Here is a 115,468-nt window from a genome sequence, read left to right on the forward strand (position 1 = left end):
CCCCCGCCCCCGCGGCGCCTCCGTCCCGCCTTCGCCCCGCCGGCGGGGGCGCGGGCGCCCTCTGGGGCCCCTGCCGGCCGCTGCACGGCCCTGCCGCCGGGGTCTCGCCCTCCTCCGCCTCCCCCCCCGCTCCCTTGCCGGGGAGGGGGGCGAAAGCAGCCCGAGCGCAAGCCGCGCTGCGGAGAGCGCTCCTTCACCTGGCCGCGGCGCTAAGCCGCCCGCGCCGGGCGCCCGCGGCGCGGGGGGAACTCGGCACGCCGCCGGCCGCAGGTCCGGGCTTTCGGCAGCGGGGTCTCCTCCCTCCGCCCTCTCCGACCCACGGTGTTTGCCACCGCCGGCCCGGGGCAGCCCGCTCGGCTCCGCAGCCCTTCCTTGCCCGAGCCCGGGGGCGGGCGTGGGGGAAAGGGCTTTTTTGGTCAGTTTTACCCACTCTTGCCGGTCTTCGGTCGCTTTCTGGTTTCGGGGAAGGAGAAGGGGGAGGGAAGCGCCTGGCTTCAGTTCAGGAAGCGCTCGGGAGGTGGCGAGTGCCGCCGGGCCGCCCCTTCGCCCGCCGCTGCCCGGGGAGGCCCGGGGCGCGGCCGCGCTCGGCGGCGGCGGCGGCGCCGGGAGCGGGGCCGGGAGCGGGGCAGGGGCAGGGGCCCGGGCCGGCCGAGCGGGGCTCTGGCGGGCAGGCTGAGCTGCCCCGGGCGGGTTCTGGCTGGGGGTAACCACGTTTTAGCCACGTCTGTAGAAATAGGTCTGTGCATTGTGTAGAGCCTTCCTCCATCCCTTCTCCTCCCCCTCGTCTTCTCTTCGAGGGAAACGTAAATCCAAACGGTGAGATGTAGGAGAGCGCGAATCCCCGTGAATCCCATCTGAATAAATGTCTATATTAATGAATTATTAACTCAGCCGCTCATGACCTTAAAACTGGAATGAGGAGACGCCTAGGGCAAGAAGGAAAGCTGCTGAATCCTTTATCGGACTCCTGTCAGAGGTAACCGACCATTTGTCTTCCCCACATCGAGAGAATTAATTAATATGAAAGGCAAACTTTTTAATTGTGTGTCAAACGAAATCAGATAGGGTGTCCCCGATTCAATCCCTTCCGAAAAGGGATTTAGCTCCCTTTTCTACCCCCCGCCTAAAATAAAACCTTCGAGTTTCCAAAGAGACGGACATCCTTCCTATGGGTTATTTACAAAACAAAAAAAACCCAAACAAACAAACAAAAACCAAAGGAAAAAAATCGCAGGGAAAATGATGAATTTGGGTAGTTAATTTATCGATCTTGGCTCCTCTTCCCGCTTGTTTTATTTTAGAGGTCATTAATCAATGAAGAAAAACACCACCGTGTTCCCCTTTTGCATTTAATACACTTACCCTCCTTATTTATTTCTTTTGAACAAATTCCTAGCAAATATTCACCAATCGATTCGTAGGCGATGGATTTTTATAAAGGTTTGATCGCTTTCTAAACGGTCAATGTGATTTGTTTCAGTGCTCGTCCTCTAAATAATGAAAAAGCCTGAGAGAAGGGGAAGGAGGAGGCAATAGTTAAAAACTCCTTTCTTTTTTTCTGCATCTTTACACACAGAAGTCACACCCAGGAGGAAAAGAAATAATAATAATAAATAAATAAATAATAATAATAATAATAATAATAATAAAACCACCCAAACCAACCAACCAACCAAGAAATAGTAACAAATAGACCGTAGACAAACTCGGGGGAGACAAAAGGGACGCGCACAAACAGCTCTGCCTCGGGAAGCCAGACCAGAGGTCAGGGTTGGCTAAAGCCATCCCGGGGAGGGGCAGGTTCGGGGGCCGGGAGCCTTGCCCGCAGATCTGCTAGTTCTGCTCCTTCCGAGGGGCAGAAGGGGCCGGTAGCGGTGGTATTTTGGAGAGGCTGGGGCCGGAGCCGTTTTCTGTCCTGGTGAGACACGTCGCTGCCTTCCCCGCCAGCCCGCCGGGGCAGGGAGCAGCGCTCTCCCCGCTCGGCACCGGAGCTGCCCCGCTGCTGGCTGAGCTTCCCCGCTGGCGCTCTCCTCCCTTCCCTGCGTGGGTCGAGCGAATTCGGCGCAGCGGGGGTGCCTGTCGTTAAGGTCAAAACGCCAAACGACGAGGCTCACCGGCTCCGCCGCCGCCCCCCCGCCGCCCCCCGCCTGGGCGACGGGGAGCGCCGGACGGTGCTGCCCAGCCGCCGCGCCCCGGAGCTGCGGGCAGAGCCAGCGGGCGGGGGGCCGGCCTGCCTGCGGGCACCGGCTCCCTCCCGCCCGCCTCCCGCTGACCGCTGGCCGCCCGGCCCTGAGGACGGGCGGAGGCGGCGAGCCTCGTACTTCTTTATTCCTCTTTCCTCCGGTCAGGCTGGGTCCCAAAGTGTCAGGGGTTCTATAAATTTTACTCAGCCACCTCGATCGCTCGAAGCGCTACTTTTATAGCTGTAAAAAAAAAAAAAAAGACCCTCAGTAATAGATTAAAGTCCCCCTAATATGAACCGGCATGGAATATTTCTGTTAACAACTCAAGGCAAGTGCAGATATTGACAATGTACTTAAGCCCATTAGCTAGGGGCTTTTCCCCACTTCATCACGTTTTTCTAGCGTGAAACGAATTTTTAGAGATTGCTGCCACTAAAAGCAATTCAGTATTTTTAAAAGATGTCCGGTAAGGAAAACACCAATAACGCAGACGGGCACATTTAAAAAAAAAAATTGAAAAGAGTCGGGAATGGCGGAATAAAATTGTGACCGGGAAGGAGCTGGCCAAGGACGAGACACTGTTAATGCGGTGAAAACAGAGAAAACCAAGCGCGCCCATCCACAAATGAGCGTACCCAACACCGCGCTCTGCGCACACTAGCGAGCGTGCAAGCAGCCCCCCCACCCCGCACCTCCGTCCCTCAGCTGAACGGCAGCATGTCAGAACTTCAGAAGGTGGATTAATAGAGCGAGGGGGCTGAAAATTCATTACATGTTGCACAATGGGACGGATCAAAGACATAAGGAAGGTTTTTATAGCCAACTTTATAACCCATAAAAAAAGGGGGGGTTTCCTATTCGTGTTTGCCTTTAACTTAGGTGTTATCAATCTATAGAGCAGATGACGGATGACCTTGTCAAAATGACGCCAGTCAAAACATTTTTTGCCCCAGCCCTGTTCAAATTCGTGTTAAAACGTCCCGCCTTAGACACAGACAAAGTCTAAACAGCAGCAGCTTTCCCAGGCTCTGCGAGAATGAAGGGTGGGAAAGAAACTACAAACAGGGCGGGGGGAACGGCAAAAACAGTTTACACGCGGACACGTTATGTTTGTAAGCAAGTGTGCGTTTAGCGGCAGCGTGACACCTGACAATGGGGGCTTTTCTGACACCAGAGAAATGTTTTGGTGGCATAAACACTTTGTGTTAAGTATTTTGTCTTAAACGCATGGGGTACTATGTACACGCGATATACCTAAGAGATTATAGTTCTCGTCTATTTTTTCATACGGTGTAGGAAAGAAACTGGAAAAACAAAAAACCAAAAAAACCAAAACCCCACCCCTGTTAAATACTCACTGATACGTGAGCTCAATAACTGAGCAGCGGGGCGGAAAACCCCAATTTTTAAGCAAAGTGGAGAGAAAAAGTCGCTAGAGATGAGAAGTTTCCCGCCACAGGTTGCATCTCCGCCTGCATACTGCTCGCTCTGTGCTGCAGCCGAGCACAGAGAGCAGGAGAGAGACGTGCTGGTGCTCGAGGGGACAAGGTCCGAGGAGGGAGAAGTTCTAGGGCGGTGAGTTCCCTCACCTGCGCTGGGACCTCCTGGGGTCTCGGGTAGTCGAGGGGAACGGGAGGCAGGTTATCCCGGGAGACACGTTAAGTAGGTGGGACGGTATCAGGACAGCGAAACGGGCCAGGAAGGTCTCTCACATCCACTTAGCCCCAGAGGGGCGAAAGGCAAGTGAGGCAAGGCCATGTCTCCCGGGATCCTGGCAGGGTGCGAGGCGCTGGCTAGCTTGGGCCGCCGCGGGCCGGGAGGTGCCGCCGCCGCCCCGCAGCCCGGCGCTGGGGACCACGCAGCGGCGCGGATCTTGCTGGGGACTGCGCGGGGCCGCTGCTCCCCTTCCGCCAGGGTAAGAGCCCAGCTCTTCCCGGGGTGCCGTGCTGGGGAGGGAGGGAGAGAAGGAGGGAGGGAGGGAGAGAAGGGGGGGGAGGAAGGAGCGGGGGGGAGGGAGGGAAGGAGGAGGAGGGAAGGAAAGAAAGGGACACCTTTAAAAGTTGAGCAAGGAACAAAGTGGGGGAAGTTGCCAAAAAAAGGGCGCTGCGTTCAGGCTCGCTGGTAACTTCCCGCTCCCTCCCCTCCCTCCCGTACACACCACACATACTTGTATTTTGCGCTGTCGTAAAACCCACGTGTCCAGCCCGGAGTCTGCCAGAGCCGAGCAAAGAGCCCGGGCGCGACCGCGATGCGCAGCCACGGCAGAGGGAGCCCGGCGGCTGGGAGCTAGCCGGCCCGCCCGTCCCCGGCACCTGGAAGAGGATCGCCCCGCTTCCCCGTGGACAAAGACCAAAGAGAAGCTTCTCCTCTCAACCCTCCTCCGGCTCGAAGGCTCCCAGGGCTGCCTACACCTCCGCACGCCGACCGCGCGGCAGCCGCTCCGGCGCACCCCGCTCAGGTAAGGCAGCGGCAGGCCGGGGCGGCCGGCGAGGGGCGGCCGCGGCCCCTCCGCCTCGCCCGGCACAGCCAGCCCAGCCGGGGCCGCAGCGGGGTGCTTCCACCCGGGGGTAGGGTGCTGCCGGGCCGTGACCCTGCACTCCTGCAAACGCTGGAGCGGAACGCAGGGGAGCAGCAGGAGCGGCTGGAGAGAAAAGTCTCGCGCCTGTGTGCGTGGGACTGAAGTTTCCTCCTCCTCCTCCCTGGAGATTCGAATCCGCTCCCGCGGAGAGAGGCAAGGGAATGAAAGGGGAAGGCATGGCGTGCTCCGGGAACGGGGCGAGCTGCGCGCCGCTCGCGGCGGCTGGTTCTCCGGCCGCGGGCGTGCGGGACTGCCCGCCGCCCCTTTCGTCCTGCCCGCCGCTCCGGGGCGGGCGGCGGGGGACAGCCTCGTCGCCCTGGGCCAGCACGTTTCCCGCGTCTCCGCCCTGCGGCTCTCCGGGCCGAAGTTTTTCTTCTGCCGCGCCTGGCACGGGCAGGGAAGCGGGGCGGGACGGTCCCGCCGCCGGCCCCGCACCCCCGGCGCGGGTAGCCCACGCGTGGGCCGGCTCGTCCCAGCGCGGAGGCCGCCGCGGGGTCGGGGCGGCCCGGCCGGGGCGGGGCGGGGGTCTCACGCCCGCTGTCCCCTTCCTCTCCGCTCCACAGGCAGCGCGATGCTGAAGCCCGGCGACCCCGGCGGATCCGCGTTCCTGAAGGTGGATCCCGCCTATCTGCAGCACTGGCAGCAGCTTTTCCCGCAAAGCAGCCAGCTCAAGAGCAGCGGGGCCCTCGCCCAGCTCCAGCCGCCCGAGAGAGCCGAGCCTCCGGCTGACAGCCTCCGCCAGCGCCCGGCCTCCCTCTCCTCCGCCTCCTCCTCCTCTTCCTCGTCCACTCCGTCTTCCTCCTCCACCTCCTCCTGCGTCGCCGCGGCGGCCGCTTCCCTGGCCGGCCTGACCTCCCTGCCCGTGACCCAGCTCCCGGTCTTCGGGCCGCTGCAGAGCTCCGAGCCCCCGGCCGGGGGAGCGCCCGCTCCCCTGCAGGGCAAGGACTTGTGCGGGGCCGGCGGCGGCGGCGGCAAATGCGGGGAGCGCGGCGCCGCTCGGTTCCGGTGCACGGCCGAGGAGCTGGACTACTACCTGTACGGGCAGCAGCGCATGGAGATCATCCCCTTGAATCAGCACACCAGTGACCCCAACAACCGTACGTATCGTGCCCCTTCTCGCAGCCCCCGACCCCCCCGTCCTCCGGCCTCTCCCCGCACCGGGCCAGCCGAGGGATGCACCAAGCCGGGGGGCCGCAGTGGGCGCCCGCACCGCTTTCTCCATGAGGAGCATCCTCCGCCCTGCCCTTCCCTGCCTTGAGCCGCTTTCGCGTTGTTCCCAGCGCTTTCGGGAGGCGGGTGGTAACCCCTCGGTAATGGCTTTTCTTGTCTGAGACCCGGGTCCTTTCCTGGAAGGCACGCTTCACAGGGAAGGCTGCTGTGGGGCTAGATTTCTCTCGCGGCGGTGGGGGGGCTGCTTAGGAAAATGGATTCGGAAAAGGTTCAGGGCAACTTGCTGTGAAGCTGGTCCTTTCCCGCCTTGCTTGTCTCAACCCGTTCCTGCCTGGAAAGCCCAGGCTTCGCTGAATACCCAGAAATCAATTACTTCTCCAAGCTGGGCAAGGGAAAAGTTGCAGTTTTCATCAGATGGGCTAGGGCAAAGTTTTCCTCCCTCTTATCTCAGAGTATCGTTTTCCTTTCAGACCTCGTTAACACCTCACTGGTTTTAGTTTTCACCCCTACGGAAGAGCATGATGTGGTCATTTAATAAGAAAAGCTGGTTTTCTAGATGAAAAAGGTCGCCTGCCTGAGTGTCAGAATTCACTTAGGACTTGGTGGTTAGAAAACGTTTAATACTGCTGTTGCCAATTATAGAGGTCTGGGTTTTGGGGGGAGGGGGGCGCCCCTATTATTAAACTGTCTGTATCGACTAGAGGTTTGTGATTTTGGAAATGGGTTCTGCCTGTCTTTTGTTCCTGTATCTGTTGATACTATGCAACCGAGGAAATTCAAGGGGTGAAAATAACTAAATGAACTATATTAATTCATCAGACTTATTACCAACATTTAGAGCACACGGATCTGTCCCTGTTAAAACACTGGAACATGGCTTCAGTGTGTGCACTTTCTTCCATTGCTTCAAATACCCTCTCTTATACTAAGGTTTCTTAAAATTCTTTATTTTTCTTGTCCTCCCCCTCAAAATGTCTATTTAAAGAAGGCTGTTGAACAGATAAACGATACCCCACACCAGCGATCCGTAAGCACATTCCCATGCAAAATGCGGATTCGTTTAATTTCATTTCAGATGTGGAGCTTGCTTTGAAAGTTTCCATGAAACTCTGTTGTATATTCATTAAACTACGTGGATGCTAGCATAGCCTTAATCATTGTGTGTAAATCTTAAGGAGTGAGAGGAAAGTTGACTCAGTTTCGTGGGGATTTTTCCCCCCTTCTTAAGACTGCAAATCTTTCTATATTGGATACCGACTTTGTTTTGAGCGACTTCCTCATGCTTAGTTTTAGCCTTTAGTGAAACGTGCTAGTGTATTTTCTATTCTCGGGTGCAGAAAACGTGATCTCATAAATTACATGCACTTAATGGAATCTGAAATGCACTTTTAATCGCCAACCGAACCGTTCAGACAATACATGTTTTACTTCTTGGAGCAGCTCAGTAAATCTGCAAGATAAAGGTTTTAAAAAGAGAAAGGAAGATAAAAAAGCGATTTGGGGGGAGCATTTTTAAGGAGCGAGTGGAATAATAGCACTCCGCAGAGTCGCAGGCGCAGCCTGCATAGTTTCTTCCCAACCGTGACATTAAAGGTGGATTCGAGAAAACAAACGGGTCGATTGCAGAAGGGACGCTTGTGAATCGCGTCTGGCTGGGACGGGGCAGCGCTCGCGGTCTGAAGGACGGGGCAGGGTGCTGCCAGCACGGTCTCCCCCTTTTTTTTTCTGCAGCGAGGTCTAAAAAGTCCTGTCATTGAACTTGTTTACTAGGCGACTTTCGCTCCAGCCGTTATTAGTTGTCTCTGAGCAAAACTTTTTAACCCGAGTGTTTCAACCTTCTGGGTCCAGGTGCATTTGCTTTGGCAACTCGTTCTTAAACAGAAAGGGAAAAAAAAGCGAACTGTAAGTGAGGAAGGAGTCCGGGAATTGCAGTCCCTGCCCTGCCACACACTCCCCTCGCTCGCACGATCAGAGGCGCAGCAAGGCAAGCTGCAGGGCACCGGCCTGGCTACCCCTGCGCGGCTCCCCGAGTGCCTCGGGGGTCACGCAAGGAGTCCGTGGGCAGGCGGGATTTCCAGCCGCTTGGACTCCGTCCGTCACACCAGAGGTGCCCGTTTGAGGGAAAGGAGGTCGGGGTTGCGGGTGCTGTGAGGGAGCGAGCGATCGACTTTAGTTGGAGTTATACTTGCTTGCTGCACTTCCAGCTCCGGACAGCCCCACCGAAACTCCCAGGCTGACAAACGGGCGCCTTGCGGGCAGGGGGCTCTCCTCAGCCTGGCACGGACACCCACCCGCAGGGACCGATCCCCCCCCCGCCCCTTCCCCGAGCGGGGGGCGCAGGGCCGCCGCCTCGGCCTTGCCCGACTGCAGCCCGCCGATTTGGGATTGGCGGCAGGCCCCTGGCTGATGCCCGCTTTGGGGATTTTAATTTTACACGCACCACCTTCGCGAACCAAGCGAGCGCCCCGTTTCCCCTGCTTTCCCAAATGCGCGCGCACGCGCACACACCCCCACACCCCGAGCATCCCCTTCTCCGGAGCAAGCCGCGTCGCCTCCGGGCCCCCACCCCGCCCGCTGCGGCGGCAGGATCCACCCGCCGGGCTCGGGAGAAGCGCCCGCAAACTTCGCCGCTGCCTTCGGCCGCTCTCCGGCTGGCCGCCCCAGGGCCGCGGGCAGCGGGCGGACGGCTCCCGCGGCCGGGGGCGGGGGGGCGGCAGTGCTGCCCCCCGCGCCGGTAAATCCCGAGGGGCGGCGGCTGCGTCCGACATTCCGCCAGGCCCGGTCCGGCCCGGCGCCGGGCGGCCGCCGTGGGAAGGTGGAGGGGCGGCGGTTTCCCCGCAGATCCCCGCCTTGACCGTCAAGTACCAATGAGTACGGCACGCTCCTGGGCGAGGGAGGGGGGCGAGGGCCGCCAAGGAGCTGCGAGTTCAGTGACTGTATGTGACTGTTTTAAACTGAAAGGGGTTTAGTTAGGGGGTAAAAAAAAAAACAACCCCCCCAAAAACCAACCACCAAGAAACAAAACCCTAATTAGGGCCCTGCAGTCTCTACTCCCGGGGAAGTAAAGGGGATTGTGTTAAAACCCTGATAATGTGGCAGGCGGCTGGGGACCGTTTTCTTCCCGGCTCTGAATCTTGAAGGATGAGGGTATTTCTGGGCGCTGGGGGAGGGGCGCTGGCGCGCCGAGGAGGAGATCTCCGGGGGTGAGTTTGGGGGGTGCGGGGCCGGCTTGCTCCCGTGTAGGCTCTCCCCTCGTTGCTGGGGAGAGGCTTTCGCGACGGGAAGCCTGCGACTCCTCTACCTTCATCAGAAACCGCCAACCTGCCACTGCAACAAATATGCAGTGTAAAACTAAAGTGTCACGCGAGCAAGCCGTTTGCATGCCTCTTCCCGTTCAGTTTACGGGGAGACAGTGTATATATAACACGCTGTGAAGTGGATCGGTGTGGGGAATATTTGGATTTTTTTTCTCTAGACTGCTGGTAACCTGTATGATTTAGCTATTTTACATCATTAGCTACCCAGCACCCTTAAACATAGCAGATAGCCATACATTAGATTGAGGTTAGAGAAGGTGGTGACTGTTTATTTAGGGTGATAAAATGGTCCATCAGCAGTAATCTCCATCGATATGTGCCACCAGGAGATGAAGGATGAGGGGACAAGCCACAATTAATTGCCCTATAGTTTTGTAGGAGAGAGTGGAGCCGGTGCGGACTGAACTTCGATCTCCTCTCCCAGAGCCTATTCATCATCTCTACATTGTATATGGGGGTCTCTCAGGGGCAGGGGGTGGCAAGGTTTATCTACACACAATATTCTCCTACCCTTCTCATACCTGACACGGAAATTTAATTCATTCATACCTTCAATCGAAGGCAGGGAAAATCAAACCCACCTCCCCCAACCCGGCCCTCACGCCCCCGACTTGCAAAAAATAACCCGAAAGCCGCTCCGCCAGCGGGACGGCCCCCCCTCCTCGGGCGCCCAGGCGAGCCCTCGCACACCGTCTTCCCCAGAGGAGCCGGTGTGGGGTCTGCCTGACCCCCCCGACCGGGGGGATCGGACCCCGCGGCAGCCCCTGCCCCCGGTGCGGGAACACCGCCGGGCGGCGCGGCCGGCGGGGCGCAGCGGGGGCGGCGGCTCGGCCCCGGCCGGGGGATAGCGGGGAGGCGAGGCGAGGCGAGGGGAGGGGGTAAAAGTCCGGGGAGGGGGGCGCCGGACTCCGGGAAGGGTCGGGCAGGGCCCGGCGGGGGCGGCCGGGTCCCGGTGCCGGCCGTGGCTGGTCGGGCTCCGGCGGCCGGTCCGCACCCCCGCCCCGCGATCCGGCCCCTGGGGCAGCAGGCTGGGCTTGGCCCCCCCCCTCTCCGCAGCAAGTCTTTACAACAAATAAACAAATAAGCAAAAGGAGCCCGGGGGGGGAAGTGCATCTGTGTTTCATCCCCTCCGAAAGCCTGCCTCAAGTCAGGCAATCTGCGAGAAACTGCGATTAATGTCAATGTCGCAAGCAGAGGTTGATGCCAGCTCGTCGACGAGGAAACTGAGGCGCGAGGAACCCGTGATCCCTAGGAGAGCTCCAGCCCGTTTCCAGCAGGAAATGAAAGGGTACCGTCTTACCCAGCCCACCCTCCCTTTTAGCTGGGTACCCGGGCCCAGCCAGGGACGCAGGGCCGGCCGCAGTGATTTATACTTGCAAGTGAGTAATACCGTGTGAAATGATGGCCACTTACACCGGGTACCTGCATGCTTGCAGTGAATTATGAAGCAGAGGGTCAGAGGCCACCCTTCTTTAATACCAGCAAACTGCAGGTATCCAGTATAACTGCACCTTTGAAGCATATTATTGCTGAGCCAAAAATGTATTTCTTTCATTTATTGTTACAGCTGGTTTGCTGGTTAGAACACTATGTTGGACTCTACCTTTCACGGACAAAAGCTTTCTCCTCTTAGATTTCCTGTAAAATATGCAGTAGTTGTGTTGTTTAGGTTGGAGGGTGTTTAGAATTATATTTTGGGGGCAATGATGTGTCCTTTCCCTTTTGCTTAGGTTTAGTCCTTTTAAGTATACTCACATGAAGTCATAGTGCTGGCATTACACTGTGTTCATTTTTATGGAGGCAAATAAACGATAACATATTGCACTCCTCCCCAAAGAGCCATACCAAACAGCTCCACTAGGAATTAATTTAATATTTTTTTCTTGCTTCTTCCTTGCCTTAATCCTCCCATCTATAGAGCATGACCGTATCAAGGGAGAAAATGATCTTCCAAAGAGTCTGGCTGCATCTGGGCCTGCAATGGAGCGTTCCTGGTGACCTTACCTTCTACATCTCATAATTTTATCAGGAGATACTCTGCTCTGGCTGCAGTCCTCCTTGCTTTTTCCATTTTCAGCAAATCCCTCAATTTTCTCACATTTCGTCCTTCTTGTCTTGATTTGGGGCTTCACTGATGCTATTACAGCCAGTGGAAGTATTAATTTCAGTGGTCCTTGGGGGAGGCCTTTTCTCACACAGCTGTTCTCTGAGGTCAAAATAGGAGGAAGGGCACAGTACATCTCCCCTTGTTGCCCTGTGTGGCAGTCCTCTGGAAATCTCACACTTGTCCCACCATGCCCCTTTTACGTCAACTTCGTACACCTGTGTGGGTCTTAACGGTTGCCATTTGATTTGGAGATTCTACTGTTGTCAGTGGACCAGAGCAGTCTCCCTCTCCCCCCCCCCCCCCCCGCTTCTTTTCCATGCATTAGTAAGCAACCTGGTGCACTGTATCACACCTTTGCAGTATCCACGAAGATGATGCTGTTGATCCTTTCTGTGAGGCAGGGTAGTGTGCAAAGTTCTCCCTTTTTTCCCCTATCTGATATTAAGGACTTCCTTCCCTTGTCCTCTGAGGGAGAGGAATCCACTACTTGCAGTCACTGTCTTTAAATGGGTAGTCCAACATTACTGAAAGTGTGCTTGGGTCAAAGCCTTCCACCTATCATTACACAAAAGTTAGTCATGGAAAAGATGCACAGTAACTTTTTACTCAAGGCATGGTAAAATATGTCTAGTAGGGCTTCCACTCCTTATAACATTTATGAGGATTTTTCTTTTAATTTTATTTGTATGATTGCATAAAAAGCTAAAGATAGATGTATAAAGCATGCAACTAAGACAAATTTCAGTACTGCTTAGTATTAAAGACAGACTCCTTCCCTCTCATCAACAAGCCATAAGCCAAAACAGTTTCAGAAGATGTCCCATTTTCCAAATTTTTAGCTTTGGCAGGACAAAGGGAAAGGAACACAGCAGGAGATCAGATACTGCCTCTGACAAGCATTAAGACATTACCAGTGGTTTTGGATAGTGGAAAATAAATATCACCATGTGTGACTTTCTGTAAGGGTAAATGACAGTGACACAGGGTTCGTTTACACTCCTCATCAATTTCTTAATTTCTTTTCCTTGAAAAGGTAGAAATAAAATGTTTTATCCACATTCATGCACACATATTGTCAGGACGACGTGAAGAAATCCTTGTTCTAGGCAGGTACTAAAAGTTGTGTGCATGAAAAGTTACGGATACTTATCTGGTGGCAGGATGCAGGAAATTGACACTGAAATTGCCTGAGTGGAGTCCCGAAGATGCCTTAGTGTGTTTAATGTAAGGTGCTACAGAGACACGATGTCTCCAAGAAAGCCATTAATAATCAGGTAATTGGGAGGAGAGTTATGCATCTGGAAGATGGTCAACCAATGCAAACAGGTCAGACTCAAGGCCCTGCCCTGCGTGCTGATTGGCATCATGGTTAGACATCCTCTCTGTAAGCCCTCAGTTTTCCTGTCAGATGTTTTCTTTCTAACTTGAATGGTAAGATGCCGGATTTGTTTAAAGTGTGCTCACATGCCAACCTGTTCGGGGTTGCTTTTTTTTTTTCTTTTTTCCTATTTGAGATCCTTTCCTGTATGATCTCCAGTGCCAAACTCCAATGCAGCCCCTGAGATCTGTAGATAAGCCAAAACCACAGGGTTTCTTGATGACTGGTTTAGAAGAGGAAAGAAAAGATGTTGTGGTGATACCTTGCTTACCAAACTAGCTGTGGAAATAGCACCACCCCCCCCACCCCCGGCATGTACTTGCTGCCTTTTATTTATCGTGCCTGGGAATGGCTGTAGGAATATCTGCTGCATAATAGTCTTCTCTCAGGACTAGCCAGAAACCTTTTCCCTGGGGCCCTGCAAATCTCATCTTCCAGCCACCTCTAATTGACGTGGCTGAGCGAGCAAATCCCCTCTGCAGTTGCGGCTTCACCCAACAAAGGAGTCGTTTTGCGACAGGCATTACATCGTTAAGGAAAGGCTTTAACCCTCCAGCCAAAAGGGTTTTTTTGGTTTTTTTTGGTTGGTTTTTGTTTTTTTTTTTTTTTTTTCCAATACGAGCAGGGTCCCCACTAGAGGGCTTTGTCCTGCAGCTGCTTGCGGTGCCGGCAAAGGCTCTTCTTCCCTCCTGCCTTCCTGCCCCTGCGCTGCTGCTGGTCCTGCTGCTGGTCCTTCTGGTCCTGCTGCTGCTGCTGCGTGACACTGTGGGGGTGGCGTGGGGCGAGCTCCACACGCAGGGGCCGCCTTCTGCATGGGCACCCGTCAGAGTAATGCCCGGCTCTGGGCTGGCTTGCTTGCTTTCTGCTGAGATCTGTCACCGATGTTACGGGTAGGGAACTGGCACAGACGAGCGCCGAGTTCCTGCGAGGCTGGACGGGGTAACGATTTCGAGGGAAATTAGCTTCCGCCTGTAATTTTCAAATATTTTCATAGTGCCGAATGCATCATTTTTGCATGGTACAATTTAAATGAGGATGACAGGAAATAGTGCTTAGAAAGTGTGTCTAAAGTTGGACAATGCAAATAAAGGTGATATTTTGAAAATGCAGCTTTTATTATCCTTTAGCAGCTTTTACTGAATAGAGAGGAAGGTTTTCCTTTGAAGGCTCTGTAGGAAGGAGGCCTACATAACACATAGTATATCCACCTTGGAAAGAAGAACCGCTGAGTCAGTCCCCCTGAGAATTAAAACTGTGGTTACAGGCACTCTAGCAATTCTAAATCTGTGACTTAGACCAAGAAGCTCCAGCTTCTATAGTGAATACTGTGCTTTATTTTCGTAAGAATGGGTGTAGGTTGTATAAAATTATTAGGGGAAAGATCTAGGAGTTGCTACATGAGTACTATGGCATAGTTATTGTTTTTCTTTTGTATTTCTGGAATAAATTTATAGGAAAACCTCTATGGTGCTACAAAGGTGAAATGTGCAGAAGACAGTAACCTATTTCGATAGATTTATTGTTACGTTAACTCAGCATACCTTGAGAGAAATGGATTTTCTGAGGATGAAACGTTTTCCTGGAAGTTGTATATTCATGGCACATGCAATAGTGTGCAGTGGAAACATTTAACCAAAATTTTCTTTGCTCAAAAAAGGAAAACACTGTAGGATCTTCCCAAAATAGAGAAACATCATCCCTTAATAACAGCAGTTAGGGAAACTAACATTTTTACAAACTGGTCTTTTTCATGGGAGCTGCTCACAAAACCGGACATGCTGGTTTTGTTCTTAGTCTCAGCTACACGTAACAGGCAAAAAACATGTATTCCCATTCAATAAAAATTTTTAAACATGTGCTAGGAATCAGTAATATTTGCTACATAAATTCAATTTAGATTAGTCTATATAAAAGTAAGTGTCCATTCATGCTCTGATTTGTCATTCATGAGGTTCTGTTCTGTTTATTTTAACACATGTTAATGTAAAATGTAGAGCGAATGTTCATTTAAAACAAGGATGAAATTAAATCCTGTTACAATTAAACCCTTGAGCTGAGCTGTGGTAAGGCCAATGAGGGGAACTTGTAAGGTGTTATGACTGTGTTTTAAAAAGTCTCACCGAAACACACTGGGATGTTTTAAATGAGCTATTTGTATTTGTCAAAAAATGAATCTTAAGAAACTGTGTTAAATAAGTGAGTCTTGGCAGGTCTGTGAACATACCAGGCTTGCAAAATGTCTGCAGGTATTGCTCAGCCTTTGGGATTTCTTATTAAGGGCTTTGGTGAGATTAGGAAAACTATCCTAAGCAACATGCAAAAGGGCACAGTGTGTGTGAGTGCTGAGCTGCTGTGAAATGATAGGAAAATTAGAGGGGTCTGCATGGTCTTGTCCATGACAGTGATCACAGTGGTGACCACCAGCACCATATTGATGGTGTTTTTCCCTCTTTGCCCCACAGGATGTGACATGTGTGCTGATAACCGCAACGGGGAGTGCCCCATGCACGGGCCCCTCCACTCCCTGCGCCGTCTGGTGGGCACCAGCAGTGCTGCTGCAGCAGCCCCTCCACCTGAGATCCCAGAGTGGCTCCGGGACCTGCCCCGGGAAGTGTGCCTGTGCACCAGCACAGTGCCTGGCCTGGCCTACGGCATTTGTGCGGCACAGCGGATCCAACAGGGCACCTGGATTGGGCCCTTCCAGGGAGTCCTGCTCTTGCCAGAGAAGGTTCAAGCAGGAGCCATCAGGAACACTCAGCATCTCTGGGAAGTAAGTTGTCATCTTTCCTTCCTTGTCAGATTTTGTTGTTTTGAAGTAGACATTGAGTGTAATTATATGTAGTACTAGCACTGTTCACTAGCCATGAAAAAAACCCAACACAATTTAAGTAAGCTGACCCAGCAGATTTGAAAATGTAGACAGTGCAAGCAAAAGCCTTGCTGCACTAGAGGTATCCAGAAAACCAGTGGACACCTCAGAGCTCCAACTGATTTGCATGGGAAGAGCAGATTGTTGCAGGTGCTGTACTGCAGAATAGAGAGATGCGGCCAGAGAATGTTGAAGGTTACAACACCCAGTGCTCTTTACCTTTTGACCTGAGTAACAAGAGCTGATGGAGCTCTCAGGTCACAGTACCAGCTGTGTCCTCTTAGTGTGAGTAGCACATGTGGGTTGAGGTGGCGTATTTTACCACCACTGTGGCCTACAGACAGTCCAAGAAGGCTGCTGAAACAAATGCAGGAGCTTATTCTACAGCCCTGCTATTTGCACAGTGAAGGTATTAGTGCTTGTTCACAGTTTAGTTCAACTCTGGTCCTGCACTGACTGTGCATTCCCCTAACGATGCTTTCAGTGCTTTTGTGTGAAAGTCACATTCAGCTCTCTGAAGATGTTATTTTTTTGTATTTGTCACCATCTTAGAGAGGGTAACAGCGATAATTGATATGAAAACGTTCAGGCTGTGATAGTTTGGTTTATTTTGCGACGAACACTGATTGTGGTTTGGCAGAACAGATCATAAACCCGCTATTGTATTCCTTTGCTGTACAGGGACATCCATGGCTGTTACTGTTCATGACCATGTACATTTTCTCCAGTGAAGCACTGGAGTTTGTGCTTAGGTATAGTTTGTACGCAGATGCTAACAACAGCATCTTGTGGTAAGTTAATTCAGAAAGAAAAGACAGTATATGCTCATTTTACACACAGATCTAATAATTAATAGGGAACATGTATAATCCCTGTGTGTGTCAGTACTTCTTATTTACAGAAACAGCCTACTATCTACCTAGTCGTCTACCATTCATTTCTTCTTTGCTTTGTGCTGGAAGGTGTCGTTTCTTAGTTCTGCTTAGTCCTCTGTAGCTGCATCTTCTGCTCACCTCAAGACTAAGTGCTACGGAGAGTCAGTAGAAACATGCCTTTAGATCTGCAGGTGATATTTACTCATCTAGACCAGATCCGAATCTTCAGAATATAAGGGGATGTGCTTGCTGATTAGAAACCCGATAAGGAGTCCATGAAGATGCAAAGAGTGTTTTTGCTGTCTTCAGTGGGTATACAGTAAAAGTGAATGGATTTTTAAAAGATATTTGGTGTTCTGGAGCCAGGAGGTTGTGTATAGCACTTGTTCACAGAAAACCTGTGAATATTTAGGTTGTCAGCTCTTTGGGACTGATGATTACCTCTTTTAATCATTATGGTCTATTTTTGCATACTATCTAATACATGTGACTTCTTTCTGTGAGTAGGAGCTCCTATGCATTTCCTATACACAAACAAATACTAAATAACACATCAGGGTCTTTGTCCCAAAATATTTACCTAGAAGAGTCATTGTGGAAAGAGGGAGATTTTCACATTAAAGAGTGAAATACCAGCCTCAGAACACACCTAAATGTACTCAGTAAAATTGGATTACTTGCAGTCATTGGGAGTTTTGTTGCTGCCTTTAGTGGGGATGGAATTTCTCTTGTACAGCAGAGATTAATAAATTGGACTTAAATCTGTTCCTACCAAAGCCCAATGATTATAATGAGAGCATTTTAGGATATGTTATTAATAATTTTTTTTTTTATGGAACACCCTATAATGATGTTGGAGGCTTTATTTTCATTGTTAAGAGGGGTTTTGTGGTTTATACTATGCTAATTAACAGAATATAAAATAATAAAATAAGCTTGCCAGATCATCAAGCTACATAAACCATTGAAATTTAGCTAAAATTAATGGAGTTAAGAGAATTTTACATTATCCTTAAATATTTACAGTATCAATTTAGGTTTTTATTACAAATCAGTTTTATGCAAGTTAAGTTGCAAATATTGATAATATATTTTTTTAAATAGGCAAGAATTTTTTAGTCTAATTTCAGATGAACTTAAAAATTGTTTTAAAGCAATAAAGGAAGGAAGGTTGCTGGGGGGAAAGCCAAAAGCAAGGAAGAAAAAGATGTTAAGTAAAAATAAGAAGCAGTACTGATGTATGTGCCAGATTCAGGCCATTGATGAGTTTTTGCGGGGGTTTGCTCTTCTGCTCTTAACACACAACACAGATTTCCTGTTGGCTGGCAAAATGAGTGTGTGTATTTTAAGTGAATTTTCTTAAAAATAATAATTAAATGTAGGGTTTTGGGGGGAAGTATTGTGGGCAGCTCATGGTCTCAGGTTATTTCTGTTAATGGCAAAAATTGTTAGCAAAGAATCACATACCCTAAGCCCTAGCTAAAAGTTTTGGCTGTTTCTCATTTGTTTTGTCTTTCAATTTGGTATGTTTTATCTATCAGAGAACTGATGTTTAATAAAGAAAAGGTATAGGAAAAGAAAGTAATCAGAAAGTGTGTGGGATTTTACAAAGCTGATCTGCGAAAATAAATAAAAGCAATTGAAAGTATGTATCTGAATAGTCTGTATTCTTTTAGTCTATATGGTATAGGAGTGTGGATTAAATCACTGTAAGCATTAAAGCAATGTCTCATCATTGTCCTTTTATAAAGTTGTGGATTTAGTCAACTCTCTTCCACCGATCTTTTCAAGATAGCTGCAAATACAGATCAGTTATTCATCATTAGGATTTGATGGACCTTATAGAGAGAACTTATCTTTCTTAGTACTGTAAATAGGATTCTATTTTTTTTTCTCTCAGCACTGCAAAGTAAAGTTGATAGATTTTTGTTTTCCTTTACAGTTCTTTGTTTTCAGTGTATGCCAGATAAATAGAAGGACTATTGCAAAGACTTTTAAGCACAGTTACTGATTTGGCGGCTTTTTTTTATTCTCTTTGTTGTGGGAAACATCAGAAGCACTGCATTTGATGTATAGTTCAACACTATGGAAGTATGCTTCAGTCTGTCTGCACAAGTGTTCCCACCACGCACTCAGTGTTTGCTTTGTATGTAATCCATGCAGCATAATGTAGAGCGATTCAGAGTAAATTACATACCATTCCATTACCTCACAACAGGCCTTGACACCTATGGGTGTTCATGGGAAATTATAGAGTTCTCTTGCAATCAGCCAAGATAATTTTTTATAACTTACAGAAAGGTCAGCCCTTCAGAAAGCCAAAAATATTAGTCATTTTTAGTTGTAGTTCTTTTTTTTCCCCTTTGGCCCACTTCTATCCAATCTAGAGTTTGCTTGTATTTTATAAAAATACAATAAACTCTGATTTGTTTAAAACAAAACCAGGACTGGGTGTATTAAGTAAACACTCTCTTTGGTAATACAGGCATTTATTCCAGCACTGCTTGATAATAGTTCTGATCTTTTTTTCTTTCTTTTTTTTTTTTCATTTTGAAGAAATGAGAACAATCCTTTTGTTATTGCAAAGAAAACAAGAGACTTTCTCAGCAATTAGGTCTTACTGATGAAAATGAGATAATTTTCCCCTAATGTGTTTTCTAATAAAGAAGTGAAAAGGCACACTTGATTCCAACATATATGAAAACATTATCTCAATTATTAATGTGTCCGTACTCCCTGGAGATAAATTAATCTAGTTGCACATGGTTTCCCCTTTCTGTTTAACATCAAAATTTAATAAGAGTAGACTTAAGGAATGTATATGATATACACTTAAATTCTATTAGAATAAAATACAGAAGTTTAAATGGCTTATACATTTTAGTAGTAGAAGTTTTTCAGGCTCCAAACTTCTGGAAACAGCTAAATCATGAATGGTCTTTTTCCCTGCAAATGCAGTTTAGAGGAAAAAACATTTACTGACAGACATAACAAAGGATAGAATCTTACAGTTTCCTTTTCTTCATTTGCCTGAGAGTTTGCTGTCTTTCTTGATTTCTTTTTTTTTGTTAGAGGTCAAATATTTTTTTTTCTTGGAATAGCCCAAGAATGTAAAATATAGTATTTCACTTTATTTTAACTTGACTTAAGTTTTGCTTTTCTTGAAGAAATGCTTTTTCATACGTTAGTTTTTTTACAGGGATGAGCAAAATATACGTACAGCAGGGCGTTCATTAGTAATTACAAAATGCTAAACCTGTGTTATTGATTTACCTCTTAAATGGACAGGATTAACTGGCACTACTAGAAAGTGTGCATGTCATTTTAATAAAATACCATTTCGGTACTTATTGGACTTTTTGTACCTCATCTGAAGTCAAAGAAAACATTGCATTTGACTTCATCTGGACCAAGAACAGGCATTTTGCTGGGATGCATGCTGGCCAGAGTCCATGCAGCGGTACTGCACATTTCTGTACAAATTAATATGCAGAGAGAATTCTTACCTTTCCAAGGCAGCACTCATTCCAGTTATGGTGATAGATTTCTATTCAGATTCTCAAGGCTGTAGTTTTGGACTAAATTCACTGTTACAGCAAAACACTGGGGGATAGAATTACATGCACGCCGTAGTTCTATTACAGTGAAAATTATGTTTCTCAGCAATCCATCATCTAGTATTCTAGACTGCTTGTCAGCCCTGTTTCAAATATGTCAAGTTCATGAAATTAAAATAATTTTGTCTTGAAAAAAACCCTTAGTTATATTACTATTATATCTTAAATTATGCACGGTAACAGCTGGTGCTGTCCTCTTGTTTTGTTTTGCCTTTTCTGAGGATTTTCTGTGGTATACCACCCTTGTGCTTATTTTCTATTAAAAAAACACAATAATTTTTACTTTTACATGGATTTTAAGTTCACATACTGCCTACTGGAAATATCCCTAATGTTGTGTTCAGTAGCTTACTAAGCTGAAAGTTCAGTAAGAGCACATTCAGCGCCACAGCTCCTTTAATTTATGTAGCTTAGAAGAAAATTGTGCTAAGCTGCTATAAAGCAGCTTGCTAACACTAGTATTTCTGGATCACTTAGTATCACATTTTTCCAGATAACTTTTTAAAGTTAAAGATTCCTTACTTAAGGTCAATAGAAACTTAGTTTGATCCCAAATATAAAATCTACTTTGTGTTTGATAATTCTTATTCTTAGAAAAGCTAAACTAAACCTCGATGTTTCTTTTAGAAACCCTGTGATTTTTATAAGACTTTTTCACACCTTATCTTCATGTATCTCTGTGTCTTTGGTATGTTTATTCCATGTACACAAGGTATCTTTTGTATGCCTGAGCAGATAAATAAGCCTAAGCACATGTGCAACAAAATAAATCTAATTTGGTACAGGGACTGATTCTCTTCCTATTTAATGAAGTGAAGTTTGGAATAAACTTTGGTGAGGAGTTGGATACAGCCCCAGAATCTCAACAGTGTTACTGAAAGCAATAATTCCATGGACTGCACGGAACATGCACACGTCCAGACACACACTATTCTCAGAAAAAAAATATTTTCTAAATTGCCAGATCACACAGGGACCGTCTGTTTTTCCATGGCACATAGTCTCACCTTGGAGATTTTATTATGTAATACACAAAAATACTGAAATGGAACACAAATAAATATAAAAGCTCATTTCTGTCCTTATTTGACCACTACCTTTCCATATTGCTCAAAAGTGATCCAATCACCAATATTATGGAAACACTTGACTTTTTTTTTTTATTAGTTAGTAAAAAAGTATTTCCTTTGTTGGATGAAATCTAGTTTGTAAGGCCTGAAATAAGTCATAATTTATGGTACCATTAGCAGTGAATTATTTCTATTGACTTTTGATTCAAAGTGGGGGAATAAAGGCAGTATTTTAATGAGATATATGGATATCCAAAATGTGTTGCATACCTGATGCCAATAATATATTGGCTATAGATTTGATAAGCCAAAACTGCAGCTTACGCTTTTCAGGGTGGCGGTGATGTTCAATATTTTGCAGAACTGTCTCAATCACTGCTTTACGCGTTTTGGTCCCCTGGGTTTTATGTCATCAAACATGCATGGCCTTTAAAATGCAGACTTTTAAGCAACATAAGAGCTGCAAAATTCAGCCCAGGGTATACCTTCCTTCCACGCATTTGGCACCTTTTCCAGATAAGTTACAGAATTCCATTATCCAAATTGTTACACATGTGTGACAGAGGTTGACCTTTAGTCATGTCAATCCTTTTTGTGTAGGCCTCGGGCTCCAGCCTAATGGCTCAAAGCCTGATTTACTCACTGTAATAAGGGCAGGAGGTCGAGCAATTGTCAGCTTGCCTGCTCGTACTCGTCTCAGAGCCTGGTTGAAGGCTGTTAACACAAAGCTTTTCAAAGTGAATTTACAACCACCACCACTGACAGAGGCCAATCAGTACACCATAAATGTCAGGTTAGTGAGATTGAGCAGTAAGTAAAGTACTGGCAGCCCACTATTGGCTGAAATCAATTGCTTAAGGTTTAACTGAGAATAGCAATTCATGTGTAACTATGCCTGCAGAACTGGCTTAAGTATGGAGAGCGAGTTGGAGGGTGGATTAGGTGGAATTACCCACCAGCAACAGCCGTGGCACCAAGCCCTGCATTTGTTCTCCTTCCGTATGGGTGGTGCCTGCACTGATGTGATTCATGGTCAAAACGTTGTTGGACCTGCCTCTTTGTTACAGAAATAAGATTATTCTTTTTCATGTATGGAAAAAAAGAAGAAGGTAAAAGCGTGTGCTATCTTACCTGGACAAAGAAGGCTAGGAAATTTTTTAATGTATTAGTTCAGTAGTACTCAACTATTTTTAGTCCTCAGTTCCAGAGAAGGCTTTTTCATAAGCAAACTGTGGCTTTTTGCTGTTGGCTTGTAACTGGAAACTATCACAGAATTCACTAATGAGTGATTATGTACCTGATGGTCTGAATATCCATGAGATGTAGTTACCCACAAGACTGAATGTTTTTATCATTTTGTGTAGTGACAGTTTGGACAACAATTCATTTGGCTTTGAAAGCATCAGCATTAAAATGTAGGAATCCATTAAAATGCTGTATGCCAGGATTTATAAATTAGGCAATTTCCTTGATTATTGCAATCATTTACAAAATTGATTGCCCCAGTGTGGTATAGGCAGATTTCAGCAATGAACATTGACAACAGGCACATCCTCTAATATCTATACTCATTGTTCCCTAAAAGAAAAGCCACTCTACTACGAGGTTATTCTCCATCTCAAGGTCAATTATGCATTGAAAAAGTCTGCTAATGTAGAAGATCACACATCTTTAAAGAGAACCACATCAGCTATTTATAGACTGTAATGATAGCCTGAACACTTATTTTTTCTTCTGTTTGTAATTTGTTTGCTGATGGCCAAGGCATTCACTTGAGTCTGTAGTGCATATTCTCTTTGTGATCCGTTATTGAAAGGTAAATAATTTTGGCAAATTACAGCTGTAAATATTTATTTGATTGAAGATTTAAAAGTCAATAATGTGTTTTATTTGTTGCATCTTAAAGTTCTAATTTACCAATAGATATAGTGTATAGTAACTTGATTTGAGTCAATTATTTCTGCAAGACATAGTAAAGACATTATGTCACAAAGCAAATACACTCTAGAAGTTTTCCTATATTAAAACAAATACAATAAAGCTGCAAAATACTAGCCACCAACCACAAAACCACAGTGCTTTCTACTTGCATGAAAATATGCAATATGCATGGGAAAAACCCATAAATGCTAAACCTTAAAATGCAGGTGATTACAGGAGATTCTTTTTGCAAACTGCAGATGAGGTCCAGTCATAGCTAGCAACAAGCTAATTTGTGTCAGGCCTCATGCAGATCCTGAGCTTCCAGGACTAATATCCTGCAGTTGTTAATCAGTCCTTGCTCAGACAAGATAGCCATTGATGTCACTAGGAACTTTGATTTAATGAGGTCTTCAGGCATGACTGAATAACACAGTATCATTTTAATCACAATTCTTAAATCATTTTTTTCCAAGATAGGCCAACTGTTCTTTCAGAACCACAGAGCCACCTGCATATTGTCTGCCACAGTAACACACAGTTAACATAAAGGTACCCTTGTATAAATGCATTCATTTGACCTAAAGATAATATTTTACTGTGAAGAACGGGAGGATTACATTGCTAGTGACAATGTAGTAGTGGATTGTATTTAGTTAGATAAATATTGGCATCAAAAAAACCCATTTTTTTGGTATCTTGTAAAAAATCCGTAACTCATAAATTTATTGTTTGTACTACATTGCATATTTGTTGCATGGCTTTAGCAAGATGTATGTAAACAATTCCATATTTTAACAGTAATTCAGCCTGGTACTTTCTGTGTAGAGACCTACTGATGTATAAGCAAGCAAATTTAGTGACCCCAGGGCATTTCTAAAGAGGTTTTGATTTAATCTGCGGAACTACAAAGTAGAGAAAAGTGGTTTTATCATGAGTATGAGAACCTCCTATTGAAATAGAGGCCATGCGAAGGCTCTGTTCTTCATGTTGTTCACTTGTAACAGAGCCCTGAATTTGGAATAGACTAGTGGTCAGTATTTGTTACAGTCCTAAACTGGAAAAAAAAAAAAATCCTACATTAAGTGAAGTGTCATGTAAAAGCAAATGAAGTAAGCAAATCTAGGGGTCACAATTTTTACCTAGGCTAATCTCCCAGTTGTGTAAAGGTCAGTATTTTTTTAAAAATGGCTTATATGTACTTTTTGCTTTAGCTTATATGTACTTTTTCTTGATGCCATGTCAGCATTCACTGTGGAAAGCAGGGTATTAGTTTTTACCCATCTGTCAAAAGAACTTTTATAGCAGTATGGATTCGTGACTGATACTATTTTTGGACCACTATTTTACAAAAAGAGCTTAACATTGAAGTAAAAATAATTTTTAAAAAGTGTTCTGTTTTCTGTTGGCTTGTAACTGGAAACTATCTCAGAATTCACTAATTCTGAATTCTAGATAATATATTCTATTATCTCTATTTCTATTTCTAAGTTGGCTTGAATTCTGTCCCCATTTCCATTGCTCCAGTAAAAGAATGAGATGAAAGAGATGCACAGTTACTTAGAGAAAAATGAGGACTTGGCTGTGTTCTTTTTCTTTGTAAGATCAGTAAGATCAGTTGCTAATAAAGCACATCTTAATTTCCAATTGGAGATGTGAAGTTTTGCTACAGATATTTCCCTGAGTTTGTGTTAATTCATTTTATAGTGACCAGCAAGATTTCAGTGACAGCTGCAGAAGCAAAATGACATTTGTCCACCTCTAAAAAAATGAGTTGTCTTTCAGAGCAAGCATTCTGAGAAAGATTTGACATTTGATGGAAAAAAACCCCACAACTTTTTAAAAATTTTATTCTCATCCATGACATGGGGCCATTCTCCATTTCAGAGCAGGAAAACTGGTGTACAGGTTGGTTAGGTGCCTCTAGATGGCATGCATTTGGAAAGTTCAGGAAGAAACACTAATATTTCATCAAAATAAATACGTTTCTTTTTAACTCATCCAAAAATATAATCAGAATACTTAAGCTAAACTGATGGGTTCCTCAAAAAAAGTTTAATTTTTAACAAGATGGGTTTTTTCATGCAGAAAAGCAGAGGTTGCAGACTAGTTTTTGGCCAGCTGTAACAGAACTGCATAAAAAGTTACATAGACTTACAAATTTCACTTAAAGCTCCTGTGACCCTTTGGGGCAGTTGGCAAAGTGTACCAAGCTAAGATCTCAGCTGCATTTTCAGTAGTGTTCTCTTTTCCATGGTCACAAACCGCAAATTGCTAAGTACTGTACTCTGGCTCTGGCATTTTGCTGGTTAGAGGTGCTTCCTGAGAAATTTGAGGTCTTGTTTCTGTGTTGGGACCAAAAATTTTCACCCAGCTGAACCTTTTCTGTTATTCACGGACCAACACAGTAGAGTTTAATTTGCTGTAAATCTATGAGCAGATTTGAAAGTCAGGTAAGGAGTTTAGGAAGCTCAGTTTCTGGTGCAATTTTATCACAAAGATAACCAAAGTGAAGATGAACTTTGGCATTTCCTTAGACCACACACTAATCATGAACACGTTTAGGAAAAAAATTCAAATCTTTGCATCAGCGTTGTCTCATCTGAATTTCATTGTCTTTTCTTTTCTGATCAAACCAGAATCACATTCAAGTTACTTGGAATAAGAGCTAGTTTTTCAGGAACATTAACTTGCTTGCTTGTTTGTCCCGAATGGTACCTATTGTGTCCCCAGTCTAGTGATTTGGTGAATTTCCAACATGAATTTGCAGTGACCATTCTTCAGCAGAAAACGTGTGGCCTGAGCTCAGGGGTGTCTGTAGACCACCATATCAGGGTGCATACATTAGAGTAGGCTATATATCTGAGCCTGGGTGGGCTCAGACAGTAACTCTGGCTGAGTAGCTATTTGACCTTGGGGTCTGCCATTCCCAACAAAAGATGGCTGAGGGTCATGCTGAGGTCTGCAGCCTCCCTTTCCTCCAAAGACTACATTTGTCTGTCTCTTTTCTTAACCTTTGTGAGTTTTTGTTTATTTAATAAAAATGTTAATTTTTATGCCCCAAAAGTGACATGTCCTAGTGGCAATAGTGTTGCAGAAGTTTTACTTCATTGTTTGAAATAGATTTTTCCTTTACTTTTGAAAGGCTGATTTGCATACAATTTAATTGTTTGCTGCCAAGCCAAATCAGATGGCTTCTTTTTTAAAGATACAGCAACTGTCATGTTGGATCATTTTAAGGACTTTGTAGGGTCTTAATCTGCTTAATCCTTCATTCTGAGTTTATATTTCTTCCACATTATTACTTATCTCTTCTGAAATCTCACAGGTCCACATACTATACTTTACGCTATTTATTCCCACTCTATGGCCTGCATGTCATAGTGGCTGTATTTATGATCAGGACTAGCTAGCAATGCCTCTCAGGACACTATCAATCACAATTTGATATAATGACAACCACTGAAGAAGTTTGCACAAGGCCTTCTCCCCTCTCTGAAGCTGAGCAGCACACTGCTCCCCTACCGCACCCAGCCACTGGTTGGTGGGTAGTTCAGCAAAAATGCCTCTTTCTGTGTCACATTTGACTTTCAGATCATCTGTTTCAAGCAATGAAAGACATCAAGAATTTAAACTTGCCACTGCATCCACAGATAAAACAGCCGGCTACAATGATAGTTAAGCCAAGGCAATTCCATGTCTTGGCAATAATTTATGATTAGAGCCAACCTAGTGAAGGTATGGACCACCATGGTGTTTATTTTACTATTTCTTACCTTTCCTTTCCTTTGTTCTAGTATTTTTTTTTACTTTTTAATTATTTTAACTTTTTATTAAATTGTTATTTTATTATTTATTATAGTAAAAATCTTACATTAAAAATGCTTTTTATGATTTCTGGAAAGATGTGCATTTGTCTCAGTGCTTTCTACAAAGAGGGCAAACATTCCTTCTGTGTGGAAGGTGTTTTAATTTATTTGGAGAATTAGCAGTAAGTTTGCTGTTGAGAGCATCCTAGTTCTAGCTGTCATCCTACATTAACTGTGGAAAAAAAGTTTTCTCTTTTACAGGCAAAGCTGGACTGGATGTACATTAATATTTTGATAGTTAATTCCATTGCTTTATTTAAATAATGCTACAGTCAGTCATTGCAACTTGGTATTAAATTACCTGGTAAATCTCTAAAATAAGTAATGTTGAGAAATTTCTAGGCAAGAAAGACTTTGTAGTGCACCATCCAAGGATCAGATTGCCACAGACTGAAAGTCTGACTAAATTTCTCCCTCCTTCATACTCTTTGAATGTCTCACCATAAAAATCGGAGAGCTAGATATCTTATATTCTACTTTCCCTCAGCAAATTCGTGTATCTATGGAGGCTGAAAAAGTGGACTTTTAGATCATAGGGAAAATTGGGGCAACAGAGAAATGCAGGCTACTAAAAGAGTGTGTTTGAAGAAGATGGAGAATAGGACAGCAAGGCAACATAGTGCCAGTGAGCTTGGAGAAAGAGCCAGGGCTCTCTCAGATAATGACTTTTGTAGAAGATTACTGGCATTCTTTCTCTTTGTTCTCAAAGATTATGGGTAATTTTTACCACTCTCTCACAAACCAGGCTAGACTTGTCTCATGAGCATTACAGTGCTGATCTATCTATTATTCAGTTTTTGAGCTGGTGCTATCTGATGATGAGTTGTGGATATCCCACAGAAAGTCACAGGCAAAACATTAAGCAATGCTAGGATTCAGAATTAATCATTTTATCCCTCATGTTCTCATGGTATTCTGCTCTGGATTTTTCCCGCTCTCTTGTTGATTAATTGAAATATTTTATCTAGTTTAAGGTTTCAAAAACTTGCAAGTACTACAAAAGGTAGCTTTGTGAATATTCTTGAGCGTGCAAAGCTTTTCTTAGAGATCTTTCAGCATGTCCTTAGTGTTGCACTAGGAAATAAGATACTGCGCCAAGGGTGGACCATGGGCAGGCACAACCAGGCACACGCTTGCTATGTCTGTGGTCTAAACTGACCAGACAGAAGCCTGCTGTGGACTGGAAGCCATATGGGAGTGTGTCTGCTAGCACAGTGCCATGCCCAAGGGAACAAGTCCTAGCAAGGTTAATTGTCTTATGGGCTGAAACCAGATTATGCCCAGGTAGTGTTTTTTATTATTAGATTGAGCTGAATCTCTGTGCCTTCTGACATGGCTTTGTACTGTGCCTGCTGGGGACAATTTTTGTGACAATTTGACCAACACCGTACTAGATTTTCTGAAAACTTAAAGATAAGATAGGCTTCCACTTTAGCTGCAGGTGATTTATCCTAGCAGTACTAATGACAGGGCTTCTTAGTGACTCCAAGTCAATCATGAGCAAATGGTGCAATTGCAAATACCAAAGAAGGTCTTATATTGTTTAATAGGGCAGTTTTGCACATAAACAGAAGCCAAGTCAGTACTAATGATTGAGAAAACTGCTCACAAATCATAATGTGGAGAGGAATAGTTTCATATTAATGACTTGAAAACTCCTAGTAAACTTCACTATTTAAACAAACAAATAATAAAAAAATCCATTGCTGTCCCTAACTACAATCAATTGTGTAAGAATATTCTTCTCTTGTGTGCATGACAGCTCTAAATAGTACAAGTGGAGGCCTGGGTGCTGTAAGCTCATACCACAATGTCGCTGCATGATTCTAAGCTTTCATTTACTTCCTTCAAATTTGTTGAGAGCTGATGGTGTTGAGGAGCTTATATAGAAAGCATGGAGTGGCTTCCAAGATCAGGACTCCTGAGCTTTGTCCCAGTGTCAGATTGCTGGATTTTTTAGGTCTTTTCATTCTATATTTCATGGTGATTGTACTCAATAGTGAATAAAAAGACTCCAGTGTTACACCCCATTCCAGCAAAACAAAAATGGTAGGAGTTTCGAAGAGGGCAAATATTTTAAGTTCATACATCAGTCTCTTAATCTTTCCATCGTGGAGGAGTCAGCTGGAAAGGCACCAGGGGACGAGGAGAGAGACCTTGGCTTTGTGCATGAGTATAGGAATTTGTGTTTGAGTTGCCCATGAGCATTATGGCATTTAACTCTCCAGCAGAAGGATTACGGTAGCTATAAATTGTATAAAATGAACAGTATCATGTGACCAAAGTATCTTTGAAGAGTTACCTTGTGTTTAGAGACAGCAACCAGAGAACTGTGGGAAAAGAGAAGAGAGTACATGGTGGCTGTGGAGGTAATCGGCTTCTGGAAAAAAAGTCTATGAATGGAGTTCTTAATGGAGCTTAATATATTGTCTTCATCATGGAAGAGGTTAGAGTTGATTTGACTTCTTTGTATGGCCACTTATATATGGAAAAAACCCCAAACCTGGCAGATGGGCTTTTCTATTCAATGGATGAGATGGGACAGGCAAAATACAATGGTTAGAAGCTGAAGTTAAGACAAAATGCATCTTAAAAGAAGGTGGTAATTATGTTTTGCAATAGTTAAACATAAGAATGTCTTACTAAAAGAGGCAGGCACCTTACTTACTTTGACTCTTTAAAGTGTCATTAGGTGTGTTGAGTTCTGCATCTTCGGGTTGGAGGATCTGAGCCTTTCGTTGGTCCGAACACTTTGCTTTAACTCCTAGGCCACACATGAGGACAGCAAGACTGCCTGCCTCTTCCTCATGCACTTTGCATAAGGGTCTCATCTTCAGTGGGGCTCTTACTGGGAATTTCTTCCCTCAGCTCAGGTAGATTCTGTTTTCTCTTTGCTTTTTTGTGGGGCCAGAGAATTGCCACAGGGATTGGGTCAGGGACAGTGGTTTGAGGTGTTAGTCTTTCATTTCACAGCTAGCATATTTGTGCCCTGGGCTGACTGCCACTGAACTTGCAGGTTTGTCATGATCTCTGCATCTTCAGATGTGGCTGTCTTGGCTTGCTGATTCATCTGGGCATTTCTTGCCTTAGCAATTTGCTGCCATTATGGGGCCATCAAGTACTCATGGCACACTGGCCCTCTCCCTTTTTTCTGTGCCTTTGCCTGGATGGAGGCTAATGGTCTATGAAGTACAGTCTTGAGCAGAAGATTGAACAGTCCCTTCTGGCTTTAAAATCCATGAAGCTATGAAGCCAACCAAGAAAAGTTACTGTGTCTGTGTAAACCTTATCGAAACTGAGCTCTGCTCATTCTGCCAAGTAAGAGTTTCTGTGCTTATAAATTCCTCTCAGCCTCCTGTTCTGACACAGTGCAGCACATCAGAGGAATTGTCTGATAAAGATGGGGAGAGAGGAGAGGGATTATTATAAAAGCCAGCCATGTGGCTTCTGCCCGGAAGTCTGCATATTTCCCTTATACATGAAGTGGCGTATACAGACTGCAGCTTAACCCAGAGCTCCAGAGAAATAATAATATGGAACAAAGAGCAACAGTAGCTCTGAATTTTCTTGCAATGATCCTATTGCAACAACACTGAATGGACATGCAACCATATACCACAACCCCCACAGCTGTCACTTTGGCAAACCTTTTGATGAATTGGATCTTGATATTTACAGAATCTATTAAAATACAGCCCATCATGTGTTTGTTTATATGTTGACAAGATGATGTACACCCTGCAGGTCAAGGGTGATGTGAACTGTTTTGGTGTTCTTGTCAAAGCAGCTAAAAAAAGAGCATTTAAATAATTTTTGTAGAATAATTGTCTAAGAATGTAAGAGAAATGTACCGAATTCTTACTTTGAAAAAAGTCTCCACTGATCTGACACAGAAATCTGAGCTTATTATCAATCAAAAAGACTTTCCTACTTCTTCTCTAATATGTTAGAAAATTGGCAGCTCAGATAGAAAAACAAATAGCAAAATTAAACAGAAAGGAATTGATTTAACTACTTGGGTGGTTTATCCTGTACCATATAAAATTTTTCACTTGGGCTTGTCACTTATAAAATATATTTTTTTAACAAATGAGGCTATACAGCACATACAAAATCTTGCACTATTTTGCTACAAATATTCTAAGTCAGCATTAGCTTTATGAGGGTATCAGACGTATTTCTTTGAACATCATTCATATGTGTTTGATTTTCCTTTGCAGTTATGAAGAAAAAATACTGTCTGAAATTAAATCATGTCAATATAGTTGTCCTCACAGATACTCCTTGTAAATCCAAATGTGGCTGTATCAAGGGTGTTACCTGTGTAAAATTGGACACCAATCTCATAGGCTGAAGGATTCCAGAGCATTCTCCTAACTTCATTGTATTGTTATTAGATTATATTCTCATCAAGTGGGCTAAGAGGTAAGAGAACTTATTGTAGAAGAATCTCTTTCCATCTCACATTTTTATTACTTGTTTTTTTCAGCACCTTGGAGTCATGTGCCTCAGAAATAAATAATTCCTGTCCCAACATAAAACTAGCACATGGTCATTTTGGTACCATAAAAGAAATCACGGAAGAGAGCAGATAAAGAAGATGAGTTTCAAGGGAACAAAAATTATACAGTTTTCTCAGATTTGTTATATGCATGTTGTCAAATTGCTGAGGTATCCAAATGCTTCACTGTTTTAGAAAGGAATGGGTGCATTTGGAACACAAAGTAGAGCTGGGATGAAAAGCCTGAGAGAGAAGAAGAGTGTGTGAAGGTGAAAAAGAAAAGATGGATGGATAAAGGGTGGGAAAGGAAGAACTTGATCTAGGCAGTGTAAGACAGGAGGGATCAGGAGTGTTGCAGATGAGGAACACAAGGTGACTGCTGGACATGAGCTGTTCTGAGATGTTGTGCTGAAGAAGTGGTATTGCTGGCCCTCACGTCCCCCTTGAGAAGAGGGACCTGAGAACATCTCGTATTACATTCAGATTTCCTCTTCCTAAAGGGAACAGGCTGTGATGGTTTGGTTCTGGTGAAAGCTTATTCCTGGGCCCTGGGGGTCCTCAGAAAGTTGCCGCTTGGATTAGGTCCGGGAAAGGAAGCAGAGCAGCCTGTTGTTTTACTCATATTACAGAAAGGAGGTTCAGGACTTTTCTAAGCCGAAATACTGCTAGCTTTTTTTTTTTTTTCCCTTCTTCTTCTTTTGTTATATATTTCTAAGACTGTTCTGGCAAAGAAAAGTGCTTATAACTTTGTTTCAAAATGAAAGCCAAAAGATTCCTTCACATATCTGGGAACTTCTCTCTTCCTCTTTATTCCTTCAACTTGCCTCAACCTTGCTCCAAAAGCATTACTTTAAATACTTTTCTCCTGTTTTTTTTTTATTTTTGACTTTTCAGTTGGGACTGCCAACAATGAACTGGTTAGAACTAGTGAGATTGCAGTCTACAGTCACTTGCCCAGATGGAGCTGAGCTGAAACCACCAAAAGCAAAGGCATTGTCATTGGATGCTAGTGCCCTTTGGTCACAAAAGATATATCTACCCTCTACAATGAGGTGTTGAGCTGACTTATTTCTGAATGAGCTATTGCACCTACATGGTACAATATAGCTGAGTTTTCAATATAGTTAGCCTGGATGCATCATTGCAGTGTGCCCAGGTGTGACTCATTAGGCTGCATCGCACAATGTTAGCAAGGTTTGAGATTCTGCTCCTGAAGCCACCTAAATCAGTGATCATGGTTCTGAGCAGAGCTCACTGATCAGACTGAATGCAAGAGGTTAGCATCCTAGGAAGAAAAAAAACCCCCAACTGTCCCAATTTGCCTGTTGTGCTGAGCTGTTTATTATGATGGTCTCTACTTAGATGCCACAGATCTTTCAGGTGCACAGTATGTGCAAACCTCAAATAAGAAAATCTGAAACTGGATTAATTTGTTTTTTTTACACTTAATTTTGAGTGTTAAAGTCACAGCAGGATCAGAAAAATTCATTATCAAACCAATAATAAAACTTGTGCTTAATTTTCTGGAAGCTTACATTAAATTTTGACGTGTAACATTTAAAGCACTTAAGCAGTACAGTATAAAGCAAAGGAAGGAGGTGAATGTGATTTGAAACTCAAGGTATATGCAAAAAAATCCAATTCTCTTAAACTTTATTTTATTCTATTTTTATTCTATTTTATTTTTATTTATAAACAGCTTATAAATGTTGCAGTGTGGTTTATACCCCTGTAAACAGGTACATGAATTACAGACAAGTGTCACACTTGCATTACATTTTCCAGATTTTCCAAGTTTGTCAGACTGAATGCTCTTCGGACAATGTTTCTGGCAGTTTAATTAATTATAATGAAAATAGAACAAAATGCTCATGCCTTTAACTGTATTCTTTGGCAAGTATTACACTTTGTGAAGAACTTCATAACTCTAAAAAGGAAAGAATCCAATATATTAGTTAAGCTTTTTCATTTTTATTAATGGTCTTTGTTATCGAATACTAGAATCACAGAATGGTTTGGGTTGGAAGCGACCCTAAAGATCATCTAGTTCCAACCCCCCTGCCATGGGCAGGGACACCTTCCACTAGACCAGGTTGCTCAAAGCCCCATCCAACCTGGCCTTGAACACTTCCAGGGATGGGGCATCCACAGCCTCTCTGGGCAACCTGTTCCAGTGCCTCACCACCCTCACAGTCAAGAACTTCTTCCTTACATCCAATCTAAATCTACCCTCTTTCAGTTTAAAGACATTACCCCTTGTCCTATCACTACATGTCCTTGTAAAAAGTCCCTCTTGGGCTTTCTTGTACGCTCCCTTTAGGTACTGGAAGGCTGTTAAAATGTCTCCCTGGAGCCTTCTCTTCTCCAGGCTGAACAACCCCAACTCTCAGCGTGGCTTCATAGGAGAAGCAGCTTTCTTATGTGGGAAACAGACTTTCAGCCAAGAAGAAAGGAAGCAGGAAGGAATCAAAGAAACATCTGTTTGAGTATCGTGCTAATAGGCTCTCATTAACCTTATGAACAGATTAGCTCTCATTCAGTGAGTGAGCTTAGAAATAAGGAGGTACGGTACAGGATTTAGTCACTGGTTATAGATACATCATCCTTGGTGTTAGGGTCAGATGTTAAAAAAAATCAGCCAAGTTGCCTACTCATAACTGTGGTTGCTTCCACCAGAGGCTACTAAGCTGTTGTCCAGGGCTCCCTGGTGGTCTGCAGGACCTTGCAAAATGTTCTGCAGATTACATGGAGGACTAAGTTCAAAGGAGTCTCACTAGGTGGTATAATTGTGAGCTGTATGTCAGCACCATCATGACAGATGCTTTCCCTGACACAAGACAGGACCTGCACCATGCCTGGCATTGGCATTCCACTGGGATTTCCACATATGCAGTTAAGGATGTCCATGTGCTCATCAGACACTTGTTTGCAAATGTCATATTTGTGTATGTGGGCACTCAGTTTGCCCGTGAAATCTTGTCATAGCTGAATGCTAAGTGTCAATATAGAGCTCACTTCAACAGGGTAAAAACTGGCCTTCCTGGTAGCTGGTTACACTGTCTGGATAATAAGGTTATGGCAGGAGTCACTAGATGACACTGTTACATAGTTTCACACAATCTTTTTTCTTAGTGCATGTGTTCAGTCTTTGAAGATATGCTGTACCGTCTCCTGTGCCTCAGTTCCTGTTAGTTTATACTGCTGCAAGCACCAAGACGATTTTCTGTCTGATTAAATCTTTCTGACTAGGCTTTGCTGAAAGGCAGAGTTGGTCCTTCATTTTGGACAAGACCGAATATAATCTGCATCCCAAAGACCCAATTTTGCCAGCGGTGATTTCTCCTCTGTTAAGAAAGAGACCTGCAAAGACCTCTGCCTTTGGAGAAGTCAGAAGATACTTATGTCCACCATGAGACAAGGCTGTGGTGTTGCAGGAACTGCTGGGTGATCTGGGGTGGTGCCTTTGGAGAGAGCAGGTCAGCAAGGGAGCCACAGCTGCTTTACTGGAAGCCCACCTGCCCTCCCAGTTCAACCTGGTTCTTCTGTGGAGTGATAGACTGCTTGGAGCCACTGTCATCTTTGCTGCAGAAACTATGCTTTCCCTTGGCCCTTCTCCCAGTGGAAGGATAAGAGCCTCAGGTCTTAAGTAAAGCCTTTTTTCTCCTCCATCTGATAAGGTTGAAACAGTTAATCTCACCAGGCTCTATTATTTTATGCTGTTGTTTGCAATGTCAAGATTTTGCTGCAATGCAAGCAGTGGTATGCAATTATTGTCAGGCTCCAGACATAGTCATATTCCTGCCACTTGCATACTATCTCAAGGGTTCTAGAGAATGACTTGAGGCATCCCAGCCAGTCAGGTCTTGAAATTAAAATTGAGTGGAGTGGCATGATTTTAGGGTTTTTTTTACTTTTAAGCATGTGTCTGAAAAGCTTTCCCAACACAGTAGTTTTGTGAGCAATATGACAAAAGTGATTTTTTTTTTTTCTTTTGCTTTTGACTTCCCCTGCTGGAATAATTTACTGGGTAGGAAAGGTCATTTTTGGGAAGCAGCTTTCAGCAGCATTACAACCACAGCTCTGCTAAAAGCTGCTGTTGCTGCCGTTCACTGTACCAAAAAAAAAAAGCGAGAAGTATATTTTGGAAAGAAAGCTAAAATTAAAAAAAAAAAAAAGGTGGAAAAAAGAACGATATTCCTTGCATCATTTCTCCTGATTGGTTGACAGCATGCTTTCATAGTCCAGTCATAATGGAGGCTAAGAATTTTTAAGACTGATATGATGCTATACATTTACTTCTAGGTGTATTTATATAAGGACTCTATTCTTGTTTTGGTAGTAAAAAATGCACTACAATAGCCACACTTGAATGTTAGGATGATGAAATTTGTTTATACTTTTTTTTTTCTTAAAGAGCATTAGAAAGCAACGAATATAAAAGCAATACAAAAATGGCTGACTTTTTTGAGCAGTAGTCTCAGTGAACTCCGTCCAGGGTGTGGCAATTTATAGCAGGTTGTCTTTGCACTCTCAGTCACTAACATTCAATATCAGCAAGTTAAGTATCTGGTCTAAGTCAGTTAACCTCGCTTATGATGTGTTGCCCTCTGACGGTGCCTGTTTCTCTCCATTGTCTCTACAAGGCCATTGGGTAATAGGGTTAGGTTATATACTTAACCTTAGTTGGTTAATGTTATGTGAAAAGAATTCTACTTTCAAGTCACTAACAAACTTCATTTTACACTGTGTGTGAACAAAGGAAACAACCAATAGTACCCCAATATTTATTATCAGTTTCCCCCATTGTAAATTCACTAAGGGCATGTTACACTGCAGCCAAAGATGTGTCTGCACCTCTGGGCAGACACAAGCCAACTAGCTTAGAGGTAATTGTTTCAGCCTTACAAATAATGTAACTAACTCCAGCAATACTGAGCTTACCATGGGATGCAAAACTCACAGTAAAGTGTGGTAAATAGTCTTAAGTACATCCCATGCTGCTGTGATTGCCCTGCTGTTGTGACCCGATAGCTAATTTATGCCTAGAGAACAGATTTGTCTGCATCAGTCCCAGTCACTTTGATTGCACTGTAGACATGGTCTAAATCAGTAGGACTTTTGATCTGTGATTATACTGGATATATATGAAAGCAGAACTGGGCTGGTATCTTTTCCTATGCAATGCATCTGATATGGCTACTAAAGCAAAGGCTGCTCAATTTAAGCATTCTCTGTTTTGCAAATGCAGAGCCACCAATATTTTTCTTGGATAACATTTGTTCCCAATTGTAGCCATCAGAAGGTCAGAAGTTGTTCAAAATGACATGATGGAGTTTATCTATTTGTTTGGAAAAATGATCTGGCTATTGCCATAGCAAGCTATATTAAATTGTTTTGGTTGTATGGTATAGGATTTTTATATTAATGCCATATTTTAAATGTGTTTATAAAACAGTTGAGCTTTGACTATTATAGTTCAGATCTGTGCAGTTTTATAATTGAGACATTTGCAAATTTACAGTTAAAATTATTTGGGCAGGGACCAAACATAGATGCATTTTAAAAGAAAAACTTTGGATAATTGCATCATGATGGATCTTTTGAGTCCTGTTCATTTCTGCTTTCAAAGATATTAAATCAATACAAATCTCAGGACTGACTGTATACAATATGTGAATGATGTATGTGATGAGGTTTGGATTTTTTTCTCATTTATGTGTGCAGTATATGTAGATGTGCCATTAAAGTTGACAGAGAGTTTAAGCAGAGTTGCAATGTTAATGGCGTGGTTTACCTCAGGTGTAAAATGTGAATTGCAATACATATCTTTTGTAATATTACAGGTGAAAAGTGCTGCAATCATTTGTTTTAAGTGAGGTAAGGTCTTCCTGCTCTTTCTTTCCCATCACCACAATCATTTAAAAATCTGCCAGCTATCTGCTTGCTGCTGGTTATTATTGTACTGACATTTAGAGGACTTACACAATAATTAAGAGACTGAAGCATAGATGCTCTGCATTGTGGAGCATGATGCCTTTTGACACTATTTGTCGTCCTTGCATGGAATTTTGTGTGTTAAGGGTTGCTCATGTCAGTATGATTTTGGGTCTGATTCAGATCCTATTTACAATGTTAAAAACTGAGGGGTTTTTTTTAGTGTTCATTGATTTTGAACATTTTTAGAGAAATCGCATTTTAGATTGAGAAAATATGTCACAAAAATGACATTTAAATTTAATGAATATGAAATGTATCTACAATTGAATTATGTTATTGCTAATGATTTACCTGTAGTGATTAGAATTTATTTAATTCATGGTCATAACTATAGCACTAGGAAAACAGTAATCCCTCCTTCATTTTCACTAAATTTGATGTAATAGGTATATAAGTTAAATCTCCTGAAATGTGGAAAAAGTAGCAAAAAAGTAAATGACAACAGGAAATGTCACATTTTCTTCTCTCAGGACTGCCAGACATTCTGTGTAATACAGGATATCCTGTATATATAGTGGAGTCAAATATGAAAAGCATACAGGGCACACTCTTTTCTGTATTGTCATGGCAACTGTGCTTTTCCAAACACGCAGCAGCTTATATTTCCAGAGATTCAGGAAAACAGCAACCGCATCTGGACTATTGTCTGTGCAATTGGTCAAACACATGAGGTTTGTTGAGCATGCGCAGACTGTGCATGTGACTTTTCTGTCCAGCACTGTTCCAGATTTCACCTTCTTGCTACTTCACATTTCATGATGTGGCTTCTAAAAGTAGTTATATGCTTTTGGGATGCTGTCGAGAAGGTTATCAAAGATGCAGGTGGGTATTAATGGGAATCAGCGAAGGTCACTGACCCAGTCTATACCTCACTGTCGAGCAAAAATTACTGGTTTTTTGTGTGAATTTTTTGTCACCACCATATGTCTTCTGTACTTACACATCACAAGGCCAGATATCCCAGGACACCATTCCTCCTGCATCCACAGTGAGAGACTCCACTGTACATTTTGCTCTTCCATGTGCTGAACTTCCACTGGTATCAGTGGTAGTGCTAAGTATATAATAACTGAAAAATGTTTAGATATCAGTGTTATACACTGGAATCAGTGTAGAAGTGGAGGTTATTACAGCAGTGAAAGTTTTGGAGACAAAGGACACCACACATCCATACTAAAACCAGGCTTCATTAGTCCTGGTCACTGAGCAACTAGCCTTTAAATTATGGTATGCTCCTGAACGTACCTCATTATTAAGCCTCTGGTAAGTGTCTCTTCCTCTCAGTCAGTTTGTTTATTCATCCTTGATTCCAAGGATTTGCTCAATTTTCTAGTAAGTGTAATATATTTCCTATCCACATGCCACATGGGATTACTAGACAATTTACTTATCTGGACAAAATAAATGTCTTTCCTTTGAAGCCTGGAGTAACTCACATCCTTCTCTGCTCTCTACTGGAGAATGAAAAGTCTTTGAGAAAAAGAAGCAAAATCTTCCACAGTGACATGCTATCATATTCTGTTGGATGATCCTCGGTATTTTTTGACAGACTGAGTCAGCAGAGGCTAGAATCATAGTGCATTAACCTCTCCCGTCTCAGTCTTCCCATACTCCCAGTTTCTTGGAGAGTTTTTAGACAAATTTTGAACAGGCTGAGATGACAGTCCTGGGATTGCAGCAGCTGTTTGGGCTGTCTCAGTACAGTGTCTTATCTAAAGTTGGCCGTGACTCTGTAATAGCAGTGACTCCCTAATGCTAAAGTACTTTTTCATCTTCTCCTCTCACCTTTTACTTTGATTTTTGGCTGAAAACATTGGCCTCTTTAGTTTACTGTTGATAGGTGGAGTGAGTTCAAGATACTAAGAAACCAAGGGGTTTAAGTTTAGGAATGTTTTCAAAATAACTATAAAATATGAAATTTATGTTATCCACAATATGTTGGAGGTCAGTTTGCCCTCAAAACATAACGTCTGACAATTGTGCTTTCTTAGTGTGGGTTAGAAAAAGAATATAGTAGACTTAGGAAAACATCATAATTTAAGAAGTGACACATTTCAACAAAGACATAAAACTGTAGGCAGTACAGAAAAGAAGCAAAACCTTAGGAAACCATTACTTCATTAGGACAAATATTTTATGTCTTTTAAAAGACTCCTTATTAAAAAGGGTAAGCTCTAGGACATTCATGTTTGCATGAAGTCATAAATCTGCCATCTGTGAACAAGCAGCGCTTCTTTCTATGGATAAATTGATTTTTATTACAGCTTCATCAAATTCTTTGAAAATAGTTAATCTGAGTGTATGGCTGAGAGTCGGCACACATTTATTTTTAATATTCTCTCGTCTTACAAGTACAGTGGTCAAGCCAGTTAGGAAAGTCAGCACCATACAATAAGTATGCAGTCTGTGAGGCATAAAAAAGAAGCTGAACAAGGGCTCATTTGCTTGCTATTAGCATGAACATGTTCCTTTTGAGGAGACCCTTAAGTAAAATATACAAATATACTCTTATTTCACACATTGCTTGGCTTCTCCCGCCCTTTCTTTAGTATGCCTTCCCTTTGCCCTTAAATGTATGGGCTAATACATATGGCTTAGTTACCTACGTTCCCAATGGACTGGCAGCCAGGGCATACTAGCAGGCCAAGAAAGGGCTCAGATTTTGGCTTGTCTGCATGTAGATTCAGGGTTTATTTTCTCCACAAATGGGAGTGAGCTGGTAGAGCTCTGTACCCCACTGGGAAACCCAAGGGTTTTCTCTTCTGGCAGAGGGGCGTAGCTCAGGAAAACTGTGAAGTTGCACTCCCTATTAATCTCTTTGTATTTAAGCAGAGATTTTTTGTGATTATGCATGAGAGAGAAAGAGACAGGAAAGGATTGGGGAAAGGTTATGCTTTCGTCATGTTTTCTGGGTCTCCCAATTCATTTAGCTTTATCTGTGTCTTTTACATTGCAAGCTCTTAGGTGCCATGACTGTTTTTATGTATGCCTTTAATAGCCTTTCACTGGTGTGCAACAGATAACTAGTTACAAATTGTTGGGGTTTTCCAAGGAAACCGATTTTTTTTCCAGAGAATGCTGAGAAACTAAAACTGTTTGCATAAAAATGTCAGTTTCAGGGAAACTTCTGACAAATAAAATGGGAAAATGGTTCAAAATTATCTAAACATGTTGTTCTTATATTTTCTAAACAGAAAGTTCATTTCTCAGTTCAGAACTCCTTTCAGTTTTAAAGCTCAATAAGCTTATAATGAAACATTTTATTATGGTTTATAAAATCTTGAAATAATCCAAATTACTTTAAAAAAAAAACCAAACCCTTGCTCCAAAACATTTTGTTATTGCTTTAAAAATATCGTGAGGTTTTGGCCATATCCAGTAAAATAATTTTGCATGCAGCTCTGCTCAGTAGTGATTAATTTCCCCTTTGTGTTAAACTTTGAGGATGGTGGGAAAATAATCAAAATAAGAACTGGTTTATTTTGCTTTGTTTTTAGAATTTAGACTTGGGGAAAAAATAAAACTAGTTTTGGATGAATCATTTTACTGTTAAAATTTTTGACATGGATTATAATCACTGGTTCTATTGACTAATAATTAATTCATCTGTTTTGAGTTCCTTTGTAAAAAAGTCAACATTTAAGGCCAGTACACTTGCTGCTCAAACTACTGTCCCATTTCTGAAATATACCTGCTGCATCTGTGTTAGCCTACATGAGCCGTCTAAATATTTTCACTTAAAACTGTTTGGGATGAAGAAAATGCCCTTTTACCTAAAATTATTTTGGCACAGATAGCAGAGTTAAGAAAGGCTAGAAGGATTAAGGTAAGCTGCATAATGTTAAAGATGAAACAGAAAAATGCAGAATGGAATAGAGAAAAAGACGAACACAAACCTTTGCAGTTCACTCCTTGGTTTTCACTCTAATGAGACACTCTTGGGTGTTTTTCTGCTGCCTTGATAAAATGAGGGACAGAAAAAAGGACCATGATAAGACAGTGGCTGATGGGCAAGTAGAGGCAAGTAAAGAGAATTTTGAATAGCATTGGTTACATATAGAAGGCCAAGTTGGAATTAATAGTAAGAAAAATGTTTCTTATCTATCTAGAAGTAAGGACACAGAAGAACCATAATAGCATAAATGATATTCTTGTAACAAGGTGCTATACAGTCATGGAACAGCATAACACATAGATCCAAATGTAACCATTTATAGAGCATATATTTGTGTTGTATGTAATTTTAGGAGTGGCAGTGTTTGATTCATTCCAGGAACAAGAACCATGCCTCCTGTTGAATTGCCAACCTTGTTACTGTCAGCATCTCTGTGTTGCTTGGACAGTTGCTTGGACAGTCCCAGTACTGTCTTTGTTAGATACCAGATAGCTTCTGAGAACTGACTGAAGCCCTGCAGAACATGGCTTGGCTCCTTGCTAGCCTCTTGGAGAAATGCTAAGTTATATTTATTTGTAAATCTGTATCATTCTACAATTTTAAAAACTGAGTTCATTAGTTACGTGTAGTGCAAATGAAGAGCAGGGTACAGCTTTACTGCTTATTTCTAGATCAAATCTTTCTGGACTATACTTTTTTTTGGCGTGAATCTAGAATGTGGATACCTGAAGGGAAGACGCTTTATTTTTGTTATCATCCATATAATTTTCCAAAATAAGTGCTTCCATTCTCATCCATTGAGGCTCTCAGTCAGGTTTTACTTTTCAGAGTGTGAAGACATGATGAATACATGAGCAGTTACTCAGATTTGCTGGTCATAGTCTGAGATTAATTACAAAACAGGTTTGCAACAATGAGCTTGCCAAAATCTATCAAACATCGATCCTTTTCCATGTCAGCAAATATGGAAATGAAAAGGATGAAGGAAAGCTTGAGCTGAATAGCAGTTGGAACCTGTTGTGTTTCATCCACCTCAATAGATAGGCAGAACATTGTAAAGATGAATCCACCCTTTATTTACAGTATACATAATTGTGACAGTGGTTTTTATAACTCTAAAATTTACACTTAATAAATATGAGAAGATAGAGGTTTTCTTGATTACATAAACCTAAATGTTTATTCAATCTTTCATGAGAAGTTTGTCTTAATTTAAACAGAGCTAGGGCTGCTGAACGGATGCCATTTTTTTGATGTGGACTCAGTACACATGAAACAAGTTTTAATAACATCCACATTCATTTAACCGGTAAATGTATTCTGTAGAGGCTTTGCTTCGGCATGGTTTGCCTACTGCAATCAGAATGAAACTGAAGTTGATTTTTCATAGGTAGATTGTATTTAAGGGGTTTATCCTTCATTTCATGCAATAAAATGATTGCTGGCTTTAATTAAAAAAATCAGGAGAAACGTGTGTAAATATTGCTGCTGTAGTTCAGAGCAATGCAGTATTACTTGTATTTTCCCTTTTGGTGTTGATGTTTTGTAGAAGTTGGAGACACTAACACATTGTGGATATTGCTGCTGAGAAGGAGAAGGGAAAAAGATAGGCTTGAAACACAGCCTGCAAGATGGCACAAAGCCAACGCACTGAAAAATGGCAAACGTCACATTTAACAGCTGGACGCAGAAATATTTCTCTTTAATTTGGAAGGAGAAAATTTTTTTCACAGCAGGGCACTCTCAAAAGAGCACAACATCAAAGAGGGTGGGTCTCCCCAGTCAAACATCATCTGGCTCCAGTGATGGAGCAAAATGAATGAACTGTCAGGACTTTTTTCCAGTGCGTATGTTTTTGCCAAGTGAAAAGTAAAAGGTTCAGTGGCTTGTCCTGATCACAGACCAAATCCTGATAATGGAAAGCTGATTCCCTAAAGTCTTCCTCTGATCAGCTGACAGGCAGTGTCTGAAGAAGACCCCAGATTGATTGATGGTCCACTTTGTATTGATGGCCCCTGCCACCCTTAGAGATAAGTGAGATATGCCAAATGCTTAACAGCTCTGGAGGGCTCCTGTGACTGTGACTCAAGCACTGTTCTAATCTAATGTTATAATCCTCACAGAAACAAACTCACTTCCAAAGAAACTTAACATGATACTTACCAATACCAGACCTGCACTCTGGCAAGGAAAAACCACATTTCACATTCTCCACCATGCGTCCACTAGCAACACCAGCACTACTCCTTAAAGCACCCTTTTCATCTGCTTCTTGACTCTGACTTCAGCCCTGAAACAGTTGCAAACTAACCATCACCATGCTGGTTTTCTGTCAATCCTATAATCTGACAAATTTGAAGGAATAATAGAGCACAGACATTTTTTCAACATAAAAATAATGGTGACACAGTTTGTACAGCCATTACTCATTTGTTTTACGAGGAATCTCAGGCATAGTTTATCATATACTTTATTACTTGACCTTTTAATCATCATCTGGGGAACTTAGCATTCCAGACATTCCAAAATATTCCAAACTAAAAATATCAGTGTGCCTCATTATTTAAAACTCACAAAGGAATTAAGTGTATTTTCTAAAATATGTCATTTTTACTGAAATTCCTCATTTACAGTGAGCCTTAATCAGACATTTAAAAAAGGATTGAAACAATTATCTGTGGAGTCTGTACTGTAGTAGTAAATGGGTGCTCTGCTGAGATAGGTGTTCTACACATACACTGTAAAGGCAGTCCATATTTACTTACAAACTCAGAGTGAAGATAAACAAATGGTGCACAAAAAAAGGTATAAAACCCCCTGATTTCTACAGCCACAAGATCAAGACACGGAGTTTAAGTACTTGCTGTAAGTCATGTGACAAACCTTTTTCAGAGCAGGAGCTGAATCCAGGCATCTGTAGAGCAATTCCAGTGTCTGAACAGAGGTGCTTAATGCCATTTTAAATCCTGGAAAGTATCTAAGACATACAGACAGGGCTGACAGGTAAGGCACAGAACTTAGGGAGATCTGCCTGCCTTCTGGAGCAGTCAGTGGAGGCTTGGTGGGATACTCAGGGCCATCGGAAACACTAGTGGAAACTTAAGTTTAGACACCTGAATATAAGTCTTTGCACCCTAGTCCAGTGCCAAACCCTTATCTGTGGGTCACGATTACAGTAGGCAGCAATGCTTTTGTCAGAACAAAGTAATGTTCTTGACATTGCTTGAAAGTGAGGTTACTTGTGGGCAAGCTTTCATTTCAGAGGGTTTTTTTTTACATGTAACTCATTTCTGAATTAGGGGGTTTTTTTCAGTTCCTTTTTTCTCATAGAATGCCCATGAACCATGAGTCAGGAATTTCAAAGTGAAGGTGGTGGAGGCCATCACTATCTTGTGAGCTGACAAGATGATCTCCAGAGATCCCTTCCAACCTCATTGATTCCACGATTCCCTGAAGTGCCCCTGACTTCAAATGAGACCGTAGCCTCTCATGGCACATGCAAAGGAAATAGAAGAATTCCCTGTCTCAAGGCAAAAGATCTTGCATATAAATTTAGAGCAAATTATATCTGCTTTTGTCTGCCTAAAAAGCAGACAGACATGTAGGGTTCCAAAGTGTCCCAAGTCAGTAGGAGCTTGAGTTCCATTGACTTCAGTGGCTGTTTTAAGTCTAACTCGCTAAAGCATTTTTGCCTGGTTTACTACAGGTTTGATAGTGTCACTAGGAGCTCTGTGCTTGAGAAGATAAGTACCTTTCTAAACCAGTTCTTAAAATGCTTAGGGGGATATGGTATTGGAGCTTTAAAAAATCCTAAAGGTAAAGAAAAGTAGGAGAAGCCCCAAGTGCTTCAAAGTGAAAACAAACAAAATCCCTAATCTAGCAAGCTTCATTTACAGAGTGATAGCTGTGCCATATATTCTATGTGCCATACTTTAGTATGTCTGAAAGTATCACTAAGCATTGAGGCTGGGATTTGTAAGTCTACAATCTGCTACCTTCCTGGCAGCACTAATTCACACATAGACATGCTTTCATGTACAAAGCTATGAAAACACTGTTTGGAATCATGGTTTGAAAATGTACTCAAGAGAAATTACAGGACTGAGGGTTCAAAAACTGTTTTCTCCTTGTGCCATCAGCTTCCTCTTGGTCAGTAGTAAGGTAAGCCCCAAGTCACATGGACCTTCCCTGCCCTCCCTGCAACTTCCTTCCTTCTCACATATTAGAATCAGGGCAATTTAGAATTATTTCCATTTATGAGTGTCTTTTGGTCGTGAGTGATTTCTCTAGATCAGTAAGTCACCTTAGGAGCTATGTACCCACTCACTGGTTTCAGCTGCATTGCCTAGCTTGATGCTGAGTGATGAAATCTGCCAAAACTTGTTTTTGTACATGCTGCTTTGGAGTGCTGTCCTCTGTCACATTATGTTTGTGGTTAGCTATTTTGCCCTTTTAATTTTTTGTCCAGCTGGATGGGTGTATTGACTATATGGAAATGGGCTGAAAGAACGTCAACCGAATGACAGAGGACCCTTCTGGAGTATTTGGTTGCTTGTAAAAGAACAAAAAAAATATGAAACAAACACTTTTTAATTTCACTTTGCAATGTCTAAAGGTTTTGAGAAGCTGCAAGGAAATGGCCAAAGATCTGTCATTACCTTGCAAAGGAACCAATCATGTTTTCAAAAGCACCAGGGGCAACAAAGATCACCATAACCGTCTTGATTCCATGGCTCAGAATATCATCTTCAGAGCCTTATTACTAAGTTCAGTGAGGCTTTCCAGATGAGTGAGGGTTTTCAGCAAGAGGCCCTTACGGTCTTCTTCTAACTCACTCCCCGATATGCTTACTGGGATATCCATCTACCAGCCAACTGGTGTGAGAGTCTTCTGTTTGGGTTATTTCAGCTTTGATCATTTGCCTCCCTTTTTTAAACCATCTTTTTGGTTTTAGTCTGGGTTTTTTTTCTGGTCTGTTTGGATAGTGAGCCTAGATTGGCAACATCTTTTCTCTTCGTGCTCTATGTCCCACATAAATGAGACTGCAGAGAACAGTCTGTTACCTCCCCATGGTCTTCTCCTACCAGGGCTGCACGAGAACACAGCGGAGTGAGTAGGGTGAAAATACCCATGCCAAGCACAAATGTCTCCAACAGAATGACCTGTGGCTGGAGTGCCACCACTTTTTCTGTCCTATCACTGGACCTGTCAGGAGAGTGCAAAAGCACACACTGAGGAGGCCATGTTACATCAGTGGGTACTGCAAGAGCACTGGTCGTTTACAGACCTGTTTGCATGTGTGCAAGTTTCCAACTTCATGTGTGTTTTTTCTGCTCTGTGTCTTCCCCTTTTTGCCCTGTTGTTGAGTAACTCTGGTTTGTGTTAAATGTAATTCTTCCCTATTCCAGGACCTCCATGGGCTAGTGTCAAAAGAAACGGTTGAGACTTGACTTAAAAAAAAAAAATTAATGAAGTCCACATAATCAGCAGGGCATTGCTCTCGTGACACTTTCTGGAATAAGGCCGCAGTCCTCCAACCGCTTACACAGATGCTTGATTTCACACACGAGTAGTCCCATTGAGATCAATGGGACTACAACATGTGCGTAAGTGTTTACTGGACTGGGGTCTAAGTGAGAGATGAAGCCTTTCACCTAGCACAGACAGTTCAAAACAATGTTTATAGTTTCATATGCTATAATCCTTTGAGAAACATTAAAACTAAATAGCTTTTAACATTCGTTGGCAACTATTCTCTTTTATAAAATTTGCTAGATGATGCCTGCTAGATTAAAGAGAAGAAACATTAAGCAGATATTACAAGATGTGCACTCCATATCAGATATGGCTAATTGTAGAAAATTGCTTTGAATAGTGTGAGCAGTTAAAGACCATTGGCTGTCAGGATACATTTCTGTGCTTTTTCACAGAGGTGTTGCATCCCAGGGAGATTATTGCCAACAAATGTTGGAGAACATTTTAGTCTGATTTTAACCAGTGGGGCCTCCTGATGTTTCCTCTTTGCTCACTTATTTCAGATTTCTATTCTGTTAATAGTTCATAGCAATTCAGAATGCTTCAGTGCATTTTAAAACATTTGGAAATCTTCATGCTAGTTCAAAGTATAAAGAAATTGACACTATTTTGCATGTAATACAGAAATTGCAAAGGCAAAAATAATGGTTTAAATGAACTAATGCATTTTCTACATAACAAAATTTTGTCTAGTTATTTAAAAAATAGAAGCACTTTGAAGTAACTAGTTATTGACATAGATTTATTTCACATACTTGTAAAGACTGTAGTAACTAGCTTTCACTATCTACATAATAATAAAAACAAAGCGTTCTTATTTCATCGCAAGCCAACAAGCTTAGATGTTATCTGTAGCGTATATATATTTTTATTTCTGATATCTGTCCATAAAGAATCTGAAGGCATATTTTAAGTGGCAAACCAAATCAGTTTAGTCTTATCAAGCAACTGTGGAATATAGGAGAAGCATTTATAACTAACTTCTTTCTGAAATAATGTCTGTACAGATGAACAGGGAACCTGTCCAAATGTTTCCGCTTACAGTAAAATGAGGTTGCTGACATGTATACTGCTACTTTCCATACCAGTTTTATGTGTGTGGCTGGTTATTACAGATTCAACAGTATTTATTAGGCATCAGTTAGAGTTATCACAATGTGATGAATAGACATTTCTTTATACTAGCTAAGAATAACTTGCCTGTTTACTGCATAGGTAATCTAAAAGATGGTATGTAATTTACAAAGTATTTCAATGTTTGTGATGTGGTCTTTGTAAAGGATGTGATTATATAATGTTATTATTATCTGTCAACATCAGTGTTTCTTTTTAGTTAAGCTATATTTGGAGAGTTTTTCATGCATTGCAGTTTGCTTCTGAATTTCATTATATTTCATATTTTCTTTTATATAGAGAGACTAAGAGTTGTTCTTAAAATGTTTGCTGGACGGCCTGACTTGGTCACCAAGCTAGTGAATGAAAGGAGAAAGCTGTGATGGCTAAATGCATGATTGCTTCTACACAGCTTTCTCATTCAGTGTGTAACAGGGAGAAGATGCATATTCATAAGAGCCCTCCTCTAAATCAGATGCCCAGCTCCTAATATTAAAGACATTTAAAATCTAAAAGCATTCATTCTTCAAACAGTTGTTATCATCAAATGCGAACCCAGCTGTAGTTTGTTTTTCAGCCTAAACTATGCTCCTTAAATGCAATCTATTCAGGGAATTTTGTCAGTTGTCTCCTCTCTTTCAACTCCTGCAGCATCTTCTGAATGTTTCAAACTTCCGAGATAATGAGGTCCTTTGGCAGTGTGTTGATTTCAAAGGGAGCTAGGCACCAATGTACTACACAGAATCCAATCTAAATAAGTAGAGTTATCAAGTCATGCATACAACCCAGTTTGCTTTCAGTTTGACATGATTAGAAACGCTAACAAATAAATAATGTATACATGTCATAATAAATACTGGAGCCCATTGGCACTTTGCTTAACAATCACTGCCTTAGGCAAGTCAAATCACTGAATTTTACCATGCACTTACCTGTGTGAGTCTCAAAGCTTTTCAGAAAAATGACTTTTTGCTATTTCTTCTGCTTTACGGAAGAACTAATCTTCCTTGTCATTTGTTAAGATGGCCATAGAGCTCTGTTCTACCAGTAATGCCACTGAACACGCTCCCCCAATCTATCAAAGCATGGGTGTATTCAACTTTACTTACAGTACTAGTTTATTCCAGGGAATGAATACAGTGCTGCAAAGCAAATTTAAAAAAAAAAAAAAAAGATAAAGAAATGGCAGTTTCCTTCAAAGGAAATAATTGAATAGTGGAACCAGCCCAAAAAGGACCATAGCAGACACACAAATCCTGGGCCTTTTTGCCTGTAGCTTTCTTCTCCAAATGTCCAAATGAACAAATGGACAGAGAGAGACGGCCCAAGTGGCTGAAGAGTTATGGGCCCTAGGAAGGAAACTGGACTCCAAGGCTTAGGATGCATCAGAGAGATTATGTGTCAGGCAGTGAGTCTTGCTGGCTCTGACAAAGGGACACAAGCAGGGCTGCTCTCTCTAGTGTCAAGAATAGGCTTTACAGGTCCAGGCTCAGAATGTAATCTTCCATAATTGCACACTTTTTACAGACTGTCAACTAAGTACCCAGGCTTATACATGTTGCTCTTTTTGGCATTGTTTTCAACTTCTCTTTAGGATACAGTCACCCATAGAGGATGTTGTAGTGTTGTTATGTCAAAAGCAAGGTCTCACAGTACTGAGATTTGCCTAATGTAGAGATTATTCAGTTCTGATATCCAAGCCAGCGAAGGAAGAAACTTTCAGTGTTGCTGTGGCTTGTAGGTTCACACGTTGTCATAGAGGGAATATAACTTGTATGGATATTACCATATCTGACATGTCAGTCTGTTTCATCAGACTGTTACAACCTTTTCCTCTGTATTTTCAGTAGTCTAGAGAACATCCATGGTTTTAAATGCATGGCAGATGATTTATAAAATGTACGTACTCATCAAAAGTACTCCTTGCTATCTTGACTCTTCCCACTGAAGTCAAGGGTAGAACTTCTTGTGGGAGGAGAAAGCTAATGCTGAGTTATTTGAAAATCCTGTGACCTTGTGCATTTGATGTCAATGACAATAGCAGTGAACACCAAAACCCAAGATTCTCTACTAATGGTAAGAATTAATTCTTGCGTGTTTTGTGGTTTTCTTCCTACCTCTTTTGATGTTTTGCAACATAAAAAATTATTCTAATAGCTACTTTTATAATACAAATGTACATGCAAAGAAAAATTCCACTTTCGGGACCACTCTTTTCTCCCTCTGCCTGCAAGGAAAATGAGGTGTCAATTAACTTGTATGCTAATACATTTTTTATTTGACTAAGTGGAAAAATAAAATGCAGGCAGAATTTCTAAAGATGCAATCCTTTACAGGCCATGGAAAGAGAACAAAGGAAAGCAACAGATAGAGGAAAGAACTCCAATGAACTAACCATTTTTGCTCTCCCTGTCTCTTCTGTGAAATTGTTTTTAATTGCTTCATAGCTTGGCTTTCTCTGCAGCTGTGCTATTACATTTGGGCTCCTTTATTCTAAAATTCTGTGGTGTCTATACCAGAAACCAGAACAGTCTTTAGCAGTGGAATTACATTTGCCCCCATCTATCCAAGTGCGTAATACTGACTATGCCAGTACTGAAGTAATTGAGAGTTCTCAGAATGCTCTTCAGTGTTTTGCCTTATCTGTTAATACTACTTAAATCTTACATGGTCCTACCTAGGCTTGGTATGTTGCCAGGGTGACGAATGTTCCAACAACTGCTGTTTATTTTACTTAGCAATGGTCACTCACAGATTTTAAAGCACCACTTATATGAGACACTGTGTGCTTTAGAAATGGTATTATTATTGCCATTATGTGTTGCTTTTATCACTGTCATTCTAAGTTTTAGTATCTACAGCCTCCGAATAATTATCAATAACCAATCCGACAAGTAATAAATCCAGTCCTCCATACTTAATTTATATTTGCGTGCCATTAACAAGAGGAACCTAACCAGTATCAGTACATTGGCATCCTACCTGCTTTTTCCCATATTTCCCAGTTGGAATGCATGTGTAGGTCATGAGGAATATCAGTGGCACCCTTTAAGAAATTTCACTATAAACCCCATGCCTTTCTGTATTTCTGTCTTGATTACTGAGTAAACTGGTGTTTGAGGAAAGGAATATAAAAATTGGTAAAGAGAAGACTTGAATTGTGCTGGTTACAGTTTGGACTTACTTTCTTGGAAAATGAAGCTGTTTGTTTCTATTGTATTCTGAAGTCAGAGGATGAAATTTGTAGAATAATAATATGCTTCACATTCTGAGTCTCTTGGTAAGTAACATACCTGTTAACTACCCATAAATAGTCAGGAACCTATTAAGAAGTTAATTAATTATATGAGAACAGCTAAGGAGGAACACAAGACGTGTCAAATGAGAAAGTGAGTGCAGTCCTCTTTTGTCAGACTCCGATCACTGCCAGTAGTCTGGTGCATTCCTCAAAATTGGAACAGACCATAAAAAAGAAGTCTTAAAGCTTTGAAACATTTAAAGCAAAAGCAAAAACCCCCTTAAAACTCAGCAAAACCAACAGTTAACTAGTACTTTGGGTCAGAAGAGGGAAAAGATCCAGTAAGCAGTTTATGGTAACACTTCTAAGTGTAATCAAAGTAGAAAAATGAAATAACTAGATTTGTTTCCACCACTTAGATCAATGATTGTTGTGAGATACAGAAAAAAATACATGCATTCTCCATAAGGAGTTGGAAAAATGCTATTTTACTTTGCCATGAAGGTCTTGCAATGTGTTAAAAATTATGCCAGGGTAGATGGATGTAGTGATCTAGTGAGGTACTCAAAGATTTTCAGTAATATCAGTTTATCACAGGATTCTGCAGTAGTTTTTTTAAGACATACTATGGGTGTTTAAGCACATATGCACATGTAATACAGATGCAGGCAAATATGTGTATAACGTTTGGGTTCAAGACTTGCACTACAAGTTTGCTTTTCCTGTGTTATGGCAGGTCATGGTTTGCTCCCTCATGATGGTTTCTTCAGGCAATTATATAGTGGTTGCCATATTTAGGCAATTGTAAAATAAATGACTGGTGTACAATGGTATTATGAATAATAACAACCATATCAGTTAAGTTTTTTCAGATTTTAACGTGCATTATGCAATTTGACAAATAAACAGATACAATGCATTGTTCTATTTCCCTTCTAAGGTTAGGGCTTCTGCTTTCTTACAGCTGGGTTTTCATTCCTGCAAGAACAGGGTTAAGAATGCTGTGGGATGGATTCTGACTATGCAGCTTAATTTGCGATGTCAGTAACAGGAAAGGAGAGCATAATGTGACTGGTGCATCAGTACTTGCAAAAATAAAGCATTTGAAAATATTTAGTCCTGCTTGTAGAGCAGTTCTTCCTACTCTAGGCCAAGGCCTGAGAAAGCTCCAGTCCTGTATTTTCATGGCAGGTTTTAATTTCTCATGTTAGCTCATGACTGTCCATATACGCAAAGTTCTAAGTAGGTCCCTGTGTGTCCAGATACGGCTGTCAGTACCGATTATGGCAGTGATCTTTGTCTTTCCAGTTTCATATCATCTGGGGATTATGAAGCTATCAGCTCTTTATTTATGGGTATTGTTTTTGCCTCACATTAAGCCATATATTGTTATGTTAGTAAGTGCCATGTAAATGAATAGGTAATAAACACTGTGCTGAGACTGTTTAGATAGATATTGCCAAAATGGTCCCAGCCAAGCACTGTTAGTCTTTAATTTTTCCTTCTCTTCCTTTTTGTAGGCTGATTTCCTGTAAAACTTTTCCATTTCCATTGCAGATTTTTATTGTTTAGCATATTTTGCTCATATATTCAACATACATTAACATGTTTACATAAGAATAGGTCCTTGCTGATAATCTACAAGCTACCATATATAAAAAATAAACTAAATCCCCAGTATTGGAGTATTTGTTTGTCTTTGAGGACTCCTGATTTCTCTGACTTTATTCCACCACTCAGTGCATGTTAGGGTAGCATCTCACGCCTCCAACCCACGAGCATCTGGCCAGGTTCTACCTTGTCCTTGTCACAGGCACTTGGGAACAAGTGATAAGGATCTCTGTAGACACTTGATTTCCCTGTCTCTCATGCTCTAGCAATGGATATATTGCTCCTGATTACTCCCAGTCCCTCTTGGTCAAAAGGAAAAGCAAGGCTGGCTCTTGAATTTGAGAGTTTCATGTTGTAAAGAACTAGATTCTGATTCCTGTGTATGTTTTTGTGTGTATTGTAGGAAACACCTTTTGAATAAGTCAGAAATATTGAATGTAGTCACATAATTTCTGAGATTATTCTCTTGATATTGAAATAGAAATGCAAAATTTTTAACTTGCTTGCTCTAGAAATGTTCAATTCAATGTAATAAGTGTGCTTCCTCCTTAATTAGCAGAATTAGTACTTGCAAGAAGACATCAATTTAGGCTTATACAATTTCAAAAATTTCATTTTTGGGGTAGGATTATTAAAGCAGATGACGTCTGTGGAGGGGCAAAAGATCTGAAGATCAGGTTTGCTTGAGATAAGCACCTAATTGTTCAGATGCATTTCTGAAGTTTAACAAAATAATTGCATAACAGGTAAAAATCTTGTGAGACCATGTGCTTTTACTAGGATTAACACTTCCTAGATAACATTTTTTAACCAGTCAGAAGGGCAGGTGTGCATGAAAGATGTATCTTTTCTTTTCAGAGCCTCCAGAGTAATTTTATTCTGCAACTTCAGAGGGAGCACCCAGTGCCGAATAGAGACATAATACTGTCTTTTTTTAAAATTAGCATAACTGGCTCTCATGTCCTTAGCAGGCATGTCATGTTTAGGAAAACCATGATTCCCTCAGGACTGATTTCTCATTTACTACTTCAAAAAATTATATGTCTCAAGGGAGCTTCTAAAGGCATCTTCAACTCTCTTTTTCCTTCTAGTCTCATTTGTTTTGGTATTATGAATCCTACAACTCCCTAATATATCATGTGAGGTTGCTGAAGTACATGCTCTTGCTGCAACGGAGATGTGAAGGAAGGGATACTTGTTTAGGGATTACTACTGCCCCTTGCTCAGATGTTCCAACCATTTCAATGCAGGCTTTACGTCCAGATTTTCTTGTTTATCTGGCAGTTCATTATTTAAGGCCAGCCTGTCAAAATAGGTTAAATATTCTTTGGGAAACATGGTCACATCTTTGAGACACCACAAATATGTTTAATACACAAAGATTGGCTTGATAAAAGAAACATGATAAACTTGCATCCCCCAAAATACTTTTCTGCTGTTCCATGTAGATTTCTAAGAGCATCAGTACGCAATGACAAATCTCATGACAATAAATTCGTGGAAAAGGCACAGAGAGACATCAGCAAAGCAGTGAAAATGATTGCTGATGATTTGTTCTAACTACTTGACCTTGTGACATCTCCCCCAGATATATGACCAAGATGGGACACTGCAGCACTTTATTGATGGTGGAGAACCCAGTAAGTCAAGCTGGATGAGGTATATCCGATGTGCGAGGCACTGTGGGGAGCAGAATTTAACAGTGGTTCAGTACAGGTAAAGTACATTTTTATTTACTCAATGCAACAAAATGAAAATGTTTTTAGTGAAAAGTCAGACTGTAACTGTCACCTGTACTATGGCCTTTAATTGCAAAGACACTAGCAGGGCTTTTGTGAACGTGCTCATCCAGAGCAATACAAAAGCTGCAGAGTGTAGTGAGGATGGGTTTGACTTTGGTTGCCCTGAGCTGAGGCCGTTGAAGTAAGCATGCTAGACCTGGAGCTCCTGGGAACAAGTACAGCCCTGAGTCACTTGTGCAACAACCACACTGCACAGAGCCCTCTGCACATTTTTGAGTGGTCTGGTCAGAAGCAAGGCAAGGCAAGCAATCTTCCACCCTTAATAAAGATGCATGTGTGAGAGGAAGGGCAAAAATGGCAGGAGAAGAGTTTTAAACCCAAAGGCTTTCTGAGAGCCACTCATGAGACAAGTACACACCTAAAGTTTGTATGTTGAGTGCACCTGCTAGCCAAGCTTGCTAGTGTTTGTGTCTCTTATGTCTCTGGCTAGAGAAGGTCAAAATGTGAAGAAAAATGTAAAGAAATTATGGTGCATTTTACTCTCTACTAGCAAACAGATCCAGAAAACGCAGACAACGCGTTACATAAATACATGATCTCAGCTATAAACAAACCTTTTGCCTCAGAATCAGAAGCAACTGCTTGGCCTTATTAAATGTGGTAGGAAGCACATCAAAGAATGCCCCAGGCTTGCCAGTCGCAGTGAGCAATCCTGATTTTCGCTGGTTGATTTAGAGAGTGGAGTTCCTTTTCTTTAGGAAGAATCTTAAACTTATTTAAAGTACCTTTAAAATTAAAAATAAAACATACAAAAGCAAGCTAAAATGAAAGATATATAAAGTTTGATTACCTCATAGGGTTCCAATTTAACAATGGTAAAATTGTTCAATTGCATTTTCAGCTTTTTTATTCTCTGGCCAGTTGACTAAATAATACCGTAGTTAAAAAATAACAATCCTATTTATACATTACAAATCTTTATTATACCCTTAAATATCTGATATCTATAGCTAAAATCCCGTCAGATTTTAAATAAACACACTGGATAATGAATAAAGATTGCTGTGATGAAAGGGTATTTTTGTAGGTATCTTGTGAACTATTTCTTAGTGTGGTGGTGTGTGTGCACGCATATATATATAAAAATAAGAAAAAAAATGCATACATATATATAGATGACAAACCTAAATGAAAAGTAAGCATGAGAAAGTCATTACACATCTGTCAATATTAAGTGGATTTTACAACTCTCCTTTCATGATGCAGTTTTTACTTACAGTTCACTCTGTTGATCTGTTTTCGATTACTTCAGATCTTTATAAAATGAACTACAAAAACACAATTTAAAAAACTGGCATCCATCACCAGTGACTGCATCCAAGTGTAAGAAAATAGAAAAGTTGGACACTGAAAAACCAGCCTAATTTTTATTGTACATGGACGTCCTCCTCACAGAAAGTCAGCTGGTTTAAATTCATTCTGTTATGATTTGTAATATCTAAATGGAATTTTCTTCAAAGTGCTCTTGATTGATTGACCCTTAGCTGAACGTTTTGTTTTTATTTTGAGGCTGACAATAATGTTTGTTGGCATGTGTTCTGCTTCAACTGCGTTGGGACGCCATGAAGCTATCTTTATGAGTCATCCAACCACAATACTAAATACATGTCAGCAAAGGAAATATTATCCGAAAAGGGAAAAATCCCTTTGATGTACTTCAGCATGCAGAGATTTCTGCGAGTTTTGGAAGCTCTGCACGCTTGTAAGGGACGGTGTACGCTTACACTTTTTTTTCCCTGCCTACTCCAAGCCTCACAGACCACCCATTGCTCAAAAACAGTTCTGCTCTTTCAGCGGCAAAGTGTGTCATTTGGTTTTAGCACATTCATTTGCCGGGCTGCTGTGTTTATGTTAAGGGAAGCCAAACTGAGAGATGAAATGTTACAAGGGTGAAGTACAAAGTAGACTCAATTTTTCTCAAGTTAGGAGATGCTGGTAATTTATAGCATGGCTCCAATTTTCATTTTTATGTAACAGTGGAAAGAATTAATGACATGCTCAGCTCTGGGAAGAAAGAGAGGGAGAAGAGGAGAGGAGGAGGAGGAGGAGGGAAAGAGAAGAGGAGACACAAAGGGGAGAGTTTTTGTCAGATATTCATAGAAGGGTAGGAAAACCATTCTGCTTAGCTAGCAGTGCCCTCCTGAGACAGGGTGGCAGTAAGCGAGGAAAATAACAAGATAAATGAAATTTTTGCAGCTGCTAGTAAAATATTGAGAATCTGCACTTTTTTATTGATCTTTATGATCCTGTTGCCAAGAGCCACTTTGCGGTGACAAAATATGTTGACAAGTGCATATCTCACTGCCATGAAAAATGTGGTAAAAGATTCTCCTTATGTCTGCAGTGTTATACAAGGAACAAATTGCATCGCTACAGCCAATTCTTTATAGAAAGTCTAAATTTAAGGCCTACCAACCCTAAACACTTTTATCTTGAACTTCAGGCTAACGTTTGTAGCAATTCTTCACTCAGAAAACCGGTTGAGGCCTAACATTTTTTTTTTTGGTCTATAGATGTTTTTCTGCCTTACATAAGCTGTTATAAAAAATGGTCATTTCTTGGTACTTTGACTGTATCATTTTGGTATGTAATCCTTCAGCGAGAGTGGAGTGTTCTTCTTGTATATATTGAATTTCTATGCCTCTCACAGGAGTGTGTTTTACTGTTCCATGTGAAGCCTAAGGGAAAAGCCACTACAAACTGATAACATTTTTATTTTATCTTGTGCCTGATTCTAATCTTACACAGTTTTTGCCCCCATGTAAATCTGTTAACTGTAGAAGTATCACTCTGAAGCTATTTACATCAGTGCAAGATCAGGATAAGGCTCTTGCTTTTGATGCTAGGGACTCTAGGATTCCCCCCCCCAACTCCCAATTCAGTGGTGTAGGAATATCCACAGTCTTTTCCCACAGAGCGATGTGATAAGATATGACATTTACAGTAACACGAATTTATACTTACTGAAAGATCATCGACGTTACCCTCATGTTCTATACAGGGGAAGATTTTATGGTTGTATGTTCAGATTAACCCCATTTTTTTATTCCCCTAAGCCAAAGTCTCTTTTACTCAACAATCCAATATCTCTCTTTTTGGTGGTATATTGCTGTAATGAAAGGCCATGTCATGCTACTTCAAACCTCTTGCTAAAAGAACTTATTTAAATGAAAGAACTGTTGTCTATTTACCCTTAAAATATGTTAACTTTAGCTTAGATGACAAATGCAAACCTGTTGAAATGGCTGAACTTGCTGAATTTACTGAACTGTGCGTACGACAGATGTTTGTACTGTGTGAGCAAAATGTAGCATTTCTAAAATCACTTTAAAAGGGACATTGCAAGAAAATATCTGTCTTTTCATAAAATCTTGGTGCTTGTAAAATCTTAGTGTTTAAAATATGCTAGGTACAAAGTGCCTGTAAGCTCTTTGTTACCCTGTGCTACAGGAACAAAGTCCTTCCCTAATGATAGGTTTGGTTTTAAAATAATTGGTAAGTCAGTCATTCATTTAGTTATCTGCAGAAATCCTTCCAAAACAATGGATTTCTACTGTAATACTGTGTATGATAAGAGGAGAATGCTCTATTAAAAATTAAAATTAAAATTAAATTAGGCATTTTTTTCTTTTTCTCCCGATTAGGTCAAATATATTCTACCGGGCTTGTATAGATATCCCCAGGGGCACCGAGTTGTTGGTGTGGTACAATGATAGCTACACATCTTTCTTTGGAATCCCTCTCCAGTGCATTGCACAAGATGAAAATTGTAAGTTCTTCCTTTCATTTCTACCTGTGTAAGCCAGAATTCGTGTTTCATACTTAATCAGCTATATTCCTACAGTATTTTAAGACATATTAAATTGAAGTGGTTATATATTTAAGGTAAGCTTGATCTGTACAAAATAAAACCCTGAATCTGATACACTTAAGCTGTGCAAAATCATGGTATGGTTACCTAAATAAATGGAGGTGTTTGGAAGTGTGCAGGTATCTGCAATTAAATAGCAGATTTCCCACCATGGCAGTCCCACATAGCTTAGGTATAGGTATAGAATCACTCTTTCTTCTAAAAGTGATTCATTCCTAGTCTATCCTTAACTGATTTGCTTGGCCCTCTCCATTGTTATCAGACCTATCACAAGACACTGTCTTGCCAAAACAGTAATGCATTGCAGGTCCATGAGGCCTCTGCTAGTGATTCTTCATTCTATTACCACTGAGAAAAGTCGAGAAAAGCTTTGTCTGACTTACTGTAGAGGTGAGGTCCTTGTGGTTAAAAGGTAAAAGCCAGCTTCTCTAAATACAAACTGAGTTTAAGTAGCCTGAAATGACAATGAACCTCCATACCATCCTGGCCATCCCCATTTCCATCCATTCTTCTACGCCTTCTCAGTATTTTATGTTTAGTTTCCTAGGAATAGTCACAAAATTAAGCATGTAACTTATAACATAGACCCAGTGCAATCTAGTGCTGGATACCTTTGTCTGTAATGGGAATGGGTGATCCAAGCACACCCTTCAGTTTCACTGTTTGTGTGTGGAACTTGATTTGAGCTTGCATCAAAGACCTCTCTTCCATTTTGACACCTATGTGTATCTACCTGGTGGAGGAAACCAATAATGGATGCCTGGTTGACTTTGGTCTAAAGTAACCTTGTGGCTGCCCACGCGTAATCAATTACATATAAGATGTATTTTTTTGGTCAAGTACTTGGATACTTAAACAGCAATGCTAGGATGAACTCGTGTCTCATAGCAACTTAAATACTGAACCACACAGCAATAAAACAGCAAGATAGCAGGGATTAAACTGTCAAAAATAAACATCCTTTCTCATCTTGAGTTTTCAAATCTGTTGGGCTCGAGAAAAGTTTAAAAGAAATTTAATCATTGGCAGTAATGTTTGCTAATAAAACTCATGCTCTGCAGTGTACAGTATAGAAATATTATTTTTTCTTTCATGAGCTGAAGCTTACAAAACCTTTACTTTAAAAGCAAAGCGTTATGGCTAAAATCTCTAAATATTGTCACTTGCTATTTTGCTGTGAGAGAAACCAGAGTTTCATCCACAGAGAGAGTGACATGAGTAGATGAAATTCATCTCTGAGCATGGAGCCAGCTGCAGGCTGGTATATGACTTAAGTGCCACTTAAGCCTTCTGAATAGACCTTCTGCTTATCTTCTGCAAAGGGGTATTTTCACCCAGTACAAACTCTGCCTATATTCCTTAGGTCTTTATTATCCTGATCTTACTGCTTCTGTGGACTTTTATGAATACAATTTAAAAAAAAAAAAAAAAAAAGATCTGCTTCTTCTGTGAGAATGTTGGGGCAAAATGAAATTATACAAATTGCCCCTTGTACTGAAGAGACATAGAAGATGTATTATATGTCTGGAAACTTGTGAGGGGCAGCCCCATGGATGTAACTCTACTTGGAAACAGGTCCTCATATACTCCAGAAAAGAATAGCCTAGGAAGGACCTCAGCTTAAGTAAATTAAATAGCATGTAATATTATAATATTGGAGTCATTATCATTAATGGAATATATTAGTATATAACTCTGTGAAGTAACTGGCATTATTTAAGGTATTACCAAAACATTAGTCTGTATTACATTTTTATTGTATGTTAAATAATGTTGGATTATTCCAGCTCACAATTGAAATTTAATTCTCATATTTGCTCTTAGAAATCTATCATGATGACTTACTTAAACAGAGTTGCAATTTCTAATCACCTGTTTAGTAGGTGCTATGTACCTATGTGTGGCTATATACATGTAAACACTTTGTGACAATAACTAAATGTGTGAATATATGTGGACGTAGACATATGCATACAACATATTTAATTTAAAAATCTCCATTAAAATATTATCTCATGAGGTTGAGCATGCCAAAATTAGAAAGCATGAGAAGGTACTGGGCCCAGGTGGCCTAAATTTTGCTTCTTTTTGCATTGTGGTGCTGACCCCATTTTTCCATAGGACCCTTGCTTCATTCACCGCATAATCTAGATGGTACTCAGGGAGTGAGGCAGCTGTTCAAATTTCTTCTATATGTTTGACCTCCTGCCTTCCTTATCATGCAACATCCAAATTCAGCGCTAGATCACTTCTTTGTGAGAACAGCATATTGCACTTGTTGCTGAAATATCGGAGTGCCTCATAAGCCATAGTTAATTGATCATCATAAGACCTTCATGGGACTAGAAACAGGTTTTGCTCCTATTTTGTAGGTGAGAAATTGATGCACAAAGATACCTCTGCTTATACTTTGCATTGTCTCTTGGTGATCCAACTGCTATTAGCCTTAATCATACGAGCCATGGTGAAGTCACTGGCTTGGTACTACTGTATTGGCTGTGTGACTGTTTGTGAGATGTAATAGTATAATATCCTTAGTGGCTACCCTTCAAGAAGATAAGGGAACTATTGCTGCAGTAGATATTAAGCCCTGTTGTATCTCAAGGAGTGTCCAAGCAAGGATTTTTTCCCTCGTGCTTTCAAAATTCATGCTTGTCTGTGATATAGCAATTGGACATTATGACTGCAACATGCAGAGTCAGGATATCAGAAGCGCAGCAGCATTTTCTTTCAGAAGACAATCCCATTGTGCAATAAATGTATATCACAGTCAGTCTTCTCTGAGTCCTTTCAGTCTCAGACACCCCTTTGCATGAGTTTTCATTTCAGTGTCACAGAAACAGCATCATCCATTCAGATCACTGTTTCATTCAAGCCCATTCTTTTGTGCATTGTTAAAATAAATTTGTTTAATTCTAGTGTCAAGAAAATGGATGTTGGTATTTTTTTGGTGTCTCCCAACACTGTATTAGTTTTTAAAAGGCATAAAAAGGATCTTATTTACTTTTCTTGTTTTCTCCCAGTGAATGTCCCTTCGACTGTAATGGAGGCCATGTCCAGACAAGACACCCTACAGCCATTTAATAAAAGTAGCAAACTATCCCCTGCCACTCCACAGCGATCCATAGTATTTCCACAGACTCCGTGTAGCAGAAATTTTTCTCTCCTGGATAAGTCTGGGTCCATCGAGTCAGGATTTAACCAGATCAGTGTCAAAAACCAACGAGTTCTTGCAAGCCCAACTTCAACAAGCCAACTAAATTCTGAGTTCAGTGACTGGCATCTTTGGAAATGTGGGCAATGCTTTAAGACTTTCACCCAGCGGATCCTCTTACAGATGCATGTGTGTACGCAGAACCCTGACAGGTAAAGCCCAGGCTCTCTTTATTTCTGTATCTACTGATAGCCAGATCCACTGCTTTCTTCTTTTATCAAGCTGTTATCATTTCCAAAACCAAGCCATTATTAGGAGGAGCCTGTACAACATAATTCATCTGCAGCTGTGTGAAGTAAGCTGATAAAAAACATTGCTTGACTTCACTATTTGTAAAAACATTTGGTGCCTAAATGTACAGATAAAAGGAAATAGCTAAGGATTTAATCTTTTTTTCAGAATGGTTTGGTACATCTGATGGAGGCAACAAAATAGAAGGAAAATTTATGAATATCATAGATGGAAAAATGAGGTCAAGATAATTAAAAGTCTCTCTGTCTTCCAAAGATAATCTAACTTGCTGCTCAGTGGCTGTCACAGTCATTTCAGGGTTCACCTATAGTGTGCAATGTGTATGAACTTAATTAAGTACTAAGAGGTAATGAATTGGAATTTTTTGCTTAGTACTATTTTTCTTCAGAGCATGCAAACCCATAAATCGTGCAAAGCTGTCAAAAGGAAATACCTACTCCACTAGTGATGTGGAGGAAAACAGATGCCACTTATTCAATAAACTAATATCCACACAGAAGAAAAATGTTGACTAGATACCTCAGAGTCAAAGTTGGTTTGAAAGTTTGTCAATACAGAATTTTATGGCCGTGAACTGAGGATGAAATTTAGCTGAACAAGTGAATTAAAATTTCAGGTACTCTGACCGGTGGCACAGTAAATATAATGGAACCATTATTTATGAATCAAAGCTGGTTTATTTGACAATTTTGATAGCTAGCAGGACAAAAGACAAAAATCAAATTAATTTAATAAAAAAGGCTGCCCATGTTTTGTCTTTTCTTCAGCTGTGAAGAAGGTTTGAGCAGAACAGCTGAGTCCCTGGAAGGTTTTTCTAAAAGCAGCATTTAATTGTGAATTACATTTGACAAAAACACTACCAAAAATAGCCATCAGTGAGTCTGTGCATGTGTTTGTATGCATGTCTATGTCTCTTTGTGTATGTGGTTATCTATGTGTACACATGTGCTTGTGTGATTCTGTGGGTGTGGAGATACTGGAGCATAAATCCAGTTTTCTAGGAAGAAATGTCAAGCATGCTAGGCGCAAACTGGATTCCATGCAAATCTTCATAGAATTTAAAGAGTTGATAATGTGAATGCAAACAAGCCTTTTAAACATTTTCCAAATTTTATGCTGGCCTTAGCAGAAACAAATGCCATGTTAAGGAAGCTGTAAGACACAACGGCCAATTTAAGGGCCACAATGTAGAATGTAGGTCCCAAAAGGTCTGCTCTCCTAAGTTTCATGGACTCTTACGTTTCTAGCATTAAAGCATCCTAAGCATACTGTAAAGCATTAAATGCTGCATCAGGGAGTCTAGAAGAGATATGTTGTGAGGCCCCCCTACATACTTTTTCAGTGATGCATCCAACCAGGTGTGACACCTAGATTTCATCCTTTCCTTCACTTGAACCTGTGTCTTCCTTTATGAAGAACCAAGCTGCAGATAACAGTTAATGCAAGAAGAGTCTCCCCTAATGGGGCTATTCTGCACTGTAAGGGATACTTAAATTTTCTTTTTGCCAGAGAGAAGAAATGAGGATAAGTCTATCCTACAATTAGGTCTGTCATCTTGGAGGTGAGAGATTTGGGGGTTTTTATAAATTTTTATTTAGTTTCATTTATTTTTATTTATTTTCTCCTATCTTGTGTTAAGTATTGCCTGAAACACAGGCTGGGTTTTAAGTCTTCCACGTTAGAAGTGAACACCCTCATTAGTAGGTTGCTGATTCATGATGTGTTACTGTTTTTCCTCTCCCATGCTTACCTGAATTGTCAATGCAGAATAGCTCCAACAAGAAAGTGTAGAGCATTTTTAGCTCAGAATACCCTACAGCATAGTAGGAAAATTATCTAGATCAGAAGACAAGTAGGGTCCCCAGGAGCAAAGAGAGAAAAGGGTGATTAGAGAAAGGACTCAGCAGATTTGGGGAGGATTGGAATGGAGAGGAGGTAAGTGAAGACTCTGTAAGTGTTGAATCCCAGAAGCTTTCAGAAAGATTCAAAACATAATAGCTAACGCCTTTTTTCTCAGTATTGATACTGGCTAATTTAGCTGATTTCCTCTTTGGCTTGTTGGGTTTTATGAATCCTTTTGAGAAACTTTTTCTCTTGTGTTATAAAGAGAGCATAAAAGCTAAATGAGCTTGCAATATACACTTAGGATCAATCTGTTGCATAAATACTAGATAATGCAGTGCTCTGTTCTGTGACACCTGTGTTCCCTCTGTACTGAAAAATGGCTTACATTTCTATGTTTTCATTAAATAAATTGTGCAGACTCCTTGTGGAGGCTAGTTTTGTAATGCCGCCTTTGTTCCTGTGAGGTGTGCCATCAACATAACTGCTGTAAAAGCATTTCCCAATAGGTTGTCTTCAGAGCATTATGTGGGACGTCAGTCACATGAATCTGTTTAAGCTCACTGCAATTCATTCAGTGTTTGAAATTACCAGAATAACAGTTACTGCAGATCATAACTGCCCTAGGATCTGGGTTCTCATATCACTGGTTAGAAATCATTACAGGTTGAGCTTATATCACAGGCAGATTTTTGTCTTTTAGCAGGTACCAGTAGATCAGCTATTTAGTGATACAGTGGCTGAAAAAGAGTGGTCTTTGGTTTCTTAAACATATTGCATTCCTCCAGATGAAAAATTCCTAAAGTGTTGTACAAGATTTCCTGGAGACAAGAAAATAGGGTATGATTTGTGAAAGAATACCTGCTTGCCAGCCTGAAGTACTGGGTGCAACTCTCTGGTTTGTATTTTCTCAATGATATCTGCAGCACTGCTCTGGCTGATAAACAGCTCCCCATTTCTTGTCAGCAATTTGTGAGCACACCAGCCACTGTATCTTTGATGTGACTGAAGCAGCAGGGCCTGTCTTCTCTAGGAAATTACTTTAGACTATCTGTTCTGTCTTGGTATTTGTTTTTCAACAATGCTGATTACCTACAGCAAGAGGTGCAGGGAAAGCGCCTTTGAATCTATAAAGGAGTCCAATTCATGGACTGAAATTTGAGAAAAGCAGACTACTTGGGGCTTGAGAAATTAAAAAAAAAAGAAATTGCTTTCAAGCCACTTAGATTCAGAAAACACCTGAATGAGAGCAGACATTAAAAAAGGCCAAAATATACTTAATTCTGTTAGGCAGTAAGAAAGAAATGGTCCTAATTAACAAGCAGATGATTTAATAAATAAAAATAATTTTAAAAAATGATGAATCCAAAATAGGGAGAATTATTAAAATCGTCTACTATGTTTGTTATTTTAGATTAAGATTAGGATTTTAATTCAAAATAAAATTAATTTTAAATTATTTTCTGGTTTACTTATAATTTACTTCTCCCTTTCCAGTGAGATTTTTTTAGCTTGTTATATTTTGTAGGGCTTCTCTTCAAACTTAATGGTAATTGGGGTTGGAGTGGGGTGGGAGGTGAATATTTAGAACCATCAAGATTTGAATTCTGGGACTTTCTCAGCCTTTGGGACTTTTTTTAAGCCTTGTCCAGACAGAAGCAGTTTGAGTAACTATTTTTTGAAGCAGGAGTCAGAAATCTATTTTCTCTTCTGTTTTTTTGTTTTGTTTTTGTTTTTTTCTTTCCCCTGCTGCAGAAATTCCCAACAATCCTATTTGGGCGGCTTCAGAAAGGGATAACCAAAAGCCTTTGATCAGAGCGAATCATTTTTAGAGCAGTATTTTAATTTTATTTTTTTTAACTGCAACCACTTTTCTGCTAATGGCGCAGTTTCTTTTAACGATGTCTTTCTTCTTTCTCACTATGATCACCAGATTCAGGATGTATTGGTATTGAGGGCAGGCAGATGGCTGCAGTTACTAAGAGCTGTCTGTGGCACATTTTCATATACAATATATATATCTGTGTGATATATATTCTCATTGATTGCCATGTATTTAAGCTGATAATTTGAGGGAAGACCCACTCTATAAGTGTATCTGTGGCTGATAGATTGTGTTATCTGGCCCTCACAATTCTTGTTTACTCAAAAGATATTATTGTACTCATGTTTTGCTGTAGCACCTCAATATTAAATTGTGAGGTGTATTTAAAAGCAGGACCTTGAAGTTTGAAGCTGGGAATTTAATAAGTTCTTTTCTCTAAGATCATGGCTCAGCCCATTTTGTGTTTATCTTTTTTTTTATAGGTTCTGTGTTTTTGACCTTGATGTTCTCCCCCAGTCCATTAATTAATTTAAACATCTCCCAAAACAGACGTAAAAAAAGTAAATGTTGTGAGCAAGAGTTGTCTATTTCTGTTTATAGAGAGGCTATGGAATATTACTCCATTAAAGAAAACATAAACATCATGTTGAATTTAATGCTTGTTCCTGCATGATCTTTTCACAAAGGTTTGCAAACTCCCAGTACTCACAGTTAGTAAGAACAAAGTGTGCACAGAGCAGCACTTCTCCCTAAAAGCTTCAGGAGTTTGAAAACACTTCAAGTGTGCTAACTTTCTGCTTTTGCTAGTTCCTCCACAAACACTTGTAAGAGATGATCCCAGAACTCCCAGTGGGTCCAGCTCAGCCATCGCTGCTGCTGCGTGGTGCCCGAAGTGCTCAGGGCAGTAGCCGTGCTGCCTAAGGGGAACTCCAAGGCAGCAGGGGATATAGAGTCCAGAGGCAGTGAATGTAACACACCTGTGGCCACGCTGATGCTAGGGATGCTTCTGTGTGCAAGCTAGCAGCATCCTTAGGTGTCACTTTGTTCTCCACCCTCTCAGTTCAACTTGCTAGAAAGCGGCATCCCTCCAAAATACCTTTCCATTAGGACAACTGTGACCTAACTCCTCTTACTGCTGCTGTGCTCTTAACGCTGTGTGTTGTACAAAGGCCTGGCCCTGAAAGCTGGTGCTGGTCCCCATTTCAACGTGCCCTGCTTTCACTTTTTTGCAGGGGCTGTGGTGTGACCAGCCTTCCCCCTATCACGCTGTAAAACCCTGCCGTGGGTTCAGTGGAGCCCCGTGTCCCACACTTTGAGACCCTGACATCAATCAAGTTGGTTTTTTACTTCTTCTTAGTCCTCAAAAAGGAGAAACACTTTCAGCCACATGTCAGTCTCTCTTCTTTCAGCTGGTGCTTTTCTAACTTCTTCTAAGGAGAAAAAATTACAGCAATGTGCTATTCTGTCTCCCTGATCTGACAGTGTTTCAATGATAGTGTTACAGGTATTCAAGAGCTCACCATTACAAGCAATTCCTCTTCTAAAGATTGCGCTGGGATTCCACATCCCCCTTGAAAACAGCAAATTCACTTCTGAAGAGGCCTCACTAGAAACCTGTTCAACATAAAGGAAAGAATTTGAAAATTCAGTGGAAAATAATTACAAGATTTTTCAGGATTCTAATAATTCAGACCATGTATTATTTGCGATGTAGAAAATAAGTTTATATTGCCTAGATGTACTTAGGAGTCAGGAGTTGGAAAGTATATTGTTCTAGCAGAGGAATAGTACAAGATAAATAATTAAAGGCTATGTCACTTTTGCAAAATGAAAATCTAAAAAGAATCAATCTAAATGCACAGTTGTCTGTCAGCAGCTATTCCAGGTGTAAAGATATGGATTTTTCTATTGTTATCCCTTAACATGCTTTGTGCATGTCAAGGGATCTCCGTCCCCTGCACAAAGCATGAGCTTTGGTGAGGTTCAATAAGCCTCATAGGGGAACATGGGTTTTGTACTAGTCCTCTATATGATGGAGTTTCACCTAGAAAAAATCAGCTACAAAAGTGAGAAAATTGTAACATGGGAAAAGACATCACCAAACACCAAAATCATTCAAGAGATTGTCTAAATTGGGGAGCAAAAAGTATTCTTGTCTGGTTTCATTTTGAATATGTAACTTGAAAAACTTGGAAAAGCTCAAAATCTAAATAACTGCAAAACCCGAAAACTATTACATTACAGTTACTCCTTTCTGAATTTCATTTAAATGGCCTGTGTTCCTATAATGGGCCACCATATAGTCAGGGACTGTAAGATTAGGGTCTGTAGAAAAAGCTGGTGCACTCTATACGTTAGTAAACCTAGATAGCTGATTGATGGTTCATGGAGTTAATGGCAACAGTGTAATTTTTCTAACAGGAGAATTTGCTTCTAGGTAAGTAGATTTCCTTTCTTTAAGCTCAGACAGGAAGACAGAGAACTAGAAAAATATGTAGCTAGGTGTTTAGTGAAAAACATTAGAACTGCTTTTGATGGCTGTCAGCACATCATTCTCATCTGCACATTGCTATACATCAGTTTAGCTGTTCTTAAATGTAATTTAAAAATTCTATATGAGAAGATTTTGATCAGGCTTGATTTACATCTGGAAGGGCCTACAAGATCCTTTGTATAAAATGCAATGATGAAGACATTCCAAACTATGTTGTTTCTGGTACACGATAGCTGGAAGACAAATTTTTCTAGAAAAAAATATTTCTTCAGATAGTCAGCTGAACTGTGCTTTGAGGCCCTGGTACACCTGTTTCATCAAACTGATTACTTTCATGCTTGCAAATCTGCCTGTACATCTGCAAAGGAATATTTTAGTTATGTAGGCTTTCACATATGAAGTGACTGACATCCATGTTGTTTAAACATTAATTTTCTGGAGCATAAACACACGTCTGTGCTGTGACACAGCTATGCTTATATTCACATGGATACCTTGAAGCTCAAGAAGGTACAATATGTTCTTGGTTATTCCAGTGGAGATGAGTTTTTCTGGGCTGGGACTGCATTCAGTCTAGCAGCACATCTTTGAAAATACAGCCTATGAGGACCACCATTTTTGTCAATATGTCCCTGTTCCTTCTGCCTGCAAACCTCTGCTATAAAGAGGTCACCATCTTAATTCATTGTCCCATTGCAGACCAAAGTGATGGCAGAAGGCATAACTGCTACATCAAAGACAGGCCTGCTCTGCCTGTGTCAATGTACTCACTGAACCAAGCATTGCTCATGTCCAGTCCTTCTGCACCACTTTCATTTTTTGTAAAAACAACATATTGATTTTATTTTCTGCCAAGAAAAATTTCTGAGCAGAGTAGAATGGTTACCAGAGAACAAAATGATAACTTTTATACTTACTGAATGACTTTTTTTGCTCTTGGAAAAAATAGTAGTATCCAAGAGTTGTCAAAATTTGGCATATTTGAATCTGCAATTATGTAAATTAAATACAGCATTTTAAAACTGTTATAGTATTTCAATGCATTTATAGGCTTTCTTTTTAAAATGAGCTTTGTTTAATATATGCCATGTATCTAGCTTGAAAAAATTACTTATTCTGCCCATTTCAGTATTAATCAGAATCACCTGTGTATAAACTGGAGAAATGCATCCCCTGCAAAGAGGAGGGTAACTTCTTTCATAGTTGTTCTTCCAAGATATCAATGAATGGAAGAAATACAGTCAAAGTGATCTAACAATATGTGATTTTTTAAAGGGCTTTTTTTCTTGAGCATCAGCCAGTGAAATGCATTCTGAGTAAATATACTAATATCCTTTGTAAACAAGAAATTTGTTTTGAGCCAATGTAGGGGATAAAAATATTTTACTTTGCATCACAATGTTCAGTTATAACTGGTTTGGAATTTTGACTATTTACAGACAAGTTATGGTGTGATTTTTCACTGTATGAAATTAATCACATTGACTGTTAAAAAAATAAAAGATTAATTGGTTTTATGTAGTGTTGTATCATTTGTTGTGGTAGCTGTTAAAAATAGATAACCAGAGGCTAATAGATGTTAATGGTCCCTTTCACTATTAAAAAAATCAATGTTTCTTGGATACAGAATATCTTAATGTGTTCTTTTTGCTTAAAAATATTTGATTTGAAAAGACCCGAACAAATAAGTCTGCATTCACAAATCATCTTTGTTTTACCAGCACTTAAACTTTGATGTCAAGTTTGATAAATATTTTCTGTGCAAATTAACTGTGCACTTCAAGAAAGGAGAAGACTGGGCATGCTACTACTTGTCTTCCAATAAGAGAAACAGATACTCAGTACTTATTTGTTTCTTAAAATATTATTTTACATATATTCATGTATTTTTTTAAGGGCCACATCATCTAGGTTAAGTAACCTTTCCACAGCTTTTATATATTTCTTACAAACTTGTTGGAGAGCAGTTAGTTAGATTTTCAAATGTAAGTAATTAAAATTGTAAGCTATTGAGTTATTGACCAATACTGAGCTATTAATCAAGCTAAAAAATTCTGCAATCAGGGTTCAGTGCTCTGAAGCACTGTAAAATAATAGTATTTGTGTTCAGTGATGCAAGTAGCCACAATTAAGCAGTTCACTTGACAAATGAGATAGTTCACTTTATTTTGCACTTAATTGAATTGTACATGCTTGGTCACCATTGTCTCCCTCCCTTTAGTTTTGGTTTCTAGCCATTTAAACATACACATTTATTAAAGAGAGAGCAATTAAGTTGGTGTTGGCCATTGGCTCTAGAAACATAGACATCAAGAGCTGTGCCTTAAAATGTTGTGCAGGGTAAAAATCATTAATATCCCTCTAGAAAAATTCTTAATTTTCTTAAAAAAAAGTCTGATGAGCATGTAGGACTCTGTCACTAACTTAAATCAAATGTGAGAAGGAAAAAGTGCTGTAGAATGTTGATATTAAATCACTTTTACCAAACAGAAATATATAGGCATTGTTTCTTCACATTTTATTTTAGTTAGCAATGGTATTTGCATTTCAGCAGTCCTGTCTCACCTTGCTGTCTTGTATCCTTTTCTTTCTGTGTTTGCAGTCTGATTGTTATGATTCTGAATTTGTAACATATTGGTCAGTTTTGTTTGCTTGTTATGTTTGTTTTTAACGAACTGTGGCATTGAAAACCTAAGTTCTGGGTTTCATTTCAAGATCACAGAAAAGGCATTTTCAATCTGGATGGGAGAAACGTGGTAATTAAATACAAATATTTTCAATAGCAGTAAGAAAATAGAAAGGTACTTGTAACATGGTGGTTATTTTTTCCAATGCCTCTCATTGAAAACGGTGATCTCAAAAAACCTAGATTCCTCCAAAGCAGTAGGAAGGATTTAATTGTGAACAGTCACAGAATCCACCTAGGTTATAGGTATAACAATAAGACATGCATTTGTAGATAAGACTGTAGCTGGCACCAACAGACAGAGGATTTCACGAGTCTCTTAGCTCTGATGTGTGAGGAGTTTTTTTGTGACTAAGGAGTACCATGTTGAGTTTGGGAGAACTAAGGCAGGCATATGATTTGTAGTGCAGGCTCGCTAGCTTGCTGAATTACGTTTCGTGGGGCATGATGCCCATAGACTCTCAGTCAATTCCTGCACAAGCACTTCACATTTGCTAAAGAGGTCATGAAGTTTTGGGTATGTGTCTCCCAAGAAAGCCCCAGAGAAGTGCACCCGCAGTTCTCTCTGGAAATTACTGCGAAAACCAGATGTTCCTGCCCATATGGCTTCCTGGTCATGCCAATAGAAAGCACTGACGGCACGGTGTTTCTCTTTCCCATTGCAGGCCCTACCAGTGTGGTCACTGCTCTCAGTCTTTCTCCCAACCTTCGGAGCTGCGGAACCATGTAGTTACACACTCCAGCGACAGGCCTTTCAAGTGCGGCTACTGCGGTCGTGCCTTTGCTGGTGCCACAACGCTCAACAATCACATCCGGACACACACCGGGGAAAAGCCCTTCAAGTAAGTACTGGAAGCCAGCAGCCTTTGCCAGCCAAGATTAGAGAGGGAGATGCATCGCTGCTGTTCACTATCATCACCGCTCCGTACCAGCACACAGCGGAGGTTCCCTTGAAAGCAGAGGTCAGACCACCAGATAAAACCATGAGTGGCGTGGCTAAAATCAGAATTAAACCAGGTTTGGTTTTGGGCGCCTTGCAAGCCTTGAGCAATTTTCTGTCCTCTGATGAGAGCTTGATTGTTTTAACTAAATGACAAGCTGCTGCCAGAGAACCATAGTTGAAAATACACTCAAGACTGGGACAGGCTATGCTGTAAGAACATGAATATGATTCTTTGATGTTTATACACTGAGGTAGATGGAGCTCCACAAAAAAGCTAATTTAGATCTGGTTAAATATGGGGGAGAAGTATGTGTCTTTTTTTAGTCTCAGAATCACTGCATAGAAAATGCAACTCTGACTTGTGGCACAAGTTTGGTAAGATCATGATAATAAATTGATAGAGTTCAGCTGTCCAAGATATAAGAAAAAAAAAGAAGTCACCTGGTTGAGATGGTTTTTAATTAAACAGACTCTGCTTATTTCTGCAGTTTCTGTTTACTGAAATTAAAGCCAAGCACACACCTGAGTCTCAGAAATTTTTCTTCTATGCTCACCTCCAGTCATAGCACAGCTGATCCGGGTAGATTTTACCCTCTGTTGTGCAAGACTCTGCCAACCTAACAGGAGGTGTTCTCCAAGACAGAATACAAATCTTCCATATTTGTGTCTGTATCTTTGCTGAACTGACAGGTACAAATTTTACTGATCTTGTACGTGGAACAGTCCCACTTTGGAAGAAAAATAATGTATTAATATCAATGTGGTGTATAATGTATTGCTGTCACTTCTTTTGGAAGCTATCTGATGCTCCTAGGATGAATGGGAATAAGTGTAGAAGAAGGTGTGTGTCTCTCCCAGTTCTCCAACGACTGTCTGTCCTCCCTCTACTTTTCTGTTTGTCTTTCTTTTCTACTTTGGCCATACTGTGCTCTTGGTCTGTTTAATGTAAGAGAGCTCAGTCATGGGGCCTGTCAGAACCCCTCATAACAAGCTCAGTAGAGATACCAGTAGCGATGCTTTGCCTCCATATATGGTTGAAAGGAAGCATGGCCTCCATACATGTCTCTGCTGGGGGCAAGGGGACAGAGCCAGGAACCAAATGCTGCATATCCAGTACAGAAGAGCTTGCATACCAGAAATCATGGCTAGGATAGTGTTGTAGGTGGCCAAACACGGAAACTCAGAGCAGCTAAAAGTCGACTTCTCTAGAGCCAGTCTGTTGAATGCTCAGAGCCCATAGAAAGTGAGCCAAAACCAGTGTGAGCAATCAGATTGATTTTATCTAGTTGCTGTGTAAATAGATTTTAGTAATTAATGGAAGAGGTTTCCGGGTCAAAATGGAAAATAGATTTCTTTTAATGTTAAGGTGTTACTTATGTGTAACCTTGTTGACTCCACTTAAATTTTTTCCTTAACATCCTGTTTTTGTCATGTTTCCAATAGATCTGCTATTTTGCCCCATTTAGAGTCATTATTTTTCGCCTTTGGTTTAGTATTTTTTTTCCCTTTTTCCAAAATGGTCTTGACTACAGCACAATTTCATTTGTGAAAGGGCTTAATGTATGTACTACAATTAACCGGTGGTCTGGGACTTGTTTGTTTGTTTTGCCCTGCTTATGCTGAAGTATTTAAGTATTCCAGGATGTATCTACCCATTCTTAAAGCTGCAGGGCAGAGCAACAAAAAACGTGGATGCTTTGTACTGCTTCTTTATGATGTATGGCATAATTTCATTCCTGTAAGATTTTTATTTAGTTTCTTCCTTAAACTCAAGAAACAGTAGTATGAATTTGTCTTTGGAAGACTTGTTGAAGTATTTGCAGTAAGCTGACTAATAATTTCACATGAAGCTAAAACTGGAGCTGCAGATCTTCCCATCCCTGCCAGTCAGATAAGGGGACATATACGTCCTGATCCTGCAAGCTGTTCAAAAGGGCAGATTCGCCTCCCATGCGGGACTGCTTGAATTTGAGAGAGGAGGGGCTGAAAACTTACCCAGAAATTGATCCATCCTCTCTGCTGGAGGAAAAAGAGGTAGCTGCAGCTCATCCTGATGTCTCATCATCATTTAGATCCTCCTTTGAAAAGGAGGGGTCCAAGACTTGGTATTAAGTAAGCTTAGGAAAAACCCTCAACAAATTGTAGTAAACAAGAACCATAAATGGGACAAACAAGATTTCTGTCTCTTGATCATGCAATTCAGGATTTAAATGTTTATTTACAAAGGGATTTTGAGTGTACGCTTACCAAAAAAAGTGCAAAATGGAAAAGCCTGTTGAGATAGGGTTTCTGTACCTCAAAAGAGTCTGTATTTGTGGTAATGCACATACTTCTGTTGAATAATATTTTTACAATTAGCAAGAATGACCATGCATGGATAGTGCTAAATTACTTAAACTCTAGCTAAGTTATTTTTAAAATAACAGGCATCATTTTAAAGGTATTACTAAGTTCAATTCCATAGGTGAAAATGGGCAGTTGCATCTACTGTGAATGCAATCTCAGTGTTTCTAATGCAGTAAGGCAGTTGTTAGTAAGTGGTATTTGGACAGATTACGGTGTGCACAGATTAAGCAGGCAATGTCAAACACCAAGTGTATGTTTGCATGTATATTATTTTCAGAAGCTGATTTTAAAAATGATGGTTTTAAAATATTTCAAGTTAATTGTTATTTAAGAGGGAGTTTGTGATTGGTTAAAAAGCTTTTCCTGTGAGAAGGCGCTTTCTTTGTAGGTCCTAGGTAACTTTGGATGTATGGTGGAAGACTTTTCTATTTGCTTTTCGTTACAGATAACAATGCTAAGTGAGGTTATCTGTAGTCAAAGCTTTAGCTGCATTGCCTGGACTGCAGGTCCAGTTAGAAGGGATTTCTTTTCATGTCATCACAAGCTATCAAGTCAGCCTCACCAGTGTAAAGTTTTTGTGTATTCTTATCTAACTGAAGTCTCCGCTATGGCTGCTATGTCTGGGAACAAAGCTCTTAAGTAAGTTAAAAGGTAGGAGAAAAAGGAAAATTATTGGCCAACCCCATTTTCTTAAATTCTCCCCCCCCCCAGTATTTTCCATTTCAGCAAAATTAGAGAATAATTAAAGGACTTGCCTTGTTATACAAACATCTAATATTCAGGCATCAACTAAAATGATTTAGAGGAAAGATTCTTTCAAACTGGAATAACCCAGGTGTTTTTCATTGTTTCTTACTGAAATGCAAAACTGGGGAACATTCATTTTAGGTTGAATATAGACGTTATACCTGCAGTGACATCTCATTTGTCCTGTTTTGGGGGAGGGGTAAGGGTTCAATCCTTTCAAATGAGCTTAAAAATCTAGTGTTAAATGTATTTCTTGAATGAAATGTTAAAATGTTTATTTTGAAAATATCAGATGAAGATTTTTTTTCCTAAAGTACACCGTCAGCATTTTCTTCACCCAAGGTCTTTCACAGAGGTTGACATAAACTTGGGAATTAAACCAATCCTGTCTATAATCCTCAATGTCAATGTTTTGAAAGCACTGTGAAGCAAATAAGCAGACCAGTGACAATGAGGGCTATCTAACCAAACTCAGAAAACCCAGTACCTTAGAAATATCCAAACCCATTGATGTTCATGTTGTTTGTGAATTTAAGAACTGTTTTGTTTACCACCCCCACCCAAGCAAATCACATAGGGAAACCTTGTGGTAGAATGAAGTCTTGTGCTTGATGAGGTTGAATGTTGTAGTACAACCTTGATCCTTACAATTAAAATGAAGGCGCACACACATTGTAAATAAAGATAATATGGATCCAGTTTTCACTGATGGCATCTAATTGTGTGAGGACTTCTGAATTGCTTCTTCAGATCTACACTGTGTTGGGGCTGTTTAAATTACTCTCAAATGCCATCAGATGGCTTAGGTGGAAATTAAATGGTCTCTCAGTTAATAGGTGTCGTAATTGCCAATACTTGTATCTACATTTGAAGCTTAACCAAAAATTTGGTGTATGTCTAATAGCCAAGCTTGGGCTCAGCCCCATGGTTACTTTGTGAGTGGTTGCATGAGAGGGGGACTTTTTTTCCTTTCTGACTGTTTTGGCTCCTATTCAACCTTCCGACACAACATTAAACATGTGTGGCTTGTAGTATAGAAACATACACACAAAAACATGCACACACATGCTCACCAGTCTCACAGACGCAGGTCAGTGCAGTGGTTATTCTGCTATAACAGGCTGGGAAAGGATGGTTGACAGAGGGAAAGAGTACATCATAATTCAAAAGAAAAATATTCCTGCTTTTCCTCCCATTCCTGCCTACCCTGAGATAATTATGCTGGCTGCTGTGACACTATTATCTTCACCTTTCCTATCAGTTTGTATCTGGCAACAACTTCTCTGGACCAGATTGAAAAGATGAGTCAGGGGCCTAAAACAGGTCTCTGCCTGTAAGCCAGGTACTTATATATCCAAAACTATAGTTCTGAAAACACCATCCACACCCTCTGCAAGTGCCTAGAAAATACCAGGCAGCTTGGGTACTATCTGAAGGTTACCCGGCTACATGAGAAAGGTAGGGGAATTAGGTACCTTGCCAAAGACTTTATTCTGACTTTTGCCCAAGGGCTGTATAGTGCAGACAGGACTGCCTGACAAACAGCAATGCTTGGCACTCACATCCCTCCTGCCCAAAGGGTAGCAAGAGATTTATTCTGTTCTGGTCTGTCTTTAGCATCCGTCTTTCCTGTGTCTGTATGAAAGCATCCCTGAACAGCCTGTAGCTGGGAAGTTAGAGCACTCTCACGGCAGAAGCAGCTTGTGGATAAAGGATGGGAACTCACATATTAAAGAAATACAGTGAGCCTTGCTCTGTGCTTTCAAGAGCAATGCAAGGAGCTGTCAATGCGGTGCCCAGCTCTAGCCTCCCAGGCAAGCTCCAGAAAGGGTAAGGAGGCCTGCCACAGCTTCATGGCCAGTGGTTTTAATGAGTAACTCTGTCTTTTGATCACCTTATAGTCTTTCTCTGATTCACTTATGGCCCCTAGGCATCCTGATATAGTATATTTCATTTATTTGGCCAGGCACTTAGAAATCAGGTCTTGCCACACCTGATTTTGTAGGTTATTTTGCAACTGTACCACTTACAGCTTGGTTAGGCAAGGATCCAAACCTCCTATTGCTCAGCAAGCAAAGCGCTTGTCTTTGTGGACATCAAAATAACAAAACTATCAAGTTCAAGTAGATGGCAATATCTCATACAGAGTAAGTTAACCCCCCAGCCTTAAAATTGATTCTAATGCCTCTGAGATAGATATATATATATGTATATAAAAATAATACAATAATTTGCAAGTTTGTCAGGCAATGAAAGGTAGTATATTTTGACACACTAATCCAGTAACTAATCAGTTTTCTAATAAACAATCAGCAGTACACTAATGTGTCATCAGCACTTCAGGAGCTCTGGAGAGTGGATGATCTGCACATAGACGTTAATGAATAGCCCAAAAATCATTAAGTAATCAATACTTCTGAGTTATTTTCATTGAGCTGATAGGTCTGATACATTAAAGCTGACATTTTACATTTGTCAAGATCACAGTGCAGTTTTTAACAGTGGAACAGGCTGCTAAAAATATTCCATGAAAGACAATCAAAGAAACACAACTTAAAACTGTTGACATTTTAGATTGGTACTGTAGCTTGGATGAATGACTCTGTAATGTCTGTGCTAAATGTTCCTGAAACAGAGCTTTCTTACTAAAAATTCCTAATGTGAAGAACATTCCACAGTTATGCATATGTGTAAATATTTTTCTTTTCTCTTTTTCTTTTTTTTGTAAGCAGCTAGATCAGTGACAGTTCACTTTCTATCATTCACATCAGTGAAGAAAGAAAGATGAATATGAATTAGCTGAGCCTTTTGTTTTCCTCACTTCTCCTTTGAAGGTGAAGAATTCATCGTAGTGATGCTTTTATGATAATCTTCTTTGAAGATAAAACATCACACAGCACCATTAAATCAAAGGTGGCTTTTGGAGCGAGCGCCATACAAGAAGAATCTGCTGCATCTGTATTTGCGACTCATCAAACACCCCTATCTAATGTTCAGAATTGAAATTAAGAGGGCAGTATTTGGGAAGTTAAATACAATATATTCTCTTTCAGAACAGGGATAGGGGATTCATTCCAAGCTAGCAATGACCGCCATCCTATCCCCTCCGAAATGCAATGGCTTTGTTCATTTGTTCACATGTTCTTTTTGTTGCAGATTATGGTTCTTTAAAGAGAGGACAGGGTAGAAAGAGAGACAACATAAAAGACAGTGAAGCAAACACTGGTGGCTGTTATGAGTTCTTGCTCAACCCACAGATTTCTCAAATGGTGTGGATGTTTTCAGACAATTAACCACTAACTCTATGTGCCTATTTAAAATGAACCACACTGCATAGTCAAATCAGATAAACAAAGAGTTTTCTCTTGTTCTAGCACTGAATGATTATTGCTTTGTGATTTCTCTTCCTCCAGTAGGCAACTGTAGATTTTAAATTAGCAGAAGGTGAAATTCTATTTGTCATCAATTTCTCCTAGGGGTTACAGAGCAGAAAACTGCAGACAAGCTGCTGCTTTGATGGCTCACTCCTAAAAATCTCTTTTTGTTCTTTATCTATTTGAACTGACAGTGATCAGAGCTACAGCAGGACAGGCCTCTCTGGAGAAATCACCTTCCCCCTGTCTATTGACAGATTCCTCTGTTCTGAATCAGACAGGCCTTGTCCCATCATAGGCATCAAGGCCTTGGAAGTAGCCACCAATTAAACCTCTTGAGCCAGTAAAATCCGAAGCCACTTTTGAGTGTCTGTTCTGATTAGGCAGGATGAGGCAAAGCCCATCACCAGCTCCCCCCCCCCCCCCCCCCCAGCAGCTCCCTGGTCTCAATTTTCTCTCTTGCCTTCACCAGGTGCGAGAGGTGTGAAAGGAGCTTCACACAAGCCACCCAGCTGAGTCGACACCAGAGGATGCCCAATGAGTGCAAGCCAATAACAGAGAGCACAGAATCAATTGAAGTGGATTAACTGATTGACTGGTTGGAATTAAACTGCAAGGAAAGTCATGATTAAATGTCACGGACACTTAAGCAAAACCAAAGATTTCCTCTGAGCAACTTTCAATCAGTCCCAGAAAACCAAAAGCAGTAATAAAATAAGTAAGATGTTAAGAGATATTGATCCTGGCGTGGAAGTGAGACCAGGAAAGAGATTATTTATTTATGACTAGGGATGAGTCTTATTTCAATTGACAAGTTACTTGGGACTGTTAACATTTCAAGTCCCGCCATGTATTGCTTTAATTCTAAAAGCCTTTATAATAGTTATTTAATGCCAAAGTGAGGAATCTCAAGGGTTCTTCTGCCCATAGTTATGACTGAGAATGCACATGGACTTGTTTATTGTTGCACCTTTTTTTGTAGCATGACTCAAAGAACCCAGATGTAATCCGTACATTTGGTTGGGCTGGGCTAAGTTGATCTTGACATGGCTGTAATAGAAATTGCTGTGTGGGATGGGAAGTGATCAAGAGCTATATCTGGGTCAGTGTCAGCCTCCTCAGACCAAAGGGCATTTCATTTCCATAGTCTCATGCCTCACACTGTGTGCACTTTTTCATGCAAGTAGTTTCATTCAACAGAATTGTGTTGGCATAGGTATTCTGGAAAAAAAAAAGAAAAAAAAAAGGGAAAAAAAAGTAATGTTGTATATCTGCAAATATACATTATATAAAGAAGCCAGTAGGAAAACTATGTTAAACATTAGTTTAGAGCTCTCAAATTCAGTCTAATAGCTATGAAAGACAGAGGCAGTAGAAAGTATTTTAAACTTTTAAGATTTTAGTCTACGTGTAAATCATATTATGAGGAGCAAAAAACCAAGATAATGTTTTTTAGTTTGGGTGATTGATTTAATGGCTTGCTGATTTCTAGGAAAACTGATCAGAAATCCAAGCTGTAGTCCATTGATATTTTTACTCTCTTGGTTTGGATCAAATTGAAAATGCTCCTGTATTAGATAAAACTTTCAACATACTTGGGCTGAGCTTCAAAACAAAAGCTAAATCTGAGCTCAGATACTTTGTAAATGGCTTGGAGGCTTCACAGTGTTCACTTCATGGAAATTTGCCTGGTACAGTCATGAATGAAAGGAAGCCAAAATATTCCCAACATCAATGTAAAAAGGTCAGATGTCATTACATTAGTTCAATTTAACAATTTCCATATTGGCTTTTTTCAAGCTTTTATCCTTGATGTATTTCAGATTTCATGATTTTGTCTAATCAAGGAATGGGTTTCACTTTTAGAGACCAGCAGTGTCTGTTTATATATTGATTGTCTCAGTGCTAGAGCTGTAGTTTGATAAAAATGTAAAAAACAAAAAAAAAACCAAAAAAACCCCAAAACAAAAAAAAACCCACAACACACCAAAAAAACAAACAAAAAACCCCCCACCAACAGCAAGAAGCAAAACCTAAACAGTTCTGAGGTCATGCTATATCATAAGGTAAAACTGCAAAATAAATTTGTGGAGATTATGGGGATTAAAACAGATTCATTCAGTTTTGCACCAAAACTGAAGTGCTGGGTAGCTCATAAGGGCTCAGTTGATTATATTAAATATTTTAAAAACATTTATGGGGATGATTTTAAATATGTAGAGAATTATCTATCCAATTCTGTAAAGGGCTAGACAGAATCAGCTACAAATTTAATAATAGGTTCAGACCATTTATGAATTCTGCAGAGCTCAAGCAGAAAAAGAGCATACAATAAAACTCAAATACATATTAAAGGAATTTAAAAGCTAAGACATCCTTACTTCAGGATGTTCATTTATTATGTTGCAGAATTACACTGCAGAATCTGGAGTTTCCAAAGCTTTGCAGGGAATTCCTTCAGGAGTTACTGTGTTTGTGTTTGGCCATTAAAAATGTAAAACATTGTGGAAAAAGAAGATTTTTTTTATCATTGTTCTAGCAAGTACCAGATTATCTCATAAAGAGGCTTTGGCCCTGTGAGTTTTTCAGCTCTGTTTGTCAGTGCAGAGATATGGGGAGCGGGCAATTCTGTCGTCACTTGCCTGATTTTATTCTCCAAACTATGAGAGGTTCTTAGCTACTATATAAATGTGTTTGTTTGTTTGTTTGTGTTTTTTTTAGGTTCAAAGAAGCATGGGAAGCTGGGTAGGAAGAATTATAACTTAAAGGTGACTATTTGAACATTGGTTTGTTCCTAGCAAGGCTAATCAAACAGAAAAAACCAAAATCTAATCCCAAACCTTTCAGACCCTCATGCCTGGTAGTTCACACTTTCCCTTATTTAAAAGGCTTAATGTGAAGTAACATCTTGGTGGGGCACCAGCTTTTAGTTAACATTTGAGCAGCAGCTGTAGATCACTTCTGCAAACAAATAGATAGTCTCACCAAAGGAAAAAAAAAAAAAAAAGCAGAAATTTATAAATAGAGTAAGTGGGAAAAGAGATATGTCATGTTCCGACAAGCAAATATGAGCTATCTGTTAGATCACTGACTTGTGCTGTTGCATTATCTAACTGTGCTCTCCTGTTCAGGGGTGTGGTTATTGGTAGTGCAGAGCACTCAGCCTCTTGCAGAAAGGGATTTATATTTGAATCCTATAATGCAAATAGAATGTAAGTATGTGCTACAGGTATTGCAAGTTCCCTACTGAATATAGATAGGCTTACTCATATGTTTTAATTAAACATGTGTCTAAATATTCTCCTGAATGGGCATGAAATAAAGATCAATTATTTCAAGATTTTACTGGATTAAAAAAAAAAATGCACCAGAGTAGGATTTCCGCAGAATTTACTTTTTTTCTTCCAAATAAGTCTTTCCTGTGTAAATCACTATGTTGTGTCAGATGCCTAAGCACAATTTCAGTTATTGTGTTATTTTATACATGGCACTTTCACAACTGATTTGGCGGCATACAAAAACAATTCAGTGAAAACCCACGATTTCACAGTGGGTTTTTCTCAAGTACAATTGGCATTCTGTTACAATACAGCAAATGTAAAACTAACATGGACAAGCTAAAATACATCTTAGGTTTGGACTAAACAAAATCTAGTTCCTGCCTGCAAATCCCAAATGCTGAGTTTCTGTTCATGTATTGACAGAACAACCATACATTTAGGTCTATTATGAATACAGTATGTGTTTGCACACAGTAAACTGAAGCAGTAAGTAGTACAATTATCTTTAAATGTAGTGATTATGTGCCTGCCATTTCTGAATTTCTGAAGCACTTGGCATCTCTGTTTTGTACTCTGGTAAATAAATACAAGCTTGGTTTTTAAATTTTTTTTCTAACCCTGAAAAGGTTGGAAGTCATGTTTAAAAATTGTGCCTAGTTCTGATTTTTTTTCAGTGTGGAATTAGATTTTATACGTTCATAGAGTTATTCCTTTCAGAAAGTCATTAGGTCCTTTACGAACCTGCAGTTATAGACCCCAATATGATCTTTTTTAATACAATTTGATTGTCTTCCCATGAAAGAAAGCTGAGTTGGGAATAATGTAATAATTACAGCACATTACATACTAGAAACTTACAAGCAATGATGTGTATATCTTTCCTTCTGGTAACATCATCTCTCCTTTTAATTACTATTTATTATTTGTATGGTGCCATTATGTTATGTGATGCTGTCTTATAACTGACAAAATGATGTGATTTCAGACAAATAAATAGGTGAAAGTCCAAAAGTAAGTCCTCATTGCTATGATTTTTTTTTTTAAATTGCAATTAGAGCACTCTTCTATTCCATCCAAGTCCTTTCTGTGGATAAGATTCCAGAAAATAAAATATACTGGGACTGCATGAAGTCTTTTTTTAATATTTTGTCTAGATTTTGGAAGTTTTGACATCAAGCCAATTTGAAAAATTGCATAAATCCACCCAATAGATGTAGAGTATGCTGAAGGGGTCCTCTGTTGTAATAAAAATAATAATGACACTGTAATTAGAAAGGTAAACAGCTTGCTTGCATTTTTTAACCTTCATAAAATTGCATCTTTTTTACTGCAAAGGACCAATTAAGTCATGCATGTAGCTGTATTCTTGTGATATCAACTGTAAAGGTTACATTGTGTTTAAATGAAAATAACAGGCACACATTTAAAAAGCAGATGAAGAAATGTAAATATATTTGATTAATAAAACATTTCTATTACTGCATCCTAAGCCTTTGTTTTATGTTAAGAATATGTATGGAATTTTGTGTATGCTATGCAGAAAACCAAATATGCTTAAATGCATGTGCATTGAAGGCAGCCTCAAATAATCACAGTGCCTTGCTGCAGTTTTCATTATGAGGTTCCAAAAGAGGTTTGCAGCTTGGATGTTGCAAACTGATTTGCAGTGGGAAGATAGAACAAGTTCAGTTTTCTTGGTAACTGGGTCTCAATACTCCCATTGATGTAACGCTGAGGGCACAGAGCAGACATAAGCTCAAGCAATTTCTCAACCATGATCTGTTTTTTGGTTTTATACATTTATGATGCAAATCATGTCATATTGTAATGAAGTTTTTCTGTTCTGCATACTAGAGTGTGGGTTTTTTATGGTTGACGGCCTGAGTCTTGTTTAGTTACCTGAATCCTGATTTACAAGGATCACCATCTAGTGGACTAAGACAGAATTTCAAAACTCCAGTTGATGTGATGTCTGAGCTTATTTTTTAAAAATAATTCTAAAACCAAAGCTAAAAGCACTAACCATGCTCCACTGCAAGGGACCTTCAGTGCCTTTTTTAACATTATTTCGCTGCCATTGTATATGTCAAAGAGCAGTGATTAGTTCACTAAGTCACCCCTTGTTCCACGTGAAAAAATACCACTTGAGTATGAGAAAAATATGTCAGTTTCTGTCATTTTTCATGTTATATGACCTTTTACATAAGCACCAGAACCACCATGGTAGAATAATTGTGCAAAACTACTGTACTTGAGAAAATACTCAGGTAAATTGGCTAGCAGACTGCCTGCTGGTTTGCAAGTAGCAGGGATAGTCAATCATTTGAGGCAAGCTTCTATATATCCAAGGAAGATTCTTTATAACAAGAAATTGTACTGAGTCACGCTGTATGAGATTGTATCGCCAAACCCACATAATCTGTCATGAGCTAATGAGACACAAATGTCTAAAGGGGGTGGTGGGTGGAGCAGTCCTTTGGCTGATGGCCCAATCTAAGATACGAAAGAGTCCTGGGGTCCACCTTCTTGCAACTCTTTTGGTGCAAGATTTAGAAGGGGTGAGGCTCGGGTCTGCTAATATTTTTCTTTTAATTCATTTACTGAGCTTTTTTAGCTGGGCTGAGGGCTAGGAGTTTGCTGCATTCTTACTTTTGTCCCTTTATGCTTTCACTGAGATCTGGGGAAGAATCAATCCAGTATGAGTACAACAGACCAGCAGAGCAAGACAGCATCAATTTTGTTGTTTGGTTGTTGGGTTCTTTTTATCAAAATAAAGTGAACACTTGCTCCCAAACAAATATACAGAGATCAGCAGCATCCAAGTCAATGCACACTACTTGGGTATCTTCCTTGGCACCACTGAACATCTGCCAGTTAATACAAGTGCAGTGACTTCTTAACACCACAAACCCAAGCTATACTTGAACTGATGACACACAGATGTCGGAGCTGCACTCTAACCTCCATGTATTGAATGTCGATTCTCCCAGCCTCAGACTCACTTCTTTTGCTACATGCTAAAGGACAGTCAGCAAAACATTTTGACAGCAAACTTCGTCAATCTCATCTTCCACGGTTGTGGGGGATCTGATAGACTTTTGGGCTAGACTGATAATGCAGCATGCTTAACATACCCAGTTGTCTGGTGAAATAGAAATATACACCAACCAATGTACAACAGTAATTAGGTGCCTAAGAATATGATCTGTACAAGCTAGTGCATTGGATGGGGGTTTTGTCTTTCTCTTTAGTACTTCCTGGTGGCCATCCTGAGGTAGATCCCTGACAAGCTAGTCAAGAGATAGCCATATGTAGCTTCTTTGCTCTAAATCTGAATCCTTTGCATAGACATAAAACCAACTAAGAAGACCACAGATAGCTGGACACAGCCACAGGTGGTTTCCAGGTAAGTAAAGCCATCAACAAAATAGTCCTGTAGAAGACCTAGGTATCCAAACATGACTGGAATTAGTCCAAGGACATGGGGAGGGAAGAGGAACTTACAGTCTATCATAAAAGGAATCAAAATCTTTGCACTCAACTCAGTAGGTTTCACCTTTGAAGACTACATCGAGAAACCTTAAATTTTTTTCCAGTTTTTATTTTTATTACAGATAACATAACTCTAGAGACACCCACAGTCTTGGAAAGCCATATTAGTGAATCCCAGGCCATAGCTGGATCACTCTAGCTTTCTCCCAAATGTCATCTTCTCCACCAACCACAGCAGATGAGTCTTACCAGTACTTCCTCATGGATCTAAACTTTTTCCAATCTTTAGTCTTCTCCCCTTCCCATCTTGGCTCTCATCATTTCCATGTATTATACTTCTATTTTTCTCTTCCCTTATGACATTACTGCATTCAATCATTCTCCTCATCTCTAGAGTTTCTCCAAATAAGCTTGCAAATGACTAAGGAAAGAACTTGTATTTGTTTATATTGGCACAAGAAGTCACAGAAATAAATTTTTTTCTGTAATCTCAACCTCAATAGAATGAGTCAAACTATAATAGTCATGCAGAGCCTTCAACCTGGAATTTTTTTTTTTTAGGAAGCCAAGAACATTTTGGCCTACAGCACACACACTACTGGTGATCAAATATTCTTCTGGAAGCTATTTAGCATTTTTTTTCATTAGCCTTTTATCAGGGAAATTGTTTTCTGGTTTTTCCCATGGCATAAAAGTTGATTAGGTAGCCGGCAAATTAAAATTTTCATATAGAAAATACTTTATATAGAGTAAAAAAGGAGCACAATTAAATGCATGCACTGGGCCATATTTGTAATGTCTGTATGTTTGTCTGAGTCTTTCTTCACTTTCTCTTTTTTTTCCTTAAAACGTAAAAGCCAATTTCTTCTGCTTACACACAAGATCTTCAAGAATGGGGATAATATATTGCTTTAATACTACACTGTAGTTCTGCACAATGAAATGCTGCAGTAGTGTCTGATCAGTCAGTGATAAGAACACCATGTAACTCCCATCTCAGTTTTTGAAATTGCTTATGTGATGAAGATATATGTTCCATGAATAGGGAAGCAGATACAACTGAAAACAGTATATCTGATTCATTACCATTGGGTTGTTTAACTTGTTTTTATTTAATAAGCTAATGATAGAAAGGAGGCTGCACTGTTCTTTAATGGGAGGTAAGCAGATCTGGGAAATTTAAGCTCTGAAGGAAATTTAGAATCATATTGTATCTGCCTTCCATCTTACTAGTTTTTCTTTGCTCTGTGCTAATAGTAGAGCTCCTAGAGAAAGATCTTCTTCCAAGTGAACATTTTCAATAAAGATTGTTCAGACTGTTTTTCATTTTTCCCTCCCAGACTTTATTCTCTAGTAAAGTAGAGGGCTTGCTTGAAGTGGGGGAAAAAAAAAACCCAACAAACCCCAACAGATATTTCTTTCATAAATTTTAGGAAAAAAAAATAGTTTTAAAAGTCCCATAAAATGGGCTGCTTTGTGCCCAATTCCTCTTCCTCAAGAGCTCCTTTCCATCAAAAAAGTATTTTGAGAGATGCTTCCTGTCTAGGTCTAATTACTAAAACAAAAAATTATGACCATTTGTATGCTACAAATCATAGCTCTCCATAGTGTCTAGTGCTTGGTTCTTCTGTGTAATTTTCTTAGTAACATTGTTGATTTTTAAATTATTGTTTTACTTTTTACTGTGGCTGCAAATATCATCCATCTCTTTCAGTCTTGCATGGTCATATGGTCTTAATTCTCCCCAAGTCAAGGCCTAATGAAGCTACTGCATTGTGCAGTTTATCATATGTATTAACAAGTCATACTGTAGATGATTGTGGAAAAATTTTAAGCCATGTGTAGCTTTTCTCTTCCCTCTCTTTGGTTTGCCAGTACCTTTCTGGTTTAGGATTTTCCTGTGTTGTATAAGGTTGCTGGCTAGCTCCATTTCTGTCAGCAGCCTAAGCACAAGGGCTCTTTGCCCACAAAATCCCATGGCAGACTCATAGCTGCTTCAGTATGCTTCCAGACTGCCTTCAGATGTAAAACTTCCCAGATCTGCTTCCATCCCAGTAAAGGACAGCATAACCTCCCTTCTATTATTAGCTCATTAACTAAAACAAAGTTGCAACCCCATGGTAATGACCCAGATGTTGGTTTTGGTTTTATCTGCCTAATTCTTGCTTTCTGTTGTGATGTTTACCATCATTGAAACCACACATTTCAGAACTTGCAGAAGAGAAAGGGAATCTTCATCACTGTTTACATATGGTTAATCTTTACTTCTTTGTGCCATAATTTGGTTTGTATCCCACTCACCTTTGAATGTGCCATTAACAGCCCAGGTAAAATCATAGAATCATAGAATCATTTAGGTTGGAAAAGACCTTCAAGATCATGAAGTCCAACCATTAACCATGCCCCCTAAACCATGCCCTGGAGTACCCTGTCCACTCGCTTTTTGAATACCCAATACAAATTACCAGGTTGAATTAAGATAAAAACCTTAATAAAATAGCACAGCAAATATATGTTAATATAGTAAAGCCATTAAAAATTATCATTCATTTCTGTTAGGGCAAAGCAGAGCTTTCACTATACTGGAAAATTTTTTTAATCCCTGCAGCTTTTACACATGCAGTAAATTAATTGTCTGTCAAGTACCTTGGAGTGATGGCTTCATTTGAATTTATATTTTTGTGTGTGTGTGTGTGCTGTTTTTCACAAAATGTTCAACCTATTCAACCTACTTAGTGAGGCTGAGACGATGCAATCTATCCCCAAATCTGTCACAACCATAGCTGTAGTCATTTAAAATAACCAATCCAATCATCCAGCTCTTGATTGTTTGATGTTCTTTCGGGCTTTACACTTTTGATTAAGAGGCTCAGCAAAAAGGTGAAGTTGCGGAATAGCAAAGGGTTCCTTGACCTAAAGAACTTGAAGTCAGCAGGTCACTTATAGTGACTGTGATTTATTGAACAATAAACACAGCCTCACCAAACCCTTTTCGTTCCTCGCTGGCCTATTTTTGCAGGCATCATATTCTTGTTCAGAGGGCACATGCAGAGAACTTTCAGAAAGATTATTCAATATTGATATCAAATAAAATGTATCTGTGATTCTGCCTAACCATAATAATGGATTTTAATAAACTGGTTCTCAGAAATGGGATAAACTAATAATAACAATCCATGCTACTGCAGATTTTTAGCATACTCTACTAAAACAAAGAAAAACATTAGATGTCATTTCATTAAAAAATAAAACTTCAGCAATGAGTCTTTTCAGGAGAGAATCACATGAAATTTTGGTCAGAGAGTAAAGAGCATTTTTCTTGCATAAGATTTTGTTACTGAGGTCTTGTGTGTAGTACAAGAACAAGAGTTTGTAACAAGGAAAGATAAGCATGCCTTTTCAAGCTAAACTATCTTCTTTTGTGGGGACATAAAAAAGAAAATAAATGAAAGAAAACAAAAGCAACAGGAAAAAATCCCGATTGCATGGAAATATATGTTTTCACTACTTTCATTCTTGGAAATGTAGTATGATTTATAATGATTTTAAGAGATAGCTTTGAAGCACAAGTAAATTAATCACACTTCACTGAAGATCTAGGCCAGATTTAAGCAATCAAAACCTATGATGATTTTTATACTGGTTTTGTCTAACTCATTTTTCTTAATAAGTGTCTCCTGTAGTGTACAGTCTTGCTGATCTATGTAACTCATGGATGACAAATACAAACTCTTTTCACTATGTATGTACAGGTACCTAGGCAGGCATTCATTCTCATTCTCTCTCTCCCTAATCTTTATTAAGTCTTTCTTCTCCAAAAGATCCAGACTTTTCATAAGTGAAAAGAAAATGGAAATAGAAGGGAAGAAGGTGATAAAGTTGACTGTTCACAAAAACAAGAAGGAAACTTTCTACCAGGAAATCTTACTAACTTTAATAAGCTTCACCAGAAGAATATGTATATATCACACATAATTTTTTCATTAAAATTACTTTTCAGATAAGTGCTTCATTTGTCTCTGGGTTAAACATACTGCATTTTGCCTTGCATTAAATCAAGGTAATCTTCCACATGATAGATCATGTGGCTGCTGTTCTTACACACAGTAGTACTTGGGACTTTTTGACAGTCTTTACCCTACGTTTAAAATTAAATGCTCTGTAAAGGAATGAAAAATAAGCTTCTCTAACCAAAACCTTTCCAGGGGAGACAGATGACTTCCATTCTGCTCTGAGAGGTTTCATCCAGCCCATGCTGCCTCGGAGAGGGCGATTGCACCCTCGCTGCTCTGCTGCCCTGCTCCGGGGGCTCTGCGAGCACTCAGTAAGCTCTGATCCCTAACAGGGTGCCAAGCTGGCTAGATTCTTTTTTAAATGTGGAACTTGCAGAGCAATTAAAAGCACAGGAAGAGAAAGCCCACATACTGTATTCCATCCCAAACTTAACCACATTTAATATGGAATTGTATATACAGATAAACAAAGAATGCCTTTGAATACCAATCATCTAACAAAGACATGCATGTCTTCAGCAAGGAACTACAAGGTTTGGAAGCTCAAGCTTTCTGTTTATTTGTTTGCTTGCAACAGTACTTTAAATGGATGCAGCCTGATGCAGAAAGCTGGTAAGCCAGGGGCTGGCTCCCTGTTTTGTTCAGGGGCTGTTTGTTTTCTGTGCCCACCCATGTCACTACAGATCTGCAGTGTCTGAGAGGAAACGTACCCACCACCAGTTCTGGGACCATTTGTGTGACATAATTTATGTTCTTAATGCTCTTCCATGGTACCCCTGTGTTTCTAAATGCTTAATGCTGCTAGGAGTCAATGATTTCTTTCCACCATGGCTCAAAGTGCCAGAAGGCAGGAGAAATTTAAACATAACTAAGATCAACATTGTGAGTTTACTTGGCCTCCACATCTAGCAACACAGTCATAAATTTCTTAGGCTTCTTATTTGAGAATTTGAAAGGCCCTATAGATTTGGCAAGTTTTCTATAACCATGCTTCTTCTATATTGTTTATAAATGCTGGCAATCCCAGGAGCTGCACTTTGCATTGTACTTGATCAGCGGGTCGCTGTGTGAGCAAGCACTTTCCCATTGAGGTGCTGTTTCACTGTTGACCGCTGCAATGGTGGCAACATCAAAATACTGAAAGCAGCAAGGAATGGTGTTATTTCAGTTCCCAATCTGCTTCTTTCAAATATTGTTCCTGCTCAGTAGAAATAGTCTCTCTGCTTAAATGTCAGATCTTTTTGTCCTTCGAGTTACTTTCATTTGTTGCCCCTGCTGGGTACACCCATGACTAAGAGCCTTATGACTGACCTTGCAATACTTAAAAACCCAATATCCCATTAGATCAGGGACAGTCCCATTGGCAGGAGGCAACTGGGCATCACTTCTGGTAGGGTCTTTTGATGTGATGAGGATTATGAAAGATTCATGTCACATTCATGCTGGCAGTCCCTGACTCCAGCAGTCAGTCTTCTATCTGTGTCAGGGCAGCGCTCAGCCATCGAAACACTTAGTTACTTCACAATCACCAAACTGCAAATCAATGCAATCTGTATTGCTGCTGATCATATAACTAATGATGTTGTTCTGTGGTGTCTGTGGTAACAGGCAGCCTTTGGATGGCCAACAAATAACACGGGTTTAATTCTATCAAAGAGCCCTTTATTATACTAAGTCCATGCAAGCTCCTTTACCCCCAGTTGGATTACGTTTTCCTCCTTAAAAAACATACTGTGGTTGAAGTTAGTGAAGTGTTTTTCCCAAGTTGAGTATTATGCAATATGGAAAGTATTTCTCAAAGGATCCACTATTGTTTGCTGTGACTGACTTAGCCCCCTAAGGAAAGATAATGCCAAGCATTCGGGCAGTATGAAGAGTGCTTCAGCAGTACTGTCAATAAATATAATGACAGTAATGATTCCTTCTCCCTGCCCCCCAGAAGACAAAGGGGAAACATGTTCTAAATATAGAGCAACCTTATTATTACTATTAGAAGTTTATAACTGCCTTAGATAATGCTATATCATCTCAATTTCTGCTGGCCTACTCCTGTAAGGAGTGCAATTCTGCAGTTACTGGGCCAGCATCATGTTTTTACCTAAGAAACAGAGAAGTTTTAAAAAATGACTAAAATCCCGGTATCTCTCCTTTCTTCAGTCCCCTGCACATTTACTGAGGTGCAACAGAACTCTGAGCCATAGAGATGTTTTTTGTGATAACATTCGCAGTCTTCCCAAGGCCCACATGCAATGAAAAGGTTCACACAACAGAGACAGAAAAGCACAAAGTTATTGTCCAACTGCATCCATTAATTTCTTTCACCCCAATGGCATTGACTTCACTCTCAGCTTCATGAGTCATCATTTATGATCTCGGTAATTTACTGCAATGGGCATGAGATATACCACAAAATCAATGAAAACGAAGGCAAATTCAGAACTAAGATCAGGGCCTGTAAGTCACTAATGTTCGAAAATGATGGAGTGAGAATTATTACATGGATTCCTATCGGCCTCAACTGTCCATGGTATAACTTGCCTGAGTGCAGCATGCACAGACTCTTTATTGTACAGGAATCAAGCTGCAGTCTCTGCTGAACCACCTGGCCTCCTTAGCACTTAAAGATGAACTGCAAATCAATTATGAAAATAAGGTTTAGTCCATATTTATGGGCTGAATGTCCCTACTAGCCAGGCTCTAGGGGACATTCAGAACAGAAATACATTTCAGCTGCTCCTTTAAATAATTTGTTTTCCTCTGTGAAATCCTCTTGATAATTCTTGGTTCCCTGCAGATATTTCCAAATACATCATCCTGTGCTACCGCAAATACAATGAACCACAGAGTAATGCTGGTGGCGCTTAAATGTCTTATATCCATGAAAATTATGTTTAGGAAATGCAGTTTCACTGTGGAAAGGAAGGCAAACACCCTCTGTACTGGATGCTTCTACTTGTCATTCCATGAGCATAGTCTGGAAAGACATTTGGGCCTTATTCACTGTTTATATTTCTTTTTCAGATAAACTTAATAACATTAAGAAGCTGCTCTCCATGAAAATCACACATTGAAAGTGTTTGCTGTTCTCTCTATTAGAGCAAACTGGCGATCAAAAGAGACAAGACTTGGATGTGTCATTAGAAATGGAAAATCACCAGCCATGAGGCCAAGGAATAGTATAGCTGCATCCCAACAGTGTTATTTGTCCTTGCCAGGAAAGCTGTTCTCAAATAACCCCACTCCCTAGTAAGTTTATTAAGGCTCATACTTACTAAGGAAGACAGAAGCAAAGGAATTAATTGAGAAGACACAGTTCCCATTTTTGTAGCATTTTACTGTTTCTTTTGCTTACTTCATTTGCTGCCTGAACTGCACAAAGCACATTGAAACACCATCCGCAGTGTGAAAGACTGTGTCAGTCACTCTCTCCCTCTCCTAATCCCAAGGTCCAGCTGGGATTCTGCTTACAGAACAAAACGTGGCAGCAAGGAGGGGAAGGAGAGCTGGTCATGGTGTGAATCTGATGCAAGAGAAGTGCTGTTTCAGAAAGGGAGAAATAAGAAACAAGAAATAGAAAACAGATTAAGAAATAGAAATGGAAAAAAAGTTTGGAGAATACCATTGAAAAGTGTAGGCAGTGGGCTGGAAGAAAGCTCTTCCATATGTGGAAAGAGTGAGAAAGGTGTACCATTAGGGAAATTCTTTTAAAGCTAATGTGATGGAAGAAAATAATTTAAAACCCAGTTCAAAGTCTTCATTAACTTATTAGAGTTTAAAATAGTCCTTCAGGCTGTGTCAGGAATAGGTGCCCTGCATGGCACATGCCACAGTTTTAGCCCCGTTCTTCTTCTGGACCGGGGATGTGGCTAGAGTGTGCAGAGCTAGAAAACCTTAAGGAGAGGGGTAAAGAAGGGAAAAAGGGGCCATAGGTGCCTGGATGACATTGCACTTCAGGGTCAGATGGGTCTCTGCTGCAGACACCTGACGGGAGCTGGGTAGCATTATCAGGTCCCTCAGGTTAGGCTGAGGCTTATCATTGGAAAAGTCTTGCTATTTTTTCCCCTACAATGCCAGAGGACTAAAGATATTAAGAACAACTAATTCTAAATGGAAAGTAACATAAAACCAGTACTTTAATAAGCAAACTCTTTTTCTTTTCTTTTTAATCATCTGGATGCCAGCTCTGTTACAGAAGCTAACTGGATCCTTAAATCTGTTGTAGTTTAAATAAAAACCAAGAAAAACAGGGAAAAACTGAAAAGCAACTCCAGATTCTAATTGTTATTGAGGGTCATAGGACAGAATGAACGTTTGTCACCCATTAGTTTTCCCTTGCAGGCCCGCTTTCCCTCTTTCCCACTGACTTCATCAAGTTTTTATACGGTCTCAGAATTATGCAGCTGCCCTCGTTTTTTGGTAACACAAGATTTCCTGATTCAGGGCCTTTAGTCCACCTTATTGAAAGCTATGCACATGCTTCACAAAATCATCTGATAACCCCAACAGCAACATCAGATTGGTTCATAATGCTGCAGGACTCTGAGGGATGCTTGGATTTCTATTCTGTGCCCTAACTGTAAGATCTCTATCCAATATTTTGAGATTATTAGAGGATTTTCATAAGGGAAAACATGCTTTTGGCAAAACCACAACGAAACTTATCCTTTTGCCTTCATTCAAGGTTACTTTTCATATAAATTTGTTTGTTACAGAAACTAAGAAAATACTAGAGAAAAATACTTTTTGAATATTTTCTTCAAAGTTTAGAGTAAAAAAAAGATAAAAGGGAGTGGAAACAAATTATAATCAATATGTTTCATTTTGTACTGTAGAAAGGAAAATGCCTGTGCTAAGAGACTGTGCATAACCTTAAGCAATACCAGATGTGTTACAGAGAGAAGTATTAAATGCTACTCACAGTTTGGAGTTTCTTTGAAGGCAGCTAAGAACAGGTAAATTTGATGGGTGAAAGCGTTATTTATGCCAGAAGAAGCCAGTTAATGAAACAAAGTCAGACCTGTTAAAAACAACTACAAAACAGGGCTCATGCAATTTGTAAAATGTTACGTTACCCTTTGGAATGACGATTCTGAACAAGAGAAATATAGATGTTATTTTTTTCAGGTTTTTTATGTTTGGACCTAGTGAAAGGGAAGTTTGCTACAGTTCTCTGAAGACATGACAGTGGTTGCATAAATCACTCCCCTCTTCAGCCCCAATAAGACCGAGAGTGAGCTGTTTTGTAACCCATCCATTTGCTAGGCAGGATCCAGAGGCCTGAGGCTGCAAACTCTACACGGTAGAGGAAAGCAGGGAGAAAGCACCCACCACAATCAGGCTCCCTAAGGGATTTCTACCACCTACAACCCCCCCTTTCTGGGCAGGCACTGTGGGAGCCCACCTGAAGTGCTGCTGCATTCCTGCGGTGCCTGAGTGGTCTAGAAGCAATCAAGCTAGAAGCATCTGCGGGCATTTAAAGGTTTTGGTTTTGTGGGTTTTTTTTTACATTATGCTATCTGAACTGCTGTTGCCATGTTTGCTATAGTTTTACTGTTCATGTGTGTCTGTATATTTTGATGAACTGGGAAGTGCTACTGCAGTGCAAATACTAAATTACAGCCTCTACTATGTTGCATTATTCACATGTCATGCAGTAGTCTTTAATTCTCACCTCAGATGAAAATCAGCTCAGATGGTGGTTAGCAGCTGCTTCCAGATCTGTCTAAAACACAGGCTGTCATAAAAATAAGTAGCCACAGATATCTTCTCTTGCACCTAGGTATACAGAGAGGTGCTGGAGAGCTGTCTAAATTCTAGTGTGTTTCATCCAGACAAAGTAAAACATTAGCAACAACTAAAAAACACCAAATCAACCCCTTCCCTTAAATGGCAGGCTTCTCTGGACAAACTTTCCCCTTTTCACTAGTTCTAGACTGTGTTATGAATACTACAAAAACAGACTCTAGGGAACGATACTTCAGACAGGCAGACAAGCTAAATGAGGTAAGGTTTTTGCCAGCTGTAATTTTTCTGATCTGTGATCTGTGCAGTATATTCTAAAAAGCCAAAAATATCCACATACTCTCAGAGGATAGGTCAGACCTAGATGGAAGGCCAAGAAAACTCCACAAGTTTCAACTTCAGAGCTGGCCAAGATAAGGGAGCTCAAGCTCCAGCTCTCATATTCGCTTTCTTTGAAGCCCCTGTCTGCAGCTCTCTCATCTTTTCTCCTGTCCCACCCTGTGTGAGCCACTACAGACTCCCTCTGTCTTTAACAAATGATGATGGAGCTCAGCAAAGCCTCTAACAGCTGCTGACCATGTGAAGTGATATGAAACTGCATGACAATGCAAAATTAGAGTAACTCGGACAAGCTTTTAAGACCTGCTGTATGACTTCCATAGGACAGCAGTCAGTGAACACGTCTGCTCCAGTCCCAGGGCTTGACTCAACTGTAGCGGAAGCATGGACTCGGAGAGTGACACTAAGGGTGGACTTGGCTGTATATGCAAAGCCTTTTAAAGGCTCCTCTCATGTTTCCTCTGTAATTTAAAAAATGCACCCCAGTGCATTTTAATACTGTTGCAGTAGGTCAGCAGCCCAGCAAAACACACAGAATCCCACTAAATGTAATGAATTGGAGTCATCATTCCCTACATATATATTTGTGACAGGCCTGTATTTGTGTGGTCCTGCTCATAGTCAGGGTAAAGTACTAAATAATTCCTGTGTATTCACATACCTTCACTGCTGCCAGAACTTGTTTACCCATTGACCACTCCCAGTGTGTTACGTAGACTGTATTTCTTTCTAAAGGTTCATTTCCTATTTTCCACCTCAAACGTAAATTTGAGAAGTGATTATTTTGAATCATGTCACTGAAGCTGTTATCATCCTCCTACTTCTGTATGGTTTTATTTGAAGAAAAATTGAGTTCTTTATACAGGAAATAATATCTAAATGGTATTCAAGATATTCAGCCTGAATCCTGCAGTCCTCATTCAATCTTTATCCTGGCACAGCTCTTACTGAGGTCAATGGGCATATAGCCTGAATAAAGACCAAAAGCTGTGAGATGGGGCCCACTGGGCAAAATTACTAGAGATGGACAAATTAGTTTGGGTAGATTAGCAATGAAACAAAATCTGTGTTCAAACCCTAGACCGAGCTGAAGCCAGTCCTTCACATTTAGCTGTGGGTATACCTTTTGTGAATATTCATATTCACAGCTTGGGTCCCTCCTTCCTGGCCTCAAGCATGTGTGAATTCCTACAGCCATCCTTTCTTCTTGCCATGGTGGCCCTGTTGCAGAAGCCTTCTTTCCCCCAGGAGCTCTGCTCAGCAGACAGGCAATGCTGGGACATGAACAAGGCAGCTCTCACTGCAGGACCTGGGGCTGGTCTTCTGCCTGAGAAAATGTTGGCATTTTAAAAAATATATTTTTAAAGGGCCCCCAGAACCCCAGCCATCTGGATTTCTGGTAAACAGTGATTGAAGTACACATCTCTTCCCACTGCTGCTTCTGCTTTTCTTTTGCTTCTCTCATCTGCTCACACAGCTCTGTCGTGCCCCAAGATGCCACCTCCAGGACCCTCTCCAGAGGTCCGTCCATGTCTCTGCAGCTTGCTACTTAGGGCAGAAAATTTACTTTGTTCTGGGTTGGGGTGAGGGAGAGAGCTCTTCCCTCCGCAGCCAGGGCACAGGAGAGCTGCGGTTAAACATCACCAGCCTGTGCCATTGTGAGGTGCCGGGAGGTTTTTTCTGGCTGAAGCAGAATGTGCACATTGCTTTTCCTTTCGTGCTTCCTTTTGTGTATTCAGGAGGACATGTCTCTGCCCACACGTACTTATCTTAACTTTGACATGGAGGGTTAAACCCTGAAACTTTTAATCAGATGCATACTCACCTTTGCACCCCGGAGTGGAGGTGAGACTGCAATGTGCTTCTGCTGACAGCAGGACCATCCATGACAGCAAGATTTCTTCACAAAAACTAGAAAGTTCACATGGAATCTTGTTGCTGTGAGAAGTCCAGGTGTATTTTGTGACCAAAAAATAGGTAACAAAAAGACTGCCTCAGCCAATTTTCATGCTCTCCTGCTGGAGCAAAAGGACAGCAGATCATTTATATAATTTCTAGTTGAAAAACTTTGTTTAAAAGTCTGATTTTGTGGTTGAGCGACTGGAAAACATTCATTAATATTTTTGAAGGTATTGGAGACAAGTACCATAAATTTGATTTTCAGATTATGGATCTTTGGTGATAAAATTTAAAAATAAATAATAAAGCATCTCCTCCAGATTATTTAAACTGCAAAGGCAAATGTACCTGCTATATATTAACACTGTCAGCCACCTAGGCATTACAGTGGGTTTTTAATGTGTTTCATCAAAACACTTAAAGGCACTTTTTAAAATATATGACCCACTAAATAAAAAAACATAGGACGTAATCTTCAAGGCACACTGATTAATGCAAAATTGACTTGAACAAATGCAGCTTATGGCCATAGTCCAGGAAGCTCTCTTGGTGCTAAAGAGTTTCATACAATAGTTTTCCATTTTCAAAATCACATCAATTTTTACTTACAATGTTTTGAAAACAGGTACAGCAACTTTCAATCAACTGCCCAGCAATAATTTAAAATGCCTTACTATTAAAATGTAAAAGTTTGAGTTGTGGGAAGAGGACAATGCTGTAGAGAGCTGATTTCCTGAGTGTCATCGCCCCTAGAGCTGTCAGCTGCTGTGCAGTATTGCCTGTGCGGAGATAGAGAGGGAATGGGCCAAATTATTCATTGCAAATAAGTTATGTGATGAATTTGTCTTTTTTTTTTTTTCTGTCCACGGACCAATACTGATTTCTCCAGATATCTTCTTGACAGATAGTCCCAAAATATTTATGCGAGCAAAACTCAAGAGTAGCATTCATGCATGAAATACCCATATGTCAACTGATGCTATATAAGTATATAACAGTAATCAACTCATGTGCGATGCTCTCTGCCTTACCTATGCAGCACCACTTTGAGGAAAATATCTGTAATACTTTTCTGTAATTATTTCCTGTATTAATCTTTGAATGTCTGCAACCAGTAGCAGACACCCGACTGCCAGGTGTAACACAAGCAGATATAAACAATGGCTTTCTACCTACAACAAAGATTTAAATTGCAAAGAGCTTGGCCAGCATACAAACATTGGGAAAATATAGCTAAAAGTTTCCTGAATAATGCCTTTGTGTAATCAGACAGTTGCAATGTATGCACCCTGTGGTCGGTTCTGGGGCTTCAGTCTCAGCAGTGAAATCACCAGTGCTTCTGCAGGCTGCAGCATGAGGCAAGGTGGGGCTCAGCCAGGAGTGGCAATCAGCTTCTGGTTTCTGCTTGGGAAGGAAAAATTAATTGAAACAGGGAATTACGGAACCTGCTCTGTGTGTTGTCTAGAGCCTGACAGAAGAACCTTGTGATGATATCGGTGCAAGCGCTTCACAGAAAGGATGTTTTTCTTCTTGCAAAGCCAGCATGAAAATCATTCAGTGTATGCACTACTTATGATGCCTTTTCCAGAGGCCTTGGAAACGCTAGAAGCATTTGAAGTGCAATTTTTCTCCCCACCCAATCTCATGTTCTTCCTTTCCTTTGGAGGAAACAGAGGCCTGATGAAGACATCCCTCTCACAGCTTCTAAGAGGTCATGGCTGCCTGGTGACCTGCTGGTGGAAATTGGAGATAGGCAACATGGACGTGTTACTTGAGGCACCTCAACCATAAGTGGATCAAAAAGCATTAAAGCTCTCATGAAAATGTTCACCACATACAACGAAAAGAAAAACAGGAAATGAAAAGAGAAGCAGAGAGAATAAAAGTTCAGACAAAGTTTTCAGGGTTCCAGCTTCAATATTCTTTTTATAAGACAGAAAAGTTTGAGTCATTTTTTTATGAAAAGAAAAGCCTGTTTTATTGACTGATGAAAGCTTTATGATAGGTCTATGATCTGGTCTATAATTTCTAAATTGTTCTGAACCTCTCCCTCCAGAGGGTCTCTGATGGCAGCCTGGGGAACTCACACTCTCAGTCTAACAATGTCACAGCCACTGCCACCCGTCTGAAAGCGGGATCAGGGGTATGAGCACGGCTGTACCTTGTTCGGTCAACCCATACTGAACACGCAGTGCAGGAAAAGATGTGGGTAGCATGATGTTCAGCAGGGCCTTTGCCAAACAGGAATGATCTTCCGCTCTTGGTAAGTGGAATCACTGCAATGCTGCTGCAGAGTTTGGTATTCCAGCAGCCTGTTTCCCATGCAAGGAAACAGACTTATGTTTTCCTCATGTTTCCCACATGAGGAAAGATGGACAGGCTAGAGGCAGGGCAGGTGAACCCCTCTAAGATGAGGTTTGCAATGGGGCTTAGAAATGGCTAACACTTTCCATGATCAAAGCAACATATAAGCAGTTGGCACTAATCAGAGCCATTATCTTGTGAAATACTGGCTGTGGCTATTTAAGCAATTTCAAGTATGAAACTGGCTACTTTAGAAGCGATGGAAGGACATCATATGCAAGCAGCATGTACGCTGGGAGTGTAGCAGCCTACAGGGTTCCCATGTCTGAGGACCAGGAAAGCTTTAAAACCTAAACTTTGAGTCTATAATGAAAGACTTGCCCTCACTGGGTCAGACCTTTCAAAAAACATGCAGTAAGGACATTTTCTACTTCACAGTGATTCACAGCTGCCTCTGGGGGCCACTGCAATAAACTGGAAGAACAATCTCGCACATCACAGCTGAAGTAGTGGGTGGGAACCAAGGGTCATCCCATCAAATGCTCCTTCTCAGCTGTGCTGGATCACAAGAGCTGAATGCTGGAGTTGATGCAAGAGCTACAAAGGTCCTCTTTACACAAAATGTGTGTTTTAGATCCCCCCACCACTGTGATATACGAACGGTTCCAAAGAAATGACACAAAGGCTCCTTCGTGGCTTCAGCAAAATGTGTAGGGGGGAAGAGAAGATAGAGATGATATATTTTCCTGCATTTTCCACTCATAAGTCTCCAGTCTACGGGAAACCATTAGGATGTTTTTGTGCATGCGTGGTTGAGAATGAACGCATCTTTCCTCACAATGAAAAGTTATTGCTTTTTGGTGTTGGCACAGTAATAGTTAGATGTGTCTTCCAATTCACCCCAGTGCTGTAAACTTTTTTCTGGTGATTTCTGAGTTCTTCTGGGCTTTGCATTTGTGAAAAACTGGTAATGTTATGCATATTCTGCCCATTATTTTATACAGGGAGGTTAATGAGTGCATGCAACATGATAACTATGGCAGAGAACCTCTTTGCCTGTTGCCAGATCAAACACCAGTCGATCCAGACCAAATAAAGTAGTTCTGTAGCATCTTGAACTACACGATGCACTTTTAGGAAAAAAAAGACACATTTCCTTACAGGAAGGAGTTTAGAAAGGGTGTGAGATTTCTGGGAGCCTTCAGGCTGGTGCATGGCTGGTGCCAGGGAAGCACACTCCAGCACAGATGAGGACCAAAAGCTGCAGGGTAATGAGTTGTTTGGCCCTGAGGCTGTAACCGCAGAGGGATACTGTTTGCTTGCCTTGTCCGTCTCCACCGAGCAGGACAGTAGTGGGCTCATGCTGCCGAAAAAGGTCAGGGCTGCCTTTCTTCCTCCCTGCTGTGCACACACAGCACCAGCCTCTTCGCACTGCTTTCAGCTCCTCTGACCTCAGTGAAGGGAGCAGCCTAGCTAGTCAAGGGATTTGTTTTTTCCCAAGGTCTTTATTACCTTTCACCCTATAAACCAGTTTTCATTTCAATGTAGGACCACAGGCATGTATTAAAGACTCTTTCGGTGCGGCTTGATAAGTGCACAGGATGGTTCTTAAGCTCAAGACAACGGTCTTGAAGCTCTCTCCAAACTTGGCTTGGGTTGCTGCTCAGACACGCTTATGTTCATTATTTCAATGGGGAAAAATGAGCTGGAAGTAGCTAAACTTATATAATGTTTTTCTTTCCTTCCCCTGCCCCCATTCCCTCCAAACCTTACATTCTTTTGTGTTGTTCAAGTTCCCCAGTGCTTTATACGAGGATTCAGAAGTCTGGTTCTCTGGAAACAATTGTTATGTCAGCTGACATTAACACAGCAAGCACTTTAACTATTTTTCCAACATATCCATCACGTGCAATGGCCAAAACATTAATTCTCATTATGCTTCAACAAAGTTTCTCATTTTCCTCTAATTCTGTCACCAGACTGCCTCCACGCAAGACTGCTTTACAAATATATCAAGTCATTTAACTAAAAGGACTTTGGGAAGCTGTATTTTTAGTGACTTTGTGCCTATACATTTGTGAATGTTCTAGGCCATTTATGACACGAATTTGAGACCCTCCTGTCCTAAGTTAACAAAAACCATGTATGCTTTAAATCAGCCAAAAAATGTAAAATTATGTATTGCCATCACCAGCTGGGAAACCAGGCATAACCCTCTAGGACCATCAGAAAATACACAGAAAAACATAAGGATGAACTCAGCTACTGAAACCTGGATCAAGACTTTCTTGCTGCCTACAAGCATAGGGTTGTGTGGGCTATCCCTAAAGATTCATCAGCCAGTTTCAGAAGTCTCAATTCTGAAATTTTGCTCATTGGACAAAGGAAGACATTGTTCAAGGACATTGAACAAGGATATTGTTCAAGAAAGTACAAAGGAAAAAATAGATGGAGTATTACTTTTTTTTTAGTCATTAATAAACAGTTACAGATATGTATCATTTAATACTGAAGATGGGCAAGTCTAATGTTTGAGAGCTCCAATATTCAGAGCACTGACAGTGTTGTAACTGGTCTGGTCTAAGGCCATAATGCATATGAAAACCTATCCACTAATAAATAATGAATGTCCACTTCAAGATATCACAGTTTCACAGTGGGGACATGCTAAAAAATGCCTATAACTCAGATATTATTATAAAAATTGATAAATGTTCCCATTTTAGAACTATAATGCAGTAAATGTATTAAGCAGAGTCTGTGCTTACTTTTTAAATGAAGCATGCAGCCCAATCCAACCTACCAAACTGCATTTTTACCTTCAAGTATCACCCCAAAAATGTGCGTATAAACTATAGTTGAAGGAAGTAAGATGCTGGTCATGCCCCTAGAGAGAAGATTCATGCCAGATTAACTCCCATGTCCATTCTGGGTGCGCTGAAGATTTATAAAATAAATTCCCACTAACATTAACAGAGGTTAGTATAGGTAATTGACCTTGTAAATCAAGAATAGACTAGACCCTATAATGTATAATATTTTAGGCTATTTATCACTTTGCTGAGGCAGACAGGATTTGAGCATGTAAATCGTTATAATGGTAACAGTAATTCTACATCCCCGTGCCTGCACGGCAGTGAGAGTGCCTCCATGGCTGCAGGGAGGGCTTTCTCTCTGCACCGCCTCATGCAGCTCCTGCACTGCTCAAACTGAGGGCTGGGAAGCATTTTCCCATGGTCCACGAAGACCAGCACAAATAGGACTGAGCGGTAAGCCAAATTACATCACCTTTTTGGTTACTTCTGCAAGCGTGCATCTACTTTTCTATGCCTTTTGATCTGCTCACTATTTTCTCTAGATTTCTTCCCAGCTCTGCAGGATTTTCTTTCCTAAGGAGAAGGTATATTTAGGTTATTCTCAGTTCAATCCCATATCATGATAGAAAAACGGCATAAGCCATGGCTGAATATGTATTCAGAAAAATCTGAAAACATTTGAAGTGGGATAAAATAAATAATCCTGAGGCAAATGACATGTTAAAGTCTCCAATTCTGCTAATATATTCCAGAAATGAACAATGACTTTAAAAATACATTGCAACCTTCAGATAATTGTTAATGCACGTAAGTGTTTTGCAGGAAAAAAGACATTTTGTGTTATCTGCAAAAAGCCCTCTTGAGTAAGAGTCCATATCTCCAGGTATTTCTTTTAAAGGGGAACAGTTTAATAAAAATAACAAAGCTAGAAACCAAGAACATTAACTTTCACTTTGCCTAGCTACATGCTAGTACTCTTGCTGTAATTATAACACAGAGGTCATTCCAAAGGAATTACCAGCCTTCAAATGATATGAGACAATTATTCTCCAGGGAGTCGGACAAATTTGTAAGACAAATACAGTTGAAATTTCAGACATCAATCTCTTTTTTACCATAGCATGGGAACAAGGGAGCTGTGAAATGTAATTTTACCCTAAGGCCCAACAAATGATCGCATTAAAATGATTTAAAAAAAAGGCTTTACATCTATTATACCTCAGAAGTGAATGTAGCATTAGATTTTTCTAAGGCTTCCTGTGAATAAGAGTATTTAATAGAATCTGTAAAAAACAATTTACATGTTTTACATGCCCGTGTTGTTTGCTAGCCTATAGGCTAGCCAGCTGGGCAGTCACAGAGGGCAGCCCCATGCGTGACGGCACGGGCATGAGGTGCCATGCCGGGGAACAGCGCGGTGCTGGGAGCCGGCTCCCGCTTCCCATGCATCCTCCCAGCTGCGGGGGCTCGGGTCAGACCCCGCTGCACCACCTCCCAGCTGCCGCAAACCTCTTCTTTTGGTAGCCCTGTACAGGATGGGTTTTCCCCACGTGGCTGTGTTTAAGGTGCCCCAGTATTCCCCAAACTGGAGGAAGCTGAGACAGTTTCGTGCGCACCTGTGGCAAGGAGCTGTGCTGGGCAGGAGCCTTGTTTCCCTGGTCCTGGCAACCACAAGTGAAAAGTTTAAGGGAAAAAAACTTCCACCCATCTCAAAAGCACCTTGAAGGACTTTCAGTGATCACTCCCAGGCAACTGTGGACCACAAGTGCACCCATTAATGGTGTGCATTGCCTGAGGGTGTAGGAGAGGTAATAAAACCCCTAAAGGTGGTAGCTGTGGACCCACTGCTTTCTACACTTCAGTTCATCAGCTTTATGTAGCCTCCCATCAGCTCAGTTTGACAATAACTGGCATGGCTTGAGCCCATCCAGCAGAGAAATTTGCAATTCATAGGACCCATCCCAAGAATCGGCTCTCCTCTCACATAGGACTCATGTGCCCAGGCACACCACTACTGGTATTCGTGTGCAGAAAGCAGCAAACCCTCCTGCTCCTACTCGCATACATATCTTCTGCATTTACACAGCGTCAGTTGTGTCGTCATTGATTGGAGTGGGCTACTTATGTTAGCTGAGCAGGATTTAGCCCAGTGTGTGTGCCATAGTCGAAGTGGTGAAGTGGAAAATGGATATTAAGGAACTGCTCTTTGGCTAAGGTTTGATTTACAGAAACTTATAACAGTCTCATTCTTCAGATAAGTGCATTTCTCCAACTGCTATTACTCAAGAAAACAGGGTCCTTAGAAATCTTTACAGCCGACACATTACAATGTGACCTTGCACAACTTGGCAATGCAACTCTGCATGTTTTTATTGTATTTAAATAGTACCATTAGTTTTATTCATATGTGGAAGTTAAACTTTAGCTTCACTGTCATTCTTGCATTACATGTGTATTGTGTCCATGAGTGTCCATGTAGGTGCAGGGTTTCTGTGGAGCAGAAGAAAGAAGGGGTGTGTGAGTGAGTGAGGAGGGTGCATACGTTTGTGCATATGTTTCTCCAAGGATGGCTTCCTGTCCCTGTGACACCTACTGTCAATAGCTGTCTGAATGATCTCATTAGGTACAGCCTCTGCAAATATTTAGGCTTACCTACTGACTTCCATTGATTGCACAAGAATGCTTCTCAAATGGAACCAGACAAATTAATGAGAAATGCAAACACATCCTGGTTTAAATGACTACAAAGCAGAGCAGCACCTGTCTGATTGATGAAGACGATTGACTGTGAAGAGCTGTGCTGAGCATCTTTGGTATTTTGGGTGTGGAAAGTGGTCAAAACATGATGTTTCAATTTACCAGACCAAATCATCTCATTCTACCCCCATAACAGTTTTCTAAGGTACATTAACTTTCCCAAGAGATATAATGAATTGTTACGAAAAAATAGAAAACCCGCATGATGAGTGATAGGCATCTCAAAGTTGCCATGTGGTGTCTCACCAGCAAACACTTGGTCCATCTTATTGTGGGAACACTTTGAGTGCCCCAGCAAGTTCCCAGAAGTATAAAAAGTTATGAGTCCCTGATGCTACATAGTTTCCTAAGTTAGCTTTAAACTAACACGCTGCTGTATTATTAGACAGGCAAAAATGAAGGGAGTAACACAAGCCAGTAAAAAAAACAGAAATGCATATACATATTTTGTACATACATATATCTTTTATTTGACTTAAATTACTCTTACGACACAGGTGACAAATCTTTCACCATTTGCCTCTTGCCTGCGTTTTATTTTAAGGGCACAGGAAACCCCAATTGCTGAATTTGGTGCTAGTACACTCAGCAGCCTTGAAGACTGGGAGCAAAGTGATGGCCTCTTCATTGAAAGAAGGACAAAATGAAAAGTGAATGTCACTGTATGGTAATGACAGAACACATGGAGGCACCTGAAGGAGGTGTCACATGGGGTCCAGAGATGATAAAATTATGTGAAGATTCCTGTCTATTAAAACCAAAACTAAACTAAACTAAAACCAAAACCCCATCTCACCAGGTTCTCTTGCTCCTGACAAGTACATCACAAGTTTTAAATAAAAAACTGTGTCATGCCTCTTCGCTGCATTGATTAGGAGGAGTAGCTTCCTACAAATATGGAGGAAGTCTTTGCTCCTTACTCTTTCCATCATTACCTGATTTAGGAGAATCTTAAAGTAGATATCTATTGCTTTTTTTGTATGTAATCCTATTTCTTTATAACCGTTGCACACTCTCAGTTTTTTCCATCACCTTTTACTCTATTTATATGAAATACTGATTTGCCATGAGACTGATTGGGGGAGGTGGGTGGGGAATTACCTAAAAGCTCTGGAAATGTCAGTCTTAACAACAGTCCGTCCATAATGACTCCAGAATTCAAAAGAAAGCAAAGCAGTTTAAAGGAACTGATTTTATTTCTTCTTCTGACAGAAAAAGAAGAAAAACTGCAAAAAGCCATTGAAAGACTGTTTTCACTGTAAATCAGTACAAACAGATTCAAGAACTGCTGTACTTGGATCAAGAGTGTACCTAACCCATAGTCAACCCAACAGTTTAATTTTCAAAACTTGGCTTCCAGTATTGGAAGCATGAGTTCAAGCCAAGACACATCGCCAATAAAAGGCTGGAGCTTAAAGCCAGTGTTGAATTACAGAGCCCAGGTTTACAGAAGTGTTTAGCGAAAATTGTTTGCAAATGGGTTTAGAAAAATTTTCTGCCTCTTGCTGGCTGCTTCAGGATCTGGCCTTGTCAGAAGAGCTGAAGCACTCTCCTCCCGTCATCCTGGTGGAGATACGGAGGATCCGCATGTGGGCAGGCAGGATGCTTAGTGCCCAAACTGACGTCCTCAAATTAAGCTTGAGAGTCTTTCTGGAAGATGTGCTTTAGCCAAGGCAAGTGTTCTCCAGCGAAAGAGGCTACCGGGCCCCATCCAGGCATAGCTGGATGAAATGTAAAGCCCTCTGATACACAAAAATGAGGTTGCATGATCTAATGGTCCCTTCTGGAGTCAAATATTCCACCCAAACTGGCTTATTAAGTGCTTTTTTTTTTTTCTGTTTATCAGATGCACTGTTAAGTGGAATAGTTCTACAAGGAATAGGAGTACACTATGAACAGAGGATTTTGCCCTGAGCAAGGCAGATTTGTATTTGATTTCTCAGCTTTGTTCTTGTATCTGATATCCATTTAAAAGAATTTCATGGGGCCTGCAGGAATTGTGCTAATCAATGGGCAGTAAATTTATGCTTTTAAACAGCTTTGTTGTCCCCATACCCATTGCAGTCATCACTTACGTCAGGACTTGCAGAGGAGTGGTTTTGGCTCTAGGTTGCTATTGTTGAATGTATAGTCCCAGTTCATTTCAGAGCAGAACAGAAATACAGATATCCAGCAGCATAAGCAGCTCCTAGAGGTCACAGGGAAACATATTTGCATCTCGTTGAGACGCACTTATTTCTAGTCCCTCACTCAGGAATACAGGCAAGTGCTTTCTAGTGAAACTAATTATGTTTGGCTTGTAACAGTATCTGCTGATTTGTGATTGTTGCTTTCTGTGTTTTTTTGTCATTTGGAATCTTTTTGAGATTTCCTGCTCCTCGTTATACTCACTGAGCTCATGCATTTAGTTTAAATGGGGGAAAATGTACGTTTTCAAAACCTGCTCCTCCCCCCTAATGAAAGGCTTGAGTTTGGTGCTGTATCTAACATTCGTACGAGCACATTCACTGTGCTGTGAAGATAGAGACCTTATTAACTGTGGATGAGGTATCTTCTGCCAAAAGTCCCTAGGGAGTCTCTCAGAAGTGCTGACATAGCTCAGATCAAGGGTTTTCTATGAGAATTTCTTAAAATAACTCTGGGGACTCTGTGAAATCATTCAGCTGGGTCCTTTTGTCCAAGACACTTACTGTATCAGGAGGTTTTATTATGAATGGCTTATTTCTCTCTTCATTTGTTCTGCTAGGCCTGTTTAGCACCCATTTGTTTCCCAGTGTGGTATCCCTAGGCCCCAAATTAATAGAGGAGGACCTTGCTGTACTGACAACAATACAATAGGATTTAAAGTTTTTTCCTACTGAAAGACTGAATATTGCAGCTATGAAAGGCAGCTGCTGGTCCCAGCCATGCAAAATAAGGTCCTGTTTGTATCCTTGGATATGTATAGGGACATGTGCTGCAAGCACCCTGCCAGTATGAGTTACCAGGGTCTTATCCCATTCTTTCCTCGTTTTTTTTCCCGGAATTCTCCGCACAGCACCAAAACAGCAAGGAGAGTCTAAGGTGCAGATATTTGTACTTCTTAAACCAAGGCTACCTAGGCTGGTAGCACTGAGCAAACAGCCTGGCAACTGTCATCAGCCTGGCCTGCATCACTTTGAGGGATGTAAACCCCTGAACATTTTGTTTCATGCTCAGCTTGGTGTGCAAAACAGGTTCTGTATATGATACTGTATTCACCCAGGGTCTTACCAAAGTATCTTGGGCTTTTCCCACTGACCACAGTCTAAAGGGACCTCCTAGGAACTCAAACAAGCATCTGGGGGGATAAGACATCAGCACTTGAGCTATAGACTTCTGCTGTGGTCTGAGAAAAAGTCATTTAACCACTCTACCTCCACTTCTCTGTCATAAAAAGCTTACCCTCCTCTGACCCTGGGGAAGATGCAAAAATACAGCGGAGAGGAACTTTGCACTATCAGCACAGAGCAACAGTAGTGGGCTTTGAAAACCAAACATCAGCTGGAGCCACGCTGCTGAATGCATCCCGGTGATTGCCATGTGGCAGCACCGGTCTCACCGCATCCCTCAGCTTGCCTGTGCAAAGCTCAGCTTCACTTTGGCAGCGGGGTCAGCCCCTGCTCTGAGTTTTTAAGGAGAAGATGCAAAGAAGTCAAAACTAATCATTTCCCTCCCCAGCAAATAGTTCCTCACTGAAGAGAAAAACCCCAAGACAAGAGCACCCTTCCACATGAGTAATCAATGCTGAGCTGTGCCGGGCAATCTCTTAAAGCTGAAACCTTTCAGCGTAACAAAGAATAAGTGAGACTATCTCAGCAGCACTCCATATGTTTAAAGCCAGCTGTGCACTTAAGTGCTTTCCTAAATAATGGGTTTTAAGGAGGCTGGTAGTGGCTGCAGGATCGACTCGCTGATCACAAGCATGTTCTGCTAATGCAATATTTCTTCTGTCCTTGAAAAAAGGCATGTCTAATATTACATGAAAGTTGGGTTTAAACTTCAGTGATGGGCTGATCAGCTGCCTGCCTTTTTACACTGAAAAACACATTGCATGCTTACCTGCAGTACTGTTCTCTCTGATTCTTTCCTGAAGGTATTTCCCACTCCTCCACCTCCTTCCTTCACTCTGATTAACAATCGTAGCATGATCTCATCAGACCTCGACAAGTATTGATGGGCCGCAGTATCATGAGGCTAATAAAGTGTGTTACCCACTATTTTCTGGTGACACATAAAAACTCCCTTATGAAAGATGCAGGAGACAGAATATAATATAAATGCCTTTCTAGTAACAGCAGAGTACCGCAGCCCCCGTGGTGCCAGGTGTGAGTGCATTATTTAATGGAGTTCTGTGGGGCAGCAGTGCATGGTGAGGGAAGGCAGGGGAGGGGGGGCAACGTGGGCTCTGGGGCTGGGTACCCTGCTGTGCTGTGGCCATGACAGAGGGGACAGGGTCAGGCAGGACCCAGCGCACTTTATAGGAAAGCAAAATCCTTAGGCACCCTCCCTGGGTGCTGCCCTAGCACCTGAGCAAAGCCCTCGGAGATCAGGAGACCTCTGCCACACTGTGCGTGCTGCCTCCACTTGCTGTTGCCATTTTCTTTTCCTTATTACCTCCACATTGCCTTGTTAATATGAGACATTATTAGAGTATGATATCAAACATTCACTGTCTAACTCCATTCCTTTAAAAAGGATGGGTGGAAACATACACCAGGTATTTTGCTTAATTAACCTTCCTCCTATTTACAATTATTCCCTGAGTGTGTGTCAAACTTTAAATGATAAGGGTAAAAAGGCCAAATCTTTTTCCCCTCTTTGCCACGTCACAACACAAGTGTGAAGCCCAGCAAAACCACATGCTATGAGGGCAGCAGCGTCAGGTCAAGGCCTTGAGCAAAGCCATGGTCCCAGCTCTGCAATACCCTGCTGAGCCCTCTGGACCCTCAGCTGCACCGGGGCTGGTGGATGCTGGTCACCACCCCGGGGCAAGGTGATGGGGCAGCGCCTCCAGACTGGGCAAGCAGCCGGCACCTCTGCAGGTGCCTTGTTTGCACCAGCCTCCCTGGGGTGACATGCTTCAGGGTGATGTGCTCATGGAGCACTGAGGGAATCTGGGCTGAGCCGCTCTCTCTGAACCCCCCTTTCGGGAAAAGCCTTGCAGCTCCGACTTGCAGGTAACCCTGACTGTCTCCCCTTATCTCCTCTCCCCTCCCCACCCCTCCCCTCCACTACCTTCATTCACCAGTGAACTGATGGCTCCTTATTTTAAAAAAAGTACAGATCCTGTTGCTGAGTGAAAGACAGAGGAGAGTCACAAGGTTAACATGTTGGGGGCTCGCTGGGGCCACTCTTGTAATGGAAGGAAAGAGAAAAAAAAAATCCAACAAGAGGTACAGTAACAAAGAAAATCCCTTTTCTATCTATCAAGTCCTCCTTCCCCAGCCTCTGTGAATGCCTCACCTCCTGCACAGTCTCCGAATATAAACTTTGCTCAGCGCACTCAGGGTAATCTTTTCACATCATAAAACTTATAATCCTCCTAAAGTGGTTTCCTAGGGTTTGAGGTATGATGCACTTATCAAATAACTGAAACAAATAAATCAGCTTATTTAGGCTGTGGTCAGTGTGCGTGTAGCTCTGTGTACGCAGGGAGGAAGCCAGCGCCATACCAGCATTTGTATACATTAGCAACAAAGCTGTCTGTGACAAGCTGTCCTCTGCACAACTAAATATTTAGTTGCGTATCATAAGTAACTTCTTAAGTGATTAAAGCGAGAGGGTGCTCTCGGTCCACTCTGGCGCAGGGAGCTGGGGTGTCGGGGCGAGCAGCATGGCAGGCTGGGGAGGAAAGCCCTTGGCATGGTGGTGTGGATGCACTGCCCTGGGACTCGGCAGTGCAGCTGTGCTGCTCAGGGACAACCCTGGCTCTGGCCAGGGGTGTGCGGTCTCGGGCACGCTCTGCTGTCACCCGTCTCTGCCTAGAAACTGGCTCCGACCAGGGTCCACGTGGCTTTCTTGCATATTTGTACAGAGTTCAAGTTTTCAAATATTTGTTGCTAGCTTTTATTGGTGTTAGAGCAAGGTTTATTTTTAACCGGCCCTGTATTTATGGATTCCCGCAGTTGCATATTTTTTGCATGTGCAAAATTAAACAAATAAAGCAATTTCATATTTAAGAATTATAGAGTATATGCTTCCCGTTCAATATAAACACATTGCTAATAAACTCAAAAGCTATTGGCTTGTAAAAATTAACTTTAACAACAACAAGCTAGAAAAGGTATCCTAAACTTGCTCCCTGTATTTTTTTCTGCAGGTACAATAAGTGCTTTCTTCAGTGTTCAAGCACCATCACAACAGTGCTCACTTAAAATGTTGGGGTTGTTGGGATATAGATACTTGCAAGAACATCTTGAATTTGATATTTTACCTAGGGAAAAAGGGAAGGAAACCAGCCTGCCTTAGGGACATGGGACCAGTTTTTGGATGTGGGTGTCCTTCCTCCTCCTGCCCCTTCCCTCAGGCTCTTGCTGCCTGGCTTTTGCTCTCCAGAAGATGTTTCAGCTTTTCCTTACTCTGAGGGGAAAACTCCAGAGGAAATTGAACTATTTTCAAGAATATTGACGTCATTTCTGTTTTAATATGTGCCACGTGCAGGCAAAGGACAGAGCAGGATCAGGCCATTGCCCTCCATGGATGAACCACATGTGGGAAGAAGGTTGGAAGCGTCTGATGGCAGCGGCACCCAGGGAGCAGGGATGGGGCTCCCCTGCACCCTCCAGTGCCTGGCACATCATTCTGTCTCCCAACTGCCCCTGGAGGGGAGCCCCTTCCCATCCCAGCCCTCCCTCAGGTGCCTTGGCCGCCAAGGATGCTCCAGCTGTGCCAGGGCCGTCCTGGGCACCCAGGGTTGCATTTTGCATTTTGCAAGGGCCAGTGCAGGGTTTGGGCAGCAGCTCCCACTGGGAGGGCAGAAACCTGGCCCTCCCTATTCCTTGTAGAGGTGTTTGTTTACACCCAGATGCCAGACTGACAAAATGGTTTCAGCTACCAAAAAAAATGCCAAGAGTTTGCTCTGGTGTTGGTGTGGAGAAATGTTTAAGACCTTGCTTCCACAAAATGTTTCTCAGCAATTTTGTTACTTGCACCTGGGAGAACAGCATGAGGAAGACAGTAGCACTGTCATCTTCTTTTTTAGAACATACTGGGTTAATAAGAAAATTAAAGCTCAAATAAATATTCACCAGAAAGTAATTTCAGTCTGTCATGGAAATAATCTACATTTATAAGTTACCTAAAGTGACGTGAGCCATACTAGCCTCCAGCAGGTCTGAAACCATTATGAATTATTGAATAAGTCATCTTTTTTTTATTGTTATTGACATAATACATATATTTGCTTGAAAACATCCGGAGCTGCATAGGCATAGAAGTATTTATGAGCCTGTGCTCTTTACAGCACTGTTTTACAGGGTGCTGTCAACTGCAGAGGGGAAACAGAGAGGGAAGAAGGTTTCACCTCTGATGTTCTTTTCAGCAGATACAGTGCTTCAGTCAGCCCCACCTCTACAGTCCCTTGTCTTCATGGGCCACAAAGTAAAATTTAAAAAAAAAAGAAGGTGCAAACAGAGTGGCTGTATTTACTATTTTTTTAATGGTTAATTCTTAAACCACTGACAAATCTGCAGTCCTGCCAACTGAAACAATACTGCTTTTGGTAACACAGAGCAGTTTAGGCTTTAAGTTGCCACCAGATGAGCTCTGGAAGTCATAAAATATTAGAGAGCTTGGGACCTAAATACACTCTCAAAGTGACAGGAGATTTGTCAGGCAGCGTTGAAAATCTTTGCATGCAGCAGCTGGGGAGAGGCACAGCGCCTGCAGCCACAGCAGAAGCTGCCACTGCCAAAGATACCTTCCCAAGCGTTGGGTGGGATCTCCTGTGTCACAGCGTACACTTCCACAGGGGAAGATCTGCCTGAATGACACTGAAACGCTAGGTAAAAAATATGCGGTGGGAAGTGCGGTGTGCAAGAGTGTGCCCACACACAGCGAAAGTTGAATTCAGTCCTACCACACTGGGCACATTTGCAATTGGGATGTCATCGCTAAACCCTGTCCTGGATGCTTGGGCACCCCTGGGGCCAAACACTGACATCTTCTGGGAGACTTCAGGCTCCCCTCTGGACACTCCAGGGTGCAAAGTACTTCTGCAGTAAAAGCTGCATTATATTTTTTGCCTGTCTCCTTAGGCAATAAATATATCATCAGTGGCTCTTCAATTTCCCTAAGAGAAAAAATTAGCAATTACTAGCTATGAATTAACAGGAGTGCTTGCTATAAGCGAGAAGAAACAGCAGCATGTTTTGAAGAGCTCTTCTCCCTGGAATGCAAGCCCAGATGAAGATTTAGCCTGTTTTTTTAATTTAAGTCTGGTGGAGCAACAGACATTGACAACAAATCAGCCTTTATTCAAGTGTGAAAATTAAGGCATAAATTGCTGGCTGCTTAGCTCTCAAAACAATGTCACGTTACAAGAAATTCGATATTTTGAAGAGAAACAGGAAAAAATTTATCAAAGTTTTTGTTATTATTGCATTATCCTCCTGCTTGGTCTACTAACTATAGATACTTGGTGTCTGCTTAAGTGCTTTCCATTCTTCCCATAAGCAAATTCTGGTTGAAGACTATATATCATTTTACTCTTGATCACTGCTAGTATCAGTACCTCATTATGGCAGAGCACTTTTTGAAACTGAGCTATAGCCCAGATAAATGATTGTATAAAGTTTTAAATAAACATACAACATTTATGTTATGTTGTTTCACAGGGTTGATTTATAGTCATTTTCTTCTTCCAGTCCTGAGCTCTGGACATAAAAGACACTGAGCTCTCTGCTGTTTATCCAAGCTAAATCCTCTGTTTGTTCTGCATAAGCGTTCTTGATTCTTTAATATATTGCAGGCTTTAGCTTCAGGTTTATTCCCCCTGGGATGGTGGAATTAGATACATTAACTGACAAAGATAAGGTACGGACATTGTAGCTTAATAGCCATTAAAATAGATACTGAGATAACAAAAAAGGAGCTAGAAAGGGGAGTCGAGGTTGTGATATTTTAAAAATATGTATTTATGAGACTTAGATGAATAAATGCAAGATTTCAGAAATCTCCATAAGGAAACCCCCAAATGATGGTGGGATTTTGTTTGGTTGGTTTTTATTTCCTAAGGATATGAGAATCAGAAATGGAAGATATGGTGAGACAGGTTACATATTGCCTCTGGTGTCCCCAAAGACAACTTTGTTTCTTCTTACTAAAATGACATTATGTAATCTGGATGCTGAGCCATTGAAATACTGCTCTGTGCTACAGAAGAAAATCAAGAAAGTGCTCTGAGATAAAGCAAGTCTCTTTGCCTTAAGAAAACCTGGGTGGATTTTGTTTACCATGTTCCTTCTTTCATCAGTGTATTTAAATACACACACACACACACATATATATGTTCAAACCACGTAGGGGTAGTCTATTTCCTTCATACTGCTATTCTTCATCATAGCCCTTGTTCTGCTATTAAAAAAGCAGACAACACTAAATGCCTGTTTTCTCTTCTTTTGTGAGCTTAAATAAAACAAATTTTGAGCTAAGCCCACTACTTGCTTTGTAGTTTGACTCTGTATTCATTCTTAAATTTTGTGTAAAAACAGTGCTGGCATTTAAAGACCTAATGGTTGACACAGAAAAAAGATTTTAAGAATCATAGTCTTTAACGTGACATACTCTAAATCATGTCTTACCACAGTATAAAAATTAAGCTTAGATTTTAGAGGCCCTAAATGGACTTTCATTTTTTTCTAAGTCAGGATTAACTTGGTGTATAAGTAACAGGCTAGGCGCTTTCACTGCCAAAAATTATCTAACTGAAAGTTTGAATCTGGCAGTATAAACAGCAGCCCTGCCTGTACTCAAACAAGCTTGTTATTTTGTGGTACACAAGTTGGTATGTTGTCCGTGCTCTGTAACAGATTGCATTCCATAAAGCATGAAACACGTTTTTATCTGAAACTTGAGTGGTAAAATAAGCAGCAAGCAAAATAAAGACATGGGCAGTCTTTTTTTTTTTTTTTGTAATTCTACAAGCATTTATTTTAGCTAAGATACTTTCCTTTTATAGTGGTGGGATATTTCCAGGAGTAATGGTGCAGATGTTGTGAATGACTTATTCAATGAGCATGAAAGGAAGGGCAAAAAAGAAAACTCAAAAAACCCCTCAGCTCTTTGTGAAAGACTGCTTGAGTATGCATGACAACTATCTTTAAAAAAAAAACCAACCCAAAACTTACTTTTCTGTAGTTACTGCTTTTTTTAAAAGAATTATCTGATTAAGAGTACTTTCAATATAAAGTATATAAAGTAACATGTAATTTCTCTGCATATTTAATTACCAAAATTTTTATTATTTGTTGTAAACAAACTACCCCAATTTGTTTGTTTGCTGGTGAAATCTGCTATTGTCTTCATCATGTGTGTGTGTGATAACAGGAAAAAGAAAAAAAAAAAGA

At 40.8% G+C, this 115,468-nt stretch overlaps 1 protein-coding gene across 1 annotated transcript; it reads left to right on the forward strand.

Moving 5' to 3' along the window:
• The first annotated feature begins 4,277 nt into the window (after positions 1-4,277).
• On the forward strand, positions 4,278-80,173 carry PRDM6 (PR/SET domain 6). The gene is made up of 8 exons (XM_052778960.1): positions 4,278-4,641; positions 5,325-5,858; positions 15,196-15,503; positions 54,432-54,559; positions 58,290-58,414; positions 61,540-61,882; positions 71,495-71,671; positions 78,712-80,173. Exons 2-8 carry the CDS (start codon positions 5,333-5,335, stop codon positions 78,824-78,826), a joined length of 1,722 nt encoding a protein of 573 aa, XP_052634920.1. The 5' UTR covers positions 4,278-4,641; positions 5,325-5,332; the 3' UTR covers positions 78,827-80,173.
• Positions 80,174-115,468: the final 35,295 nt, after the last annotated feature.

The sequence above is a fragment of the Harpia harpyja genome, chromosome Z (assembly GCF_026419915.1).
Source record: "Harpia harpyja isolate bHarHar1 chromosome Z, bHarHar1 primary haplotype, whole genome shotgun sequence".
NCBI lineage: Eukaryota > Metazoa > Chordata > Aves > Accipitriformes > Accipitridae > Harpia > Harpia harpyja.

Bases quoted from the DNA above. Each gene is read 5' to 3' on its own strand.
- PRDM6 (XM_052778960.1), top strand. From the start codon at position 5,333: ATGCTGAAGCCCGGCGACCCCGGCGGATCCGCGTTCCTGAAGGTGGAT. The intron at 5,859-15,195 runs GTACGTATCGTG...TTTGCCCCACAG, and splicing joins CACCAGTGACCCCAACAACC to GATGTGACATGTGTGCTGAT. The intron at 15,504-54,431 runs GTAAGTTGTCAT...CATCTCCCCCAG, and splicing joins ACACTCAGCATCTCTGGGAA to ATATATGACCAAGATGGGAC.